Here is a 106,911-nt window from a genome sequence, read left to right on the forward strand (position 1 = left end):
TAGCAAATAATTCCTTACCTTGATAAATGTTATTCTTCAGTAATTTAGATTCCAGAGTAATGTATTATAGTTGATCATACTGAAGTAATCTAGAACCACAATACAGACTCTTAATGTGCACTGTCTAATAGTTTAATAATACTGATTATTAAATAAAGTTTTTCAACATAACTTCATAATCCTACATTAATGACTATATGCATTACATTAGATCTGGTAATTGTTGTATTTTATCTTTTTTATTTTTTTCGTAGCTAATGTTAATGACCCACAAAAAGGTCAGTTTCCCAATAACATAGAGCAAGTCTCTCAAGTATAATTGCAGGCATTGATGGTTTTGTTTTCACTTTGTATTAAATATATTACTAGAAATGATTATCATTTAATACTAAGGTTTTTTTCTCCAGAGATTCCAGACCTTTTGGACAATCTGAAAAAAATTGTAACAAAAGCCACATTTATCAGCAATGAAGACAAAAGTGTGTCACCATCAAGTGGTTCTGACAGCCCCACAGCAAATTGTTCTGAATCTGACAAAGAATCACCAAAACAGGTATAACACTCTTGGTCTACAATATTACAAAGACAAGGTAAAAATATATATATTGAAAACAAATATTGGTTGTAAACAATCTAATGATGCTACATTATCAGTTATATTCATAGTTATAGTTGATAATAAGAATGTAATTGAATTATGGGTGTCACAGATTCACTTCCAACATTATTAAAGAGCAATCTTCGTGGTGGTGGCAGCAAGAGAGATCCAACTTCGGAGAAAAAGACACCTCTGGATCGCTTAAAGGTGGAAGCCATATATGGTATGTAAATGCTGTTGTACAAAATTTCTAACTCTCCTTTTTAACTGTATAGAACACAAAGGGTTAGCATTTGAAATGTTCCTTTGGCCTTTGTTTTAGTTTCAGAGACTAAAGTTAATTTATTAATAAATAATAATACCTTACATGTAGCAGCTGGAAAGATCCCAAAGTGCTCTACAGACTCACTTCACCCACCACCCTCTGGGGTGCAGCCATTTTGTACCAGCAGATTACTACACAGCAGTAAAGGTGGAGTCATAACAAATTTGTTAGACCTGATTGAGGGAAGCCTGACTTAGAATTCAGCCACGTCACTCTTTCAACAACACCTTGTAAATCACCTTGGATTAATGCTTCAGACATATTAATACATAATAATAATGAATAGTGCCATGGGATCCTTGACAATATAAACTTTCATGTCTCATTTAAATTTGACTTTTGAGCAAATACTTCACATTTCAGTCCAGTTGTGCCACATCAATGTAATGCTTAAGCAAGGTATTAATGGAGAAAAGACTGCCTTTGCATAGCTGCTTCGCCAAGTACAGATTTTACTATGAACTAGTGTAAGACAAGTTTAAGAGCATACACCAAAACATTTAAATACACCCACACACAAAAATGTTGATTTACTGTGGCAATATGTAACTAATGAACCCTTCTCAAAGATATGTGGTATGTTTATTAAAAGATTTTTATATATCTATGTGCAAGTCATTAAATCTATGTGATACATGTTTTTTAGGGGCTACCTTGAAAAAATTGCCCAGTACCCCAAAGAGTGTAATTGGTGGTGCAATTAACAGCAAGATAAATGAACTACGACACAGAATGAAACCAGAGTGAAGATTTGAAGAACCAGATCTGTATTTTTTGTTTTGTTTTCAACAGGGTTGGGGTCAATTCCAATTCAATTTTTAATTCCCTTTTCAATTCAATTCCAATAAAGAATATTCTGTGAATGCAAAAAGTAATTGCAATTTTGAATTGATTTGTAGGAGGAATTGGAATTGAAAAACAGGAATTGACCCCAACCATGGTTTTCAGTGAGTGTTGTACAAATTGATAGGTCAGGGTTTCTGTAAAAACTTAATAGAGGCCAGCAGGCGTGCACGATCTGGGAAAAACTGCTCCACTACAACAGACCTCTTTCCCTTCGTTTTCTCTAAAAACCTCCTGATATCCTTCACTGCAGCTCTGACTCACCGAGGACGAGGAGGCGAGAGAGGAATCCGTGAAGCCGCCCTCACTGTCACTCTGAGCCCGAGGCGTCCCCGGTGGCTGCCGCGATGCTCCAGCGTGTAGCCGGACCTTTCCCCACCAAGCCGCTCGCTACCCCAGCTTCACTACTGTGCCACCACTTCTTTTACTGCCACTATTTACCAACACCGTCCGTGCTCCCTCCCAGCACCTTCTTAGTGCGTTTTTTCCACCCGGCGCCTCGGCTTGTACCGCCGAGCCTGGCCCTGCCTCCTCCTCGGCTACACCCTGTGTGTCTGTCCGCCCGTCTGCTGGCTGCTGAGGTTGTTCCTCGTCACTAACCAGCGCCCCGTGCACCGCCTCAACACCATCTCCCCCCGGCGTCTCGGTCGTCACTATCCCCCGCTGCCTCGACCCCGTCCCCCAGCTGTGCGTCATCGCCTCCGGGCAGCTCTTCCCCCGTCACGGCATCAGTGGTACCATCGGTCCGACTGGCGACTGTCTCCTCCGCCGGGGCTCGATCTCTGTCTGCCCGCTGCATCTGTGGCTGCGGGCCGGTGTCTCTATTCCTCCCCGCGTCGCCCCGCTCCTCCTCCCGCTCCCTGTCCTGCTCGGGACAGTTCCTCACGACATGCCCCTCGCTCCCACACCTGAAACACTTCATGGACTCCGAAGTAGCGAACACGACGTAGTCGGTATTGTCGATCTTAAATTTAAAAATGACATTAAGATCCTCATTGATGTTATTGAGGATCATATACAGCTGCCTTCGGAAGGACACGACGTGTTTCAGTTGCGGGGCTTTGCAGCCCAGCGGGACCCTCTTAATGCCGGACATCAGCTGCCCGAGCCGGTGCGGATGAACGGAGGGACGTTAGACAGCGTTACCTTCCGGGCAGGAGCAGCGAGCGGCAACACCGGGGTGAAAGTGTCGTCTAACACTGTGCCATTAGCCACTAGCTGATTGAGCAGATCAGTGGTTTTTAAGAAGATAACAATGGCAGCAGACTTGATATTTTCACACCCTGCTACCTCCCCAACCGCTAACACACACTGCTCTAGGGGGCAGAACTGCACCGGAGCGATCTTGACTCCATGGCGTCGGGTCAGTTTTTCAAAAGACGCATTCAGGGGGTCCGACCCCCCGACCCGGGAAGAACTACCGGTACTCCCCCCTCCCCTCCCCTGTTCCCCCACAATAAGAAAAGCACTGAAAACAGAAGACAAAATAAACAAACTGAAAAAAGTAAAGCAACAAAAAAACGCAGCCAAAGGACAGAGCTCTCAGCAGCACTCCCGCTCACTGCAGACCCCTCCCACACACTCCCAGCTGAGAGAGAGAGAGAGAGAGAGAGAGAGAGAGAGAGAGAGAGAGAGAGAGAGAGAGAGAGTTAGTGTCTGTCTGTCTCTCTCTCTCTGTAGATGCATCATAGGGAACATATGTAACAATCTCTCTTTTTGTTTACCAAAAATGAGAATGAACGTATTTCAAGTGGGTGTTGCCTTGGTTGGAAACGTTTTAAGATTATTTATGAAGTGTAAAGTGGATTTGTCTCAGTTCTCCGTAGTTTTCAATGTATGTGCCATTCAGTAGCGTTCATGTTACAGATGTGCCCTATGCAGTGGTAGGGTCAATAAAATGTCAGTAAAACTTTATTTTAGCAATTATGGAGGGGAAGAACTGCAGATAGCGGGTCCCCACTAATTATCTAACTTACCACCAACATTTAAAATTAGGTCTTGCGAAGCTGCCAAATAATGCTGTATAATCGTATGTGTCTTCATACACCGGCTGCTATAGTCTGATAGCTTTGATTATATATATATATATATATATATATATATATATATATATATATTTTTTTTTTTTTTTTTTTTTTTTTTTTTTTTTTTCTCGTGAACCACAAATGCTATTTGCTTGATTTTTACAGAGTATGTTATAAATACCATTCTTATGAAGCCTGACAAATTGTATGCTGTAATTATGAATATTTTCAAATCATTTGTTTGTTTTTCCTAACATGTTACAAATGTTCCCTATGTGAAAGATGCATTATATCTTAATAACGTCTAAACAATTAAAGATATACAGATTATTATTTTTGGTAAAGTTATAATACATTGCTATTAACTATGTGTGTCAGTAAAAGTTTAAATTTCCTAAAGGATTTTTATTGATCTTGCAAAATAAGTGTTTAGGGAACATTTGTAACATAGAGGTGGGTTAGCCACCGAGTAAGGGCAGCGGCTCCGGCTCCAGCACCGGCACCATGTCGCTGGAAAAGCGCTAAGTGAGCTCACAGTGAGCTCAGTGTAATGTCTGCTCTGGTGAGCTCACAGTGTGACCTAGTCGTGAGTTCACGTCTTCACTGGGTAGTCCTTGACAACTTAATTGACTCAAATCTTGGGCTTAATTGGTCAAAATGACCATTGGTTGAAGGTACTCAGGGACTGATGTGTAGAGAGACTTATTAAACCTGCAGGATTGTGGTTTTCCCAGATCAGAATTAACCAGATCACCACAAAGGAACATGGTAGGTGCTATTGCAACACAGATTACACAAATACATTGAAATCCAAGTTTGCAGTGGTCCTTGGGCCATTGGGTGGTGATCCAGATCACTTCAGCAGGAATTTTGCAGTGGTCTGGACTACAACTCTCTCTCTCTCTCTCTCTCTCTCTCTCTCTCTCTCTCTCAATTCAGTGCATTTGAATTGTCAAAGCAATTGGACATGCATACATACATACATACATATACACTCACCTAACGGATTATTAGGAACACCTGTTCAATTTCTCATTAATGCAATTATCTAACCAACCAATCACATGGCAGTTGCTTCAATGCATTTAGGGGTGTGGTCCTGGTCAAGACAATCTCCTGAACTCCAAACTGAATGTCTGAATGGGAATGAAAGGTGATTTAAGCAATTTTGAGCGTGGCATGGTTGTTGGTGCCAGACGGGCCGGTCTGAGTATTTCACAATCTGCTCAGTTACTGGGATTTTCACGCACAACCATTTCTAGGGTTTACAAAGAATGGTGTGAAAAGGGAAAAACATCCAGTATGCGGCAGTCCTGTGGGCGAAAATGCCTTGTTGATGCTAGAGCTCAGAGGAGAATGGGCCGACTCGATTCAAGCTGATAGAAGAGCAACTTTGACTGAAATAACCACTCGCTACAACCGAGGTATGCAGCAAAGCATTTGTGATGCCACAACACGTACAACCTTGAGGCGGATGGGCTACAACAGCAGAAGACCCCACTGGGTACCACTCATCTCCACTACAAATAGGAAAAAGAGGCTACAATTTGCACAAGCTCACCAAAATTGGACAGTTGAAGACTGGAAAAATGTTGCCTGGTCTGATGAGTCTCGATTTCAGAGTCAGAATTTGGCGTAAACAGAATGAGAACATGGATCCATCATGCCTTGTTACCACTGTGCAGGCTGGTGGTGGTGGTGTAATGGTGTGGGGGATGTTTTCTTGGCACACTTTAGGCCCCTTAGTGCCAATTGGGCATCGTTTAAATGCCACGGCCCGTTGTTTCTGACCATGTCCATCCCTTTATGACCACCATGTACCCATCCTCTGATGGCTACTTCCAGCAGGATAATGCACCATGTCACAAAGGTCGAATCATTTCAAATTGGTTTCTTGAACATGACAATGAGTTCACTGTACTAAACTGGCCCCCACAGTCACCAGATCTCAACCCAATAGAGCATCTTTGGGATGTGGTGTGTAACGTTATGTTGGGTGTATTTGGATAAGAGTATTTGGGCTCTGAGCTGAAGCACGGATCTAAAGAAGACCTCTCCCCCCCAAAGTTATCAGATTTCCTTAGCTCATCAGCTTGGAACTGGTTTGCATCAAAGTGACAGTTTTGGGGAGGATGGCACCGAGAAGAGGCCAAATAGTTTGTTATTCTTCTATGAGATGTCTGGAGAAAGGGGCCTGTGGGTGATAAAAACTCTTTGAAGTGGATGAGAGCCGAAATCCCGACATAGAGCTACGAACCCAGGCCAACCGGCATTTCCAAAAGATGGCATGGATTGACATCAGTCATAAATCCAAAGTCACAAAAGATTAAGTCTGTTTTAGTTACTTGTGATAAATTGTTGATATCCTAAGCGTTGGCATTAGAGTCATTAGGTGATTAATCGAGTACTGTTCTGTTGGGTTGTTACTGAATAGCCAAAACAATGATTACCCAAATGTCCCCATGTGAAGCATTGATTGTTAAGGTACCAGGAACAGAGATTCCTGAATTCCTTGGACGCCTAGGCAGTTTGGACTTTGAAGTAGAGTCGCGTCGAACTCAGTTGGTAAACGACACTACGACGCAACTCGAAAAAGAGTCGATAGAGGTGATGAAAGTTATGGCTAGCTTAGCACTTGCGAGCTCAAGGGTAGTGAACTGGATCATAAGCAAGTTTGAAAAACTGAAAAAGCTAGGAGAAAAGTATGCTAAAGCGAAAGAAGAAAGAGCCAAACGGCATGGAATGGTTTTAGAATTTGAAGGAAAGCTAGATACTTGTGGAAAACAAGTCATTGTGTTGAATGCTGAAAAAGAGGACTTAATTGAACAGAGAGAGCAATTAGGAAATGATTTAAGACAATGTCAAGTTGAATTGGAAACAACTCTGATCCAAGTAAAAGGTCTGCAAAATGACAGATGTAAAGCGGTTGAAAATGAAAGGATAGTTTTGAAGGACCGGGATGTTTTGGAAATGCGTCTTTGCAAAACAGTCAGGGAGAAAGATTTGGGCACTGTAAAAATGGAGATACTCGAAGGCGAGGTCATACATTTAAAAAGGGACAGTGAAGAAATGAGGAGAGTAAATCAGGTGCTTAGGGGAGAACTCAAATCAACTGAAGTTGAAAATGAGCGTCTCAAGCAACAAATAGGGGCCCTGAAAGCTGCCTCTTGGTGGGCTGCAAAGCTGACACCTGACAGCATAAAGGAACAGCCGGAACCGGCCAATGCACGGAGTCGCACACCGTCTCCACATTTAGGCCCCGGGTTGCCTCGTCCTGATCGTACCCCTCCCTGTAGTCTTTCTCCACCCAGGGTAAGAAGCTCGTCGCACAGACGAACTTCCTCTCCCGAGAGTCCAGACCGAAAGGTTAACATGCGCCAGTTGAGAGAACTGGCTAAAGATTGTGAAACCTTTAACCCAGCAGACAAGGAAGGAAATGTGGAAGCGTATATTAAGGACATTAAGTATGCTTTGAGTTTCTATCCTGAGGCTACGGAGAAGGAAAAGGTTCTCCTAATCCGCAAAACTACCTCTCGCCAAGTCCATTCTTGGATGGAGAGGCAAGGGTCCATGGTCTGCGATAGGTTTCAACGCTTGTGCAGAGCATTAGTTAGGGACTATTCCAGGTTCATTGATCCAGTGGCAGCAGTGACTGCCGCACACCAGATCAAACAGGTAAGCATGAGTCCCCCCGTGATTACTATGAAAAGCTTAGGAAAACCTATTTTGCGGGTCAAGATCGACCCGGGGCCGAGGAAGAGGTGAGCTTTAAAGGGTTGTTTGTTGCTAATTTGTTCCCAACGATTAAGGAAATGATCATATTACATGCAGACGCAACGTATATGAACATAGCTGAAATTCGAAAAAATGGCACAGAAAGCTTGGGAAAGCAAGTACAATAGCACTTCTGATCGTAAAGATTCAAGCACCCAAGTACTGGCAAGGCGCTCTGAGAGCCCTATTTCTCCACTGGAGTTAGAGGGGACAGAGATTCAAAGAAGGAAAGAACCTCCCAAGGATGGAATCCAAGACACCCAGGCTTACAATAAAAAAAAGAAATCTGCTCCTAGCCTAGGTGGGTTAACTCAGTCTCTGAGCAATGTTGCAGTTTCTGAGCTACTGCTACGCTTAGCTCTGCTCCCTTTGCCCCCTCTTCCCAAACTGGAAGTTAGTAGCCAGGGTAAAGGGCCGGACTCGCCACCTAAGGAATGACTAGCTCTGGAACCACCCCCTGTCCCCGCCTCTGTGTTTTTGATTGGATGTGAGGAACAGCAGGGGGGTTTCTCTGACACATCAGCCCACTGGGACCTCCCAGTGGGGGAAGTTGCCTGCAGGCAAGCTGAAACTTTGGTGATGTTACTGGGTGATCTGACACAGAGAGGCAGAGCCAAGCAAGTTTACATAGAAGTGACCATTGAGAATGTGTGGGAGTGAGGAGCCTTGTTGGACACTGGGGCTGAAATTTGTTTAATGTCTGCCACCACAATGGGCAACCTGAAACAAATTATGGAAACCTCAGACCAACGACTGAAAGTGGAAGCTTGTAGTGTGAACATTACAAGTTACACAGAGACTAAGGCACAGCTCACTCAAATGGCATTGTTAGAGTTCACCTTTGGGAAGATTAAGTTGGTTCATCCAGTTTATATTTCCAAATTTGAAACAGAGAAGTTGATCATTGGTCAGGATCTATTGAACAGGTTGTGGGCTCAAGTTGAATCACCAAAGCCGGTGGAATTGAATGACAGATATGATACAGCCACCAAGGTACAACTTCCCAATGAGACCATTTTTTGTGCATGTCCCTAAAGGGGGCACCGGCTTACCATGTAAGCCAACCATTCGAACCCAGGTCCCTACCAACTATTATAGACATAGTGAAGGTCAGGTGCCTGAATAACACCTGAATTCCCAGTCACCTCCCTCTGTTAATCAACTTCCACCTATTGGTTACCGTCAGTAACCATACTCAATACTGAGTAATACCAATTGTTTTTTTGTTTTAATGTACTTGTGTTATAATATGTAACCTGTATATGTGCTAGTATAGGATTGTCAATTTGATTGGAATACATTCTGCTTAAATAATGAACTATTAGTTTGTTTTCTTTGATTTCTCGGGGTCATGAATGGTGAAGTCCACTGTTGAATTCTGTTACATAACTTTGAGATAAATGCTTAACGTCTTATTTTGTCTTGAAGGGGATAACGTCCTAGTCGACCTCAGTCCCATTCAAGAAAGGGGGTATGTAGCGTTATGTTGGGTGTATTTGGATAAGAGTATTTGGGCTCTGAGCTGAAGCACGGATCTAAAGAAGACCTCTCCCCCCCAAAGTTATCAGATTTCCTTAGCTCATCAGCTTGGAACTGGTTTGCATCAAAGTGACAGTTTTGGGGAGGATGGCACCGAGAAGAGGCCAAATAGTTTGTTATTCTGCTATGAGATGTCTGGAGAAAGGGGCCTGTAGGTGATAAAAACTCTTTGAAGTGGATGAGAGCCGAAATCCCGACATAGAGCTACGAACCCAGGCCAACCGGCATTTCCAAAAGATGGCATGGATTGACATCAGTCATAAATCAAGCCCCCCTCCAATAGGACACTGGGGGCTGAAACCGAAATCCAATCTCAAGAACTAAGGAACCAATCACCTATTGATCTGACAGACTATAAAGGACAAACACGGCCTTTCTTTCTCTCTCTCTCTCACCTGAACCAGTAACTCGCTGCCACAGCTCAACCTGTAGCTCTGTTGCCCGAACCGGAACCAGAAACCAACCAAGTCTTTGCCGGCAACAGAAGAGTTAAACTGGGAGAAGGAGATTGAGCCGTACGAAGAATTCTTTTAAAGGACTTTATTAAATAAAGAACTTTACAGACTGCGCTGCCCGCCTGTGCCCACCTGATCAGTGGAGTTTTACAGCTGGACAAATGACTAAGTCGACTGAATACGAAAGTGTCAGTCATTTAAATAGCTATTTGAGTTTTAAGAAACTTGACCCTTGGAACAAACAGGGCCTTGCTTTCCTCAAAGACTTTGTCTTCAAGTAACTACGGTGGAACCCTGCTTACAAAGAAGATTTTGTGCACAACCTTGGAGCCTTCAAACCAGTGGAAAATCTGTTTGGAAACGACTCTACTTTCGCGAAACCCCAACTTCCAGGTGCATCGACTGAGTGGAAGTTCTTGGACAAAGCCGAACCGGACTGCCTTTGTTCCAAACCACACGGACCTCGTGCCGTGTGCTGTTATCTGAGCCCGAAGCCAGAGAGGCCTCTCTGCGACGAAGTTCACATAAGTTTAACAGTTTGGAGTTCATGATTCATGACATTTGAGAAATCAATTAGAAATGTTAATCTGTGATTCATAACTCTAGAATGTGTAATATCATTTAGTTTTCTTAAATATAAATGTGTGTTGCATTAAACTGTTTTGTTGATAATTTTAGAAATAAAATCTGTCAACGCCGAGAAATATCTTCTCATTCCTGTTTAACTGTTTAGTCTGAAATTGACACAAGTTAATAGACACCAGATTATAGGTGGCCCTGCCTATCCTTAATCATTGAATAATAATCAGTTAAGGGAAATTGTGGTAACAAGTAATGATAGGATCTTTCTCTCCACCTAAACGTTAATGAGACTGATATATATATAACGAGAAGTTACCTGACATAAATACTAACCTGCGTAGTTATTTAATGTCTGACTAATAATACTAACAAGAGACTCACCTTCATCTTACTAACTGGTATTGTAGTCAATGTGTTTATAACCTCTTTTGTTTAACGATTTGTGTTATCATATGCGATCCCATGGTCTTTGATTTGGTCACGGAAGTGATTTGTCTTTGATTTGTTGATCTAGAGTTGAATTTTAATTAGTTTTTCCCTTTTGTATAATTAGTGTAGTGCTACATTTAGTCTTTGTTTTGAATAAATTTGACAATTTATATCTTTGGAATTGGTGTCTGCGTCCAATTATTACAGAAATTGAGTTCTACAAGATTCCAGGATTCGTGATAAGGTGATACTATAAATTCACTTCTTTAATTGAAATTTATAAGAGTACCACTCGAGTATAAAGTACTACATATCCCATCTGTTACAGTTTTTTTTCTTCTTCTGAAACTGCAAGCGCACTACATAAAGTTTGGCAAATGAAGAAATTTGGATGATGAGTTTACAATCTTATAAACAGTATTTAAGTAAACCTAGATATGCAATTCCAAAAAGAACAGCATCGAGATGGAGAAACAGGATACAAAAATAATAATACAATGTTTATACTTTTTGTATTTTAATTACAGTATGTAATTATTGCCTTTTGATTTACATTTACAGAAAAAGAACGGCGGCAAACGTGGACTACCCAACAAGAAGCAACAAAGTTACTAAAATATCAGATTCTCAGGTAAGCTTCATGCAGCCATACATGTATAATTATAAAATCAATCCAAAAAATAGACCTTGTTTACCCTACAACTGATTTGAGTGTTAATTCTATTTAAGATATAAAAAAATATTTTGTTTTCTGAACTAATAATCTGTGAACATTCTATTATCTCTATAATTTTAATTAATACATTTATTTTATTATTGGTGGAACATTATATTTTTCAGCTCAGATGATTTCACGTACCATCAATTTTTCTGTTAATAAATGTGCAAAAACAAATCAGATGGATAGGCCCCTACATATGAACATTAAGTTAAAGGCCTAGAGTGAGTGTTCTTCACTTCCAGTCATGGCGGGCCACAATCCAGCTCTTTGTAACTCATCAACAACCAAAGACCTGGGAAAAGGGTTAAATGGCTTCAGTTAAGCCAATTAGGTAATTAAGAGCTCAACTGGAAAAAAAACAGCAGGCATAGGGGTACTTTAGGACCACAGTCACTGATATAACCTACAATGTTGTTGTAATGAAAATCAGCAGACAGTGGGCCTCCTCCAGGACTAAGGTTGAGAAGCACTGGTCTTGAAGACCACAATAACAATCGACCTCAAGGGCTAGGGATATTCGAGGTGATGCTAAACCAGTCCTGAATGTTTAAATATAATGTTATTTTCTTGTAGTGTGCCGTTGCTGTTAATGCAACCAGTTATATTGAGCCATCAAATACAGAAGCTGACGAAAGACATCAACATGTAAATTTAGTTGTAAATTTAAAGTGTGTGTGAAAAGTATTTTGTATATGGAGATTAACCCATAGTTTCACAGATAAATTGTGGACCAGTGATATTCAGGATCTTCAAAACAAGTCCTGAATGCTCAAACTTAACACTTCTTTTTTTAGAGTGTCGTTGCTGTCAATCCAGCCAGTGATGTGGAGCCATCAGATACAGAAGCTGATGAAAAACAACATGTAAATTTCCTAAATTAATATGGTGCATCAAAATACTTATTTAGCACTTTCAACTGTTTCTTTGTGATTCCTAAAATTACTTTACAGGCTGGGGCTGGGGGAAGACACTGCGCCCGCCTGGAGAAGCCTGTACAAGCCCCCCTCAATAAGAGAGCTGGCAATCTGCAGTGGAGGGTGTTACACACCATTATTGCTGTCAATTCTTTTATTACTGTTCTTAACCCTGCTGTGTCCGACGCCTGCCCATTCTGTGCTCAGAGAGAGACCGTGTTTCACTGTTTCAGCACTTGCTCTCGGTTGTCACCCATTTTTAGTCTTTTAACTCGTCTTTTTACTGATCTTAACCTGATTTTTAACACAAAGGTTTTTATTTTAGGGGCGCGATACACCAGAAGGACCAAACATGTGGACCAGCTGGTAAACTTCTTGCTGGGCCAGGCTAAAATGGCCGTCTATAAGACTAGGAAGAACAGAGTGTGTGGGGAGGGCAGTGAGGATGCAGTGAGAGTGTTTGCCATGCTGGTCAAGTGCAGAGTCAGACTAGAGTTTAACTATTACAGGCTGATGAATGATTTGGAGAGTTTTGAACAGGTCTGGTGTATTAATGATGCCCTTTGTGAATTGTATGACGGGGAGTTGGTTTTTATTATGTAATTCATTTATAGGGTTTAGTATTTGATGGTTGTTTTGTTGTGTGTATTGGGTTACTTTCTTTAAAAGTGTACAGATCAGTGGCGGAGTTAATGCTTGTTGGGGGGAGACAAACAAAGGGGAACACTATTTTTTATTTATTTATTTATTTTCTTTTGTATGAATTATTGCGTGTTGCAAACAGGCAATGAAGTCTGATAAAAGTCAAAAAGTCTCTCTCTCTCTCACACACACACACACAGCCAGCAAGACACACAGAGCCAGCCAGCTCAGCGATGACATCACAAACATCTCTCTCAGGTGACTCCTATGACATCACAGAGCACGTACATTCCGTTGCTTGCCGTCTGTCAACCACTCAGTCACTGCCCGCCAGACTGGCTGGCTGACTGGATGGTGGGGCTGCTTGCTGCTGCTGCATACCTTAGCAAGCTTATTTGCTTGACCGGCCTTCCTCCTCCGCCCACATGCCCACCTATGTCCGATCTGCTGTTCACCTGGATCACAGCTCCGCCCCAACAAGGCAGAGCCTCCCAAGAATGGTACAAACTCACCCACGATCCCCTCCACGGAAAGCTATAGCAAAAGGCAAAAGCATTATACGTAATGAAGAGGAACCCGAGTCCAAGACGCATCCGACCAGCCATACATATTTGTGTGTATTAAAGATCACATTTTATTACATTTAGATTTTCTGTACTTTATTACATCTTTTTGTGATTTTTAAATGTATTGTTTCTTTTCCTTATATATGTATGTATGTATGTATGTATGTATGTATGTATGTATGTATGTATGTGTGTGTGTGTCTGTGTGAAAGTGTATGTGTTTGTGTGGGTGTGACAGTGTGTATGAGTGTCTGTCTGTCATGTAACTCGCACATCTGTGAGGGCACCATTTTTGCAGAAAGAGATGTACACATTTTGGAGCAACATATGCTGCCATCCAGACATCGTCTTTTCCAGGGACATCCCTGCATTTTTCAGCAGGATAACGCCAAACCACATTCTGCCCAGATTTCAAGCGCATGGTTGCATAGGCAGAGAGTGCGGGTGCTAGCATGGCCTGCCTGCAGTCCTGACCTGTCTCCGAATTGAGAATGTGTGGCGCACTATGAAGTGCAAATTAAGACAACGAAGGCCCTGTGCAGTTGCGCAGCTGAGGAAATGCATAATGGATGAATGGGGGGAAATCCCACTTGCTAAACTTAACCAAGTGGTGTCTTCAGTGCCCAAGTGCTTAATAAGTGTTATTAAAAGAAAAGGTGATGTTACATAGTGGTAAACAGTCGACTGTCCCAACTTTCTTGGTTTCTTTTCACTGCTAATGAGATGCTGTAGAGTGAGTTAGTTATATTGCTTTCAGGAGCTCTAATCGTATTGATGAGTTCATGCAGCATTTGTAATTGAATTTCAAAAAGAAATCCTTGCTGTCTGGCCTGTGTGTATGAGATGTACTCTGTCAATCTTTGGCTAACAACTGAAACATTGGTAGAACAGAAATGGCAACATAAAAAAGAAAAGTACATTTTAAAAGAGCACATTAAATAGGATGAATATACAGTTTTTTACAATCACTTTGTCACTAATTTCAGAACCTTGATGTCATTTTTCAAAACTCTAGACACAAAACTCAAAACGGTCATCACTTGTAACACAGGCTGTCCAATGTTCAAAACATTGCATTGTGCATTCATATCTTTAAAGAAACCTTGCACTTGCAGACTTGTTGGTTCAAATAATTCATTTATCATGAATTACCATAGTAACATTTATTTAGATCACCCACACAGAAGATACCGATAGTTTCACTGTGTAGTTGTTCGTACAATCATTAAATATTGTAGTACAAAATATGTGATACATGTTTCATTATGGTACTACACATAAATACATCACTGTAAAAGGACTAGTAGAGAGAATACTACAGACACAGTGGAATCATTGAACAAAATCTGAAATGTATTGATGCAATACAATCAAATCACACCATAGGTTTCTTTGAATCCATGCAAAAATAATTAGCTACAAAAAAGAACAAAACTACAGTAAAATGTCAACTGCAGTGTTCCTCACCTGGCTTAGTGTAAAAAGCAAAACAAAGGATTGATTACTTTACTTCTAAATTTCCATCAGCCCTGTGTTCAGGTTCAGGTTCTCACAACCATTTTTCACAAGAGGCATCTTGAAACTGAACATACCTGAACATACTCAGTCATCAGCTGCTTCACTCTGTCTGCATTTCTTTCAAAAGGCACACTATACTCTGTGCTACACATTGGTATGCAGTATACAGTCATTTGACAATTGAGAGTAGCCTAATGTTTAGTGCATGCTGAAGACTTGCCGCTTCTCAGTACGGAAATTTCTGATGATTGAGGCCACAGTTGATCCTGAGTTGATTCTGAGGTTTGATTGAATCATTGTAGCTGCCTCAGTCATGGTCATGCCATGATTTACAACATGCTCTACAACTATTTCTCGGATTTCACTGGACACTATTTGCTGTTGCTGCCGCTGTCTGGTCCGTGGCCTTGTCCTCTACCACGTTCCCCCAACACCTCTCAAATGAGGCCCATGGCTGCCTCTCTGGTGAGGCCTAAGCCCTCCTCTATGACGAGGCCCACGACCACCTCTCAGAAGGGGTGCATGTCCCCTTCCATTCCTTTGACCACCACGTCTTCCTCCTCCCACTGCTTGACCTCTATTGTGACCTGGATGACTTGCCGGCTCCATGTTATCACTGTGTTGCTGGGGTGGATAGCACTCATTTCACTCGATACTCGTACCACAATGTGAAATCAATCATCAATAACCAGTTGGCAGTATTGGAAAAGCAATTACAAGGGCCTGCATACATACAGTAATGTCAAATCTGATGTGGAAGAACAATCATCTTCAACCAGGTTGGAGCGTTAGTTGCAATGCCTTTAATACACGCAGCGTGGAGAGGAACAGTGACTCAAGTAGATCCCAAAGTCGCTCTGCCTTCATTTTAACAGTCAGAGCTTTTATACACAAAAATCAAAGAGCTGGTTATAATCAGAAAGTCATTACTATGTTATCTTAAAAGTTAGCTAAGCAGAATTTATATCATTATAGGACAGAGTTCATAGATCAACACATGGATTAGGGAGCAGGCACTTCAATCATACTGTTTGACATTGTCTCCAAGATTCTCATCGTAAATAACAAACAGAAATCAAACTACCTTCTGGCCTGACCTTCTAGCTTGACCTTATCTTTCTTAAGTATACAAGAGAGAAAAACAGGTATTAGAGAAAAAATTTCTAACTTTCCTTCCACACTGCAAACATGGTGTGGAAAAGTGCTACATGATGATGAATGATGATGAAATATTACATCCATAGATAATGTAGTCCAACTGGTTCATGCTCCTCGTTTATTGATGTCAATGGATCTCATTATCCTGAAACTTTCATGATCGAAACATGGAATACTGTTTGTCAGTTTCCATAAAACTATGCATTAAGAGTAATGCAACATTCACTTATCATTTTGAGCAGCTGTATCAATTGATAGTTAGATCTTTGTAATGAAATGAATAGACAGTGATCTCAGATGTAATGTGTGAATTGCATTTTGAAATGGTAATACTTTGATGTTAAGTTGTGTCATTTTAGTTCAATGAACAAATGATCTGAGGTTGATGTGTATTGTATCCAAGCAATTGTAAAAAAGTGTTAGAGTTTTGAAAAATGTGCATTTTGATCATCGGGTGTGAGTTTAGTGTCTAGAGTTTTGAAAAATGACATCAAGGTTCTGAAATGAGTGCCAAAGTGATTGTAAAAAAGTGTAATATCAGGGGACAGTGGCTATTAGTGATCTGGCCTTCCGTGGCCTCTGTATTAATGTAACAGGTCACATTGTATGTGTACACTGATACTTGATAGTATAATATAGTACAAGTAAAAAACATACATAGGTATCATAGAAGTATTTTGCAGAAATGATTATGGATAGTTATCAAAATGGAGAGGAAATGCTAAATCCAGTCTCCCCAGGCTGAGCTTCTATTGCTACACCTGCTAAGTGGCTGCTGGTATTAAGTAAGAGTATTAAGAGCTACGATGAAGTTACCCAGGAGACGTAAAAAGCTTGCAGTACCTAGTTTTTCCAGGAGGTCACCAATCCAAATACTGACCAGGTCCTGCCACGTTTTGCTTCCTAGATCTGACAAGATCGGGCGCGTTCAGGACGGTGTGGCCGCAAGCCAAAAAGCCTGGCTGCATGATATCTCTTAAAGGCTGGCGGGTATTGACGGAACTTCCAGCAAAAAAAAGAAAAATGGAGGGAAAAATACCAGTGCAGCAAATGGTGTTGAAAGTAGCCGGGTACGTGTACAAATCCTCAATTATAACACCTCCAGACAGAAAGAGAGTATTAAGAGCTACAATGAAGTTACTCAGGAGACTAAAAAGCTTGCAGCACCAGGTATTTCCAGGAGGTCTCCCATCCAAGTACTGACCAGGCCCTGCCCCGTTTAGCTTCCGAGATCTGACAAGATCGGGCACGTTCAGGTCAGTGTGGCCGCAAGCCTAGAGAGCTGGCTGCATGATGTCTCTTAAAGGCTGGAGGGTATTGACGGAACTTCCGGCAAAAAGAAAAATGGAGGGAAAAATATCAGTGCAGCAAAGGGTGTTGAAAGTAGCCGGGTATGTGTACAATTCTTCAATTATTTCTCCTCTAGCCTGAAAGAGAGTATTACGAGCTACGATGAAGTTACCCAAGAGACGTATAAAGCTTGCAGCACCTGGTATTTCCAGGAGGTCACCCATCCAAGTACTGACAAGGACCTGCCCCGTTCAGCTTACGCGATCTGACGAGATCGAGCGCGTTCAGGACGGTGTGGACACAAGCCGAGAGGCCTGGCTGCATGATGTCTCTTAATGGTTGGTGGGTATTGACGGAACTTCCAGCAAAAAAAAAAAAAAAAGAAAAACGGAGGGAAAAATATCAGTGCAGCAAAGGATGTTGAAAGTAGCCAGGTACGTGTACAATACTTCAATTATATCTCCTCCAGACAGAAAGAGAGTATTAAGAGCTACGATAAAGTTACCCAGGAGACGTAAAAAGCTTGCAGAACCAGGTATTTCCAGGAGGTCCCACATTCAAGTAATGACCAGGCCCTGCCCCGTTTAGCTTCCGAGATCTGACGAGATGGGGCGCGTTCAGGACGGTGTGGTTGCAAGCCAAGAGGCCTGGCTGTATGATGTCTCTTAAAGGCTGGAGGGTATTGATGGAACTTCCAGCAAAAAAAAAAAAAAAAGAAAAACGGAGGGAAAAATATCAGTGCAGCAAAGGGTGTTGAAAGTAGCCGGGTACGTGTACAATTCTTCAATTATATCTCCTCCAGACTGAAAGAGAGTATTAAGAGCTACGATGAAGTTACACAGGATACGTAAAAAGCTTGCATCACCTGGTATTTCCAGGAGGTCACCCATCCAAGTACTAACCAGGCCCTGGCCCATTTAGTTTCCAAGGTCTGACGAGATCGGGCGCGTTCAGGACGGTGTGGCCGCAAGCCAAGAGGCCTGGCTGCATGATGTCTCTAAATGGCTGGAGGGTATTGACAGAACTTCCAGCAAAAAAAAATGAAAAAAGAAAAATGGAGGGAAAAATATCAGTGCAGCAAAGGGTGTTAAAAGTAGCCGGGTACGTGTACAATACTTCAATTATATCTCCTCCAGACAGAAAGAGAGTATAAAGAGCTACGAAGAAGTTACCCAGGAGACGTAAAAGCTTGCAGCACCAGGTTTTTCTAGGAGGTCTCACATTCAAGTACTGACCAGGTCCTGCCCCGTTTAGCTTCCGAGATCTGATGAGATCGGGCGCATTCAGGACAATGTGTCCGCATGCCAAGGGGCCTGGCTGCATGATGTCTCTTAAAGGCTGGAGGATATTGACGGAACTTCCAGCAAAATAATGAAGAAAAAAGAAAAATGGAGGGAAAAATATCAGTGCAGCAAAGGGTGTTGAAAGTAACCAGGTACGTGTACAATATTTCAATTATATCTCCTCCAGACTGAAAGAGAGTATTAAGAGCTACGATAAAGTTACCAAGCAGACGTAAAAAGCTGGCAGCACCTGGTACTTCCAGGAGGTCTCCCATCCAAGTACTGACCAGGTCCTGCCCCGTTTAGTTTCTGAGATCTGACGAGATCAGGCGCGTTCAGGACGGTGTGGCCACAAGCCGAGACGCCTGGCTGCATGATGTCTCTTAAAGGCTGGCGGGTATTGACGGAATTTCCAGCAAAAAAAAAAAAAAAAAAAATAGAAAAATGGAGGGAAAAATATCAGTGCAGGAAAGGGTGTTGAAAGTAGCCGGGTACGTGTACAATTCTTCAATTATATCTCCTCCAGACTGAAAGAGAGTATTAAGAGCTACGATGAAGTTACCCAGGAGACGTAAAAAGCTTGCAGCACCTGGTATTTCCAGGAGGTCAACAATCCAAGTACTGACCAGGCCCTGCCCCGTTTAGCTTCCGAGATCTGACGAGATTGGGGGCGTTTAGGACGGTGTGGCCGCAAACCAAGAGGCCTGGCTGCATGATGTCTCTTAAAGGCTGGCGGGTATTGACGGAACTTCTAGCAAAAAAAAAAAAAAAAAAAAAATAGAAAAATGGAGGGAAAAATATCAGTGCAGGAAAGGGTGTTGAAAGTAGCCGGGTACATGTACAATTCTTCAATTATATCTCCTCCAGACTGAAAGAGAGTATTTAGAGCTACGATGAAGTTACCCAAGTGACGATAAAAGCTTGCAGCACCTGGTATTTCCAGGAGGTCACCCGTCCAAGTACTGACCAGGCCCTGCCCCGTTCAGCTTCCGAGATCTGACAAGATCGGGCGCATTCAGGACGGTGTGGCCGCAAGCCGAGAGGCCTGGCTGCATAATGTCTCTTAAAGGCTGGCGGGTATTGACGGAACTTCCAGCAAATAAAAAAAAAAAAGAAAAAAAGAAAAACGGAGGGAAAAAAATCAGTGCCGCAAAGGGTGTTGAAAGTAGCCAGGTACGTGTACAATTCTTCAATTAAATCTCCTCCAGACAGAAAGAGAGTATTAAGAGCTACGATAAAGTTACCCAGGAGACGTAAAAGCTTGCAGCACCAGGTATTTCCAGGAGGTCAACAATCCAAGTACTGACCAGGCCCTGCCCCGTTTAGCTTCCGAGATCTGACGAGATTGGGGGCGTTTAGGACGGTGTGGCCGCAAGCCAAGACGCCTGGCTGCATGATGTCTCTTAAAGGTTGGCGGGTATTGACGGAACTTCCAGCAGAAAAAATAAATAATAATAAAAATAAAAAAATTGATGGAAAAATATCATTGCAGCAAAGGGTGTTGACAGTAGCTGGGTACGTGTACAATACTTCAATTATATCTCCTCCAGACAGAAAGAGAGTATTAAGAGCTACGATAAAGTTACCCAGGAGACGTAAAAGCTTGCAGCACCAGGTATTTCCAGGAGGTCTCCCATCCAAGTACTGACCAGGTCCTGCCCCGTTTAGCTTTCAAGATCTTACGAGATCGGGCGCGTTCAGGACGGTGTGGCCACAAGCCAAGAGGCCTGGCTGCATGATGTCTCTTAAAGGTTGGCGGGTATTGACGGAACTTCCAGCAAAAAAAAAAAAAAAAAGAAAAATGGATGGAAAAATATCAGTGCAGCAAAGGATGTTGACAGTAGCTGGGTACGTGTACAATACTTCAATTATATCTACTCCAGACAGATAGAGAGTATTAAGAGCTACGATAAAGTTACCCAGGAGACGTAAAAGCTTGCAGCACGAGGTATTTCCAGGAGGTCTCACATTCATGTACTGACCAGGTCCTGCCCCGTTTAGCTTGCGAGATCTGACGAGATCGGGCGCGTTCAGGATGGTGTGGCCGCAAGCCGAGATGCCTGGCTGCATGATGTCTCTTAAAGGCTGGCGGGTATTGACGGAACTGCCAGCAAAAAAAAAATAGAAAAATAGAGGGAAATATACCAGTGCAGCAAAGGGTGTTGAAAGTAGCCGGGTACGTGTACAATTCTTCAATTATATCTCCTGGAGACAGAAAGAGAGTATTAAGAGCTACGATGAAGTTACCCAGGAGACGTAAAAAGCTTGCAGCACCTGGTATTTCTAGGAGGTCTCCCATCCAAGTACTGACCAGGCCCTGCCCCGTTTAGCTTCCGAGATCTGACGAGATCAGGCGCATTCAGGACGGTGTGGCCACAAGCCGAAAGGCCTTGTTGCATGATGTCTCTTAAAGGTTGGCGGGTATTGACGGAACTTCCAGCAAAAAATAAAAAGAAAAAAAGAAAAAAGAAAAATGGATGGAAAAATATCAGTGCAGCAAAGGGTGTTGACAGTAGCTGGATACGTGTACAATACTTCAATTATATCTCCTCCAGACAGAGAGAGAGTATTAAGAGCTACGATAAAGTTACCCAAGTGACGTAAAAGCTTGCAGCACTAGGTATTTCCAGGAGGTCTCACATTCATGTACTGACCAGGTCCTGCCCCGTTTAGCTTCCGAGATCTGACGAGATCGGGCGCGTTCAGGATGGTGTGGCCGCAAGCCAAGATGCCTGGCTGCATGATGTCTCTTAAAGGCTGGCGGGTATTGACGGAACAGCCAGCAAAAAAAAAAAAGAAAAATAGAGGTAAATATACCAGTGCAGCAAAGGGTGTTGAAAGTAGCCGGGTACGTGTACAATTCTTCAATTATATCTCCTGGAGACAGAAAGAGAGTATTAAGAGCTACGATGAAGTTACCCAGGAGACGTAAAAAGCTTGCAGCACCTGGTATTTCTAGGAGGTCTCCCATCCAAGTACTGACCAGACCCTGCCCCGTTCAGCTTCCGAGATCTGACGAGATCAGTTGCATTCAGGACGGTGTGGCCACAAGCCGAAAGACCTGGCTGCATGATGTCTCTTAAAGGTTGGCGGGTATTGACGGAACTTCCAGCAAAAAAAAAAAAAAAAAAAAAATAGAAAAATGGATGGAAAAATATCAGTGCAGGAAAGTGTGTTGAAAGTAGCCGGGTACGTGTACAATTCTTCAATTATATCTCCTGCAGACTGAGAGAGAGTATTAAGAGCTACGATAAAGTTACCCAGGAGACGTAAAAGCTTGCAGCACCTGGTATTTCCAGGAGGTCTCACATTCAAGTACTGACCAGGTCCTGCCCCGTTTAGCTTCCGAGATCTGACGATATCATGCGCATTCAGGACGGTGTGGCCGAAAGCCAAGAGGCCCGGCTGCATGATGTCTCATTAAGGCTGGCGGGTATTGACGGAACTTCCAGCAAAAAAAAAAAGAAAAAAGAAAAATGGAGGGAAAAATATCAGTGCAGCAAAGGGTTTTGAAAGTAGCCGGGTACGTGTACAATTCTTCAATAATATCTCCTACTGACTGAAAGAGAGTATTAAGAGCTATGATGAAGTTACCCAGGAGACGTAAAAAGCTTGCAGCACCTGGTATTTCCAGGAGGTCACCCATCCAAGAACTGACCAGGCCCTGCCCCGTTAGCTTCCGAGATCTGATAAGATCGGGCGCGTTCAGGACGGTGTGGCCGCAAGCCAAGAGGCCTGGCTGCATGATGTCTCTTAAAGACTGGCGGGTATTGACGGAACTTCCAGCAAAAAAAAAAAAAAAAAAAAATGGAAAATGGAGGGAAAAATATCAGTGCAGCAAAGGCTGTTGAAAGTAGCCGGGTACGTGTACAATAGTTCAATTATATCTCCTCCAGACAGATAGAGAGTATTAAGAGCTACGATGAAGTTTCCCAGGAGACGTAAAAAGCTTGCAGCACCAGGTATTTCCAGGAGGTCTCCCATCCAAGTACTGACCAGGTCCTGCCCCGTTTAGCTTCCGAGATCTTACGCGATCGGGCACATTCAGGACGGTGTGGCCGCAAGCCGAGAGGCCTGGCTGCATGATGTCTCTTAAAGGTTGGCGGGTATTGACGGAACTTCCAGCAAAAAGAAAAAAAAAAAAAAAAAAAGAAAAATGGATGGAAAAATATCAGTGCAGCAAAGGGTGTTGACAGTAGCTGGGTACGTGTACAATACTTCAATTATATCTCCTCCAGACAGATAGAGAGTATTAAGAGCTACGATAAAGTTACCCAGGAGACGTAAAAGCTAGCAGCACCAGGTACTTCCAGGAGGTCTCACATTCATGTACTGACCAGGTCCTGCCCCGTTTAGCTTCCGAGATCTGACGAGATCGGGCGCGTTCAGGACGGTGTGGCCACAAGCCGAAAGGCCTGGCTGCATGATGTCTCTTAAAGGTTGGCGGGTATTGACGGAACTTCCAGCAAAAAAAAAAAAAAAAATAAATAGAAAAATGGAGGGAAAAATTTCAGTGCAGGAAAGGGTGTTGAAAGTAGCCGGGTACGTGTACAATTCTTCAATTATATCTCCTGCAGACTGAGAGAGAGTATTAAGAGCTACGATAAAGTTACCCAGGAGACGTAAAAGCTTGCAGCACCTGGTATTTCCAGGAGGTCTCACATTCAAGTACTGACCAGGTCCTGCCCCGTTTAGCTTCCGAGATCTGACGATATCATGCGCATTCAGGACGGTGTGGCCGAAAGCCAAGAGGCCCGGCTGCATGATGTCTCTTTAAGGCTGGCGGGTATTGACGGAACTTCCAGCAAAAAAAAAAAGAAAAAAGAAAAATGGAGGGAAAAATATCAGTGCAGCAAAGGGTTTTGAAAGTAGCCGGGTACGTGTACAATTCTTCAATAATATCTCCTACAGACTGAAAGAGAGTATTAAGAGCTATGATGAAGTTACCCAGGAGACGTAAAAAGCTTGCAGCACCCGGTATTTCCAAGAGGTCACCCATCCAAGTACTGACCAGGCCCTGCCCCGTTAGCTTCCGAGATCTGATAAGATCGGGCGCGTTCAGGACGGTGTGGCCGCAAGCCAAGAGGCCTGGCTGCATGATGTCTCTTAAAGACTGGCGGGTATTGACGGAACTTCCAGCAAAAAAAAAAAAAAAAAAAAAATGGAAAATGGAGGGAAAAATATCAGTGCAGCAAAGGCTGTTGAAAGTAGCCGGGTACGTGTACAATACTTCAATTATATCTCCTCCAGACAGATAGAGAGTATTAAGAGCTACGATGAAGTTTCCCAGGAGACGTAAAAAGCTTGCAGCACCAGGTATTTCCAGGAGGTCTCCCATCCAAGTACTGACCAGGTCCTGCCCCGTTTAGCTTCCGAGATCTTACGCGATCGGGCGCATTCAGGACGGTGTGGCCGCAAGCCGAGAGGCCTGGCTGCATGATGTCTCTTAAAGGTTGGCGGGTATTGACGGAACTTCCAGCAAAAAGAATAAAAAAAAAAAAAAAGAAAAATGGATGGAAAAATATCAGTGCAGCAAAGGGTGTTGACAGTAGCTGGGTACGTGTACAATACTTCAATTATATCTCCTCCAGACAGATAGAGAGTATTAAGAGCTACGATAAAGTTACCCAGGAGACGTAAAAGCTAGCAGCACCAGGTACTTCCAGGAGGTCTCACATTCATGTACTGACCAGGTCCTGCCCCGTTTAGCTTCCGAGATCTGACGAGATCGGGCGCGTTCAGGACGGTGTGGCCACAAGCCGAAAGGCCTGGCTGCATGATGTCTCTTAAAGGTTGGCGGGTATTGACGGAACTTCCAGCAAAAAAAAAAAAAAAAAAAAATAGAAAAATGGAGGGAAAAATATCAGTGCAGGAAAGGGTGTTGAAAGTAGCCGGGTACGTGTACAATTCTTCAATTATATCTCCTGGAGACAGAAAGAGAGTATTAAGAGCTACGATGAAGTTACCCAGGAGACGTAAAAAGCTTGCAGCACCTGGTATTTCTAGGAGGTCTCCCATCCAAGTACTGACCAGGCCCTGCCCCGTTTAGCTTCCGAGATCTGACGAGATCGGGCGCATTCAGGACGGTGTGGCCACAAGCCGAAAGGCCTGGCTGCATGATGTCTCTTAAAGGTTGGCGGGTATTGACGGAACTTCCAGCAAAAAATAAAAAGAAAAAAAGAAAAAAGAAAAATGGATGGAAAAATATCAGTGCAGCAAAGGGTGTTGACAGTAGCTGGATACGTGTACAATTCTTCAATTATATCTCCTGCAGACTGAAAGAGAGTATTAAGAGCTACGATAAAGTTACCCAGGAGACGTAAAAGCTTGCAGCACCTGGTATTTCCAGGAGGTCTCACATTCAAGTACTGACCAGGTCCTGCCCCGTTTAGCTTCCGAGATCTGACGATATCATGCGCATTCAGGACGGTGTGGCCGAAAGCCGAGAGGCCCGGCTGCATGATGTCTCTTTAAGGCTGGCGGGTATTGACGGAACTTCCAGCAAAAAAAAAAAGAAAAAAGAAAAATGGAGGGAAAAATATCAGTGCAGCAAAGGGTTTTGAAAGTAGCCGGGTACGTGTACAATTCTTCAATAATATCTCCTACAGACTGAAAGAGAGTATTAAGAGTTATGATGAAGTTACCCAGGAGACGTAAAAAACTTGCAGCACCTGGTATTTCCAGGAGGTCACCCATCCAAGTACTGACCAGGCCCTGCCCCGTTAGCTTCCGAGATCTGATGAGATCGGGCGCGTTCAGGACGGTGTGGCCGCAAGCCAAGAGGCCTGGCTGCATGATGTCTCTTAAAGGCTGGCGGGTATTGACGGAACTTCCAGAAAAAAAAAAAAAAAAAAAAATGAAAAATGGAGGGAAAAATATCAGTGCAGCAAAGGCTGTTGAAAGTAGCCGGGTACGTGTACAATACTTCAATTATATCTCCTGCAGACAGATAGAGAGTATTAAGAGCTACGATGAAGTTTCCCAGGAGACGTAAAAAGCTTGCAGCACCAGGTATTTCCAGGAGGTCTCCCATCCAAGTACTGACGAGGCCCTGCCCCGTTTAGCTTCCGAGATCTGACGAGATCGGGCACGTTCAGGACGGTGTGGCCGCAAGCCAAGAGGCCGGGCTGCATGATGTCTCTTAAAGGCTGGCGGGTATTGACGGAACTTCCAGCAAAAAATAAAAAATAAATAAATAGAAAAATGGAGGGAAAAATATCAGTGCAGGACAGGGTGTTGAAAGTAGCCGGGTACATGTACAATTCTTCAATTATATCTCCTCCAGACTGAATGAGAGTATTAAGAGCTACGCTGAAGTTACCCAGGAGATGTAAAAAGCTTTCAGCACCTGGTATTTCCAGGAGGTCACCCATCCAATTACTGACCAGGCCCTGCCCAGTTTTTCTTCCGAGATCTGACGAGATCTTGCGTCTTCAGGACGGTGTGGCCTCAAGCCAAGAGGCCTGGCTGCATGATGTCTTTTAAAGGCTGGAGGGTATTGATGGAACTTCCAGGAATAAATAAAAGAAAAAAGAAAAATGGAGGGAAAAATATCAGTGCAGCAAAGCGTGTTGAAGGTAGCCGGGTACGTGTACAATTCTTCAATTATATCTCCTCCAGACAGATAGAGAGTATTAAGAGCTACGATAAAGTTACCCAGGAGACGTAAAAGCTTGCAGCACCAGGTATTTCCAGGAGGTCTCACATTCAAGTACTGACCAGGTCCTGCCCCGTTTAGCTTCCAAGATCTGACGAGATCGGGCGAGTTCAGGATGGTGTGGCCGCAAGCCGAGATGCCTGGCTGCATGATGTCTCTTAAAGGCTGGCGGGTATTGACGGAACTGCCAGCAAAAAAAAAAAAAGAAAAATAGAGGGAAATATACCAGTGCAGCAAAGGGTGTTGACAGTAGCTGGGTACGTGTACAATACTTCAATTATATCTCCTCCAGACAGATAGAGAGTATTAAGAGCTACGATAAAGTTACCCAGGAGACGTAAAAGCTAGCAGCACCAGGTACTTCCAGGAGGTCTCACATTCATGTACTGACCAGGTCCTGCCCCGTTTAGCTTCCGAGATCTGACGAGATCGGGCGCGTTCAGGACGGTGTGGCCACAAGCCGAAAGGCCTGGCTGCATGATGTCTCTTAAAGGTTGGCGGGTATTGACGGAACTTCCAGCAAAAAAAAAAAAAAAAAAAAATAGAAAAATGGAGGGAAAAATATCAGTGCAGGAAAGGGTGTTGAAAGTAGCCGGGTACGTGTACAATTCTTCAATTATATCTCCTGGAGACAGAAAGAGAGTATTAAGAGCTACGATGAAGTTACCCAGGAGACGTAAAAAGCTTGCAGCACCTGGTATTTCTAGGAGGTCTCCCATCCAAGTACTGACCAGGCCCTGCCCCGTTTAGCTTCCGAGATCTGACGAGATCGGGCGCATTCAGGACGGTGTGGCCACAAGCCGAAAGGCCTGGCTGCATGATGTCTCTTAAAGGTTGGCGGGTATTGACGGAACTTCCAGCAAAAAATAAAAAGAAAAAAGGAAAAAAGAAAAATGGATGGAAAAATATCAGTGCAGCAAAGGGTGTTGACAGTAGCTGGATACGTGTACAATACTTCAATTATATCTCCTCCAGACAGAGAGAGAGTAATAAGAGCTACGATAAAGTTACCCAGGAGACGTAAAAGCTTGCAGCACCTGGTATTTCTAGGAGGTCTCCCATCCAAGTACTGACCAGGCCCTGCCCCGTTTAGCTTCCGAGATCTGACGAGATCGGGCGCATTCAGGACGGTGTGGCCACAAGCCGAAAGGCCTGGCTGCATGATGTCTCTTAAAGGTTGGCGGGTATTGACGGAACTTCCAGCAAAAAATAAAAAGAAAAAAAGAAAAAAGAAAAATGGATGGAAAAATATCAGTGCAGCAAAGGGTGTTGACAGTAGCTGGATACGTGTACAATTCTTCAATTATATCTCCTGCAGACTGAAAGAGAGTATTAAGAGCTACGATAAAGTTACCCAGGAGACGTAAAAGCTTGCAGCACCTGGTATTTCCAGGAGGTCTCACATTCAAGTACTGACCAGGTCCTGCCCCGTTTAGCTTCCGAGATCTGACGATATCATGCGCATTCAGGACGGTGTGGCCGAAAGCCGAGAGGCCCGGCTGCATGATGTCTCTTTAAGGCTGGCGGGTATTGACGGAACTTCCAGCAAAAAAAAAAAGAAAAAAGAAAAATGGAGGGAAAAATATCAGTGCAGCAAAGGGTTTTGAAAGTAGCCGGGTACGTGTACAATTCTTCAATAATATCTCCTACAGACTGAAAGAGAGTATTAAGAGTTATGATGAAGTTACCCAGGAGACGTAAAAAACTTGCAGCACCTGGTATTTCCAGGAGGTCACCCATCCAAGTACTGACCAGGCCCTGCCCCGTTAGCTTCCGAGATCTGATGAGATCGGGCGCGTTCAGGACGGTGTGGCCGCAAGCCAAGAGGCCTGGCTGCATGATGTCTCTTAAAGGCTGGCGGGTATTGACGGAACTTCCAGAAAAAAAAAAAAAAAAAAAAATGAAAAATGGAGGGAAAAATATCAGTGCAGCAAAGGCTGTTGAAAGTAGCCGGGTACGTGTACAATACTTCAATTATATCTCCTGCAGACAGATAGAGAGTATTAAGAGCTACGATGAAGTTTCCCAGGAGACGTAAAAAGCTTGCAGCACCAGGTATTTCCAGGAGGTCTCCCATCCAAGTACTGACGAGGCCCTGCCCCGTTTAGCTTCCGAGATCTGACGAGATCGGGCACGTTCAGGACGGTGTGGCCGCAAGCCAAGAGGCCGGGCTGCATGATGTCTCTTAAAGGCTGGCGGGTATTGACGGAACTTCCAGCAAAAAATAAAAAATAAATAAATAGAAAAATGGAGGGAAAAATATCAGTGCAGGACAGGGTGTTGAAAGTAGCCGGGTACATGTACAATTCTTCAATTATATCTCCTCCAGACTGAATGAGAGTATTAAGAGCTACGCTGAAGTTACCCAGGAGATGTAAAAAGCTTTCAGCACCTGGTATTTCCAGGAGGTCACCCATCCAATTACTGACCAGGCCCTGCCCAGTTTTTCTTCCGAGATCTGACGAGATCTTGCGTCTTCAGGACGGTGTGGCCTCAAGCCAAGAGGCCTGGCTGCATGATGTCTTTTAAAGGCTGGAGGGTATTGATGGAACTTCCAGGAATAAATAAAAGAAAAAAGAAAAATGGAGGGAAAAATATCAGTGCAGCAAAGCGTGTTGAAGGTAGCCGGGTACGTGTACAATTCTTCAATTATATCTCCTCCAGACAGATAGAGAGTATTAAGAGCTACGATAAAGTTACCCAGGAGACGTAAAAGCTTGCAGCACCAGGTATTTCCAGGAGGTCTCACATTCAAGTACTGACCAGGTCCTGCCCCGTTTAGCTTCCAAGATCTGACGAGATCGGGCGAGTTCAGGATGGTGTGGCCGCAAGCCGAGATGCCTGGCTGCATGATGTCTCTTAAAGGCTGGCGGGTATTGACGGAACTGCCAGCAAAAAAAAAAAAAGAAAAATAGAGGGAAATATACCAGTGCAGCAAAGGGTGTTGACAGTAGCTGGGTACGTGTACAATACTTCAATTATATCTCCTCCAGACAGATAGAGAGTATTAAGAGCTACGATAAAGTTACCCAGGAGACGTAAAAGCTAGCAGCACCAGGTACTTCCAGGAGGTCTCACATTCATGTACTGACCAGGTCCTGCCCCGTTTAGCTTCCGAGATCTGACGAGATCGGGCGCGTTCAGGACGGTGTGGCCACAAGCCGAAAGGCCTGGCTGCATGATGTCTCTTAAAGGTTGGCGGGTATTGACGGAACTTCCAGCAAAAAAAAAAAAAAAAAAAAATAGAAAAATGGAGGGAAAAATATCAGTGCAGGAAAGGGTGTTGAAAGTAGCCGGGTACGTGTACAATTCTTCAATTATATCTCCTGGAGACAGAAAGAGAGTATTAAGAGCTACGATGAAGTTACCCAGGAGACGTAAAAAGCTTGCAGCACCTGGTATTTCTAGGAGGTCTCCCATCCAAGTACTGACCAGGCCCTGCCCCGTTTAGCTTCCGAGATCTGACGAGATCGGGCGCATTCAGGACGGTGTGGCCACAAGCCGAAAGGCCTGGCTGCATGATGTCTCTTAAAGGTTGGCGGGTATTGACGGAACTTCCAGCAAAAAATAAAAAGAAAAAAGGAAAAAAGAAAAATGGATGGAAAAATATCAGTGCAGCAAAGGGTGTTGACAGTAGCTGGATACGTGTACAATACTTCAATTATATCTCCTCCAGACAGAGAGAGAGTAATAAGAGCTACGATAAAGTTACCCAGGAGACGTAAAAGCTTGCAGCACTAGGTATTTCCAGGAGGTCTCACATTCATGTACTGACCAGGTCCTGCCCCGTTTAGCTTCCGAGATCTGACGAGATCGGGCGCGTTCAGGATGGTGTGGCCGCAAGCCAAGATGCCTGGCTGCATGATGTCTCTTAAAGGCTGGCGGGTATTGACGGAACTTCCAGCAAAAAAAAAAAAAAAAAAAAATAGAAAAATGGAGGGAAAAATATCAGTGCAGGAAAGGGTGTTGAAAGTAGCCGGGTACGTGTACAATTCTTCAATTATATCTCCTGCAGACTGAAAGAGAGTATTAAGAGATACGATAAAGTTACCCAGGAGACGTAAAAGCTTGCAGCACCTGGTATTTCCAGGAGGTCTCACATTCAAGTACTGACCAGGTCCTGCCCCGTTTAGCTTCCGAGATCTGACGATATCATGCGCATTCAGGACGGTGTGGCCGAAAGCCGAGAGGCCCGGCTGCATGATGTCTCTTTAAGGCTGGCGGGTATTGACGGAACTTCCAGCAAAAAAAAAAAGAAAAAAGAAAAATGGAGGGAAAAATATCAGTGCAGCAACGGGTTTTGAAAGTAGCCGGGTACGTGTACAATTTTTCAATAATATCTCCTACAGACTGAAAGAGAGTATTAAGAGTTATGATGAAGTTACCCAGGAGACGTAAAAAACTTGCAGCACCTGGTATTTCCAGGAGGTCACCCATCCAAGTACTGACCAGGCCCTGCCCCGTTAGCTTCTGAGATCTGATGAGATCGGGCGCGTTCAGGGCGGTGTGGCCGCAAGCCAAGAGGCCTGGCTGCATGATGTCTCTTAAAGGCTGGCGGGTATTGACGGAACTTCCAAAAAAAAAAAAAAAAAAAAAAATGGAAAATGGAGGGAAAAATATCAGTGCAGCAAAGGCTGTTGAAAGTAGCCGGGTACGTGTACAATACTTCAATTATATCTCCTCCAGACAGATAGAGAGTATTAAGAGCTACGATGAAGTTTCCCAGGAGACGTAAAAAGCTTGCAGCACCAGGTATTTCCAGGAGGTCTCCCATCCAAGTACTGACGAGGCCCTGCCCCGTTTAGCTTCCGAGATCTGACGAGATCTGGCGTGTTCAGGACGGTGTGGCCGCAAGCCAAGAGGCCGGGCTGCATGATGTCTCTTAAAGGCTGGCGGGTATTGACGGAACTTCCAGCAAAAAATAAAAAATAAATAAATAGAAAAATGGAGGGAAAAATATCAGTGCAGGACAGGGTGTTGAAAGTAGCCGGGTACATGTACAATTCTTCAATTATATCTCCTCCAGACTGAATGAGAGTATTAAGAGCTACGCTGAAGTTACCCAGGAGATGTAAAAAGCTTTCAGCACCTGGTATTTCCAGGAGGTCACCCATCCAATTACTGACCAGGCCCTGCCCAGTTTTTCTTCCGAGATCTGACGAGATCTTGCGTCTTCAGGACGGTGTGGCCTCAAGCCAAGAGGCCTGGCTGCATGATGTCTCTTAAAGGCTGGAGGGTATTGATGGAACTTCCAGGAATAAATAAAAGAAAAAAGAAAAATGGAGGGAAAAATATCAGTGCAGCAAAGCGTGTTGAAGGTAGCCGGGTACGTGTACAATTCTTCAATTATATCTCCTCCAGACAGATAGAGAGTATTAAGAGCTACGATAAAGTTACCCAGGAGACGTAAAAGCTTGCAGCACCAGGTATTTCCAGGAGGTCTCACATTCAAGTACTGACCAGGTCCTGCCCCGTTTAGCTTCCAAGATCTGACGAGATCGGGCGAGTTCAGGATGGTGTGGCCGCAAGCCGAGATGCCTGGCTGCATGATGTCTCTTAAAGGTTGGCGGGTATTGACGGAACTTCCAGCAATAAAAAAATATAAAAAAAGAAAAAAGAAAAATGGATGGAAAAATATCAGTGCAGCAAAGGGTGTTGACAGTAACTGGATACGTGTACAATACTTCAATTATATCTCCTCCAGACAGAAAGAGAGTATTAAGAGCTACGATAAAGTTACCCAGGAGACGTAAAAGCTTGCAGCACTAGGTATTTCCAGGAGGTCTCACATTCATGTACTGACCAGGTCCTGCCCCGTTTAGCTTCCGAGATCTCACGAGATCGGGCGCGTTCAGGATGGTGTGGCCGCAAGCCGAGATGCCTGGCTGCATGATGTCTCTTAAAGGCTGGCGGGTATTAACGGAACTGCCAGCAAAAAAAAAAAAAGAAAAATAGAGGGAAATATACCAGTGCAGCAAAGGGTGTTGAAAGTAGCCGGGTACGTGTACAATTCTTCAATTATATCTCCTGGAGACAGAAAGAGAGTATTAAGAGCTACGATGAAGTTACCCAGGAGACGTAAAAAGCTTGCAGCACCTGGTATTTCTAGGAGGTCTCCCATCCAAGTACTGACCAGGCCCTGCCCAGTTTAGCTTCCGAGATCTGACGAGATCGGGCGCATTCAGGACGGTGTGGCCACAAGCCAAAAGGCCTGGCTGCATGATGTCTCATAAAAGTTGGCGGGTATTGACGGAACTTCCAGCAAAAAAAAAAAAAAAAAAAATAGAAAAATGGAGGGAAAAATATCAGTGCAGGAAAGGGTGTTGAAAGTAGCCGGGTACGTGTACAATTCTTCAATTATATCTCCTGCAGACTGAAAGAGAGTATTAAGAGCTACGATAAAGTTACCCAGGAGACGTAAAAGCTTGCAGCACCTGGTATTTCCAGGAGGTCTCACATTCAAGTACTGACCAGGTCCTGCCCCGTTTAGCTTCCGAGATCTGACGATATCATGCGCATTCAGGACGGTGTGGCCGAAAGCCGAGAGGACCGGCTGCATGATGTCTCTTTAAGGCTGGCGGGTATTGACGGAACTTCCAACAAAAAAAAAAAGAAAAAAGAAAAATTGAGGGAAAAATATCAGTGCAGCAAAGGGTTTTGAAAGTAGCCGGGTACGTGTACAATTCTTCAATAATATCTCCTACAGACTGAAAGAGAGTATTAAGAGTTATGATGAAGTTACCCAGGAGACGTAAAAAACTTGCAGCACCTGGTATTTCCAGGAGGTCACCCATTCAAGTACTGACCAGGCCCTGCCCCGTTAGCTTCCGAGATCTGATGAGATCGGGCGCGTTCAGGACGGTGTGGCCGCAAGCCAAGAGGCCTGGCTGCATGATGTCTCTTAAAGGCTGGCGGGTATTGACGGAACTTCCAGAAAAAAAAAAAAAAAAAAAAATGGAAAATGGAGGGAAAAATATCAGTGCAGCAAAGGCTGTTAAAAGTAGCCGGGTACGTGTACAATGCTTCAATTATATCTCCTCCAGACAGATAGAGAGTATTAAGAGCTACGATGAAGTTTCCCAGGAGACGTAAAAAGCTTGCAGCACCAGGTATTTCCAGTAGGTCTCCCATCCAAGTACTGACGAGGCCCTGCCCCGTTTAGCTTCCGAGATCTGACGAGATCGGGCGTGTTCAGGACGGTGTGGCCGCAATCCAAGAGGCCTGGCTGCATGATGTCTCTTAAAGGTTGGCGGGTATTGACGGAACTTCCAGCAAAAAAAAAAAAAAAAAAAAATAGAAAAATGGAGGGAAAAATATCAGTGCAGGAAAGGGTGTTGAAAGTAGCCGGGTACGTGTACAATACTTCAATTATATCTCCTCCAGACAGATAGAGAGTTTTAAGAGCTACGATAAAGTTACCCAGGAGACGTAAAAGCTTGCAGCACCAGGTATTTCCAGGAGGTCTCACATTCATGTACTGACCAGGTATTGCCCCGTTTAGCTTCCAAGATCTGTCGAGATCGTGCGAGTTCAGGATGGTGTGGCCGCAAGCCAAGATGCCTGGCTGCATGATGTCTCTTAAAGGTTGGCGGGTATTGACGGAACTTCCAGCAAAAAAAAAAAGAAAAAAGAAAAATGGAGGGAAAAATATCAGTGCAGCAAAGGGTTTTGAAAGTAGCCGGGTACGTGTACAATTCTTCAATAATATCTCCTACAGACTGAAAGAGAGTATTAAGAGCTATGATGAAGTTACCCAGGAGACGTAAAAAGCTTGCAGCACCTGGTATTTCCAGGAGGTCACCCATCCAAGTACTGACCAGGCCCTGCCACGTTAGCTTCCGAGATCTGATGAGATCGGGCGCGTTCAGGACGGTGTGGCCGCAAGCCAAGAGGCCTGGCAGCATGATGTCTCTTAAAGGCTGGCGGGTATTGACAGAACTTCCAGCAAAAAAAAAAAAAAAAAAAATGGAAAATGGACGGAAAAATATCAGTGCAGCAAAGGCTGTTGAAAGTAGCCGGGTACGTGTACAATACTTCAATTATATCTCCTCCAGACAGATAGAGAGTATTAGGAGCTACGCTGAAGTTACCCAGGAGATGTAAAAAGCTTTCAGCACCTGGTATTTCCAGGAGGTCACCCATCCAATTACTGACCAGGCCCTGCCCAGTTTTTCTTCCGAGATCTGACGAGATCTTGCGTCTTCAGGACGGTGTGGTCTCAAGCCAAGAGGCCTGGCTGCATGATGTCTCTTAAAGGCTGGAGGGTATTGATGGAACTTCCAGCAAAAAACAAAAGAAAAAAGAAAAATGGAGGGAAACATATCAGTGCAGCAAAGGGTGTTGAAGGTAGCCGGGTACGTGTACAATTCTTCAATTATATCTCCTGGAGACAGAAAGAGAGTATTAAGAGCTACGATGAAGTTACCCAGGAGACGTAAAGGGCTTGCAGCACCTGGTATTTCTAGGAGGTCTCCCATCCAAGTACTGACCACACCCTGCCCCGTTTAGCTTCCGAGATCTGATGAGATCGGGTGCATTCAGGACAGTGTGGCCGCAATCCAAGAGGCCTGGCTGCATGATGTCTCTTAAAGGTTGGCGGGTATTGACGGAACTTCCAGCAAAAAAAAAAAAAAAAAAGAAAAATGGATGGAAAAATATCAGTGCAGCAAAGGGTGTTTACAGTAGCTGGGTACGTGTACAATACTTCAATTATATCTCCTCCAGACAGATAGAGAGTATTAAGAGCTACGATAAAGTTACCCAGGAGACGTAAAAGCTTGCAGCACCAGGTATTTCCAGGAGGTCTCACATTCATGTACTGACCAGGTCCTGCCCCGTTTAGCTTCCAAGATCTGTCGAGATCGGGCGAGTTCAGGATGTTGTGGCCGCAAGCCGAGATGCCTGGCTGCATGATGTCTCTTAAAGGTTGGCGGGTATTGACGGAACTTCCAGCAAAAAAAAAATATAAAAAAAGAAAAAAGAAAAATGGATGGAAAAATATCAGTGCAGCAAAGGGTGTTGACAGTAGCTGGATACGTGTACAATACTTCAATTATATCTCCTCCAGACAGAGAGAGAGTATTAAGAGCTACGATAAAGTTACCCAGGAGACGTAAAAGCTTGCAGCACTAGGCATTTCCAGGAGGTCTCACATTCATGTACTGACCAGGTCCTGCCTCGTTTAGCTTCCGAGATCTCACGAGATCAAGCGCGTTCAGGATGGTGTGGCCGCAAGCCGAGATGCCTGGCTGCATGATGTCTCTTTAAGGCTGGCGGGTATTGACGGAACTTCCAGCAAAAAAAAAAAGAAAAAAGAAAAATGGAGGGAAAAATATCAGTGCAGCAAAGGGTTTTGAAAGTAGCCGGGTACGTGTACAATTCTTCAATAATATCTCCTACAGAATGAAAGAGAGTATTAAGAGCTATGATGAAGTTACCCAGGAGACGTAAAAAGCTTGCAGCACCTGGTATTTCCAGGAGGTCACCCATCCAAGTACTGACCAGGCCCTGCCCCGTTAGCTTCCGAGATCTGATGAGATCGGGCGCGTTCAGGACGGTGTGGCCGCAAGCCAAGAGGCCTGGCTGCATGATGTCTCTTAAAGGCTGGCGGGTATTGACGGAACTTCCAGCAAAAAAAAAAAAAAAAAAAAATGGAAAATGGAGGGAAAAATATCAGTGCAGCAAAGGCTGTTGAAAGTAGCCGGGTACGTGTACAATACTTCAATTATATCTCCTCCAGACAGATAGAGAGTATTAAGAGCTACGATGAAGTTTCCCAGGAGACGTAAAAAGCTTGCAGCACCAGGTATTTCCAGGAGGTCTCCCATCCAAGTACTGACGAGGCCCTGCCCCGTTTAGCTTCCGAGATCTGACGAGATCGGGCGTGTTCAGGACGGTGTGGCCACAAGCCAAGAGGCCTGGCTGCATGATGTCTCTTAAAGGCTGGCGGGTATTGACAGAACTTCCAGCAAAAAATAAAAAATAAATAAATAGAAAAATGGAGGGAAAAATATCAGTGCAGGATAGGGTGTTGAAAGTAGCCGGGTACATGTATAATTCTTCAATTATATCTCCTCCAGACTGAATGAGAGTATTAAGAGCTACGCTGAAGTTACCCAGGAAATGTAAAAAGCTTTCAGCACCTGGTATTTCCAGGAGGTCACCCATCCAATTACTGACGAGGCCCTGCCCAGTTTTTCTTCCGAGATCTGACGAGATCTTGCGTCTTCAGGACGGTGTGGCCTCAAGCCAAGAGGCCTGGCTGCATGATGTCTCTTAAAGGCTGGAGGGTATTGATGGAACTTCCAGGAAAAAACAAAAGAAAAAAGAAAAATGGAGGGAAAAATATCAGTGCAGCAAAGCGTGTTGAAGGTAGCCGGGTACGTGTACAATTCTTCAATTATATCTCCTCCAGACAGATAGAGAGTATTAAGAGCTACGATAAAGTTACCCAGGAGACGTAAAAGCTTGCAGCACCAGGTATTTCCAGGAGGTCTCACATTCAAGTACTGACCAGGTCCTGCCCCGTTTTGCTTCCGAGATCTGACGAGATCGGGCGCGTTCAGGACGGTGTGGCCGCAAGCCGAGATGTCTGGCTGCATGATGTCTCTTAAAGGCTGGCGGGTATTGACGGAATTTCCAGCAAAAAAAAAAAAAAAAAAAATAGAAAAATGGAGGGAAAAATATCAGTGCAGGAAAGGGTGTTGAAAGTAGCCGGGTACGTGTACAATTCTTCAATTATATCTCCTGGAGACAGAAAGAGAGTATTAAGAGCTACGATGAAGTTACCCAGGAGACGTAAAAGGCTTGCAGCACCTGGTATTTCTAGGAGGTCTCCCATCCAAGTACTGACCAGGCCCTGCCCCGTTTAGCTTCCGAGATCTGATGAGATCGGGTGCATTCAGGACAGTGTGGCCGCAATCCAAGAGGCCTGGCTGCATGATGTCTCTTAAAGGTTGGCGGGTATTGACGGAACTTCCAGCAAAAAAAAAAAAAAAAAAGAAAAATGGATGGAAAAATATCAGTGCAGCAAAGGGTGTTTACAGTAGCTGGGTACGTGTACAATACTTCAATTATATCTCCTCCAGACAGATAGAGAGTTTTAAGAGCTACGATAAAGTTACCCAGGAGACGTAAAAGCTTGCAGCACCAGGTATTTCCAGGAGGTCTCACATTCATGTACTGACCAGGTCTTGCCCCGTTTAGCTTCCAAGATCTGTCGAGATCGGGCGAGTTCAGGATGGTGTGGCCGCAAGCCGAGATGCCTGGCTGCATGATGTCTCTTAAAGGTTGGCGGGTATTGACGGAACTTCCAGCAAAAAAAAAAAAGAAAAAAAGAAAAAAGAAAAATGGATGGAAAAATATCAGTGCAGCAAAGGGTGTTGACAGTAGCTGGATACGTGTACAATACTTCAATTATATCTCCTCCAGACAGAGAGAGAGTATTGAGAGCTACGATAAAGTTACCCAGGAGACGTAAAAGCTTGCAGCACTAGGTATTTCCAGGAGGTCTCACTTTCATGTACTGACCAGGTCCTGCCCCGTTTAGCTTCCGAGATCTGACGAGATCGGGCGCGTTCAGGATGGTGTGGCCGCAAGCCGAGATGCCTGGCTGCATGATGTCTCTTAAAGGCTGGCGGGTATTGACGGAACTGCCACCAAAAAAAAAAAAGAAAAATAGAGGGAAATATACCAGTGCAGCAAAGGGTGTTGAAAGTAGCCGGGTACGTGTACAATTCTTCAATTATATCTCCTGGAGACAGAAAGAGAGTATTAAGAGCTACGATGAAGTTACCCAGGAGACGTAAAAAGCTTGCAGCACCTGGTATTTCTAGGAGGTCTCCCATCCAAGTACTGACCAGGCCCTGCCCCGTTTAGCTTCCGAGATCTGACGAGATCGGGCGCATTCAGGACGGTGTGGCCGCAAGCCAAGAGGCCTGGCTGCATGATGTCTCTTAAAGGTTGGCGGGTATTGACGGAACTTCCAGCAAAAAAAAAAAAGAAAAAAAGAAAAAAGAAAAATGGATGGAAAAATATCAGTGCAGCAAAGGGTGTTGACAGTAGCTGGATACGTGTACAATACTTCAATTATATCTCCTCCAGACAGAGAGAGAGTATTGAGAGCTACGATAAAGTTACCCAAGAGACGTAAAAGCTTGCAGCACTAGGTATTTCCAGGAGGTCTCACTTTCATGTACTGACCAGGTCCTGCCCCGTTTAGCTTCCGAGATCTGACGAGATCGGGCGCGTTCAGGATGGTGTGGCCGCAAGCCGAGATGCCTGGCTGCATGATGTCTCTTAAAGGCTGGCGGGTATTGACGGAACTGCCACCAAAAAAAAAAAAGAAAAATAGAGGGAAATATACCAGTGCAGCAAAGGGTGTTGAATGTAGCCGGGTACGTGTACAATTCTTCAATTATATCTCCTGGAGACAGAAAGAGAGTAATTAGAGCTACGATGAAGTTACCCAGGAGACGTAAAAAGCTTGCAGCACCTGGTATTTCTAGGAGGTCTCCCATCCAAGTACTGACCAGGCCCTGCCCCGTTTAGCTTCCAAGATCTGACGAGCTTGGGGCACATTCAGGACGGTGTGGCCACAGGACGGTGTGGCCACAAGCCGAAAGGCCTGGCTGCATGATGTCTCTTAAAGGTTGGCGGGTATTGACGGAACTTCCAGCAAAAAAAAAAAAAAAAAAAAGAAAAAAGAAAAATGGATGGAAAAATATCAGTGCAGCAAAGGGTGTTGACAGTAGCTGGATACGTGTACAATACTTCAATTATATCTCCTCCAGACAGAGAGAGAGTATTAAGAGCTACGATAAAGTTACCCAGGAGACGTAAAAGCTTGCAGCACCTGGTATTTCTAGGAGGTCTCCCATCCAAGTACTGACCAGGCCCTGCCCCGTTTAGCTTCCGAGATCTGACGAGATCGGGCGCGTTCAGGATGGTGTGGCCGCAAGCCAAGATGCCTGGCTGCATGATGTCTCTTAAAGGCTGGCGGGTATTGACGGAACTGCCACCAAAAAAAAAAAAGAAAAATAGAGGGAAATATACCAGTGCAGCAAAGGGTGTTGAAAGTAGCCGGGTACGTGTACAATTCTTCAATTATATCTCCTGGAGACAGAAAGAGAGTATTAAGAGCTACGATGAAGTTACCCAGGAGACGTAAAAAGCTTGCAGCACCTGGTATTTCTAGGAGGTCTCCCATCCAAGTACTGACCAGGCCCTGCCCCGTTTAGCTTCCGAGATCTGACGAGATCGGGCGCATTCAGGACGGTGTGGCCGCAAGCCAAGAGGCCTGGCTGCATGATGTCTCTTAAAGGTTGGCGGGTATTGACGGAACTTCCAGCAAAAAAAAAAAGGAAAAAAAGAAAAAAGAAAAATGGATGGAAAAATATCAGTGCAGCAAAGGGTGTTGACAGTAGCTGGATACGTGTACAATACTTCAATTATATCTCCTCCAGACAGAGAGAGAGTATTGAGAGCTACGATAAAGTTACCCAGGAGACGTAAAAGCTTGCAGCACTAGGTATTTCCAGGAGGTCTCACTTTCATGTACTGACCAGGTCCTGCCCCGTTTAGCTTCCGAGATCTGACGAGATCGGGCGCGTTCAGGATGGTGTGGCCGCAAGCCGAGATGCCTGGCTGCATGATGTCTCTTAAAGGCTGGCGGGTATTGACGGAACTGCCACCAAAAAAAAAAAAGAAAAATAGAGGGAAATATACCAGTGCAGCAAAGGGTGTTGAATGTAGCCGGGTACGTGTACAATTCTTCAATTATATCTCCTGGAGACAGAAAGAGAGTATTAAGAGCTACGATGAAGTTACCCAGGAGACGTAAAAAGCCTGCAGCACCTGGTATTTCTAGGAGGTCTCCCATCCAAGTACTGACCAGGCCCTGCCCCGTTTAGCTTCCAAGATCTGACGAGATCGGGCGCATTCAGGACGGTGTGGCCACAGGACGGTGTGGCCACAAGCCGAAAGGCCTGGCTGCATGATGTCTCTTAAAGGTTGGCGGGTATTGACGGAACTTCCAGCAAAAAAAAAAAATAAAAAAAGAAAAAAGAAAAATGGATGGAAAAATATCAGTGCAGCAAAGGGTGTTGACAGTAGCTGGATACGTGTACAATACTTCAATTATATCTCCTCCAGACAGAGAGAGAGTATTAAGAGCTACGATGAAGTTACCCAGGAGACGTAAAAGCTTGCAGCACCTGGTATTTCTAGGAGGTCTCCCATCCAAGTACTGACCAGGCCCTGCCCCGTTTAGCTTCCGAGATCTGACGAGATCAGGCGCGTTCAGGATGGTGTGGCCGCAAGCCAAGATGCCTGGCTGCATGATGTCTCTTAAAGGCTGGCGGGTATTGACGGAACTGCCACCAAAAAAAAAAAAGAAAAATAGAGGGAAATATACCAGTGCAGCAAAGGGTGTTGAAAGTAGCCGGGTACGTGTACAATTCTTCAATTATATCTCCTGGTTTAAATGTGTTGTGAACAGTTCATTATTGACTACCCGGGGCTGTGACTTTCAGGGGGAGCGGGGGGCCCAAATTGCAATCTCTTCATGGGGCCCAAAATTCTTATGAATTCAAGTTCAATTGTAAACCTTCCACCTATTGTGATTAACAATAAGTGCTTTATTTTACTGTTTGATAATTACATCTTCTTGCATTAAAAGTCAGTTCAATCTAGAATACAGTTCAACAGATAACACAGAAGAAACATCCATCTTGTGTGATACTACTTTGAATTTACCTCCGATTGTGCACACTGCGCCCAGAACTTCTGTTCTCTCCTCTACTGTTTACCATAAAGTGTGCCGCGTCCACATTTTCCCCACCTTTGTCAGATCTCACCCGGGAAGGCAAGCCACACTCATCCACAGCCGTCATGAAATGTTCAAGAACAGCTGAGGCTCGGTTGTTGGTGGCAGCTTTAAGGTATACAATCAGCCTGCTGAAGCCATCAATCCCACCATGAACGACTATGCGCCACCTGTATAATAAAGAGTGGTATTAAACCAGACACTGCACACAATAAATCATTCATAGGTCTCATTTTAATGGTTGTGTTAACCCAGACACTTTATGACATTATGAATCATGTCTCATTTGAGGGGAATGGTGTGTAATTCATAATTGAAATAAAAAAATATTTGTGATTATGTCAAGGTATGAATAATTGGAGTTAAATACAGAGTCTACAAGTGTGACAAATGAACTCGTAATCTAGTACTTTATAAGTTTGTGGTTTCCATCCACAGAGTATTTCCGCCGCCTTATTGTGTTCATTGATAGAGCCCGCATCAGAGTTCCTCCTGGGTCAACTCTTCGTAAGGATTCCTGTACTCGAAATGCTATGGATGAGACAGAGACAGGGTTCACAACTGACATACCACCTTGGGAGAGGCAATACAGCATTTACAGGTTTGGGATTTTAAAATTTAGACAAGCTTTGTAAAGTCAAGTATAGAATGATGTACAGTATATGCGCTGCAGATCCATTATTGTTTCTTATTTTAATCATTTCTACATTGTGTGGTGCTTAGTTTTAAAGCTGAAAACTTATACCATGCCTTTCATTGTCTGACGTCTTCTTGTTGTATACGTATTTACTGATTTTGTTGTTGTTTTGATATTTAATTGAATTGTCCTTGTTCTTTGAGTGTTTTCTTGTGATTCACTTTGTAATGTGTAATTAAAGGTGCTATACAATAAAGATTATTATTGTTGTTGTTGTTACTCTGTGCTGTGTGAATACTGGTGAGGTTCTTCTGGTTTCTCTCGGTTTATGTAATCCTTGAATACATTAGTAATTATATTATCTCCCTGAACAAACAAACAAAGAAAAAAGTTATATTCCTTTTTGCATGCCTATACAATCATCCAAACACAATGCTCACTGGTTTACAATGCACTTACTCTGAATCTGAACAGGCCGTGATTTCAGGTGACCCGGCATCATTCTGTAGCCAGAAGTGGGATGATTACGATGTAGTTCAGAAACAACTCTGTCCAGCTCGTCGTCATCCATAGTTGAATAGAAGTCCGAAACCACGAAATAGGACATGTATCTATGTATTTAATATTGGTTTAGTTATTTATTCCTGTAGTGTAAAATAAAAACCGCAAGAGTAGAAAAAGCATTTTTGCACGACCACGGTGTATTTCTGCGCTCGATCATTGTAGCAGTGAATGACGTCATACAAGCCCGCTGTGTCAATCACAGCCAGTGGGCGGTGTCCAGTGCGCTTATTGGCCGACATTATACTTCAGCGTTTAGTGTCACCGTCTCACAAACACTGAAACCCCAGAGGAGATGAGATGTAGTAAACCTGTAGTTGCTGCTACAGCGCGTCACAGCTCTCACATAAACACGGCATTGCAGGAGATGAGTGACGGCAGAAACAGCGCACAGTTAATAGCGCCCTTCCGCGCCGATGTTCCGTTGCCGGAGTAGCTCAGCTGGAGAGCAGCAGGGTGACGATCCGGAGGATCCGGGTTCGAGGTCTGGCCCGGCAATGTGTGACTTGACATCCAGCCAATGTTTTTTTATTTGCAGGACGATGTCAAGCAGCGACCATGATTGCACTGCGCTGTATAAGTCATGCTCGCACTGTCCCGGGCCTTTGCTTTTGTATGCAGGATAATCCATGCCAGAATTAAAAATGAATACACAGAGAAAATCATCAATGAATCAATACATGTTGAAAGAAATAAATGAATACATCAATAAATAAATAGACATTTAGACAATAGACATAGGTCAATATGCAGCGGCTCGTTTGGAAAACCGAGCTCAACATCCTTCCCCAACAAATAGGCCACGACTTGCCGCAGCCCTGTAGACGGGGCGTCCATTTTCCACATGAATTTACTAGCTAAGAGTTGTATTGTTGTGCAGAAGCTATTTTTGACTTTGTTCTGAATCGCACTGTCTGTTACACGTGGCTCGAAGCCCAATGTTTGCGCTACAATGTTAACGTTCATATTTCACACTTTCTATGTTTGTCTTTTTTTTAGCCCAAGTGTCCAGGCTTTTCGCGCATGTAGACGATGTGCAAAAAGAAGCGCACTTTCCCGCTCCAGCGCCGCGCTGTTATGTCATGCTGTAAATATAGTAGTACTGTGATGAGCCAGTCGGCTCTGTCACTGATTGAATTGGCTCTTATTAACCCTAATTGGACTGAGCATTGCGACCAATCACGGGATGTCATACCGGGAGCAGATGGGGATATAAGCAGTGCTCAGAAGACACAAGAGAGACTCTTTCTACGGCTAGCATTGCTTGTGTTGGTTTGTGTGCAGATAATAGGGGGCTGCTTGTTTGTGCAGTGTGCAGTGTGCAGTGTGCAGTGTGCAGTGTGCAGTGTGCAGTGTGCAGTGTGCAGTGTGCAGTGTGCAGTGTGCAGTGTGCAGTGTGCGCCAAATGCTGGGGAGCTGTTCAGTTGACGGGAGCTCTCTGACTCTATTTTAAATCTATATGTGTTTGTTTGTGGGATTATGTGTATTTGATTACATGTTTTCATTGTTTAAACTTGGTTTTATACAAGTCCTTGCCCATAGTATCAGTTTCTTTGCTTTAATTTATGAATTTATGGTTAAACTTAAACATACTGCTATTAATCAGTCTGTGTAACAGGGCCAAGTGAGTGATTGATTGATTGGATTGTGCTGATCCTATTAGCTATATTCCAATCAATTGATCTTAAACCACAATTAACCCGTTTTTTTTTTTTTTGTTTTTTTTTTGGCTTGTTGTGAATTTTGGCTTTACATTGAAGAGTTTGTATTGTGTTCTTTTTTAGTTGAAATTGCTGTTGTAATTGTGGTAACTTATATTGATGTGTTTATTGTATGGTTTAATTTAGTATTTCTTTAATGAAGGTCAATTGCGGTTTTATTATATTAATTGGTCGTATGTATTTGAGGGAGAAATTAACTTCACTGTTTAATGGATATTGACTTTTTATGGATTGTTTAGTGATACTGTGATTGTTATTCTATTTGCCTAAATTGCACATTGTGTACCCAGCGTATTAAATTGGTTATTAAAAAGACTTGGTTATATACTTCCTCTTGGCTTTTCACTCTCCCTTTACATCACTAATTTTAGCTTCCAGGGTTATTCGACCCGAACCGTCCGGTAAACCAAAGGTGGTGGCAGCTACACGCTCCTCTGTCAAATCCAGTTAGGACACGACCTTACTAGGACAGGTTTCGTTACAGTACATTTTGATGATCCTGTACTGTTATCCTTACCAGCAAAGGCAGATGTGACAAATGAATGCATAACAATAATATTAGTAAATTGGGTTTGATGTATAAGGTGTTGTAGATTATGCAATAGAGGGCGGTGACGTGCACTAGGAGACTATACTATTTTGTGCATATGGCTCTCCTAATATTTTCGGTCAGCTTATTACCCAAAATATCAAATACTCTTCAGGATTGCATTCCACAAATAAAGCCAATCCGTTTTTAGTGTTTCTCTGAACACATCCAAGCTTACCTAGGCGCTACATATTCTTTTCAATTACCCGTAATTCTGATCTGTATTTTGGCTTGTTAATAGAAGATATTGAAGTTGGACTCCTAATTCAAAATAACCGATATGTATCTCAACGTAATTTACGGACAGACATCACTCTTTATCACTTTCACTTTTGAAGGAACTGCTTTGTATTCTGTGTATTGTTTTATTGTAGTGCTGCTGCCTTTCTTGGCCAGGTTTTACTTGCAAAAGTGATTTTATTCTCAATGTAAGCTCAAAGTCAAATAGTTTAAATAAGAAAACAATGTATTGAAATGAGAACATCATGAACCTGTGTAATTGTGCTGAAGGACAAGCACTGAAAGCAGAGAGAATTTTGTGTTTGGCATTGAATAGCCTTAAAGAAAACTATGCCGTTTTTGGAAACTTTCATATTTAAGTTGAATGTAGGCAAAAACATTCCAGTCACTCTGAAGAGAGAATACAGTTTACTGTGCGAATAAGTAGCCCCTGAATTGAAGATAAAAATCAAAAGTGCTGTTCGTAATTAGTTTACACTTTTACATCAGATGTCTTGTTTTTGCGTTCCAAATTGAGGAGTTGTGGCATATAATGTAAATGAAGTTACTTCACTAGTAGTGCGATTTCTACGTTGTGTATGTGTGTTTGTATATATGAACTCATACATTTTTTAAAGATTGTATTTGGAAAACAAATTCAGGTATAGCACGTGTCCCCCTTTTGAATGGGTTCTATATATAACATTTTAAAACGAATGGTTCTGTGTAGAACGCTATGTTTGGGGGTTCTTCATGTAACCCCTTTGAAGGGGTTCTACATAGAACCATAAAGGGATCCACCAGAGCGATTACTCGAGGAACCCTTTATGGTTCTGTGCAGAACAATTTCTTCTAAGAGTGTGGAGTGTCGCCACACAATTTCTCTCAGAGGGCTTTTGACCAATGGCAATCCAATCCTGAATGACGTCACCACTATCCTGTTGTACTTTATGCGAGAGATGTATTAAGTAGTTTATAATGAGAAGAATAACAATAATCGCCTGTTTTTCATAGTTGCCTATAGGTTTTGTATCCATTGTCTCCTTCATATTAGGAAAGGAAGTTGATCCATAGCCTACTCAGAGACAACTGAGAGTTGGTCTCTGAGCAGCAGCACAAAGGGGTCGAGCCTCTCAATGTCCGTGTGTTGGAGATATTCCACCATATTGGTCACAGCCTTTAAAACAATGTTAAAGAAGATGTTAAAGATCTTGTAGAAATATATTGCAGAAGAGCAGAACTACAATCACACTTTTTCAATGCTATTGCTGTTTTCTACCTCCCTGGTGAGGTACCAATGCGGGAAGTTTGAGAGAGTATTTCTAAAATGTGTATGATCCAATACACACAGTTATTTAAAAAGCTGACGTCTTGTACATGCTCACCAGAACCAAGCCTAATTAAATAACACATTTAATATTAAATAAGTACATGTGCAGTAGCCACTTGGACAATTACAGATCCCCAGGTCAAAACACAACAGAAAGACATGGAAGATCATATTTTCAAATCACACCTGTGGCCCCCCTAACTGTAATTTGGTATTAGTGGGTCAAAGGATTTATTTGGTTCAAGTGATAATAAGATCATATTTTGAAAAGAAACACTACAGGATGTCATATTTAAAATGACTGTGAGTACCTTTCTTTAGTGACGGTTCTGAGGGGGGCAGGGATTAGTTGAGTGTGCTAATTGGAGCTGTGAAGTGTGCAGAGAAAATACAAATGTTTTCTTTTAATATGAAAACAAAGAACTTTTTTTTAACACTGACCTGGGATTGTGTTTCTTTCCAAGTTTCCTTATTGTTTCTGAGAAGAGACTGTTCACTTGCAAAGTGAACTGGACCCGTGTGACTCGCAGGTAAGGAGAGCCCGTGTTGAACTAAGATGGCTACAGTGAGTTTTCCTGGACAAAGCTCGGGCAAAGGATAGCGCAGAGTGCACCTGCACCTGAGATTGTGTTCAGAAGCTTTGTGATAAGAGCAGGTAAAGAGGGAAAAGAAAAGAAGTCAGCAGCAATAGTATTTTCTTTGTTTGAAGAATACATTTTGTTTTAAATGAAACGGGACTACAACTTTTGAAAGGGAAATAGTTGCTAGTGCACTGTATTTTTATTGAGTTTATTAGAAGAAAAAAAGCTTATATTTTGGACAGAATGAACTCGTTTGGCATGCAACTAGCAACAAACGATGTGAAGCAAACAAAACAGTTAGCAAGTTAGCAAGTTACAGGCTGTCCTAGGTCCGGGGGTGCTTATGGTTGTTTATGGGTTCCCTTACCTTAGCCAGTGTCATGTACGGGTGTCCGTACCTTACTGGAGTGTTTGTTTTTATTATAATATATATATATACACTCACCTAAAGGATTATTAGGAACACCATACTAATACTGTGTTTGACCCCCTTTCGCCTTCAGAACTGCCTTAATTCTACGTGGCATTGATTCAACAAGGTGCTGAAAGCATTCTTTAGAAATGTTGGCCCATATTGATAGGATAGCATCTTGCAGTTGATGGAGATTTGTGGGATGCACATCCAGGGCACGAAGCTCCCGTTCCACCACATCCCAAAGATGCTCTATTGGGTTGAGATCTGGTGACTGTGGGGGCCAGTTTAGTACAGTGAACTCATTGTCATGTTCAAGAAACCAATTTGAAATGATTCGACCTTTGTGACATGGTGCATTATGCTGCTGGAAGTAGCCATCAGAGGATGGGTACATGGTGGTCATAAAGGGATGGACATGGTCAGAAACAATGCTCAGGTAGGCCGTGGCATTTAAACGATGCCCAATTGGCACTAAGGGGCCTAAAGTGTGCCAAGAAAACGTCCCCCACACCATTACACAACCACTACCAGCCTGCACAGTGGTAACAAGGCATGATGGATCCATGTTCTCATTCTGTTTACGCCAAATTCTGACTCTACCATCTGAATGTCTCAACAGAAATCGAGACTCATCAGACCAGGCAACATTTTTCCAGTCTTCAACTGTCCAATTTTGGTGAGCTTGTGCAAATTGTAGCCTCTTTTTCCTATTTGTAGTGGAGATGAGTGGTACCTGGTGGGGTCTTCTGCTGTTGTAGCCCATCCGCCTCAAGGTTGTACATGTTGTGGCTTCACAAATGCTTTGCTGCATACCTCGGTTGTAACGAGTGGTTATTTCAGTCAAAGTTGCTCTTCTATCAGCTTGAATCAGTCGGCCCATTCTCCTCTGACCTCTAGCATCAACAAGGCATTTTCACCCACAGGACTGCCGCATACTGGATGTTTTTCCCTTTTCACACCATTCTTTGTAAACCCTAGAAATGGTTGTGCGTGAAAATCCCAGTAACTGAGCAGATTGTGAAATACTCAGACCGGCCCGTCTGGCACCAACAACCATGCCACGCTCAAAATTGCTTAAATCACCTTTCTTTTCCATTCAGACATTCAGTTTGGAGTTCAGGAGATTGTCTTGACCAGGACCACACCCCTAAATGCATTGAAGCAACTGCCATGTGATTGGTTGGTTAGATAATTGCATTAATGAGAAATTGAACAGGTGTTCCTAATAATCCTTTAGGTGAGTGTATATATATAATATATAATAATGTAATATTTCAGATAAATCGTCACAATGAGTGACACCAGCATTATTGGTTTTTTGAGAAATAAAAAAACAGAATGTAGAGAAGAAAATGTTGGAAGGAAGTTGGGAGAAAGACTGGTCTCCGAAGGAGCACCGGGACTGGTGGAAGCAACAACAACCAGATAAGACAGAGAAAGGAATTGTGATATTGTGTCAGGTTGGTGAGAATCAAGAAAAGAAAATAACAGAAATGGAAGATCATCATAAACAGTAATGTGAATTGAGAGAAGAAGTTGTGAAAAATACGATAGAATTAATAGAACTACAAGGCAAATTAGAAGGGCAAGAAAAGTGGTCAGAAAAGGTGAAGGTGTAGGTGCGCGATGTGCTGCCGTGTTAGGAGCGCGTCGCGACACAGATCACTCCGAGGACGACAGGCCCGATTGGGATGATTTAGATCGCAAAGCATGGGAATATGAAAAAGGAGGTTTTGCTAGCGCTCCTCCCCCATATAATCCGGAATATAAATCAATCACTGATTTTGGTTATAATAATACATTGTATCCAGATCTGACCGCTCTGAAAACGGTCCCAGCTGCACCCATGCAAGTCAAAACTAGACAGAGTAAAGAGGAAGGTCAATCAATAGTCTATACGACTAAAACCCATGTCCCCTTCTCCCCAGGAGAAAAAGAAATGATATGGGTGTCCCTCCCAAAATTAAAACCAAACCAGGTTAACACAACTTTTTGGGATATTCTAGATGAAAAGATGGTTATTCACCTCCTTCACCCGCACGATGTACACATCATCGTGAAGGCTAAATGTCCGCCCAACATTTGGATACAGTTACTACGAGAATATCAGACCGGGGAGTGGGCTAATGTAGCCTTTACAGATGAGGAGGAAATACCAGAACTTTTTCACAATGGATCAAGAAAACTGAGATAGTGAAATAATGAAATAATCGAGTGGGATTATTTGACATTTTATTCTAAATAATCATAAGCTTAAATAATAAGTTATAAGGGCTGTTTGAGACACTGCAGGGTCAATAAAATGGGGAATCACGGAAAATGGGAATCATTATTGAGATCAATGGCCTATTGGCTAATATTTTGTTAGGTACATATATGACTTCAATAAACGAATAATGGAGTGACATCTGTATAAATATAAATAAAACATATTGATAAAAAAACCTGAATACATTTCTTGTAAGAAATTAAGAATAGGAGAAAGAATAGCTGTTAGAATGCAGAGCAATGTTGACCAAAGTTGAAGAGGGTTTGAGTAAGTTGACGAGGGTCTGAGTAAGTTGATAAGGCTTGGGAAGCAGGAAAAGGCGAGTTTGATGTGTGTGAGACAAATGTGCTGCCACTTTTAGCACAGAGAGCTTCTGATGGTGATTGAATGAAACGTGGGAAAATACGGACGTTACTGAAGATATAACTTGATGTAGAATAAATGAATAAATAATTGAATGAGATATGCGTTAGTTTAAAGTCTAATGTCATGAAACTTTGACTGTATGGAAATAGTCCTTTCACAAACAGTAATACCCTATCAATTAGGAAGGAAGTCCATAAATAAACCAGTGTAAGAGATTGAGATTAGGGAGCTGCCTTATGAGTAAATGCAAGTGTTCTACTACAAACGGTGCAACAGTGTCTATAAACTAATGTCCTGGGATATAAGGAATGGTTACATTACTAGACGCAACACCACTTTTTCAACAGGGCCTAACCATCCTCACTGCTCCCTGGACAAGTCGGTGGCTCCCCCTGTCCAGTCCACGGGCCCTGTCACCCCCTGTGTCTGGACCGGACGGACCCCCACTTCTACCATGTCTGGATATCGGAACTGGAATGTCGCCTCATCCTCAGTGAAAATGTCCTGCTGGTCTATACGGGAGAGTCTAGCCAGTGGGCAGTGCTGGGGCACATCTACAGGGTAGGGGAAAAGATTTAACACTGGCAACGGGACCCTACCCTGGCATACCCACGTGATGGTCCGAGCCACCTGCCGCTCTCGCTCCTCATCCCAAGCCTCGATCAGGACACAGTATTCCGCTTTGTGGGGGAACTCCGGCACCTGTATCCCAAAGCACCATCTCACTGCAGGGCGGAATCTGGACAGTGGACTGCCGGGTCAGCCTCATTAACGTTAATGTTAACCCTCTTCTCGCTTTCTCTGTTTGCCGGTTTCCAGCTGCCCTGCCCACTGCACGGAGGAATACCCAAGCAACACAGCGCCCAGGTTAGTAGGTCCAGTATGTAAACAGACACTGTAATGTTCAATGTCTTTCCTCGATCGCTTATAATCCAAGGAGGGGAGAGGGGTGGGCACAGCAGGAAATCACTCGCAGCTTGGCGTCTTAAACTTCTCTACGTTTCCACACTCCATGGAAATCAGCGAAACCAAAGGTGCACTCACTGTAGCCTCCAGAGGAATCCATCTCCCTCTGCTTCTGTCCTAGAGATGGGAATTCCGGCTGGTTTCAGTGAGCCAGACCATTTGGCTCAGCTCAGCAATAAGAGCCGGCTCTTTCGGCTCCCAAACGGCTCTTCATTTTGTACCACTTCTGGCTTTTATAATTCAGGCAAATTTAGCAATGTTTGGACCTATGATTGGTATGTGTGCACATACATCACTTAAATTATTCAATGTAATTATACTTAATCTTATAATTTCCAGAATACCATAATTTGCATGTTTTGTATTAAAAAAAAAAAACGTAGATCATGTGAAAACATCAAACACTATTACACATGTGTATTGAACGTTTTAGTTATATTGAACTATCCAAAACACAAACCATTCCAAGCAAACCACACTCAAAATGGAACCATATAACAAATAAAAAATGAATTACAATGCGCAAAACAGCAGCATCCAACAGTTCTAGTTGTATTTATTACCAGTGACCTTGTCTTTAGTGCAGACTGGCATTAAGAAAGTCTAAGTGCCTCAGCTTAGAGGGGCTGATCCGGTTTCTGTTATTATCTGCCCTGTTTTGGAGAAGATTCTGTCTGAAGGGACTGATGTCGCTACGATGCAGTCTCCCTGCCATCACCTTGACCAGTCATGGGTAGACTGAAGCCTCGGTCTCCCACCAGCTCAGCGGGTCTGCGGCTCTTTGGATAAGGGGCTCCTCAAGATAGGATCTTACTTCCAGTATAGCATCTGCTGTGGGATTCCTTCTTGCAGTGTCTCCTGTTGCTCTTTCATCAAAGAACCTCCAAACAGCAGACGTTTGTGGCTCCACTTCTAGTGCCCCTGCTCCCTCTTCTCCCTCTTGGCCTCCTAGTGGTGTAGCCTGCTGGCTGCTGGGGCTGCATCTTGCTGCTGCTGTTACTCTTTGAGGTGCCTCATCAACAGCTCTGTTGTCATTGAAGGACAGCTGTTTGAACCTTGGGTCCAGTATGGTGGTTTCTGAGAGAACAGTATTGTATTCCATTCTGTGGAACTTTCTTTCCATAGATGCACAGAGAGCAGTCACCAACTCTCTCTCTTTCCCTTTGGTTACTGTTCCTCCTGTCTGTTGGTGGGCTGTTATTCTCTGCAGACCCTTGCACAGGAGTAGCATTTTGGAGGCTGTCACGTAGCTGAAAAAAAAAGAGAAAACTCTTTGCTTTGTTTTATTATGTGGTATATGGACTTTGTTCAGTTTATTCTTGTCTATTATTACTGCCATTCCCCTCTAATATGCACCTCAAATATGCAATTATGTAATACTAATGTAAAAACAGTTGTCCATTGTACCTGTTTGCACTGATCTCCACAATGACTGCTCAAAGGGTTCCTGAACAGTGCATGTCTCTCGCACTTCCTCCCATTCATCTTGGCTCAGAGCATCAACAGGTGCATTGATAATGGCCAAGGTAGAGATGATTGCATCCTTGGACTCCAGAACCCGTTTCAGCATATGAAATGTTGAATTCCACCTTCTTGTTTGGACCTCAGCTCAGGCATACCCATCTGGCGTTGAGAAGACTTCAGCTTCTCTGTGGCTCGTGTGCTCTATGGAAGAATTCCCGCATCGCCTTCACTTTGTTCACAGTGGGCTTCATCACCTTCAGGGCATCTCTTACAACCAGGTTGATTGTGTGCACGAGACATGGGTGGTGGGTCCATTTCAAGATGTTAAAAAGCTTTGGTGATGTTAGCTGCGTTGTCAGTAACACAGCAATCCACTTTGTTTTCTACTTGCCACCCTTTTTTCCACTCTTAGCAGTCCCTCTGCCAAGTTATCTGAAGTGTGTCTGCCACTAAACTCAAAACAGTCCAGAAGATTGGACACCATTTTTTATAATTTTCAATGAAGTGACATGTAGCAGACATGAAGTAAGTGGTGGCTCTGGATGTCCAGCAGTCAGTTGTCAGGCAAACTGCTGTAGCCTTTTTAACCCTTTCTTGCAGTGAGGCACATTGTCTGTCATACAGTCTTGGAATAGTTGTTTGTAGAGTGTTTTCCTGCTTGGAAGAACATACATTGGATTGAGAGCATGGGTGTAGCTTCTAAATCCCTTGTCCTCCACGACTGAGAATGGTTGGAATTCCCTTGCAATAATTTTAGCCAATACCTCATCAATTGTGTTTGGTCTTGCTGGGGTCATGGCCTTTGGCATAAATTGGCTTATAGAACTATGGGTTGCAATAGGTCGCAGTACCTGATGCCTGAGGGGTGGCTGTGAGCACTGCAGCAGCAATGGTTCCAGTAATCGCACAGGTATTTTCATTTTCAGTAGCAGGCATGCTAGCTTGCCTGTTTTCTTCCAACTGCATTGATGGATTTATAATTCTAATGTGTCTGTGAAGGTTGTTAGTAGACCCTGCTTGATATGATACTTTACAATTTTTACATTCTGCCTTTGTTGTTTATATTATCAAAATGCATCCAAATGCTACTTCGTTTGTGCCCGTCACTCACCTTGTTTTCTGACCCGTAATTAAAGATGAACTTTTCGCCACACTGCTCGGCCGCACCACTCGCACTGACTGAATGTTGTGTTGAGGTGTGTGTGCTGCACCAAACGGGAGCACCGGGACAATGTCATCATACGCAGCACATCAACACAACATTCATACTTTTATTCTGTCTTGTATTCATTTATAAGAAATAAAAACATAAGAACAGACATCCTTTCTCAGATGGGACCCGGCACATTCGCGAACGACATCACTATTCTGTCCCTGTGCGCCGTGTTGATCTGGGTCCTGCTCCCAGGTCTGCCACCTCCCCTCCTGTCTGCTGAAGTCCACTTTCCAATGTGGGAGGTCTCTGCGGCTCGTATCAGACGCTCCCTCCTCTCCTCTCCCAGGGCAGGGTGATTAAGTGGGGACGCGTGTGAAGAGTGCAGGTGGACCCAGGTGAGTTGTGCGGTGGTGATTGGCTCAAAGAAACACAAATAATAAGGCACGCGTGCAAACAATCAAAATAATACTAAGTGAAGAACAAATTAAACAATAAAGTGAAAGATAATCAACACACAAAATAATGGCAATATAGAACCAAACAAAATACACAAGCCATATTGCATAAAGTGAAGTGAAATATAAATATAATAAGTAATGGTGATTAAGGAGCTAATTAACACCGTCCGTGACATTTACATTGGTTGGGTGTGTGGATACCAGTAATTATTTTTGTTTTATTGAAATACAAAATAATTCTATTTTTCCGAAGTGCTGAACTTTAATACAGTCTAGAAAGATTAATATTTTTTGTCTTGGGCTATGTTATTATTACCATAGTTTTTCTATTGTATAAGTATCTTGGAGTAGAGGCATCTCACCTGTCCTGTAAGATTTGGAAGGGTAGGAATAGTGTAGTTATTTTCTCTGTTTACTTGTTGTGTGCCCCATTACTGTTAGTTCAGGTAGCCACTGTGAATTTAAATCCTGAACCCTACTTTGCCAAATAAGGTCACAGCTTTACTTTGGTATGTAAAAAAAAAAGAAATAAGAAAGAAAAGAAAACGCAGGATAGGCACATACCTCAAATTTGGCACATACCCCCTGTGGCCCCCCTAACTGGCACCGTGGACAAAACACTGTCAGCACCCCCCCCACCACTAACATCATGGACAATACACCCCCCCGATGATGGCCCCGCTACGATTACAACTGGCCCCAGCCATGCCCCCCGAGATGAAAGGGGCTAGAACCACCGCTGAATGGCTTGTTAGTGAGTTTGACTTAGGATCATGTTTTTAGTTGTTTAATATCTGCAATATGAATAGCCTACAATCATTACACATAAGTTTGATTTAAAATAACTAATTAAAGGTTAGATATACTGTATAACTTTGAATACTATTCTATACGGAGACATTATGTATTCTTACCATGGCAACTTCGATATTCTTGTTTCTATTAACTTTTGCATGTAAAGATTACATATTGTGGTTATGGGATACTTCGTTGCATTTTTTGGCATGTTGTCTTCTTTCATGTGTGACTTTTAACTTCATACCCTATAGGATCCAATAACTTTAAACAGTATAACAATAATAATATTATAAGAGAAGAACAGCTAATGTATTGTTTACATGCAAAACCTTGGAAAAACATACTATAGTAAGCAAATGTAAACTATGAGGAAATATAATATTTGCACCCACAGTATAATGGACTGGGGGATAATCAGTATTTAAAAACTTTAAACTTTCAATATTTCCTTAAGTGACATTACGTGTACATCTAGATTGGTGATTGTTTCGTTACTCTGTAGTATTTCCTTCTTTGTGTCATCCTGCCGAGCTCATGAATTCTTGCCAAGGATGTTTTTCCTTGACTCCTTTGTCTCCGCAGTGAGGCTGACTGGGACGAAGTATGGCTGTGGAGATGGGGGTGTGGGGCCTGCACGGTCATGGTCTCGCAATACCAGCCCCAGTCCAAGAGGATACTGTATATTTTCTGTGACATCTTCCGAGGAACAGTGCCTTCATTGAAACTGTGGCGACATAGAAACTAAAGCAATCTTCTGTCCTGTCTCGAAGCAGTACAAGGAGAAGCTGACATGGGAGACGTCAAACAGCAGCTAGATTATTTATTATTATTTGTAAACCTAATAAACTGCCTGGCTTGAAATGTCTCTATGGTGACATAGTGAAAAAAGGTGTTACGAGTTGGACGCCATGGCGTAACAAACTGAAAAAAACAGTTTTCGGCTAGAGAACATTTGACAGTACCTGATATTATGGCAACTGCCCTGTTTTGGAAATTACAACATTTAATATCTTTGGTTTATATTTACAATAGGGCTATTTTGAAACATTAAGGCAGATTGCATGCTTCTCCTGAAACCTCCGAAGTTTGCTTACTAATTACAGACTATAAAACATTTTTCACGACTTCAAAATCAATCAACAACTTTCTTTCAACAAACACAATACATTTTATTTAGCTTCATTGAGAGATTGACTAAAGTTAATCAAAGTAAAAACATTTCTGTGTGAATCTCAATTGTCAGATATAAGAGTAAAGTGGGTTACAGATAATCATATCATTATGTTATCTTTCACGTCGATCATCTGATCATCATCATCAATCAATCATCATCATCAATGATCAGTCTATAATTTTAATGGTAGGTGTATTTTAACAGTGAGAGACAGAATAACAACAAAAAAATCCAGAAAAGCGCATTTCTAAAAAGTTATAAATTGATTTGCATGTTAATGAGGGATATAAGTATTTGATCCCCTATCAATCAGCAAGATTTCTGGCTCCCAGGTGTCTTTTATACAGGTAATGAGCTGAGGTTAGGAGCACTCTCTTAAAGGGAGCACTCTCTTAAATGTACAAAATCAGCAGGGAATCAAATACTTTTTTCCCTCACTGTAACCCATTATCAATACAAATAAGGGGAATGTTTTTTTTTCTTTCTCTCATTGTTCTAACACTCCTCAAACAACAAAAATGCAGTAGAAGAAAAGACATTTGTGCTAGGAAAAAGAACAGAAAAAATTAGGCTACATCTCACCTTCTTTGTGGGTCTGGCCATAAGACTTCATCCACATCACATGCGATGTTGTCTTGAGCCAGGCAGCATGGAAAGTATCACTTGGAGTGCCATATCCAGGCCTGGCATGACCCCTGATCGATGTCTCCACAAGCCTCCTCCATAGCCTGTAGAAGGGGTATGCGTTGGTGGGGCTGGCGATCATACACCTTCCAACGTCATACAGAGAAGAATTCTTCAATAGGATTCAAGAACGCAGATTATGGGGGCGATTGAGTTTGATGAAAAGTGGGTGACCTGTGAACCAATTGCGGACCACAGCAGCCCGGTGGAAACTAACATTGTCCCAGATGATAACGTACCTGGGCTGTTCTGGCACCCAGTCATTAGGGATTAGTCTGTTTGTGGAGGGTGTCCAGAAATGTGATGATGTGTGCAGTGTTGTATGGGCCAAGGATTGCATGATGGTGAGGACCGCACACATTGTTACGTTGCCACCACGTTGTCCTGGGACGTTGATGATTGCACGATTTCTGATGATATTTCTGCCGTGGCCGCTTGTTTTTGCAAGGTTGAAACCTGCCTCGTCCACATATATTAGCTCACGATGCACTGAATCTGCTTCTAGCTCCATGACAAAACAATGTAGCACAGTATGAAAAGACAGGGATCAGTCAATATGATGTAGCACCGTGCACTTCCAGATCCAGTACCAATGATAGGATAGTATAGCTTACGTGCAGATATTCATATCTCAGTTGTTTTACACGGTTTGAGTTTTGTTCGAAAGGAACTCTGTATAGCTGCTTCATCCCAATTCTATTAAGTTTCAGTAGACGAGAGAGTGCCGAGAGACTCACTCTGTTGATGTTGTGGAATGTGTGTTATCTGCCATTATGTGGTCCTGCAGTTCTCTGAGTGTGATGCAGTTATTTTATATTTACAATGTGCGTCTCCTGCTCTGGGGTGAACAGTCGACCAGATACTGGTTTTCTTGCAGTTCTCTAAAAACATTTGAATGGTTTCATAGTTTTTCCCAATTGCATACACACTATTATACCACAATACTCCTAAACTGTTAACACAATGCCCATAATAAAAATTCACATCTGCTAAACACACACAGGGGAAAATTCTGGCCTAAAAACTATATACACAGCCCTCAAAATCAAAGAATTGGGTCAGAATCACACACACATACATCATATCTGTTTCTCACACTGAGCATTAAGAATACACTGTGTTTAGAAAAATAAAACTCTCTCCTCAAAATGGAAGATTCATGTAGGAAAACAAAAAGAATCCATCAACACAGACAGTAAAGAACATTATATTATACAATGTTTGATCCTGGCCAGGCGTGGCACAGTGGTGTGTTGCCTTACAGCTGTAGGGGTCCCAGGTTCAAGACCCAGCTTGGGTTGCCTGTCTGTATGGAGTTTGCATGTTTTCCCCGGGTACATGTGGGTTTCCTCCCACCGTCCAAAGACATGTGGGTTAGCTTAATTGGCCATACTAAATTGCCCTATAGGTATGTGTGTGTGTGTGTTGCCCAGTGCTGGCCTGGCATCCTGCCCTGGGTGTGTTCCTGCCTTGCACCCTATGCCTGCTAGGATCAGCTCCAGCTTCCCTGCGACCCTAAGTGGTTTTGAAAATGGATGGATGCATGGATGATCCTGCCTACCCAAAAATTATCAATGTATTTATATATAACAAGCATCAAAATGCAATGACTGATAGCAGCCCACATGGTTATGTTTCCACCCCTTTGGCCAGGGACCTGCTCGCTGGCCAATGATGTTCCTTCCCCAGCACCGCCTCTTGAATCCTACCTCGTCCACATAGATGAACTCAATGTGGTCATCGCTGGCATCAAGCTTGAGTATTCTCTGACCATGTAGGAACAGTGATTAGAACATGGTGCATTAGTGCACTTCCTGGACCTCTGTCTCTTCCAAGTGCACAATAGTACTGTAAACAGATTCATACTCACTTGCATGTAAAAGTAGCACATCTCTTTCACATGATCAGAGTTCCTCTCAAATGGTACACGATATATTTGCTTCATGCTCATCCTGTGCCTTCTCAGCAAACGATCAATAGTGGATATTGAAACATGGTCTATGTTCTGAAACATCCCATTGTCCTCTATTATACACGTTTGGATTTCTCTGAGTCTAATCGCATTATTTGCCAACACCATGTTGACTATTTCAGCCTCGTTTCTCTCACCAGCAGCTGGTCTTCTCAGCCCTGTATGCAAACAATACAATGTGATATACAGACTTGCAGTACTCTTGTTGATATATGAAATCCAAATATTGTGCATGGTAAATTTATACCCACTCACCGGTTCGTAGTCCTGAATGTCCTGATGATTCCAGCCACAGTAAAGAGGCTCAAATTGGGCTGCACTCACTGCCCAGCTTTTCGCATACTCATCCCATGGTTGATTACACTATCAACCAGTGTGGCTCTTATTTCATTCAATATATTCCGTCGCCTTCATCGTCCTCTGTGTCTTCCCCTCCCTCTTCCCCTTTCTGCTCTTTGTGGCTCCATTTTTCTTGTACAATCATGAGTCCTCGTGTGACCTTTTTATATACTTGAGAGAACAAGGACAACTGAGTGAACAATTTGGTTAATTGGGTTTGCACAGGGTGGTGCGGTGGTTAGTGCTGCTACCTCACAACTCCATGGGTCATGGGTTCTAGTCTGTTTGGAGTTTACATGTTCTCCCCGTGTCCGTGTTGGTTTTCTCCAGGCTCTGCAGTTTCCTCCCACTGTCCAAAGACATGCAGTTTAGGTTAATTGGCCATGTTAAATTGCTGTGTATGTGTTGCCCAGCGATGGCCTGGCATCCTGTCCTGGTTGTATTCCTGCCTTGTGCCCTATCACTGCCGGGATCGGCTCTGGCTGCCCCGCGACCCTCACAGGAATTGTGTGTTTTGAAAATGGATGGATGGGTTTGCAGACGTGAAGTGTGTTGTAGTACATTAGCACTTTGAGTTTTGTCTGATGACTCATGTATTGCACAAAAGGTACAGGTGTTTTCTCAATGACAATTGTGCCAACACATTGAGAGTTGCGTGTAATGTTTTGCAACATGAGTGAACTGGACTCACCAGTTGAGTTGAAGCAAGGTGAAGGTATGCATAGTCCTGCAGAAGTGGTTCTGGGATGATAGCTTGAACCTCGGATCACTCTGTGCATGCTTTCGGTCACAGTGTATAAACGACTGAGAAACTGTAGTGAGAGATCCTTCTCATTATGAAAGTACAGTACATATTACTGTACCAGTAAGACTACAGCACTTACCGGTTTCCATCTCAAAATATCCCAATTATACCTGCAACAGTATAACAGCTCATATTTGATTGAACCCATTGCTCACTTGTTAAATACATTGCCTAAAAGTGTTAATTATTTCAGAGATAGTACTTCAAGAATCACTGTTAGTGTTTAAGCATTCAGAAAAACCTGAAAATTGTCACGAGTGGCAGTGAACAGTGGGTCCAGGGGTGTCGCAAATGGGAAACCCCCCCATGCTCTCCCTGGCTTCACCATCAGGATTTATTTTGCCTGGGGCCCCCACATACCCTAGAATCACCTCTGACTGGGTCGCATGAAGTCTCGCTACGCCATCCCAACTGAGTTACGCGAGGTGGGGACTCGCTCCCACTCACTTATTTCCCCCTGCAGGTAAGATACCAGGACAGACGCCACCAGTAAATAAGAAAGGTCTTATTCTAGTCCATTAAATAAAATTCACCATGTACAATACAACAGGGGCAACTAGCAGGGCACCAAGTCTGACCGTTCCCTCGATGTTTTTTTTACAATTAAAATTGCCTTTAATCACCTGGGCAAAAATAAAAATACAGAAACCTATACAAAAGCTGAAAATATAATAAACTATACTAAATTCCCAAATAAAACTAAGCCCAGACAATACTCCCTATATTCACAATCAAAAAACGTATGTATGAAACGATGGAGAATGGCGAGAGAATGGTCTCAATTACACAGTCCCAACCCGGCTCGGCCTCCGGTTCCGTCCCAGGCTAGAGATCCTCACAAACGAGCAGCTCGTCCGCACAAGCAGCCCCAATCCAGGACAAAGAGCAGTCTCAGGAGGAGGACACGCTCGCTCACTGGCAAGTGCTGCGATCACAAGCTCACAGGGATATTGAGCGCGTCCCTCTCACCCGTCCGCTATGTGCTTCTCCCTCCGGCTGCTGGTCCGGAGCCCCAAAGTGCCGTCTATCGCCGAGAAGCTGGAAACCGCAGAGCCAAGAAGGCAAGTCCAAGAATACAGTCTTGTAGAAGCCAAGTCAATGTCTCTGGCCAGTAATAGTCCCTTAGATCCTCTTGTCGCTGTCGAGTCACTGCGTCCAGTGGCTAATGTTTCTCCAGGCAGCTCCCGATCTGCAGGGACCCGCTCCGACCCTGCGAGGAGTTAGTGCCTACCGGCTGGCACCCTCACAGCCAATATCCTCTCCTCTGTAACCTGTCCCGCAGTCACTGTCCCTGCTGGTGCTCCGCCGTGCCCCTTTGTTCTGGCAGGGCAGCCTTTATCTCCAGCTGAGTGTCCACAGGTGTAGTGGCCGTGAGGGAAGGCGGCCGCTGCTCAGTGATACAGGTGCGCCGCATCGGGGATCAAAGCTTCCGCATGTTTAATAATAGTGAATATCAATAAAAGTCAATCAATCAGTGAATACAATCAATGAAAACAAACAATTTGAGAACACGACTCAATCAGTGAATAATTAAAATTAAATCAAATAAATAATAATAACAGGATAAGTGCAATAAAGAATCACATGGAGCCTTGGTACAGTCTGTGATTAATGCAACACTGTGGAGTAGTGCTTAGGGCTCTGGACTCATATTGTGGGTTTTGGGTTCAAATCCCAGGTGGGGCAGTGCTGTTGTACCCTTGAGCAAGGTACTTCACTTAGATTGCTCCAGTAAAATACCCAGTTGTATAGACCAACTCTGCCTCCTCCAGAACCGCTCCTTCTCATCCCTGGCACCTAAATGGTGGAACGACCTGCCCACCAAAGTCAAAACAGCAGAGTCCTTGACCTCATTCCGGCACTTACTCAAGACGCATCTCTTCCGACAGTACTTGTAATATTAGTCCTCTATCCCTGCTAGATAGCACTTCACAGTTGTATTATGCGTCTCGTGTTCTTGATTGTTTTCCTCCTTGCTCCCTTTCCCGTAGCCCTTGACTGTGACCCTACATCTTGACAGCACTTAGCTTTCACTGTCAAGCATGTAGGATGTCACTTACTGTACTTGTGTAAATTGTAAATTGAAATTTGTAAAATGTATTATTTTGAATTGCTGTTTTAGCTAAATTTAATTTGTAATGATTGATTGCCTTGTAGGAGGAGTAGAATTAGACACACGGAGAGGAACATAGAAACTCGCTGCCTAAATCCCACTGCTATTCATAAATTCACTACCCTGTTGCCAAATGCTAGCTTTATCAAAAGAAGGATCTGCAGATGAATTATTAAATAATTTCAACAATACACTAAGCACTGCTTTAGTAGCCCCATTAAGGACACGACAAATAAAAACCAACAAAACACTCACCGTGGTTTGACGAACACACTCGCTCACTTAAAACAGAATGCCGTAGATGTGAGCGTAAATGGAGAGAAACAAAACTAGAGGTCTTCACATGGCATGGAATGACAGTATAATAAGATACAAGCAGGCCCTGTCCTCTGCTAGGTCTGCCTACTACTCCAATTTAATAGAGACGCATAAGAATAACCCGCGTTTTCTTTTTAATACAATAGCGACACTTACTAACCAGAAGGTAAAGCCTTCAGAGGTCATCCCCCCCAATTTCACCTGTAGTGACTTCGTGGATCATTTCAATAGCAAAGTTAACAGCATTAGAAAACAGATAGAACAGGAAACATACACAGATACTATAGCTGACACATGCAGTCCTTCACAGCCCCTGCCTACCTTGGACTCGTTTAACGTAGTAAATTACCAGGAATTGGTCTCCTTAATTACTAAAATGAAAACAACAACCTGCACACTAGACCCTATACGCACTAAACTGCTAAAACAATCTCTGCCATGAATTATTCACAGAATACACAATATTATCAATGTCTCTTTATTCTCAGGATCTGTTCCTGAATCATTTAAAATAGCTGTAATTAAACCACTTCTTAAGAAACCCAGTGTCGACCCTAACCAACTTAAACACTATCGACCTATCTCAAACCTTCCCTTCCTTTCTAAGGTTCTAGAGAAAGTAGTTGAAAACCAACTGCAAGCTTTTTTAACCGATAATCACCTTTATGAAGAATTTCAATCAGGCTTCCGTTCCGGCCTTAGTACAGAAACGGCCCTGTTAAAAGTATTGAATGACGTGTTTCAGTCCTCCAATGTAGGGCACACCAGTGTTATTATTTTATTAGACTTAAGTGCGGCTTTTGACACAATCGACCACAAAATCTTGATACACCGCATAGAAAACCGTATTGGCCTATCTCGCAATGTGCTTTCATGGTTTAAATCATATCTGTCAAACAGACTCCAATATGCACAGATTAACGAGAACCACTCAAATTTAACTGAGGTTAAGTACGGAGTCCCACAGGGCTCAGTCCTCGGACCTATACTTTTTTCATTGTACATGCTCCCTTTAGGTGATATCATTCGACGACATAATATTAACTTTCACAGTTACGCAGACGACACACAATTATATCTGTCAGTAAATCCTAACAACACCATAGACCTAGAAAAACGAACCTGCTGTCTGTCTGAGATTAAAACATGGATGAGAAAAAAAATTCTTATGCTTAATTCTGACAAAACAGAAGTCATAATTTTAGGAGACAAAAATCGAACTGTTCATCATTCACTAACAAAACTGAGTAATGATAACTTTAATTTCTCCCCTAAGGGGATGGCATGAAACCTGGGTGTCATCTGTGATCATAATCTATCTTTTGAATCACACATTCAGAATGTGTCGAGATCTTCCTTCCTCCAGCTTAGAAACATTGCTAGACTAAGACAATTCCTCTCGTTACAGGACACTGAGAAATTGATACACGCATTTGTTACATCTAGATTGGATTACTGTAATGCCATTCTGTCAGGCAGCACAAACAGAGCTATTTGTGCACTTCAGTCCAAAATGCTGCTGCAAGAATCCTAACAAAAACATAAAAACATGAACACATCACTCCAGTATTGGCTTCTCTTCACTGGCTGCCCGTGCACTACAGGATAGACTTTAAAGTGCTCTTATTAACATTTAAAGCACTAAAGGGACTGGCACCTCCCTACCTGTCTGATGAGGCACAACCCATCCCAGAAGCACCTCACAATGGAGGGTCAACGGGGCATCCACACCCAAGGTTTGATGAGCCATTGCAACCCAAAGCCTGTTGATGGTCCAAACCCTCCACCCCCGATGGCCAGCGAGAGGCCTCCTCCACAGGGAAGACCACAGCCAGCAGCACCGATAAAGAACTTTCTGATCTCCTTGCTGCTGTAATAAGTATACTGCCTGGAGGGGAGGCAACCATTAGGCCTAGACCCTAAGCTGTGGACCCCCAGAGATTCATTTTCTCCTACATGCCATCCTTAGGAGTTTTCTTGTTTTTCTCTCCTCCGTTCCTAAATGCTTTAATTACTTAAATGTTCACTCACTTTATTCTAGATCATGTAAAATGTTTACAGGTCTATTTTCGATTTTATTGTATTTATGTTTTTTATTTTGCTGTACGTTTGTTGTATGTTTACCAGTCTGTAAAGCACTCTGTGGCTACCCTGCGAAGGGCGCTATACAAATAAAAATGGATTGATTGATTGATTGTACTTCACTGTATTTTTGCAGTTATGTTGTAAGTCGCCCTGGATAAGGGCATCTGCCAAGAAATAAAAATATTAATAATAATAATAATAATAATAATAATAATAATAATAATAATAATAATAATAATAATAAATGGGTACAAATGTAAGTCGCCCTGGATAAGAGCGTCTGCTAAATGACAAATAATGTAATGTAAACTCTGCCACCTACTGTTTGACATGTTAAATAGATAAATTCTGTGATCAAATTGCATTTCAACGATACAAACCAAGACCAGTTAGGGGAATTAAGAATTAAATATTTGAGACCCAAAGAAAGTAGAGATTAACTTTAAAGCTTTCCTTTTATACAAGTTAAAATGGTATTTCCACAACACAGTCCTAAATTCCTGTCATTTCTTTGGGGATTGTGTGCTGGAAATAAATCACATTTACCATTTATAATGTGCTCTTTTTAGGGGTTTTAACAACTGATACAGAAAACATTGTCAATAATGTATAATATCCTTACAAAAATGAATTATCTATAGCTGTACTTAAGATTTACTTGCTTATTTATTTGGTGATCCTATTTTTGAACCCAGAAACATTGTGGAAATATCTCAGGTTCATGTTTAACTTACAGTTTCTCTGCTGTTCCTATGGATGTTTTACACCATCCCCCTTAAAGTATTCTTTATTTATTAATATGCTGTAAATGCATTGTTTGCTAGGGCTGTTAAGAGGGACATGAAGTCTTTGAAAATTGATATGTTTCACTGACTATTCAAAATGTATCAACACTATTTTCCTGGAAATTACACAAAATTAAAGGTGAAAAATGCACGTTACTGAGACTAATGTGTTAATATATTTCTATATTGGATAATAATAATCATAGTAATGCAGTAAACTAGGTATTTTGAATAGATGAGTAATGCATTACATGCATTTGCTGGCAGTTTGTAATAGCAGGACTTTCTTTATGTTTGTACACTTATGTCCTCATTACTGGCATATTCCACTGAGGAGCTGTTTCCAATTGTCAACGGTGACTCTTGGGGTAAAATTGCCTCCTATGTATTGTATATACCCACTGTATAACTGTTAGAAAATATAGGAAACTTTCCAGTAAGTTACTAGTTAGGAACTGTGAGTTATTCATAACTTTACTTATTATCTATGTCTTATGCACACTGCTGAAATAGCTTGCAGAACTGCTTGTAATCCAAGCAGCTGTGGCAGACACAAAACATGTTGTTCGTACAGTATGTGCTACATTTTCCCCTTCCCGAAACACAAATATATTATGGGTTACACACATCCTCGGACAATAACATTCCCACGAGGCATGACATGTGCACTTGCTTGTGGGAACACTGCAAAATCAGTACTATTATGGTGTGTAACTACGTATCGGGACTGCCCCGTAACTATCACTGAAGATGTTTGTTAGACTGTATAAAGGCTGTGTGAAACTTTCAATAAACTGAAGATAAACGAACAGACTACTTCTGTGTCTGTGCATTTTTCTTCCCGAGCGCTCGTCTCCTGCTGAAAAGTCTCCCCTGTAGCTGAAACGCTGACTGACCTGACTGCCCGATTCACTGGGATCCGAAGGGCTGCTTCAACTGAAGCGTTGTACCTTAACAGTGACCTTGACAGATTTCCCTTCAAATAACCGAGATGTTAGATAGAGTCAGAGGGACATTAGTTATAGAATCAATAGCAAACTGTGATCACAATATGGTCATCTTTGAGGCATTCTTTCTAGAAACAAGGCCCAAGTCTAAAGCAATGGTCTACAATTTTGGTCTACCTTGAAGGTATGAGGTGACACTTGGAAGAGGTAGACTGGAGCACACTGGATCAGATTCAGTTGAAAATGGATGGGTATATTTAAGAATATACTACTTGAGGCTCAGGAGAAATTTATACCAAATTGAGCAAATTGAGGACCAAAAAACATTGGCCAAAATGGTTTAATGGAAGTATGCAAAAAAATATGAAGAGAGAGAAAATGTGGTATAGCGCATACAAAAGGGATAGAGACTAAACAAAATACATAGAATATGTTGAACTGCAAATAGACCTTAAGAAAGGGATCAGGAAAGCAAAGAGGGAAATAGAAAGAAACATAGCTCTATAACTAATGCAAAGAGCTTTTTTCAATACTACAACAGCAAGAGGTCAATAAAGGATGAAGTGAAACAGATAGAGGGCAAAAATTGATGTATTTTGGAAAATGAACAAGATATGGTAAATGTTCTAAATGAGTATTTTAGAGGTTTTTACAAAAGAAAAAACAGATAACATGCCACAGGATAATAACCAGTCCAGTCAAACCCTAAGAGAGATCAGGATAAATGAAGTGGAGGTACTACAGGGACTAGCAGAATTAAAAACAAACAAATCACCTGGGCCAGATGGTATATTTCCAACAGTACTTAAAGAAATGTGGGAAATTATTTACAGGCCGCTAACTCAAATATTCCATAAGACACTTAGAACAGGGGATGTGCCAACTGACTGGAAGACAGCAAATGGCATACCAATCCACAAGAAAGGGGACAAAACTGAGCCAGGGAATTACAGACCAATCAGTCTCACCTGCATTACTTGTAAAATGTTGGAAAAAATTATTAGACAGAAATAGAGGAGCATTTTAATGAAAACCATATTCTTGGAGATAGTCAACATGGGTTTAGACGAGGCAGATCATGTCTTACAAATGTATTAGAGTTTTTTGAACATGCAACTGCAGCTGTAGATCATGTGAAAACATATGATATGATATACGTACATTTTCAAAAAGCTTCTGATCAGGTTCCACACCAAAGACTGATCCTCAAATTGGAAGCTGTAGGCATTCAGGGTCATGTAAGTAGTAGATTATGAACTGGTTGATGTAGAGGAAACAGAGGGTGTCGATTAGAGGAGTTGCTTCTATCTGGAGTGAGGTTGTTAGTGGAGATCCACAGGGATCAGTGTTAGGGCCATTGCTTTTAAATCAAGGGCAGTGATGTTCAGACTGTACGATGCACTAGTTAGAGCTGATGTCCTACTGAGATGTCCTACTGAGAGACTGAGGAACTGAACCTTTTCACCCTGGAACAGAGGAGACAACATGGGGACTTGATTCAAGTCTTCAAAATCATGAAAGGCATCGACCACATCAAACCAGAGGAGCTTTTCCAGATCAGGAGAGACACATATGGAAATTGGGCTTCAAAGCATTCAAGACGGAAAACAGGAGACACTTCTTCACACAGAGAGTTGTCACAATCTGGAACAAACTCCCCAGTAGGGTTTCCAAAATCGGGAGAAAATTCCAGGCCAGGGTTTTTGGAGTTTAAAATTCATAAACCCTGGGTCCCCGGGGCATCTGTGATTGAAGCCAGATTATCTCATAGGCATATAAATTGAATAAATAATCAAAATGGAAACAAAATTAAATAAATAAAAAACACACTGTTAGACACATCAAACGTATGCTTGAACTCCTCGGATCTTAGTTTTCCCTCTTATTTTATTCATTAAACTACAACCTGGCCATATCATCAATGTTAATATAAATAAGTAAAATAATACATGTCATTTTTGTGTCTGTATTTTATGTGAAGCTGAAATTAAACACGAACTCAGTTCATTCACAGAGTTATTATGTATTGATCATTTGTATGAACTGAAGTGACCTTGTAGAGCCCCCAGCTGTTTGCAATACGTTGTTTGCATACTTTTTGCATTTGTAGGAAGTAGAACCAAACCGAGCTTGGATCGGAACATTTTTCTTGAACTCCTCGTATTTTGCAACAGTGCTCAATTATATTGTAGGTTACGGAATGAACATCAATCTTCTCACCGAATGAAAAAACACAAGAGCTCACTGAGGCGCTGTGCACGCAAGTATGATTTTTGTTGGTTTGTTTCTCAGCCCCGGTTTTATACCCATGCCAAACCCGGGCTTGTGGGGTTGACAAATCGTCCGGGTTGCCCAGGTTTTCGGTGCCATGGGTCCCCGGGCTGGAAACACTACTCCCCAGTGATGTGGTTGAAGCTGAAAATTTGGGAACATTTAAAATCAGACTGGATAGGATCCTTGGATCACTTAGTTATTAATGGACACCAAACGAGCACGATGGGGCAAATGACCTCCTCTCGATTGTAAACTTTCTTATGTTGTTATGTTAAATATTTGAAAAAGATTGGGAAATGCTTGTGCTCTGTGCAACGGAAATGATAACAGTGCTACTCTTGGGACAAGAAAAGGTTCACATATATGTCGCTTATGCTCACAATGTATTTAATTTACCAGCAATTCAATGAATTGTGCACTGTGCGGTGGATATACCAGATCACAGAGTGTGGAGGGGGTGATGTGGGGAAGTGTGGGCCCCTGCTTTGGACCCTGGGGCCCTGCAGAGGTCTGCGGCCCGGTGTGGGTGCCTAGGCTGGTGTTGGTGCCTGCTGACCACTGTCCACCCTTGACCAGGAGACGGCGCTACAATCAGGCCCTATTTAATGCATGTGATTACCGGCGCAGTTCTGTCCTATCAGAGTTGGTTTCTCTGCTTGAAGGCGGGACTAAGCAGACTGACAATCCAGAGAGCCTTTCACGGGTTCAATTACTGTAAAGACAAACCGGGGGAAAGTAATAGCGAAGTTTGGAAACAGGACGGACATCAGCTCTCATCTCAAGAACCCCGATCCTGTGCTGTTGCTTCAGAGGAAACACTGCGCTGATCTAAGAGGATTTCACAGACGCAATGTCTCATTTCAAGGGATATATCAAAACTGCAAGCGCCTTGCTTCAGTCACTGCGTGATAGAAGCTGCAATCTGTGGCCCGAAGGTGGACATTGCATTGCGCATATATGTCACTTTCCCAGTTGCGTGGCTGTGCAGGTCGCTCTGTGTGTAACCCGGCCTGTGCAGAACAGGGCGCCTCTACAGTGGGGCTGACAGACTGAGCGCTCACTCTGAAGCCCTTAAAGCACCACCTGGGTTTTGGTGACATCATCAAAGACTTGGCTTCCCGAAAATCCAGAGGAAAACACATGTAAGGTAGGCCCTCTCTCTAGACTTACAGCCTTGTATTGGGTGTTGATGAATAGGGTTGTTCCGCTCATTTTACAGGAGGGGGTGCCAGCCTACTAGCTCTGCTGTTGATTGGGAGTTACAGGCCACTCGTGTGTGTTGTGGACTTGGACTGAGGGACACTTGTGCTGCTCGTTGCTTGTTGTGTTGGCGCTGATGTGATAAGCCATGCAGATCAAATGTTGATCCTTAATGATCAGTAGTGCGACTCTTCACCAGCAAAAGACAGCATCCAGGGAAAGCCGCGCTGCCCGCCTCTCAGACTCGGGTCGGGCTGTAAAAGTGTGCAGTGTGAGCCTGGCTGAGAGGCTGATTCGTTTGTGGGGCGATGCGAACCGATTGAGTGACTCGATTCAGTGTGTTTGGACACAAATGGAAATTGGGCTTCAAGCCATTCAAGACAGAAAACAGGAGACACTTGTTCACACAGAGAGTTATTACAATCTGGAACAGACTCCCCAGCGATGTGGTTGAAGCCACAATTTGGGAACATTCAGAAATAGACTGGATGTGATCCTTGGATCATTTAGTTATTAATGGACACCAAACGAGCTGATGGGTCGAGTGGCCTCTCGTTTCTGAACTGTATTATGTTGTTCTGATATGTGTTGGGTATGACGTCAGTTGTTGTCAGTTGCATACGTAACAGTTGCTGGAATTCGATTCTGTTTGCTCTGTGGATATTGCCTGATTAGAGCTGATAGTGTGTTAGGAGACGGAGTCGTACGGTTGATTGATTTTACCTCCGAGTAATTTCAGTGTTCCCGAGAGCCTTTTGGTTGTATTGAATTCAAAAGCATGGCAGCGATTGCAAACTTCAAGTTTTGTCTTGAAGACTCCGCAAGATTCAGGTATGCCGTTTCATTAATCTAACTTTTTCTTTTCATTGCAGCAGGGTATGTATAGCCTACATTTTTTTAAATGACATATTGTGAATAATAATGTTCTTCACCAGTACAAGATCGTGTGAATTGCTCCTAAGCATAGGTGTGTAGCTACAAATTGAACCATTATTCTCGTTTATTGATTACTGTATGAGAGGATGTGAATATGGTGAACTGGATATGGTATATGCTGAAATGTTAGTGTTTTACTCCCTGAGACAAATTATTTAATATAATAAATACAAAATAAACCTGGGTCATTTCAACGCCGAATGGTAGGGATTTTGAGCCGACGTCTAAAATGTTTTGCTTTCATTATTTCGTAATCCTCGGCACAACCAAGACTCCTGTGGAAATGTTGTTGCTTTCAAATTATGTTGCAGGTGAAATTATGTCCCTGACGAGAAGGAGAAAAATGAGCGTCAGTTCCTGCTGGACTTAGAGTTCATCTGTGACAGGCTGCAGAAACTCCGCATTAGCGATGTGGTCCTGGCTAAGGTATGCAGCCCCCTGCTTGTCTAGGAGACCCTAGAGTTTTATTTTCATGTTTTTATATATAAATCCTTCTGATTGAGTTGGTTACCTGCATTGTTCTGATGGATCTGTTTAATGCTGATCTTGGGCATTTGTCTCATTTGTACTTTTTGTCAACTGCTGTCTAATTGCGATTGTTATTTAGATGACTGTATGTGTGTTACCTGTCCACCACAGCAAGTTACCAGAAGACTGTTTTATGGCTTGAAGGAATAGCAGCTTTGGTCTGACCCTTTCTCTCTCCCTCCCCTCTCTCCAGGCCATAAATACCCCTGCGCATTGCCTGGACCCCAGTCAGCTGACAGGGATGAACTCTGTCCCTGATCTTACCCCCTCTCTTGCCAACCTTGGCATACAGCCCATGGGGGGATATGGCCTACACTTTTTTCCCCCCCAGCCCTCAGCAGAGGGTCCCCGGTGCTCCCGGCAGGGTGAGAGGAAGGAGCCGCGAATCATCAACGTGTCATTCACGGATGAGATTCAGCTCAACAAGGCCGAGAAGGCCTGGAAGCCTACAATTAAGCAGGCTCCCACAGTGGGTGATGACCCCGAGGTCATTAAGACCCAGGTATGTAGGAGCAGAGGACACGGTTCATGTTTGGGGGGGTGGGAATAATAATTTGCTAGTCTAGTAAAGGGGATTGTGGGTAAAATCGGAGCCCCAGTGATGATCTATTTGTAGTGCCATGGTGTCTGGGCCACTGACCTCTACTGATGGAGAAGATGAACTGAGGGGCTGAGTACGCTCACATGCACCCACCTCTCCAGAACAAATAAAAAAAAACGGACTTGGCCGAGGTTTGCAGAACTAACTCTTTTTCCTTCCTTCCCTCCTCCCCCCTTTCCCCTTCAACAGGAGCTGTTCCGCAGGGTGAGTGGTATTCTGAACAAGCTGACCCCACAGATGTTCCAGCCGTGGATGCGTCAAGTGAACGAGCTGACCATCGACACGGAGCAGCGACTCCAGGGTGTCATGGAGCTCATCTTCGAGAAGGCCGTCTCCGAACCCAACTTCTCCGCCTCATATGCCAATATGTGCCAGTGCCTTCTGAGGGTGAGAGAAGGAGGGTGACAGGGAGAGTGAAGCGAAAGAAGGAGGGAGGGAATGGTAGAGGATTGTGAAGATGCTATTTGTGTAAATTTGAACTTGTAAAATGTATTACGCCTTGAACTGCTCTGTATTATTGCACTTTGTATTGCTCTTATATTGGACAAGGACATCTGCTAGGAAATAAATAATAATAATAATAATAATAATAATAATAATAATAATAATAATAATAATAATACATGGATCAGATTCGTTTAGCTCTGGAATTGTAATTTGTGGGAGTTCAGTTTTGAATGGACTAGCAGATGCCTGTCTTGTGATGCGCATATCAAGAGTTTTCACTCCGATACCTATTAAAGCTGGAAGCCAGCCTAGCACACTTAGCTTAGCATGCTTAGCTAGTTCAAGTTTCCATCTTGCTTAGGGTTTATGTTGTTCCTGCTCCCCTTTCTGTAGCTCAAAGTCCCAGCCGTTGACAAGCCGGGAGAGATGGTGCCTTTCCGCTCTCTGCTTTTGAACCACTGCCAGAAGGAGTTCGAGACGGAGGAGGATGGAGACGAGGTCTTGGAGAAGAAGCAGAAGTTGCTGGATGCATCCTTGGTGGTAGGAACATTTGAACGTATTTTTAGGGCTGCCCTCGATTAATCAATTAATCGGGTCTATGAATCAACTAATTGAATTGACGATCAACATTTTTTCTATTTAATCGAGCTGATTTAAAAAACAAAAATGTCATAATAGTGATATACGGTTAACAGTAGAATCACAGAGTTTTTGAACCACCTACAACAGCCGATAGCTCTTTAAATGCTGTGGTATAATGAAAGGCAAACAATCAAATAAAACTAGCATAAGTAGTATTTACATTTAAATATCAACATAAAACATTCAAATGATTGGTATAAATAAGATCAAAGCGCTTTGTTTTCTGAAGGCATCCACAGCACAATCAAAACTAAAGAAACAAGTGTTTAATCACTCAATCTGACTACACCTGTAATGCTATACAATGCGTGTGTTTTTCAAGCACATGAAAGACTGTAGACTGTAGGTGAGGTAGAGATCGTGACAGCTAAAACGCTTCTTAGGCATATTTGATACATATATTTAGTAAAAGTAAAGAACGGGTCTGCACAGAGTATTCAGGAACCCAGAGGAACCCACATTAAATCGGTCAAACTGAGCAGCCCTGCGCTTGTATAGTGTTAATTATAATGATTTAGTGTTTTTTATTTAATATTCATTTATATATTTTTCTCCTTTCCCATTCAGCATTGTTCTACTGTATTATCAATGCCTAGTATTTATTAAAGTATAACTGTGTGGCACAACCACTTAAAGACTGTAACACTTATTGTAATCAGTGCCTGATTAATCTGCCGATCAATCAACTAACTAACTGATTAACCAATCAAATATTTGAATCGACTGACAACCCAAGTATTTATTTTAAATATAAACAGGGTTTGTACGCTAGTCTGGATGTCTGGAAAAAGTCTGGAAAATACAAAACTGATTTCCAGTGCTTGAATATGCTTGTAGAATCATGCCTCTGTTATGATAGTATGTAATTAAGTGCCGTGTGTGCGCAGGGTGAGGAGCGGCAGCGTCTACGTGACGAGCTGCAGGAGGCCAAGTGCAAGGCCCAGCAGCGCTCACTAGGCAACATCAGGTTCATTGGGGAGCTGTTCAAGGTGAAGATGCTGATAAAGACCACCATGCACAATTGCATCGTCAAGCTGTTGAAGAACCACGAAGAGTCCCTGGAGTGCCTGTGCCGACTCCTCTCCACTATCGGCAAAGACCTGGACTTGGAGACCGCCAAGGTAAGGCAGTTCCGGCCGTCGTGCCAGACTGAGCCCTGGCTAAACATCCAGCAACGTGATGAGGCCTATTGACAGTGGTCTGAATAAGTGTTTCTGAGCATCTGCAGACGCCTTCTTGAAGGAATGCTGCTTCACTTGGTGGTATAAAGTTACTTTTGTACCTGCTGTCTGCACAGTTTTCTAATCGACCTTTTCACCAGCCCCGCATGGACCAGTACTTCAGCCAGATGGAGCAGATCATCAAAGACAGGAAGACCTCCTCTCGAATCCGCTTCATGCTGCAGGACGTCTTGGACCTGAGAAGAGTCATGAGTGTTGGGAGAATAGAAACCTTCCTTGCTTTCAGCTTCCCAGCCCCCCAATCCCTGTCTGCCTCTCGTTCTCTCTCTCTACCATGGTCACTGACTCTTTCTCCCCTTCTTCAGGATAACTGGGTGCCCAGGAGGGGTGACCAGGGTCCTAAGACAATCGACCAGGTTCACAAGGATGCAGAGCAGGAGGTGCACCGTGAGCAGATCAAGGTGCAGCAGAAGCTCATGATCAAGATGTACAACCGACGTGAAGCGAACTCCAGCGAAAGTGTCCTGTCACGCATCGGTCAGGCCTGAGCAGAGCAGGCCAGGAAGAGAGGGCCTTTTGTGAAAGCACTAGAAATAGAAGCACCAGTCCTTCTCTGGCGAAGATGAAAGCATCAACATACAATCATTACATTTCTTTCCCTTCTCTGTCTAATCTACAAAATAAAATGAAAATGGATATCTATATCTATACTATATTGAATGGTGGTGCACTGTAGATCAGAGTGTGGAGGGAGGACTGTCTTCACAGCACCAGCCGCTGGTGGATCAATCCTTTTTAAAATAATCTCGGTACAAAGAAGTACGTGGGGAGTGAAATATGTGTTATAATGTGGAGTTATTTCAAGTACAACAACGTTTCAGATACAAGCAGGCTACATATGTAGTTCAGACTACAGGACTTGCAGAAATAGTGTGATGATCACTGGCCAGAGATGTAAACTCAGTTTCACCGACCTCGGTTAGCACTAGTCTCGGAGTTCTCTACCTCATATAAAATTTGATAGTCAGAGACAAGTACTAAACTGTGTTTGTGAAGCCACCGGTAAGAAATTGTGAGCAGAACCTCAATAGATGTACAGGGGGACAGGAACTGCTACAAATTAGAAAAAGGATGTTTTAAGACCAATTCAAATAGTATCTAATGAATGTAAGCAGTTCAGCATGTTAAATGCCTTTTAAATAATTGTAGCTTCAAAGCAGCTTTATAGCTTTTTTCTGGAATGATTTATGAGAGGACTTTGAATTTGAGCTGACAGGAAGGTCAAAGGTCATCAGAAAGGGCATTTTCAGGTACATACATGGGTTCCTATATGTGTTCCATTGTAAGTATGAGCCTAAGTGCACTATGAAAGGAGTTATGAGTTAGTTCTCACTTTGATCTTAAGTAGAGGTCAACGGTCACAGTGGAGGACATTTGTGAACAGACCTCATATGAGTTACTATCTGAGTTCTGTAGCAATCATCAGCCTAAAGGAAGGGACAAAGTTCAAGCATTTATTCAGAAGAACATATTTGGCACTTTATGACATGTATGATGACTGTGATGACTTTTGAAAGCTGTAAGCCAAAAATCAAAAAATCACCTTTGACCTGAAAGGAGGTGAAGTTGAAGGTTGAAGAGCCGTTATTAATGTTTTATATAAACTGTATTGTTTTATATTAATAATAATATGCAGACCAAGCAAAGTAAATGTATTATGGTAGCAACAACCATTTTGTAAGTTGTTCAGGGCATACCCTCTAGACATTCCTGTCAATAACTGTTTTTGTTAATGAACGATTGACAGTTGTTAAATAAGATCCGTGGGATCGGACCTTTCCTAGTATATCAAAGGAAGACATCTGTTCTTTGAATCCCACACCTCTTCCAAGGAAGACTACCATGAACATTACAAGGGTCAGAAATCTGACCTCAAGATAACACTCTGGCAAACCCCCAGTGACAGACCCCGGCCACAGACCCACATGTCCTGCAATGTATATAAGGCTGACCACTTGTGCTGTTCAATAAGTCTCTGCTGAGGTAGAGTGCTTCCATGCTGGGCCCCTTTCAGGCCTGGCATTTTAAATAAATAAATTTACCATCTATGCATCCAGACTGGGTTCTTCAAAGGTCATGCTTGGAAAGAGCCCATCTGGTTACATATATGTGTTCTATAGTGACAAACATTATATCTGCCACCTGTAAAGCGTTATAGGATGTCAAATGTCAAAAAAATGTTTTGGCAGTATCCCATGATCCTTAGCTCCGATAGCAAGCTAGATAGCATTTTTGGAAGCTTCATACACACTTTCCTATCTATGTTCCATTCATATTACTCTTAAATGCATGCTGGAAGGAGAAATGAGATGTTCAACATCTGAAAACAAGTTCTAACATAAACAGCATGCAGTACTTGGCTCTCAGAGGGTCAAAGGATAGATATATATTCAGAAAGATAATCTATGGTTTACTATTAATGTTAAATTGTAAGTATGGTGCTAAAAGTAAGCTATCAGCAGTTATTAGATGTAAAAAATGTTAGGGTCCTTGGGGGCCTCAAGAGGATCTGGACCTGGAGCAATAGCATACATTCTCAGATATTGTACAAAAAGTGTTTATCGTGATGGCTGAAAAACTGAAGGAGGAGACGCGTTTAAAAAAGTGGTCAGAAACGAGAAGATGGAAAAATTATTAAGAAACCAAGAAAGAACGAGATAACTAACTTAAATCCAATAACTATAACTAAATACAACTAGGATCAAAAATCGTTAACTATTAGTGTAACTATCCGAAAACCCATAACTAAACAACACTGCCCCTTACCAGATGAAGTGGGGATTGAGAATGAATGGATGAAACCCAAGACAGCCTCCCAGGACTAGGATTGTGTGACAGCTGTTTCCTCCGAATCTGTCAGCGTGACACATGTTAAAAAAAGAGACTCATCCTGAGTTTTTGCATTCCCTCACAGGAAAAGCACTGTAACTTCGAAGGTCACCTGGGATGGACATCCTGGTATCACTCAACTTGAAGAGTGTAATTTTAGGACAGAATTGACCCATGTCTAAGGAGGTGTTCAGGCTGGCTTGTCCCCCACTAGGATCTCCAGAGTAAGGGATCCTGGCTCCTGCAGATGAGGAGGAGAGAATCAGGACAGTCAGGACATCACACAGATGTCCAGAGGCCCAGAGTGGCCAACATGCTCTGTTGTGCACATCTGCCTTAAGCACAGAGAGCAGTCTTACACATCGCAGCTGTCTGGAATCAAGATACGGACCTGCCCTCCGCAAATCACCAAACCTCTTTGCTGGAATTTTTGTTTGGTGATGTTCCAATCCTGCAAAATATAAAAACATAGAAGCACTGAATGTCATTGCCAGAAATGATGGGACAGATGGGACTTCTCATTCCTGACGTTTAAAGTACTAGACTAGATGGGGCGCTGTTGAGCATGGTTTCGGTGTAGATGTGTGAAGAGAGCTCCTGCGATATTTAGATTTTTTTTTCCAGCAAACAGGTTATTTTCTTTTATTTATTTTAAGCAATAAGCTGCAGTATATTATAAGTGTATTATTGTTTTAAAAACATGTCTAAACAAAAGAGCAAGAAGGGGCCAGCGACAGAGGCAACTCAACCCGAGTTAGATTCAGGCCTGACAGGGGGTGGCAATCCCTCACCAGAGAGTGGCGGAGACCTGGCCTTTCTTGTCGCAGCGGTGAGCAAAATACAGAGCTCCATTGAATCGTTTCAATCTGAGACGCGAGAGTCTATTGCTACTCTTCAGGGCACCGTCGATTCGTATGGCAGCCGACTGCAGGAGGTAGAGAGATCTCTGAGCAACTGAAGACTGTATAGGAAGTTGAAGAAAGTGTGTTGTGATTATTATATAATGTTTTATATTAATACTAGCATTAGAAGTAGTTTTGTATACAGACTGAGCAGATTCGATTTAGCAGGACAAGTAAAGGGTCAACAAGGTCGATTTGTTAGAAACTCCTGTCAGTAATGAAAGATCACACAGTGCCGAAATAGCCTACAGATGTCTGCTGAGAATTTGTTTATGACTTAATCGTTTCTCCAGATAGGCAGGAATTGTTTCTGTTAACGAGCGATTGACATTAGGTAAATGACGACCGTGGGATCGCATCTTCCTAGTGCACATCAAAGACGGACATCTGCTTTGGATCCATCACCTCTTCACGGGAGGACAGATCATAAATCGGACCCGGACATGTATCTTCTGATTGGATGAACGGCCATAAGACAACATAGTAATGACTTTCTAGCATGTATGAATGTATGTATGTATATACATACATTCATACATGCTAGAAAGTCATTACTATGTTATCTTAAAGGCTAACTAAGCAGAACATATATCTTTATAGAACAGAGTTCATAGGTCTACACATGGTTTTAGGGAACAGGCACGTAGGTCATACCGTTTGACATTGTCTCCAAGGTTCTCATCGTAAATAACAAACAGAAATCAAACTACCTTCTGGCCTGACCTTCTAGCTTGACTTTATCTTTCTTAACAAAACCTAACTCACACTGGAGTTGTAACTAATCTTACATAATCATTCTATTTTAAACAAAGTCTGGAATAAATATGTCTTGGCTTTCTCCTCATGAGCTACCTCTGTTTTCCAGATAACTCACCCTATTGTCTCTCTCTTCTCTCTCTCTCAGGCCCGCCTTATATACCCGGTGAATAATTGAGGAAGTAGCACCAAGTGACCACATTAGGCTGCCTGAGGGTTTCTGGGGAGTGTAGTTGTCTAGGGTCGGTTTTCTACCCTAGAGTACAGACCTTGCAGCAGACCTGGCCTGACATATCTGCCATGTATGACCCTGCCCCTTGGTTTGTCCCATGTCCTCCCCCCCAGCTGCGACCCCATAGGTCGAGCGACAGCCGCAAAAAAGCATGCACCCGGGACAGCCCATCAACATTCCCCATGGCCTTCTCTGGCCTGTGCTCCAGGGTGAAATGAAAAGGTCGGAGACTCAAAAACCACCTCATCACACGGGCATTCCTGTCTTTCGAACGATGCATCCAAGTGAGGGGGGCATGGTCAGTGATCAGGGTGAAGTGCCTGCCCAACAAATAGTATCGAAGACTGTCCAAAGCCCACATCAACTACCAAATAATTTATTTCATTGGATTCCAACTTTCTGCTAAGGAACAACACCGGGTGTTCGTGATCATCCATTCTTTGGGACAAAACTGCTCCGATCCCCACCTCAGAGGCATCCGTCTGGACTATAAATTCTTTCTGGAAGTCAGGTACCATTAAAACGGGGTTGCGGCAGAGCGCCTCCTGTAGGCTCCGGAAAGCCCGGTCTGCTGTATCACCCCATCTAACCATATTGGGTTCTGTAGCCTTAGTCATATCAGTCAGAGGGGCCGCTAAGGTAGCATAGTTGGGAATAAACCTCCGGTAATACCCAGTTAACCCTAAAAATGCCCTAACCTGCTTTTTATTGACAGGCCTAGGCCAAGAGTTTATGGCTTCAACCTTGGATATTTGGGGTTTCACCATACCATTCACCAAGTATTTGGCCTCTTCCAACCCCAAATTGCATTTGGTTGGATTAGCCGTCAAGCCTGCTGCATGTATTGAATCCAATACCGCTTGGAGCTGAGACAAATGTGATTCCCAATCTGAACTGTGAATGACCACATCATCTAAATATGCTGCCGCATACGTCCTGTGTGGTCTAAGTATGTGGTCCATCAACCTTTGAAAGGTGGCAGGAGCACCATGCAGGCCAAAGGGCATCACTGTGTAGTGAAACAGACCATCTGGGGTTGCAAAGGCTGTTTTTTCTTTGGCACCCGGGGTCAAGGGAATCTGCCAATAGCGAAAAGCCCAGGGAAGCCTGTGGGACTTCCCTAATGGCAGACATCAAGTAGGACAGCATGAAGTCCCAATTTGTCCCATCCTTATTGATTACCTTTCTTAGCATGGACTTCAGGGTCCTATTAAATCTCTCAACCAACCCATCTGTTTGTGGGTGGTAGACTGATGTTCTCAACTTAGACATAAAGGGTGTGCCCTGATCTGTTAATATCTCCCTCGTTATCCCCACCCTACTACAGATCAACATTAGCTCTTTTGCAATACCTTTTGAAGCCATGGTCCGCAGTGGAATGGCTTCTGGGTACCTGGTGGCATAATCCAAAATAACCAGTATATACTGATGCCCTCTGGCTGATTTCGGGAGAGGTCCCACCACATCCATAGCTATCCTAGCAAAGGGGGTCTCTATGATGGGCAAAGGGACCATTGGGCTTCTGAAGGCTGGTTTAGGAGCATGTAGTTGACATTCAGGACATGAGCTACAATGTTCTGTCACGTCTGCATGTACGCCTGGCCAGTAAAACCTCCTCAGGAGTCTATCCTTGGTTTTGTCCATCCCCAGATGTCCCCCCAGGATATGCCCATGTGCCAGATTGAGAACTGTTCGTCTGAATGGGGTGGGAACTAGCAATTGCTCCAATATGTCCACCCCTATCTTATTTACACGGTACAATAGGTCATTTTTTACCATAAAATAAGGATAAGCTGTTGGCGGGTCTGTAGTAGTCATAGGGGTCCCAATTACTACCTTCACATTTTCTTTAGCATAGTGTAGAGTGAGATCTCGCACCTGTGCGCTGCCATAATCAGTGGGGAGTCCCTCTAACACTGACACTTCTACATTGTCAGCTTCAGGGGTCTCTATGAATGGATTCTCACCCACCCTGCTAGTGCTGGGTTCCTCACCCTCCATAGGGTCATCTACGTCACTACATTCCACCCCTATGTTTTCAGTTTCATTTTCCCTATCCAAAACCTTCACTGTTGACTCGACTGGAACCAGGTCTACTTTTAGCTCTAGTTGTGGGATCGAGGTAACTTCTGGCTTACAGTTTTCAGTGTGCATTTCCAATTTACTCTGTTTTCTACCTAGTTTTCCAAAATTAGGAAAATATCGTCCCAGTATCACATCATATGGCATGTTGGGTACCACACCGACTTCGTAATCTAGTTTCCCGGCCTCTGTCTGTATGTTTACAAGGGCTGTGGGATAGGGGCGTGTGTCACCATGTGTGTATGTGATACTGAGCTCCTGATGTCTATCCAGCTTATTGGTCGCTACCAATTTTTCTGTGACCAGTGTAACCATACTGCCAGAGTCGAGTAGTGCAGCCACTTCTTTCCCATCGACTATCACTGTACACATGTGTTTTGGATTAGGTACTCCGCCTATGAAAACATCCGTCCCAACAGGGCAGGCATAAAATACCGGTTTCTCTTTCCCCATATCACACACATTACATTGCATTGGTTCCTCTCTACCTGGGCAGTGGGCCGCAATATGTCCTACTTTGTCACAATTGTAGCAGACAATTGGTTGTGATGGTGACCCCCTATAACCCTTAGTCTCGGCTTTAGGCCCCACCTTTGCCCCACCCAGTCTTGCTCTTTTCTTCCATCTCCCAGCGCGTCATGTTTCCCAGAGTACCATCTTACCCGGTCCGCTGGTTCGCCATGGCCAGGGGAACGAGTTTTTAACCTCCGGTACATGCTCTGCTGCTCCGGCTGTATAGAACTGCTCTACAATGGCCGCCAAGGTGTCAGCGGACAGCACCTCATTCTGGCCAACCCAGCGACGAACCCCCTTGGCAAACAGCGTTGGTAGTGGTCAAGGACTATGGCCTCCACCACCTCAGCTGATGAATGGACCTCTGGCTGTAGCCATTTCCAGGCCAGATGGATCAGATCAAACATCTGCGTTCGGGGTGGTTGTCCTGGTTGGTAGGCCCACTGCTGAAACCGATGTGCCCTCACTGCGGTGGTCACGCCCAATCGGGTCATTAACTCCGCTTTCAATTTATCATAGTCCTGGGCGTCCTTCAGCTCCAGATCAAAGTATGCTTTCTATGCATCCCCTGCCAGATAAGGTGCCACAAGCCCTGCCCAGGATTCTTTTGGCCATCCCTCTCTCTCTGCTGTCCTCTCAAAGGTCATAAGGAAGGCCTCAACATCGTCCTGTTTTGTCATTTTCTGCAGAAAGTGATTGGTGCGGGGAGTGGAATGGGTTGCAGCCCCCTGTGGCCCAATCCTGGTTGCAAGTGCTTCAACACTCTCTTTCAGCTCTTTAGTCACCTTTTCCTGCTCTTCTCTAAACATTTTATTTGTATCATGCTGGACCTGCAGTGCTTCCTGATGCATCCGCATAGCATCCTGGTGAGCCACCTGCTGCACCCTGGTCACTTCCTGTTGGGCTATTACAGCCTGTAGTTTTTTGTTTTTTTGATAAAAAAATTCACTCAGCCAGTCTGGGTTTCATAAGGTGCTGCCCGCATTCTACACCAAATGTGACAAAACGCCTTGGCTGTACACGTGTGCGGGTCTTCTCTGTGATCTTCTTAGGAGTAAAAACCAGTCATGACCCTGGGAGGAGGTTGCAAAAACAGGGCTGTGCCTGTATGTTTACTTCAAACAAAACAAATCTGAAAACAAAACCTAACTCACACTGGAGTTGTAACTAATCTTACATAATCATTCTATTTTAAACAAAGTCTGGAATAAATATGTCTTGGCTTTCTCCTTATGAGCTACCTCTGTTTTCCAGATAACTCACCCTATTGTCTCTCTCTTCTCTCTCTCTCAGGCCCGCCTTATATACCTGGTGAATAATTGAGGAAGTAGCACCAAGTGACCACATTAGGTGCTAGAATGGCTGCCTGAGGGTTTCTGGGGAGTGTAGTTGCCTAGGGTCGGTATTCTACCCTAGAGTACAGACCTTGCAGCAGACCTGGCCTGACATATCTGCCATGTATGACCCTGCCCCTTGGTTTGTCACAATACATACATACATACATACATACATACATACATACATACATACATACGGAAAATAAATAATAGAATTATGAATCAAAATAAGATGTAATGAAGTACAGAAAAATAAAATGTAATAAAATGTGATCTTTAATACATACAAATAAAGAAAATGGGTTTACTATTTCCAGATTCCTTTTTTGAAATACAATGACATGCATTACAAACGAGTATTTACATTATATTAACAGCCGGTACTCGTGTGTCACTGTGTCCCTCAGGCTGTGGTAGGCGCTGACATATTGGGCAGCCAGGGTGGCTGTGTGTCCCTCCCCCAGGAGGACTGAGCGTTTTTCTTTTTTTTCAGTTTTGTCACAGGTTGGGTTGGCATCCATTGTGTTGTTACAGAATGTGTCCGTTATTTTGGGCTAAAGCTTTCCATGGAGGGGAACGTGGATCAGTTTGTACCATTTTTGGGAGGATCTGCCTTGTTGGGGCGGAGCTGTGATCCAGGTGAACAGGAGATCGGGCATAGGTGGGCATGTGGGCAGAGGAGTAGGAAGGCCGGTCAAACAAATAAGCTTGCTAAGGTACGCAGCAGCAGCAAGCAGCCCCCCCATCCAGCCAGCCAGCCAGTCTGGCTGGCAGTGACTGAGTGGTTGACAGACGGCAAGCAACGGAATGTACGTGCTCTGTGATGTCATAGCAGTCAGCTGAGAGAGACTCGTGATGTCATCGCTGAGCTGGCTGGCTGGCTGGCTCTGTGTGTGTGTGTGTGTCTGTCTGTCTGTCTGTCTGTCTGTCTGTCTGTCTCTCTCTCTCTTCCTCTCAATTTAATTCATTTGTATTGTCAAAGCAATTGGACATACATACATACATATATATATACACTCACCTAAAGGATTATTAGGAACACCATACTAATACTGTGTTTGACCCCCTTTCGCCTTCAGAACTGCCTTAATTCTACGTGGCATTGATTCAACAAGGTGCTGAAAGCATTCTTTAGAAATGTTGGCCCATATTGATAGGATAGCATCTTGCAGTTGATGGAGATTTGTGGGATGCACATCCAGGGCACGAAGCTCCCGTTCCACCACATCCCAAAGATGCTCTATTGGGTTGAGATCTGGTGACTGTGGGGGCCTGTTTAGTACAGTGAACTCATTGTCATGTTCAAGAAACCAGTTTGAAATTATTCGACCATTGTGACATGGTGCATTATCCTGCTGGAAGTAGGATGGGTACATGGTGGTCATAAAGGGATGGACATGGTCAGAAACAATGCTCAGGTAGGCCGTGGCATTTAAACGATGCCCAATTGGCACTAAGGGGCCTAAAGTGTGCCAAGAAAACATCCCCCACACCATTACACCACCACCACCAGCCTGCACAGTGGTAACAAGGCATGATGGATCCATGTTCTCATTCTGTTTACGCCAAATTCTGACTCTACCATCTGAATGTCTCAACAGAAATCGAGACTCATCAGACCAGGCAACATTTTTCCAGTCTTCAACTGTCCAATTTTGGTGAGCTTGTGCAAATTGTAGCCTCTTTTTCCTATTTGTAGTGGAGATGAGTGGTACCCGGTGGGGTCTTCTGCTGTTGTAGCCCATCCGCCTCAAGGTTGTACGTGTTGTGGCTTCACAAATGCTTTGCTGCATACCTCGGTTGTAACGAGTGGTTATTTCAGTCAAAGTTGCTCTTCTATCAGCTTGAATCAGTCGGCCCATTCTCCTTTGACCTCTAGCATCAACAAGGCATTTTCGCCCACAGGACTGGCGCATACTGGATGTTTTTCCCTTTTCACACCATTCTTTGTAAACCCTAGAAATGGTTGTGCGTGAAAATCCCAGTAACTGAGCAGATTGTGAAATACTCAGACCGGCCCGTCTGGCACCAACAACCATGCCACGCTCAAAATTGCTTAAATCACCTTTCTTTCCCATTCAGACATTCAGTTTGGAGTTCAGGAGATTGTGTTGACCAGGACCACACCCCTAAATGCATTGAAGCAACTGCCATGTGATTGGTTGGTTAGATAATTGCATTAATGAGAAATTGAACAGGTGTTCCTAATAATCCTTTAGGTGAGTGTATATATATATATATATACATACATACATACATACATACATACATGCTAGAAAGTCATTACTATGTTATCTTAAAGGCTAACTAAGCAAACATATATCATTATAGAACAGAGTTCATAGGTCTACACATGGTTTTAGGGAACAGGCTCGTAGGTCATACCGTTTGACATTGTCTCCAAGGTTCTCATCGTAAATAACAAACAGAAATCAAACTACCTTCTGGGCTGACCTTCTAGCTTGACCTTATCTTTCTTAAGTATACAAGAGAGAAAAACAGGTGTAAGAAAAGAATTTCTAACTTTCCTTCCACACATACATACATAATTACAAACCAGAGGTATGCCAAAAAATATAAAGAGGAAGAAAATGTGGTATAGCACATACAAAAGGGATGGTGATGAAACAAAATACATAGAATATGTTGAGCTGCAAAGAGATCTTAAGAAAGGGATCAGGAAAGCAAAGAGGGAAATAGAAAGAAACATAGCTCTTGGAGCTACAACCAATGCAATGAGCTTTTTTCAAAATTACAACAGCAAGCGGTCAATTAAGGAGGAGGTGAAACAGATAAAGGGCAATAATGGAGGTATCTTGGAAAACGAACAAGATGTGGCAAATATTCTAAATGAGTATTTCACAGAGGTTTTTACAAAAGAAAAAACAGATGACATGCCACAGGTTGACATTCAGTCCAGTCAAACCCTAAGAGAGATCAGGATAAATAAGGAGGAGGTACTAAAGGGACTAGCAGAATTAAAATCAAACAAATCACCTGGGCCAGATGGGATATTTCCAACATTACTTAAAGAAATGAGGGAAATTATGTATAGGCCGCTAACTCGATTATTCCAAATGACACTTAGAACAGGGGATGTTCCCACTGACTGGAAGACAGCAAATTTCATACCAATCCACAAGAAAGGGGACAAAACTGAGCCAGGAAATTACAGACCAATCAGTCTCACCTGCATCACCTGTAAAATGTTGGAAAAAATGATTAGACAGAAAATAGAGGAGCATCTCAATGAAAACCATATTCTTGGAGATAGTCAACATGGGTTTAGACGAGGCAGATCATGTCTTACTAACTTAATAAATTTGTTTGAACATGCAACTGCAGCTGTAGATCACATGAAAGCATATGATATGATATACTTAGATTTCCAAAAAGCTTTTGATAAGGTTCCACACCAAAGACTGATCCTCAAATTGGAAGCTGTAGGCATTCAGGGTCATGTAAGTAGATGGATGATGAACTGGTTGATGTATAGGAAACAGATTAGAGGAGTCACTTCTAACTAGAGTGAGGTTGTTAGTGGAGTTCCACAGGGATCAGTACTAGGGCCTTTGCTTTTTCTAATCTATATTAATGATCTGGTCTCTGGGATACTTAGCAACCTTGTCAAATTTGCAGATGATACTAAAATAGGTGGCTCAGCAGATACAATCTTGGCAGCACATGCTATTCAGAGGAACGTAGATAAATTCAGTTGTGGGCTGACACCTGGCAAATGAAATTCAATGTGGACAAGTACAAGGTAATACATGCAGGAAACAAAAATGTCCACTATAATTACACTATGGGAGGTACAGATCTAGATGAAGTAATGCATGAGAAAGACCTAGGAATCTATGTGGATTCACTTTCTCCATCCAAACAATGTGGGGAAGCAATACAAAAGGCATACAGAATGCTAGGGTATATTGTCAAAAGTGTAGAATTTAAAACAAGGGAAGTAATGTTAAGACTGTACAATGCGCTAGTTAGACCTCATCTGGATACTGTGTACAGTTCTGGGCACCACACTTCAAGAAGGATATTGCTGCTTTAGAGGCAGTTCAGAGGAGAGCAACCAGAGTTATTCCAGGTCTGAAGGGAAAGTCCTACTCGGAGAGACTGAGGGAACTGAACCTTTTCACCCTGGAACAGAGGAGATTACGTGGGGACTTGATCCAAGTCTTCAAAATCATGAAAGGCATCGACCACATCAAACCAGAGGAGCTTTTCCAGATCAGCAGGGACACACGCACCCGGAGACACAAATGGAAATTGGGCTTCAAGGCATTCAAAACGGAAAACAGGAGACACTTCTTTACACAGAGAGTAGTCACAATCTGGAATAAACTACCCAGCGATGTGGTTGAAGCTGGAAGTTTGGGAACATTTTAAAATAGTCTGGATAGGATATTGGATCACTTAGATATTAATGAACACCAAACGAGCACGATGGGTCGAATGGCCCCCTCTCTGACTGAGTGGTTGACAGACGGCAAGCAACGAAATGTATGTGCTCTGTGATGTCATAGCAGTAAGCTGAGAGAGGCTCGAGATGTCATCGCTGAGCTGGCTGGCTGGCTGGCTCTGTGTGTGTGTGTGTGTGTGTGTGTCTTTCTCTGTCTGTCTGTCTCTCTCTCTCTCTCTCTTACTCTCTCTCTCTCAATTCAATTAATTTGTATTGGCAAAGCAATTGGACATACATACATACATACATACATACATATATATGGAAAATAAACAATATGTGTACATCTCTTTCTGCATTAATGGTGCCCTCACAGATGTGTAAGTTACATGACAGACAGACAGACAGACACTCACACACACTTTCACACACACACACACACACACTTTCAAAGACAGACAGACAGACACACACACACACACACACACACTTTCAGAGACAGACACACACACACACACACACACACACACACACACACTTTCAGACAAAGACACACACAGACACACACTCACTTTCACACAGAGACAGGCACACTTTCACACAGAGACAGACATACAAACACACACACATACTTTGACAGACAGACAGACAGACACACGCATATTATGGGTCTTTGTTGGGTAGTGAAATGGGTAGCATCAGTCGCAGTGTGGGTAATGTCAGGGAGACAATCATAGTCCCCGTTATTTGCATATCGTGGCGCAAAAGTTTCTGGGAAAAGCAACTAAACACGTTTAGTCATGTATTGGTCCATAGTTTACACATGAGATGAAAGAGACAGTATGACGTATTGAGCACCTGGGATTCCTCATGTGAATGTGAGGGGCAGAGGAACCGGATCCCAAGTGTGCGTCCCAGGTGCTATAGGTTTCAAAGCATGCAGGGGAATAGACACCCCACCCTGACATTTAAAGAAGACTGGATAGGGAGATATAAATAGCAATGGGGAGACTCTTATACTTGGTGTGGCTCTATCCATATAGTGGGGCCAGCAGCCACTTAGCAGGTGCAGCAATAGAAGCTCAGCCTGGGGAGACTGGATTTAGCATTTCCTCTCCATTTTGATAACTATCCATAATCATTTCTGCAAAATACTTCTATGATACCTATGTATGTTTTTTACTTGTACTATATTATACTATCAAGTATCAGTGTACACATACAATGTGACCTGTTACATTAATACAGAGGCCACGGAAGGCCAGATCACTAATAGCCACTGTCCCCTGATATTACACTTTTTTACAATCACTTTGGCACTCATTTCAGAACCTTGATGTCATTTTTCAAAACTCTAGACACTAAACTCACACCCGATGATCAAAATGCACATTTTTCAATTGCTTGGATACAATACACATCAACCTCAGATCATTTGTTCATTGAACTAAAATGACACAACTTAACATCAAAGTATTACCATTTCAAAATGCAATTCACACATTACATCTGAGATCACTGTCTATTCATTTCATTACAAAGATCTAACTATCAATTGATACAGCTGCTCAAAATGATAAGTGACTGTTGCATTACTCTTAATGCATAATTTTATGGAAACTGACAAACAATATTCCATGTTTCGATCATGAAAGTTTCAGGATAATGAGATCCATTGACATCAATAAACGAGGAGCATGAACCAGTTGGACTACATTATCTATGGATGTAATATTTCATCATCATTCATCATCATGTAGCACTTTTCCACACCATGTTTGCAGTGTGGAAGGAAAGTTAGAAATTTTTTCTCTAATACCTGTTTTTCTCTCTTGTATACTTAAGAAAGATAAGGTCAAGCTAGAAGGTCAGGCCAGAAGGTAGTTTGATTTCTGTTTGTTATTTACGATGAGAATCTTGGAGACAATGTCAAACAGTATGATTGAAGTGCCTGCTCCCTAATCCATGTGTTGATCTATGAACTCTGTCCTATAATGATATGAATTCTGCTTAGCTAACTTTTAAGATAACATAGTAATGACTTTCTGATTATAACCAGCTCTTTGATTTTTGTGTATAAAAGCTCTGACTGTTAAAATGAAGGCAGAGCGACTTTGGGATCTACTTGAGTCACTGTTCCTCTCCACGCTGCGTGTATTAAAGGCATTGCAACTAACGCTCCAACCTGGTTGAAGATGATTGTTCTTCCACATCAGATTTGACATTACTGTATGTATGCAGGCCCTTGTAATTGCTTTTCCAATACTGCCAACTGGTTATTGATGATTGATTTCACATTGTGGTACGAGTATCGAGTGAAATGAGTGCTATCCACCCCAGCAACACAGTGATAACATGGAGCCGGCAAGTCATCCAGGTCACAATAGAGGTCAAGCAGTGGGAGGAGGAAGACGTGGTGGTCAAAGGAATGGAAGGGGACATGCACCCCTTCTGAGAGGTGGTCGTGGGCCTCGTCATAGAGGAGGGCTTAGGCCTCACCAGAGAGGCAGCCATGGGCCTCATTTGAGAGGTGTTGGGGGAACGTGGTAGAGGACAAGGCCACGGACCAGACAGCGGCAGCAACAGCAAATAGTGTCCAGTGAAATCCGAGAAATAGTTGTAGAGCATGTTGTAAATCATGGCATGACCATGACTGAGGCAGCTACAATGATTCAATCAAACCTCAGAATCAACTCAGGATCAACTGTAGCCTCAATCATCAGAAATTTCCGTACTGAGAAGCGGCAAGTCTTCAGCATGCACTAAACATTAGGCTACTCTCAATTGTCAAATGACTGTATACTGCATACCAATGTGTAGCACAGAGTATAGTGTGCCTTTTGAAAGAAATGCAGACAGAGTGAAGCAGCTGATGACTGAGTATGTTCAGGTATGTTCAGTTTCAAGATGCCTCTTGTGAAAAATGGTTGTGAGAACCTGAACCTGAACACAGGGCTGATGGAAATTCAGAAGTACAGTAATCAATCCTTTGTTTTACACTAAGCCAGTTGAGGAACACTGCAGTTGACATTTTACTGTAGTTTTGTTCTTTTTTGTAGCTAATTATTGTTGCATGGCTTCAAAGAAACCTATGGTGTGATTTGATTGTATTGCATCAATACATTTCAGATTTTGTTCAATGATTCCACTGTGTCTGTAGTATTCTCTCTACTAGTCCTTTTACAGTGATGTATTTATGTGTAGTACCATAATGAAACATGTATCACATATTTTGTACTACAATATTTAATGATTGTACGAACAACTACACAGTGAAACTATCGGTATCTTCTGTGTGGGTGATCTAAATAAATGTTACTATGGTATTTCATGATAAATGAATTATTTGAACCAACAAGTCTGCAAGTGCAAGGTTTCTTTAAAGATATGAATGCACAATGCAATGTTTTGAACATTGGACAGCCTGTGTTACAAGTGATGACCGTTTTGAGTTTTGTGTCTAGAGTTTTGAAAAATGACATCAAGGTTCTGAAATTAGTGACAAAGTGATTGTAAAAAACTGTATATTCATCCTATTTAATGTGCTCTTTTAAAATGTACTTTTCTTTTTTATGTTGCCATTTCTGTTCTACCAATGTTTCAGTTGTTAGCCAAAGATTGACAGAGTACATCTCATACACACAGGCCAGACAGCAAGGATTTCTTTTTGAAATTCAATTACAAATGCTGCATGAACTCATCAATACGATTAGAGCTCCTGAAAGCAATATAACTAACTCACTCTACAGCATCTCATTAGCAGTGAAAAGAAACCAAGAAAGTTGGGACAGTCGACTGTTTACCACTATGTAACATCACCTTTTCTTTTAATAACACTTATTAAGCACTTGGGCACTGAAGACACCACTTGGTTAAGTTTAGCAAGTGGGATTTCCCCCCATTCATCCATTATGCATTTCCTCAGCTGCGCAACTGCACAGGGCCTTCGTTGTCTTAATTTGCACTTCATAGTGCGCCACACATTCTCAATTCGGAGACAGGTCAGGACTGCAGGCAGGCCATGCTAGCACCCGCACTCTCTGCCTACGCAACCATGCGCTTGTAATCTGGGCAGAATGTGGTTTGGCGTTATCCTGCTGAAAAATGCAGGGATGTCCCTGGAAAAGACGATGTCTGGATGGCAGCATATGTTGCTCCAAAATGTGTACATCTCTTTCTGCAAAAATGGTGCCCTCACAGATGTGCGAGTTACATGACAGACAGACACTCATACACACTGTCACACCCACACACACACACACACACTTTCACAGACAGACACACGCACACACACTCACTTTCACACAGAGACAGACACACAAACACAGAGACAGACACACACACACTCACTTTCACACAGAGACACACAAACACATACACTTTCACACAGACACACACACACATACATACATACATACATACATATATAAGGAAAAGAAACAATACATTTAAAAATCACAAAAATATGTAATAAAGTACAGAAAATCTAAATGTAATAAAATGTGATCTTTAATACACACAAATATGTATGGCTGGTCGGATGCGTCTTGGACTCGGGTTCCTCTTCATTACGTATAATGCTTTTGCCTTTTGCTATAGCTTTCCGTGGAGGGGATCGTGGGTGAGTTTGTACCATTCTTGGGAGGCTCTGCCTTGTTGGGGCGGAGCTGTGATCCAGGTGAACAGCAGATCGGACATAGGTGGGCATGTGGGCGGAGGAGGAAGGCCGGTCAAGCAAATAAGCTTGCTAAGGTACGCAGCAGCAGCAAGCAGCCCCACCATCCAGTCAGCCAGCCAGTCTGGCTGGCAGTGACTGAGTGGTTGACAGACGGCAAGCAACGGAATGTACGTGCTCTGTGATGTCATAGGAGTCACCTGAGAGAGATGTTTGTGATGTCATCGCTGAGCTGGCTGGCTCTGTGTGTCTTGCTGGCTGTGTGTGTGTGTGTGAGAGAGAGAGAGACTTTTTGACTTTTATCAGACTTCATTGCCTGTTTGCAACACGCAATAATTCATACAAAAGAAAATAAATAAATAAATAAAAAATAGTGTTCCCCTTTGTTTGTCTCCCCCCAACAAGCATTAACTCCGCCACTGATCTGTACACTTTTAAAGAAAGCAACCCAATACACACAACAAAACAACCATCAAATACTAAACCCTATAAATGAATTACATAATAAAAACCAACTCCCCGTCATACAATTCACAAAGGGCATCATTAATACACCAGACCTGTTCAAAACTCTCCAAATCATTCATCAGCCTGTAATAGTTAAACTCTAGTCTGACTCTGCACTTGACCAGCATGGCAAACACTCTCACTGCATCCTCACTGCCCTCCCCACACACTCTGTTCTTCCTAGTCTTATAGACGGCCATTTTAGCCTGGCCCAGCAAGAAGTTTACCAGCTGGTCCACATGTTTGGTCTTTCTGGTGTATCGCGCCCCTAAAATAAAAACCTTTGTGTTAAAAATCAGGTTAAGATCAGTAAAAAGACGAGTTAAAAGACTAAAAGTGGGTGACAACCGAGAGCAAGTGCTGAAACAGTGAAACACGGTCTCTCTCTGAGCACAGAATGGGCAGGCGTCGGACACAGCAGGGTTAAGAACAGTAATAAAAGAATTGACAGCAATAATGGTGTGTAACACCCTCCACTGCAGATTGCCAGCTCTCTTATTGAGGGGGGCTTGTACAGGCTTCTCCAGGCGGGCGCAGTGTCTTCCCCCAGCCCCAGCCTGTAAAGTAATTTTAGGAATCACAAAGAAACAGTTGAAAGTGCTAAATAAGTATTTTGATGCACCATATTAATTTAGGAAATTTACATGTTGTTTTTCATCAGCTTCTGTATCTGATGGCTCCACATCACTGGCTGGATTGACAGCAACGACACTCTAAAAAAAGAAGTGTTAAGTTTGAGCATTCAGGACTTGTTTTGAAGATCCTGAATATCACTGGTCCACAATTTATCTGTGAAACTATGGGTTAATCTCCATATACAAAATACTTTTCACACACACTTTAAATTTACAACTAAATTTACATGTTGATGTCTTTCGTCAGCTTCTGTATTTGATGGCTCAATATAACTGGTTGCATTAACAGCAACGGCACACTACAAGAAAATAACATTATATTTAAACATTCAGGACTGGTTTAGCATCACCTCGAATATCCCTAGCCCTTGAGGTCGATTGTTATTGTGGTCTTCAAGACCAGTGCTTCTCAACCTTAGTCCTGGAGGAGGCCCACTGTCTGCTGATTTTCATTACAACAACATTGTAGGTTATATCAGTGACTGTGGTCCTAAAGTACCCCTATGCCTGCTGTTTTTTTTCCAGTTGAGCTCTTAATTACCTAATTGGCTTAACTGAAGCCATTTAACCCTTTTCCCAGGTCTTTGGTTGTTGATGAGTTACAAAGAGCTGGATTGTGGCCCGCCATGACTGGAAGTGAAGAACACTCACTCTAGGCCTTTAACTTAATGTTCATATGTAGGGGCCTATCCATCTGATTTGTTTTTGCACATTTATTAACAGAAAAATTGATGGTACGTGAAATCATCTGAGCTGAAAAATATAATGTTCCACCAATAATAAAATAAATGTATTAATTAAAATTATAGAGATAATAGAATGTTCACAGATTATTAGTTCAGAAAATAAAATGTTTTTTTATATCTTAAATAGAATTAACACTCAAATCAGTTGTAGGGTAAACAAGGTCTATTTTTTGGATTGATTTTATAATTATACATGTATGGCTGCATGAAGCTTACCTGAGAATCTGATATTTTAGTAACTTTGTTGCTTCTTGTTGGGTAGTCCACGTTTGCCGCCGTTCTTTTTCTGTAAATGTAAATCAAAAGGCAATAATTACATACTGTAATTAAAATACAAAAAGTATAAACATTGTATTATTATTTTTGTATCCTGTTTCTCCATCTCGATGCTGTTCTTTTTGGAATTGCATATCTAGGTTTACTTAAATACTGTTTATAAGATTGTAAACTCATCATCCAAATTTCTTCATTTGCCAAACTTTATGTAGTGCGCTTGCAGTTTCAGAAGAAGAAAAAAAACTGTAACAGATGGGATATGTAGTACTTTATACTCGAGTGGTCTATGCGATTACACCCTGTTGGTGTTATTAAGAACGCCAAGTACCAGAATGCAGAGCGGGACTGTTTTTTGTGCCGTGACTTGTCGGGGGAAAAAGGCGCAGAAAAAACGGACGAGAAGGTGAAGGTAGTATGGCGGTGATGCACGCGTTGGTGAAGTGGGAAAGCGGGGTCGACAAAGACTCTTACAGCGTGATTCCCACTGCTTGCTTTCGCAATTTTGATTTATTCAGCATTGCTGATGATGACGAAGAGACGACTCGAAACTTCAGAGCAGAGTGGAGAGACACGAACAAACCTCCAAAAGGTGGATGGCCTGTCCATGAAGCGCAGATCATTATGACTGGTAACAATGTTTATTTAAAAAAAAAAAACATTAAAGTCTTTACATGCTATTTGATATATACAATCACAGTATATTTGAAATGAATGTTTAAGTTATTAATGTGTTGTACGTCTAACATACTCTTATAACATGGTAGGTGGTGGTGAGGGCGCTAAAAACTCGTCATACTTGACTGGCATTTGTAAGAACGATTTATTGTGTGTTGTGCTTTACAATAAAATCCCCCAAATCACAAAATAAATTAAACCAGATATAATTTAACTTCAGTTTTGATTCAGTGTTGGCTGTTCATCTTAATTTGTATGGTCAAAGCACAGTATTTTTATGACAAATAAATATAATCCCCAAATATCTGTGGACATAATGCAGGGTTTTATTTATTTTATTTTTATTTTAGGAAAAGAAGGCGAACTAAGAAGAAAACTTAATGACCTAACAAAAATGCCCTGTCCTAAAATGAAGAGAGTACCTAAACCAAACAAAAAACTTCAAATTTCAGATGATAGTGACCTTGATGAACCACAGTTACCGGTGAGATAATTACTGCAAATATTAAATAAATGTATTGCAGGATTGTTTTTTTTTAATCATATTCATATATATATATATATATTTTCATTTTAAACTCTTTTCCTCTCTGAATACAGCACAAAATAAGAAAGAAAACCGATGGAGCTTCAAGAATTAGATCCCGTCATATTCTACAGACATTTAAAGAGTCCAGTGAAGTTGAGCTACAGCAAAACGTTAAGCAGCTCGAAAAGGAAAACACAAGACTTAAAAATGAAAACCAATGTCTTCGAAACCGTATGGTTGATGGTAAGTTTTTTTATTTATAGCAAATAATTCCTTACCTTGATAAATGTTATTCTTCAGTAATTTAGATTCCAGAGTAATGTATTATAGTTGATCATACTGAAGTAATCTAGAACCACAATACAGACTCTTAATGTGCACTGTCTAATAGTTTAATAATACTGATTATTAAATAAAGTTTTTCAACATAACTTCATAATCCTACATTAATGACTATATGCATTACATTAGACCTGGAAATTCTTGTATTTTATCTTTTTTATTTTTTTCGTAGCTAATGTTAATGACCCACAAAAAGGTCAGTTTGCCAATAACATAGAGCAAGTCTCTCAAGTATAATTGCAGGCATTGATGGTTTTGTTTTCACTTTGCATTAAATATATTACTAGAAATGATTATCATTTAATACTAAGGTTTTTTTCTCCAGAGATTCCAGACCTTTTGGACAATCTGAAAAAAATTGTAACAAAAGCCACATTTATCAGCAATGAAGACAAAAGTGTGTCACCATCAAGTGGTTCTGACAGCCCCACAGCAAATTGTTCTGAATCTGACAAAGAATCACCAAAACAGGTATAACACTCTTGGTCTACAATATTACAAAGACAAGGTAAAAATATATATATTGAAAACAAATATTGGTTGTAAACAATCTAATGATGCTACATTATCAGTTATATTCATAGTTATAGTTGATAATAAGAATGTAATTGAATTATGGGTGTCACAGATTCACTGACTTTATTATGTCTGTAAATTAATACACTTAGAATTGAGACATACTGTGGTCTTTAATAACACATTTCTGTAACAAAATCACAGCCTTACTGATAATGTATTCCACTTAACATAATATAAGAATAGTTTGGGGATAAACTTGTTTTTTATTTACCATTGTCTTTTAGGTGGAAATATTCCCAGGCACTGGAGTTTACATTGACAAACTGTCCTGGATCCTTGCAGAGAGGTGCAGCACGAATACGTCATATGCAAGAACCCTGACGGTTGCTGTCTTTGACTTTCCAACATTACTAAAGAGCAATCTTCGTGGTGGTGGCAGCAAGAGAGATCCAACTTCGGAGACATTAAGATCCTCATTGATGTTATTGAGGATCATATACAGCTGCCTTCGGAAGGACACGACGTGTTTCAGTTGCGGGGCTTTGCAGCCCAGCGGGACCCTCTTAATGCCGGACATCAGCTGCCCGAGCCGGTGCGGATGAACGGAGGGACGTTAGACAGCGTTACCTTCCGGGCAGGAGCAGCGAGCGGCAACACCGGGGTGAAAGTGTCGTCTAACACTGTGCCATTAGCCACTAGCTGATTGAGCAGATCAGTGGTTTTTAAGAAGATAACAATGGCAGCAGACTTGATATTTTCACACCCTGCTACCTCCCCAACCGCTAACACACACTGCTCTAGGGGGCAGAACTGCACCGGAGCGATCTTGACTCCATGGCGTCGGGTCAGTTTTTCAAAAGACGCATTCAGGGGGTCCGACCCCCCGACCCGGGAAGAACTACCGGTACTCCCCCCTCCCCTCCCCTGTTCCCCCACAATAAGAAAAGCACTGAAAACAGAAGACAAAATAAACAAACTGAAAAAAGTAAAGCAACAAAAAAACGCAGCCAAAGGACAGAGCTCTCAGCAGCACTCCCGCTCACTGCAGACCCCTCCCACACACTCCCAGCTGAGAGAGAGAGAGAGTTAGTGTCTGTCTGTCTCTCTCTCTCTGTAGATGCATCATAGGGAACATATGTAACAATCTCTCTTTTTGTTTACCAAAAATGAGAATGAACGTATTTCAAGTGGGTGTTGCCTTGGTTGGAAACGTTTTAAGATTATTTATGAAGTGTAAAGTGGATTTGTCTCAGTTCTCCGTAGTTTTCAATGTATGTGCCATTCAGTAGCGTTCATGTTACAGATGTGCCCTATGCAGTGGTAGGGTCAATAAAATGTCAGTAAAACTTTATTTTAGCAATTATGGAGGGGAAGAACTGCAAATAGCGGGTCCCCACTAATTATCTAGAAATATCTTCTCATTCCTGTTTAACTGTTTAGTCTGAAATTGACACAAGTTAATAGACACCAGATTATAGGTGGCCCTGGCTATACTTAATCATTGAATAATAATCAGTTAAGGGAAATTGTGGTAACAAGTAATGATAGGATCTTTCTCTCCACCTAAACGTTAATGAGACTGATATATATATAACGAGAAGTTACCTGACATAAATACTAACCTGCATAGTTATTGAATGTCTGACTAACAATACTAATGAGAGACTCACCTTCGTCTTACTAACCGGTATTGTAGTCAATGTGTTTATAACCTTTTTTGTTTAATGATTTGTGTGTTATCATATGCGATCCCATGGTCTTTGATTTGGTCACGGAAGTGATTTGTCTTTGATTTGTTGATCTAGAGTTGAATTTTAATTAGTTTTTCCCTTTTGTATAATTAATGTAGTGCTACATTTAGTCTTCGTTTTTGAATAAATTTGACAATTTATATCTTTGGAATTGGTGTCTGCGTCCAATTATTACAGAAATTGAGTTCTACAAGATTCCAGGATTCGTGATAAGGTGATACTATAAATTCACTTCTTTAATTGAATTTTATAAGTGTACCTTACGCTACACCTTTGACCACCACGTCTTCCTCCTCCCACTGCTTGACCTCTATTGTGACCTGGATCACCTGCCGGCTCCATGTTATCGCTGTGTTGTTAAGGTGGATAGCACTCATTTCACTCGATACTCGTACCACAATGTGAAATCAATCATCAATAACCAGTTGACAGTATTGGAAAAGCAATTACAAGGGCCTGCATACATACAGTAATGTCAAATCTGATGTGGAAGAACAATTCCTTTATCCCTCTGTTCTCCACCAGGGTTGTGCTGTTCGCCTCGATTGGCAAGTTTGCAGTGTGAGGAGTGGATCCATGTCGTCGTTCCTAGGCACTTCACAGCTGTGTGGGTGGTCAGGAGCACCTGGTAGGGCCCTGTCCACCTGGGCTGTTGGGAGGACTTTCTCTTGTGTGCTTTGATATACACAGTCATCTTGCTGGAAGGGGTGGTAAACCTGCTGGGATGGTTCAGTCTGGGCGGCTTTCATCTGTGAATGGACAGCTTCGAAAGCACGTGTTAGTCCCATACAAAAAGACAACATAGCATCATCCATCAAGTGGATGTCCATTTCCCTTACAGACAATGGAGGAGTGATGGAGAGTCTCATAAGTCATCCCATAATAATCTCACACGGAGAAAGACCTGTTTTTCTCAATTTGCTGACGATTTCATTGTCATTAGGACTATAGGAAGGGGATCTGGACGTTTGAGTCCTGTTTGTTTGCATATATTAGACAGCTTATTCTTTAATATCCCATTTTGTTTCTCCACTGCTCCAGCTGACTGAGCCTGATGGGGCAGTGAAAATGTTGTTTACCTCGCAGGGCTTTGCATAGTTCCTGCACTATTGTCCCAGTGAAGTGAGTGTTCCTATCACTGGAAATTTCCCTGGAATGCGAAATCTACATATAACATCCCTTAACTGTATTTTTGCTACTTTTACTACTTCAGCCTTCCTACGGGATAGGCTTCAACCCATTTAGAACACCTATATATTATTACAAGTATATATTCATATCCACAACATTTAAGCTTTTGAACACAATCTATTTGCATATTGCAGGATTATGAGCTTGACAAATGTGGCAAGTTCTACAATATTGCTAAGCTGTTACTATAAAACCTGGGGCAAACCAATTTAAAAGACTGATGCACACATCCCCCCTTTGCCCGTGTGGCCAACACCATGCGCCACATGGGCAAACCAGGGAAAGAGTGCCTGTGAGGCAACCAATGCATTAGCAAATGTTTGAGCTCTCTTATGGAAGGTGCAGTGGCCAGTTGCAATTTCCTGGAGCTTTTACAGTGCATCTCAAATTAAATTTCATCCAGCCCCAGGTCATAAAAGTCAAACCCTAGTTACGACATACATAACACATACATTTTGTTGCTTCAAAGAGAATACAAAAGTCAGCAAAACATTCTTTTTTACAAATTCAGTTTGTAAACTGTATTGTACATATATTTGTTGCGTTTTGATTTATAAACATTATACATTGTACAAATCTTAAGTGAAGGGCAATGGACTGATTCTGACTTCATGGCTGTCATTCTATTCATTTGAATAATGTGACATCTCCACTAATAGTACATTATAAATTAAACTATCAATAGAAGAATATGTGCTACTGCGGACGTCATCTGAGCAGTTTCACAATATATTGTAGATTCCTATAATCTGGAAAACCTTTAATTATAGTATTTTAACTTATTTCTCCACTGAGTCAAGCATCACTTCAGCGTAGTGGACCTCAGCATTGGTCTGTTCAAGTTGCTGTGAGGCTGTCTTTAAAGCCGCGCCCTCGGCCTACTGTGTCTCAACAAGAACACCAGCATCTTCTCCATATGGGTCAGACATCGGTTCCTTCAGGACACGATTCATAATATGCATATCTGCCATGTGGAATAAATCAGTCTGAAGACACAATGTGTGGTTCACACAACATCAGAGATCGTCCTTATAAAAGGCATCTCTATCACATTAGTTGACATTCGCACAATCTATAAGGTTTCTAGTAAAGGGACAATTCAAAATAATAATAATCTTGATTCCAATTTATCTCATTTATCAAATTATTTCAGTACAGCACTCAGCTGTCGTCAGCAGCATCATATCTCCTGTGTTTATTGAATCAGCTTTACTTCCTAGTGTAGATACTCTTTTTGTGTGGAGTTGTCAAAGTTTCAAAACAATGTGCTTATCTTTGTCCTTTTATCTAACTTAAATACCTGAGAACATTACAATAACTATTACAGCAGCTCCTTCAACACCATAGTTAATAGTAGTTGGGTAAATGATGGCAGTTATTAATCTTTGTTTCTCAATTCATTTTTTACCAATAAACCATAATTTGAAATTATTTCCATACTCCTATTATTCCTATTTTCATTATTATTAGTTTTATGCGGTTGTCATCTAGTATGTGATGTATTCGTCTGTATCAACATCAATATTATTATCATTATTAATACAAGCAGTGTAAATTACCATTCATTACACTCTTGCTCTGTTTGTAATAAGTTATGAACCCTTACACGTACTTACAGTCTCTGCCTTGTCTCTGACTTCTCTCTCTCTCTCTCTCTCTCTCTCTCTCTCTCTCTCTCTCTCTCTCTCTCTCTCTCTCTCTCTCTCTCTCTCTCTCTCATCTCAGGCTGCTTGTCTGCTCAGGCGAACAGGGGGAGCAGAGGAGCACATACGGTCCTTGCCCCCTGCCCCCCTCTTCCTAATTGATAGGGTATTTCTGTTTGTGAAAGGACTATTTCCAAACAGTTTTATAACTTGCCATGACTATGTTTCATTAAATTAGTTATGTTACACCTTTAGTTATACCTGTAGTAACTTCATTATTTTCCCTCATATTCCAGTCAATCACCATCAGAGTCTCTCGTGGCAGTACATTTGTCTCACACAGAACAAACTCTCCTTTCTCAACCGCTTTCAATTTTGGATAACATCGCACTGCATCCCAACAGCTGTTCTTTCTCCTATTCCTAATTTCTTACAAGAAAATGCAAGTTATATTTGATCGATTTGTATTATTACTATTTATATACATTTCACTACATTATTGTAGTTAATGAATGTATTTAATCTTTGGAAAATAAGCCTTTTCATTGATCTCAATAATGATGTCCAGGTACTTCAGGAAAGCACATTTTCAAAAAATGTGTCCAGTCAATGATTTCCCCAACTAAGAACCTGCGTGGGCACTAAGACTGTCCTCCTGCGCGGCTCATGTCTTTATTGTGTCACTTCCTCCTATTGAAGTCCAATCTACACCAGTACAGGTTCAGAAGAACTGTTCCCGAATCCAGATTGAACTGATCAATAGTTAATTTCTTACCTACACATTGTATTTAGGGATCTATTTCTAGGGATTTAAAAACTCTTCATTGTGGAACTCATAGCTTCCAAATGAGCACATCGTTAATTTCCTGGAGTATCTGGTTATCTATTTATCAATATGTAAGAAACCTTCACCGAATGTTTGTGGTTGCCTCGGATTCCTATTTCTAAATTTGGCTCTAATTCCATTTCTAACATGTTACTTTTAACTTCTGTATTCGTAAGACCTATTTAAATAACTTAATTTTGTATTATTATTTCTGTTTGCAATAGCATTCTGTGTACAGTTAAATGCTGACTTTCTTGTAGGTCTGTTATTACAACATATTTAACTGGCGTTTTTTAGCTATCATTCTGTAACTATTTGTGACTTATGACTCTCTTAGTCATATTCTGGACTATACAGTACATGAAAAAGTCAAAATATGGACATTTACCTTGCGCAAACTGAAAACGTACAAACATACAAAGAGACACATATTAATTTATATCCATAGTAAATTCAGATACCATGGTTTTGGTTGGCATGTTATATTGACCTGCAGTGTCTCAAACTACCCTTATTTATTACTTATCTAGTAATTTTCCTTCAGTATCTTGAGGACTGTCATTTATACTGAAAAACATATATATATATTTTTAATTTGTCTTCGGGGCATTCAGATTGAATTATGCCTGTTGTCTTTTCTTTCTTTTCTCTAACAAATGTTTTAAGATAGCTAGCTTTGGTTTCTCATTTCTTAATGCTTTGTATTCCTATTTTGCAAAACCGTTTTTAGGTGCTCAAGTCTATCTGAATCAAAAGTCCCATCTTCTGGAAACCTTAATTTTCTGTCACCTATTGTCCAGTCAAACGCACCGCTTCACTCCATAGTTATCATACATGTACCTTACATGTGTACCTTTAAGTGGCGGGTCGCCCGTCTTACTAGAGCTGTTCCCACACAGTAACACGTTTTCCCATTTTCTATGTATCGTTTTGTACACAACAACCAAGGCGTGCAAGCCCGCAAAATAACAATAAACGACAGGGGAGAAAACATAGCAAAAAACAAGAAAACACAAATAATACTAAATCCTATATAGGAATAACAACAAACATGCTTTTCAATGTTTGCATTTATAGAACTTGTATATAACTTAATGACTTTTCTTCATTTACCATAAACACTATAAACTTCTATAAACTATAAACACGTTATTTTATATTATCACCGGCGTATCAGATATTGAACAATTAATTAGCGCTCCTTTTTTTTTTTTTTTCTAATAGTAGGTCAAACCTACGCTGCAGTTTACAAACACACTTAAGCCTGCGGGAACCCAGACAGGAAAACACAGTCCTGTTCCTTCACAAACAAGAAGACACAGTCAAGTCTATGGTAACCCTAAGAAACCATGCTCCTCGGTTATTGGTGTCAATGGATCTCATTATCCTGAAACTTTCATGATCGAAACATGGAATACTGTTTGTCAGTTTCCATAAAACTATGCATTAAGAGTAATGCAACAGTCACTTATCATTTTGAGCAGCTGTATCAATTGATAGTTAGATCTTTGTAATGAAATGAATAGACAGTGATCTCAGATGTAATGTGTGAATTGCATTTTGAAATGGTAATACTTTGATGTTAAGTTGTGTCATTTTAGTTCAATGAACAAATGATCTGAGGTTGATGTGTATTGTATCCAAGCAATTGTAAAAAAGTGTTAGAGTTTTGAAAAATGTGCATTTTGATCATCGGGTGTGAGTTTAGTGTCTAGAGTTTTGAAAAATGACATCAAGGTTCTGAAATGAGTGCCAAAGTGATTGTAAAAAAGTGTAATATCAGGGGACAGTGGCTATTAGTGATCTGGCCTTCCGTGGCCTCTGTATTAATGTAACAGGTCACATTGTATGTGTACACTGATACTTGATAGTATAATATAGTACAAGTAAAAAACATACATAGGTATCATAGAAGTATTTTGCAGAAATGATTATGGATAGTTATCAAAATGGAGAGGAAATGCTAAATCCAGTCTCCCCAGGCTGAGCTTCTATTGCTACACCTGCTAAGTGGCTGCTGGCCCCACTATATGGATAGAGCCACACCAAGTACAAGAGTCTCCCCATTGCTATTTATATCTCCCTATCCAGTCTTCTATAGGTGTCAGGGTGGGGTGCCTATTCCCCTGCATGCTTTGAAACCTATAGCACCTGGGACGCACACTTGGGATCCGGTTCCTCTGCCCCTCACATACACATGAGGAATCCCAGGTGCTCAATACGTCATACTGTCTCTTTCATCTCATGTGTAAACTATGGACAAATACATGACTAAACGTGTTTAGTTGCTTTTCCCAGAATGCTTTGCGCCACGATATGCAAATAACGGGGACTATGATTGGCTCCCTGACATTACCCACACTGCGACTGATGCTACCCATTTCACTACCCAACAAAGACCCATAATATGCATGTGTCTGTCTGTCTGTCTGTCAAAGTATGTGTGTCTGTGTCTGTTTGTGTGTGTTTGTGTGTCTGTCTCTGTGTGAAAATGTGCCTGTCTCTGTGTGAAAGTGAGTGTGTCTGTGTCTGTGTCTGTCTGTCTGTGAAAGTGAGTGTGTGAAAGTGTGTGTGAGTGTCTGTCTGTCTGTCTGTCTTTGAAAGTGTGTGTGAGTGTCTGTCTGTCATGTAACTTGCACATCTGTTAGGGCACCATATGCAGAGATGTACACATATTGTTCCTTTTCCATATACACTCACCTAAAGGATTATTAGGAACACCATACTAGTACTGTGTTTGACCCCCTTTCGCCTTCAGAACTGCCTTAATTCTACGTGGCATTGATTCAACAAGGTGCTGAAAGCATTCTTTAGAAATGTTGGCCCATATTGATAGGATAGCATCTTGCAGTTGATGGAGATTTGTGGGATGCACATCCAGGGCACGAAGCTCCCGTTCCACCTGTAGCGTAAGGTACACTTATAAATTTCAATTAAAGAAGTGAATTTATAGTATCACCTTATCACGAATCCTGGAATCCTGGAATCTTGTAGAACTCAATTTCTGTAATAATTGGACGCAGACACCAATTCCAAAGATATAAATTGTCAAATTTATTCAAAACAAAGACTAAATGTAGCACTACACTAATTATACAAAAGGGAAAAACTAATTAAAATTCAACTCTATATCAACAAATCAAAGACAAATCACTTCCGTGACCAAATCAAAGACCATGGGATCGCATATGATAACACAAATCGTTAAACAAAAGAGGTTATAAACACATTGACTACAATACCAGTTAGTAAGATGAAGGTGAGTCTCTTGTTAGTATTATTAGTCAGACATTAAATAACTACGCAGGTTAGTATTTATGTCAGGTAACTTCTCGTTATATATATATCAGTCTCATTAACGTTTAGGTGGAGAGAAAGATCCTATCATTACTTGTTACCACAATTTCCCTTAACTGATTATTATTCAATGATTAAGGATAGGCAGGGCCACCAATAATCTAATGTCTATTCACTTGTGTCAATTTCAGACTAAACAGTTAAACAGGAATGAGAAGATATTTCTCGGCGTTGACAGATTTTATTTCTAAAATTATCAACAAAACAGTTTAATGCAACACACATTTATATTTAAGAAAACTAAATGATATTACACATTCTAGAGTTATGAATCACAGATTAACATTTCTAATTGATTTCTCAAATGTCATGAATCATGAACTCCAAACTGTTAAACTTATCTGAACTTCGTCGCAGAGAGGCCTCTCTGCCTTCGGGCTCAGATAACAGCACACGGCACGAGGTCCGTGTGGTTTGGAACAAAGGCAGTCTGGTTCGGCTTTGTCCAAGAACTTCCACTCAGTCGATGCACCTGGAAGTTGGGGTTTCGCGAAAGTAGAGTCGTTTCCAAACAGATTTTCCACTGGTTTGAAGGCTCCAAGGTTGTGCACAAAATCTTCTTTGTAAGCAGGTTTCCACCGTAGTTACTTGAAGACAAAGTCTTTGAGGAAAGCAGGGCCCTGTTTGTTCCAAGGGTCAAGTTTCTTAAAACTCAAATAGCTATTTAAATGACTGACACTTTCGTATTCAGTCGACTTAGTCATTTGTCCAGCTGTAAAACTCCACTGATCAGGTGGGCACAGGCGGGCAGCGCAGTCTGTAAAGTTCTTTATTTAATAAAGTCCTTTAAAAGAATTCTTTGTACGGCTCAATCTCCTTCTCCCAGTTTAACTCTTCTGTTGCCGGCAAAGACTTGGTTGGTTTCTGGTTCCGGTTCGGGCAACAGAGCTACAGGTTGAGCTGTGGCAGCGAGTTACTGGTTCAGGTGAGAGAGAGAGAGAAAGAAAGGCCGTGTTTGTCCTTTATAGTCTGTCAGATCAATAGGTGATTGGTTCCTGAGTTCTTGAGATTGGATTTCGGTTTCAGCCCCCAGTGTCCTATTGGAGGGGGGCTTGATTTATGACTGATGTCAATCCATGCCATCTTTTGGAAATGCCGGTTGGCCTGGGTTCGTAGCTCTATGTCGGGATTTCGGCTCTCATCCACTTCAAAGAGTTTTTATCACCTACAGGCCCCTTTCTCCAGACATCTCATAGCAGAATAACAAACTATTTGGCCTCTTCTCGGTGCCATCCTCCCCAAAACTGTCACTTTGATGCAAACCAGTTCCAAGCTGATGAGCTAAGGAAATCTGATAACTTTGGGGGGGAGAGGTCTTCTTTAGATCCGTGCTTCAGCTCAGAGCCCAAATACTCTTATCCAAATACACCCAACATAACGCTACATACCCCCTTTCTTGAATGGGACTGAGGTCGACTAGGACGTTATCCCCTTCAAGACAAAATAAGACGTTAAGCATTTATCTCAAAGTTATGTAACAGAATTCAACAGTGGACTTCACCATTCATGACCCCGAGAAATCAAAGAAAACAAACTAATAGTTCATTATTTAAGCAGAATGTATTCCAATCAAATTGACAATCCTATACTAGCACATATACAGGTTACATATTATAACACTAGTACATTAAAACAAAAAAACAATTGGTATTACTCAGTATTGAGTATGGTTACTGACGGTAACCAATAGGTGGAAGTTGATTAACAGAGGGAGGTGACTGGGAATTCAGGTGTTATTCAGGCACCTGACCTTCACTATGTCTATAATAGTTGGTAGGGACCTGGGTTCGAATGGTTGGCTTACATGGTAAGCCGGTGCCCCCTTTAGGGACATGCACAAAAAATGGTCTCATTGGGAAGTTGTACCTTGGTGGCTGTATCATATCTGTCATTCAATTCCACCGGCTTTGGTGATTCAACTTGAGCCCACAACCTGTTCAATAGATCCTGACCAATGATCAACTTCTCTGTTTCAAATTTGGAAATATAAACTGGATGAACCAACTTAATCTTCCCAAAGGTGAACTCTAACAATGCCTTTTGAGTGAGCTGTGCCTTAGTCTCTGTGTAACTTGTAATGTTCACACTACAAGCTTCCACTTTCAGTCGTTGGTCTGAGGTTTCCATAATTTGTTTCAGGTTGCCCATTGTGGTGGCAGACATTAAACAAATTTCAGCCCCAGTGTCCAACAAGGCTCCTCACTCCCACACATTCTCAATGGTCACTTCTATGTAAACTTGCTTGGCTCTGCCTCTCTGTGTCAGATCACCCAGTAACATCACCAAAGGTTCAGCTTGCCTGCAGGCAACTTCCCCCACTGGGAGGTCCCAGTGGGCTGATGTGTCAGAGAAACCCCCCTGCTGTTCCTCACATCCAATCAAAAACACAGAGGCGGGGACAGGGGGTGGTTCCAGAG

At 42.4% G+C, this 106,911-nt stretch overlaps 21 non-coding genes and 51 pseudogenes across 21 annotated transcripts; 2 read left to right on the forward strand and 70 right to left on the reverse strand.

The window, feature by feature from the left end:
* Positions 1 to 13,315: 13,315 nt before the first annotated feature.
* LOC136739046 (U5 spliceosomal RNA) lies at positions 13,316 to 13,430 on the reverse strand. Its single transcript, XR_010812772.1, has one exon. It is a non-coding gene; the product is annotated as a U5 spliceosomal RNA (small nuclear RNA).
* Positions 13,431 to 16,919: 3,489 nt separating this feature from the next.
* On the reverse strand, positions 16,920 to 17,038 carry LOC136739014 (uncharacterized; annotated as a pseudogene).
* Positions 17,039 to 17,243: 205 nt separating this feature from the next.
* LOC136738894 (uncharacterized) lies at positions 17,244 to 17,362 on the reverse strand (annotated as a pseudogene).
* Positions 17,363 to 17,565: 203 nt separating this feature from the next.
* Positions 17,566 to 17,684, reverse strand: LOC136739016 (uncharacterized; annotated as a pseudogene).
* Positions 17,685 to 17,898: 214 nt separating this feature from the next.
* On the reverse strand, positions 17,899 to 18,017 carry LOC136739017 (uncharacterized; annotated as a pseudogene).
* A 214-nt stretch (positions 18,018 to 18,231) lies between these two features.
* LOC136738931 (uncharacterized) lies at positions 18,232 to 18,350 on the reverse strand (annotated as a pseudogene).
* Positions 18,351 to 18,564: 214 nt separating this feature from the next.
* Positions 18,565 to 18,683, reverse strand: LOC136738990 (uncharacterized; annotated as a pseudogene).
* Positions 18,684 to 18,899: 216 nt separating this feature from the next.
* LOC136738920 (uncharacterized) lies at positions 18,900 to 19,018 on the reverse strand (annotated as a pseudogene).
* A 220-nt stretch (positions 19,019 to 19,238) lies between these two features.
* On the reverse strand, positions 19,239 to 19,357 carry LOC136738968 (uncharacterized; annotated as a pseudogene).
* A 222-nt stretch (positions 19,358 to 19,579) lies between these two features.
* Positions 19,580 to 19,698, reverse strand: LOC136738895 (uncharacterized; annotated as a pseudogene).
* Positions 19,699 to 19,919: 221 nt separating this feature from the next.
* Positions 19,920 to 20,038, reverse strand: LOC136738954 (uncharacterized; annotated as a pseudogene).
* A 223-nt stretch (positions 20,039 to 20,261) lies between these two features.
* Positions 20,262 to 20,380, reverse strand: LOC136738909 (uncharacterized; annotated as a pseudogene).
* Positions 20,381 to 20,594: 214 nt separating this feature from the next.
* On the reverse strand, positions 20,595 to 20,713 carry LOC136738989 (uncharacterized; annotated as a pseudogene).
* A 210-nt stretch (positions 20,714 to 20,923) lies between these two features.
* On the reverse strand, positions 20,924 to 21,042 carry LOC136739060 (5S ribosomal RNA). The gene has a single exon (XR_010812785.1). It is a non-coding gene; the product is annotated as a 5S ribosomal RNA (ribosomal RNA).
* A 224-nt stretch (positions 21,043 to 21,266) lies between these two features.
* On the reverse strand, positions 21,267 to 21,385 carry LOC136738947 (uncharacterized; annotated as a pseudogene).
* Positions 21,386 to 21,595: 210 nt separating this feature from the next.
* Positions 21,596 to 21,714, reverse strand: LOC136738944 (uncharacterized; annotated as a pseudogene).
* A 221-nt stretch (positions 21,715 to 21,935) lies between these two features.
* On the reverse strand, positions 21,936 to 22,054 carry LOC136739019 (uncharacterized; annotated as a pseudogene).
* A 216-nt stretch (positions 22,055 to 22,270) lies between these two features.
* LOC136738916 (uncharacterized) lies at positions 22,271 to 22,388 on the reverse strand (annotated as a pseudogene).
* A 220-nt stretch (positions 22,389 to 22,608) lies between these two features.
* On the reverse strand, positions 22,609 to 22,727 carry LOC136738865 (5S ribosomal RNA). Its single transcript, XR_010812742.1, has one exon. It is a non-coding gene; the product is annotated as a 5S ribosomal RNA (ribosomal RNA).
* Positions 22,728 to 22,949: 222 nt separating this feature from the next.
* LOC136738963 (uncharacterized) lies at positions 22,950 to 23,068 on the reverse strand (annotated as a pseudogene).
* Positions 23,069 to 23,288: 220 nt separating this feature from the next.
* LOC136739020 (uncharacterized) lies at positions 23,289 to 23,407 on the reverse strand (annotated as a pseudogene).
* A 216-nt stretch (positions 23,408 to 23,623) lies between these two features.
* On the reverse strand, positions 23,624 to 23,741 carry LOC136738891 (uncharacterized; annotated as a pseudogene).
* Positions 23,742 to 23,962: 221 nt separating this feature from the next.
* Positions 23,963 to 24,081, reverse strand: LOC136739058 (5S ribosomal RNA). Its single transcript, XR_010812783.1, has one exon. It is a non-coding gene; the product is annotated as a 5S ribosomal RNA (ribosomal RNA).
* A 221-nt stretch (positions 24,082 to 24,302) lies between these two features.
* Positions 24,303 to 24,421, reverse strand: LOC136738964 (uncharacterized; annotated as a pseudogene).
* Positions 24,422 to 24,642: 221 nt separating this feature from the next.
* On the reverse strand, positions 24,643 to 24,761 carry LOC136738955 (5S ribosomal RNA). The gene has a single exon (XR_010812751.1). It is a non-coding gene; the product is annotated as a 5S ribosomal RNA (ribosomal RNA).
* A 224-nt stretch (positions 24,762 to 24,985) lies between these two features.
* On the reverse strand, positions 24,986 to 25,104 carry LOC136739021 (uncharacterized; annotated as a pseudogene).
* A 216-nt stretch (positions 25,105 to 25,320) lies between these two features.
* Positions 25,321 to 25,438, reverse strand: LOC136739063 (5S ribosomal RNA). Its single transcript, XR_010812788.1, has one exon. It is a non-coding gene; the product is annotated as a 5S ribosomal RNA (ribosomal RNA).
* Positions 25,439 to 25,657: 219 nt separating this feature from the next.
* LOC136738872 (uncharacterized) lies at positions 25,658 to 25,776 on the reverse strand (annotated as a pseudogene).
* Positions 25,777 to 25,997: 221 nt separating this feature from the next.
* On the reverse strand, positions 25,998 to 26,116 carry LOC136739009 (uncharacterized; annotated as a pseudogene).
* A 215-nt stretch (positions 26,117 to 26,331) lies between these two features.
* Positions 26,332 to 26,450, reverse strand: LOC136738935 (uncharacterized; annotated as a pseudogene).
* Positions 26,451 to 26,660: 210 nt separating this feature from the next.
* Positions 26,661 to 26,779, reverse strand: LOC136738965 (uncharacterized; annotated as a pseudogene).
* A 221-nt stretch (positions 26,780 to 27,000) lies between these two features.
* On the reverse strand, positions 27,001 to 27,119 carry LOC136738967 (5S ribosomal RNA). Its single transcript, XR_010812752.1, has one exon. It is a non-coding gene; the product is annotated as a 5S ribosomal RNA (ribosomal RNA).
* A 224-nt stretch (positions 27,120 to 27,343) lies between these two features.
* Positions 27,344 to 27,462, reverse strand: LOC136738979 (5S ribosomal RNA). The gene has a single exon (XR_010812754.1). It is a non-coding gene; the product is annotated as a 5S ribosomal RNA (ribosomal RNA).
* A 224-nt stretch (positions 27,463 to 27,686) lies between these two features.
* On the reverse strand, positions 27,687 to 27,805 carry LOC136739022 (uncharacterized; annotated as a pseudogene).
* Positions 27,806 to 28,021: 216 nt separating this feature from the next.
* LOC136739064 (5S ribosomal RNA) lies at positions 28,022 to 28,139 on the reverse strand. The gene has a single exon (XR_010812789.1). It is a non-coding gene; the product is annotated as a 5S ribosomal RNA (ribosomal RNA).
* A 219-nt stretch (positions 28,140 to 28,358) lies between these two features.
* Positions 28,359 to 28,477, reverse strand: LOC136738873 (uncharacterized; annotated as a pseudogene).
* Positions 28,478 to 28,698: 221 nt separating this feature from the next.
* On the reverse strand, positions 28,699 to 28,817 carry LOC136739010 (uncharacterized; annotated as a pseudogene).
* Positions 28,818 to 29,032: 215 nt separating this feature from the next.
* LOC136738936 (uncharacterized) lies at positions 29,033 to 29,151 on the reverse strand (annotated as a pseudogene).
* Positions 29,152 to 29,361: 210 nt separating this feature from the next.
* On the reverse strand, positions 29,362 to 29,480 carry LOC136738966 (uncharacterized; annotated as a pseudogene).
* A 221-nt stretch (positions 29,481 to 29,701) lies between these two features.
* LOC136738991 (5S ribosomal RNA) lies at positions 29,702 to 29,820 on the reverse strand. The gene has a single exon (XR_010812755.1). It is a non-coding gene; the product is annotated as a 5S ribosomal RNA (ribosomal RNA).
* A 224-nt stretch (positions 29,821 to 30,044) lies between these two features.
* Positions 30,045 to 30,163, reverse strand: LOC136738949 (uncharacterized; annotated as a pseudogene).
* A 220-nt stretch (positions 30,164 to 30,383) lies between these two features.
* LOC136739023 (uncharacterized) lies at positions 30,384 to 30,502 on the reverse strand (annotated as a pseudogene).
* Positions 30,503 to 30,718: 216 nt separating this feature from the next.
* Positions 30,719 to 30,836, reverse strand: LOC136738866 (uncharacterized; annotated as a pseudogene).
* Positions 30,837 to 31,055: 219 nt separating this feature from the next.
* LOC136738903 (uncharacterized) lies at positions 31,056 to 31,174 on the reverse strand (annotated as a pseudogene).
* A 221-nt stretch (positions 31,175 to 31,395) lies between these two features.
* On the reverse strand, positions 31,396 to 31,514 carry LOC136739011 (uncharacterized; annotated as a pseudogene).
* Positions 31,515 to 31,729: 215 nt separating this feature from the next.
* LOC136738937 (uncharacterized) lies at positions 31,730 to 31,848 on the reverse strand (annotated as a pseudogene).
* Positions 31,849 to 32,072: 224 nt separating this feature from the next.
* Positions 32,073 to 32,191, reverse strand: LOC136738971 (uncharacterized; annotated as a pseudogene).
* Positions 32,192 to 32,402: 211 nt separating this feature from the next.
* LOC136739057 (5S ribosomal RNA) lies at positions 32,403 to 32,521 on the reverse strand. Its single transcript, XR_010812782.1, has one exon. It is a non-coding gene; the product is annotated as a 5S ribosomal RNA (ribosomal RNA).
* A 219-nt stretch (positions 32,522 to 32,740) lies between these two features.
* On the reverse strand, positions 32,741 to 32,859 carry LOC136739024 (uncharacterized; annotated as a pseudogene).
* A 216-nt stretch (positions 32,860 to 33,075) lies between these two features.
* Positions 33,076 to 33,193, reverse strand: LOC136738861 (5S ribosomal RNA). The gene has a single exon (XR_010812738.1). It is a non-coding gene; the product is annotated as a 5S ribosomal RNA (ribosomal RNA).
* Positions 33,194 to 33,412: 219 nt separating this feature from the next.
* Positions 33,413 to 33,531, reverse strand: LOC136738917 (uncharacterized; annotated as a pseudogene).
* Positions 33,532 to 34,086: 555 nt separating this feature from the next.
* Positions 34,087 to 34,204, reverse strand: LOC136738863 (5S ribosomal RNA). Its single transcript, XR_010812740.1, has one exon. It is a non-coding gene; the product is annotated as a 5S ribosomal RNA (ribosomal RNA).
* A 219-nt stretch (positions 34,205 to 34,423) lies between these two features.
* LOC136739035 (uncharacterized) lies at positions 34,424 to 34,542 on the reverse strand (annotated as a pseudogene).
* Positions 34,543 to 34,758: 216 nt separating this feature from the next.
* Positions 34,759 to 34,877, reverse strand: LOC136738915 (uncharacterized; annotated as a pseudogene).
* A 215-nt stretch (positions 34,878 to 35,092) lies between these two features.
* LOC136739018 (uncharacterized) lies at positions 35,093 to 35,211 on the reverse strand (annotated as a pseudogene).
* Positions 35,212 to 35,435: 224 nt separating this feature from the next.
* Positions 35,436 to 35,554, reverse strand: LOC136739029 (uncharacterized; annotated as a pseudogene).
* Positions 35,555 to 35,770: 216 nt separating this feature from the next.
* Positions 35,771 to 35,888, reverse strand: LOC136739052 (5S ribosomal RNA). Its single transcript, XR_010812777.1, has one exon. It is a non-coding gene; the product is annotated as a 5S ribosomal RNA (ribosomal RNA).
* Positions 35,889 to 36,108: 220 nt separating this feature from the next.
* LOC136738875 (uncharacterized) lies at positions 36,109 to 36,227 on the reverse strand (annotated as a pseudogene).
* Positions 36,228 to 36,782: 555 nt separating this feature from the next.
* On the reverse strand, positions 36,783 to 36,901 carry LOC136738912 (uncharacterized; annotated as a pseudogene).
* A 220-nt stretch (positions 36,902 to 37,121) lies between these two features.
* Positions 37,122 to 37,240, reverse strand: LOC136739040 (5S ribosomal RNA). The gene has a single exon (XR_010812766.1). It is a non-coding gene; the product is annotated as a 5S ribosomal RNA (ribosomal RNA).
* A 215-nt stretch (positions 37,241 to 37,455) lies between these two features.
* Positions 37,456 to 37,574, reverse strand: LOC136739006 (uncharacterized; annotated as a pseudogene).
* A 224-nt stretch (positions 37,575 to 37,798) lies between these two features.
* On the reverse strand, positions 37,799 to 37,917 carry LOC136738975 (uncharacterized; annotated as a pseudogene).
* Positions 37,918 to 38,127: 210 nt separating this feature from the next.
* LOC136739078 (5S ribosomal RNA) lies at positions 38,128 to 38,246 on the reverse strand. The gene has a single exon (XR_010812802.1). It is a non-coding gene; the product is annotated as a 5S ribosomal RNA (ribosomal RNA).
* Positions 38,247 to 38,470: 224 nt separating this feature from the next.
* Positions 38,471 to 38,589, reverse strand: LOC136738976 (uncharacterized; annotated as a pseudogene).
* Positions 38,590 to 38,799: 210 nt separating this feature from the next.
* Positions 38,800 to 38,919, reverse strand: LOC136738984 (uncharacterized; annotated as a pseudogene).
* A 240-nt stretch (positions 38,920 to 39,159) lies between these two features.
* On the reverse strand, positions 39,160 to 39,278 carry LOC136738876 (5S ribosomal RNA). Its single transcript, XR_010812743.1, has one exon. It is a non-coding gene; the product is annotated as a 5S ribosomal RNA (ribosomal RNA).
* A 210-nt stretch (positions 39,279 to 39,488) lies between these two features.
* Positions 39,489 to 39,607, reverse strand: LOC136738864 (5S ribosomal RNA). Its single transcript, XR_010812741.1, has one exon. It is a non-coding gene; the product is annotated as a 5S ribosomal RNA (ribosomal RNA).
* Positions 39,608 to 39,831: 224 nt separating this feature from the next.
* On the reverse strand, positions 39,832 to 39,950 carry LOC136738977 (uncharacterized; annotated as a pseudogene).
* A 210-nt stretch (positions 39,951 to 40,160) lies between these two features.
* Positions 40,161 to 40,279, reverse strand: LOC136738884 (uncharacterized; annotated as a pseudogene).
* A 240-nt stretch (positions 40,280 to 40,519) lies between these two features.
* Positions 40,520 to 40,638, reverse strand: LOC136739054 (5S ribosomal RNA). Its single transcript, XR_010812779.1, has one exon. It is a non-coding gene; the product is annotated as a 5S ribosomal RNA (ribosomal RNA).
* Positions 40,639 to 71,425: 30,787 nt separating this feature from the next.
* On the forward strand, positions 71,426 to 71,502 carry LOC136739051 (small nucleolar RNA SNORD66). The gene has a single exon (XR_010812776.1). It is a non-coding gene; the product is annotated as a small nucleolar RNA SNORD66 (small nucleolar RNA).
* Positions 71,503 to 91,371: 19,869 nt separating this feature from the next.
* Positions 91,372 to 91,486, forward strand: LOC136739047 (U5 spliceosomal RNA). The gene has a single exon (XR_010812773.1). It is a non-coding gene; the product is annotated as a U5 spliceosomal RNA (small nuclear RNA).
* Positions 91,487 to 106,911: the final 15,425 nt, after the last annotated feature.

This window comes from Amia ocellicauda, unplaced genomic scaffold (genome assembly GCF_036373705.1).
Source record: "Amia ocellicauda isolate fAmiCal2 unplaced genomic scaffold, fAmiCal2.hap1 HAP1_SCAFFOLD_59, whole genome shotgun sequence".
NCBI lineage: Eukaryota > Metazoa > Chordata > Actinopteri > Amiiformes > Amiidae > Amia > Amia ocellicauda.